This window comes from Helicoverpa zea, chromosome 28 (assembly GCF_022581195.2).
Source record: "Helicoverpa zea isolate HzStark_Cry1AcR chromosome 28, ilHelZeax1.1, whole genome shotgun sequence".
NCBI lineage: Eukaryota > Metazoa > Arthropoda > Insecta > Lepidoptera > Noctuidae > Helicoverpa > Helicoverpa zea.
Genome location: NC_061479.1, coordinates 5,845,824 through 5,948,106, shown reverse-complemented (window position 1 = coordinate 5,948,106; position 102,283 = coordinate 5,845,824). Strand labels below are relative to the sequence as shown.

The window sequence follows — 102,283 nt, the reverse complement described above, 5'->3', positions numbered from 1 at the left end:
GGTTTATTTTGATCCATTATGCTTGTAAAAAACTGGTTAGTTACCGAAATAACAACACACCACTGGTAACAAACAAAAAGACAACACACAAACACAAAACTAAGTCACAAAAGTTCACCAAAACACTTAAAACAGCTGAAAATTCTAGGCACACGTGCTAACCAAAGACACTCTGTGGCGAGAATCCGTTTATAAATTTTAATTGGCCATTGTTCTGTTTTATTTTTGTATGATGTTAAAATGCATTCGGCACATGTCGTTGTGACGTCGATTGTAATTTTAATGCAATGCTATTAGCATTAACATTCTTTTTTAAGATACATAATTACAGGTTTGAAACACATCCTTGAAATTGCAATCTTTGAATTGATTAAATTGGTAGATTAACCCATTATTTTCTGATTGCATTAATGAAATTGTATTGCAAATGATTAGGGAGTTAAGATATTGTAAAAGCAAAGATATAATCTAATCATGCCTTCGGTAATCACATTTTTGTGATAATAGTAGAATCCTATGTCAAATTCTGTCAAATTTCAATTTTGACATTGACAATCGGATCACTAAAGTGGTCAACCTTGAAACCGAATATCGATACTTTCAGAATAATGTATCGATTCATTTTTCTTTTCACTAATTTAAAAATACCAACATTACAAAAAGCAAAATATATTTTTATTTTCCTACTGTAAGTTGCCAGTATAAAAATATCATGAAAATGTTTTCGTTGTAAACTTTTATTAGTCCAGAATATAAAAGTAACAATATGTGATATTTCCGTTTTAAATTGCAGCTGTAAAAACAAATAAAAAATCTATGCAATTCGACATTGAAATAATAATTAAATCATACAAACAATTCCATTATCAATGTTGGCAACCCAGTCAATTTCAATGTCACATTCAAATTATTTCGTTTGATTTCCGTCCGTTTATCTTTTGAAATAAAAAGTTGGTCGTTTCTCACACGATTTGCTTTTGATTATAATTAATTCAATTTCTAATAATCATAATGTCTGAAAAAACTCATTCTTCACGTTTGTCGTCGTACAAAAGCGCAGGACATGGAACAACAGTAAGTAAATGCATCGATTTCAAAATTCTTTGTTCGAATATCGAACGATGTTCTTTTTTCGCAGAGCACATTTTACTTTTGAAATATCTTTTAAATATGAATCTTAGTTGCTAGTTATTCTTTTATTTAATCGTTTTACACAGGGTCTTGTTTTAATTAACGTTTGTACCACAGAATATTGAGTTGACAAAGAAAATATTTTAATTTCTTTATCATGCTTACCTACTCCTAACTTTATTTTTTTTTCTTGTAAATTTTATATCAATCATGTAAGTATACATATTCTAAGATTCGTTATTAACAATTTAGGAAATAATCTGTAACATTTTGTATCACATGAAGTCAAAAACAGGTGTTTCACAAAGTCATCAAACCATTTTGAAAATTAAATTGGCCAAGACTAAAATCAGCTGTTTTAAAGTACTACATTATTCATTCATTATTATATCAGAAGTAGGTAAGCTTAAATCTACCTACTATTTATGGTACAGCAACTTATTAAATAATTGGTATAGACAAACTGTTGTATCTTTAGATTTATTTGATATATTTTGATTTCTTTTCCACTTCTAACTACAGACAGACATGTGTTGCTGGGGAGTTTGTTGCCGCACTTCTTCTTCCCAGCAAAAACACATAGGAAGTGGTGAAGGGCGGGCGTTTTGGAGGCTATCTTTTGTAAATTACTGACGTTCAAAAAGTGCTGTCTTGCAGCCAAGTTTGAATAAATGATTTTTTATTTTGATTGATATAAATATATACCAGAAGTTTTAAAAACCCGTAAATTTTCTACAGGATCTCCGTCGCAAACGTGCAGAGCTCAGTGTGGCTCTCCGCAAGCAGGCTCGCGATGAACAGATCCTCAAGAGAAGGGCGATGTCCCCGGAGGCCGGGGAGGGCCAGGATAATGAGAAAGTCTTCACTCCTGCAGAGATTGTGCAAGGTGAGTTGTAGAGCTACTGAACATGTACTGAGGGACTACTTTGTAAGTACTACTTTGGGAAAAAGTTCCTAGTATTGATAAATTACCTCTATATTTATTTTGTAAATGTAAATAGCTTGAAATCAACTTATTTTTTACACATGAAATTGTCATTGCAAGTTAGATGAAGTCATTATTACCTATCACACTAAGTAGAGAAGAAACTGTTTCTTCGTCGTCCCTGGTTTTTTTTACATAGGACTTAAAAATACTTCCATTACTGCATTTCATACAGCAATTTGTATTAATCACATTTCAATCCATAATCCCTCTATCCTTAACTTTTATCTTTTATTCTGAATTTGTTTTTCTATTTAGAAGATATCTCATAAGTTCAGTGTGCCCTGGCAAGGGCCTCCTCATTGAGACAAACAATAATATATTATTCCCAATAATGTATAACATGACCATTATTTCAATTTTACTTTTGTTTTTTTATTGTACACTAGCGACCCGCTCCGGTTTCGCACAGGATAACAGTATTTCCCCACTTTTTAATGGATGTCATTATACATGTAAACGTTCCTCTTTAATCACTCTATCTATTGAAAAAAAACATCAAAATCCGTTGTGTAGTTTCGAAGATTTAAGAGTACAAAGGGATATAGGGACAGAAAAAGTGACTTTGTTTTATACTATGTAGTGATTTCTCTCCACCACTTCATTCCCACAGGTCTTCGTGCCCCAGACCTGCCAACGCTCACAGCATCAGCTCGGGCAGCTCGCCGCATGCTCTCCAAGGAGCAGAACCCTCCCATCACACCGATGGTCAGCGCTGGAGTCATCAAGCCTTTGGTGGATGCCTTGGATCGGGATGATTGGTAAGTGCCTACTTATTTAATGATTATGATGGTTAATTTACAGTCAATAATCAACAAAATGTAGGGTAGCTGTTTGTAACTAAAACATCAAGGGGGGGCGGTTGGTCTGCGGATGACGGTAAATGATAGATGGGGGGGGGGGTATTCTTATTCTTCCAGAACAACTAGTAACTCCGTGGGAGTTATCCAAAAAAAAGTAAAAATTAGGGAATAATAATATTAATTATATGAATAGGTATCATATTATATCAATGATTATTGCCAAAGTAAAAATAATAAAAGGTGATTCTATAGCCAAGTGTTTTAATCATATAATACCCTATTTTTCTCAAATCTGCATTGTTTTAATTTTGTCAAACTGGTCAATTTTGGGAGAAGGGGGGGTGTCATTAAGAAATGACGATAGGATGATTGTAGGGGGTGGTCCAAAATCTGAAAAATGTCGTGCCATAGGTAACTGGCATGAGGATGTCAGATAGGCAATCACTCCATGTGCCCCACTGGTACTCAGCTGCACCCTATTAGAATTAATTAATTTAAAGGGTAGTTTCACAGCATCATCACCTGGGCCTTTACCCGACTATGTTGGGGATGCAGCTGAGTACCAGTGTGCCACAAGGAGCGACTGTCTCTAAATAATATATAATTGTTTGCAGCCCTGATCTTCAGTTTGAAGCAGCCTGGGCGATCACCAACATTGCTTCCGGCACCCATGAACACACCATGGCTGTTGTTGATGTAAGTTTATATATTTTTTAATTATTAATGTGTTTTTTTAGTTGTTCCCTACAGATTCGGCCATTCCAAGGGGAAAATTCTTCACATATGCTGACAAAATCTTCACATATGCTGATAAAATCTAGCATATGTTACTATGAGATTATGTACTGGGTTCAATAGTTTCTGATAAAATTCCCCTTAAAAAAAATCTAAGATTTGTGTACTAAGTAAGTCTAATTCCAAAATAGTTGCAAACTTACTAATCTCGTGGTTGAACAGCAAAAAATAACAAGTTAGTTGCGTAGGGACGCTCAAGGCCTGGGTGCAGGGCCGTCTCAATTGCTACTCTTGGTTAATCGTGTACTTAATCTTACTTATTAACTTCGATAGGGCGGAGCCATACCCAAACTAGTCGCTCTCCTAGCCCAAGGCGGCATAGTAGGCGAACAATGTGCCTGGGCTCTCGGCAACATCGCTGGCGACGGACCACAAACCCGGGACGCCGTGCTGTCCCAAGGAGCCCTAGCTGTCTTACTGCCTCTGATGACCAGTACCACCACCTCCACCCAGCTGAGAACAGCCGTGTGGACTTACAGCAACTTTTGCAGGTGAGAGAGATGATATAGGGCTCCGGAGCTGTCTCAGAGAGCCTTAGCTGTCTTACTGCCTCTGATGACCAGTTCCACGACTTCCACCCAGCTGCGAACAGCCGTGTGGATTTACAGCAACTTCTGCAGGTGAGAGAGATGATATAGGGCTCTGGAGCTGTCTCAGGGAGCCCTAGCTGCCTCTGATGACCAGTTCCACCCAGCTGAGGGACTTACAGCAACTTCTGCAGGTGAGAGAGATGATATAGGGATCCAGACCTGTCTCTAGGAGCCCTAGCTGTGCTACTGCCTCTGATGACCAGCCTCCAGTCAGTGTGGACTCACAGCAACTTCTGCAGGTGAGAAACAACCACTGCCTCGGTGGTCTATTGGTTTCACAGTACACGATGTCTCGCCCAACCCCTGGGTCGGGCTGTCGCTATGTGGGTTATAGAAACTTTCACAAAGCAGCACAGGGTCTGGAAGTTAGTGATTGATGATGACTCTCTCCGGTGGTGTGTGTCGGGTTGTCGTCCCATCGCGCTATGAGAGTGAAGGAATAGTGAGTGCACCTGTGTCCAAGCAAATGTGCGTGCAATATAATATGTCCTGCGCAGTTGGCTGATCTTCCTACCTGACAATCAGCTAGGACGCCATTATTTAATAACATATACAACGTTATTTTTTGTTTGTGCGAAACCTGAATATAGTTTGTTCAGAATCAGTAACTGAATCGATTCCAATAGTTTTTACACCATGTTATATTTTTTCCCCAAATTATCTAAAAAACTTTGAATGTTGGACACCACAAATAGGTATTTATTCTCGCACAACGGCGGTCACGGCGAGTTCATAGCGGGCGCGAGCACACAGTGCTATCGCGTTGCGCGGCATGTGTGCGTTTTGTGGTGATTATGTATTTTTACGGACAGTCCCGTAACTTAGCAAGCTTATAACTTTGTGATTTTTCATGATACGGTTTTGAAATTTCGTACATAGATTCTTTACATAAAAATACTAGATAGGTGTATCAGGTTTCGCATAAACAAAAAATAACGTTGTATACTTACAATAAATAAATATTTCTTTCAGAAACAAGAACCCATTGGTGAAATTCGACTACGTGGCTCCCGCCTTGCCCTACATAGCCGAGCTTTTGGAGATCGCCGATCAAGATGTTTTGGGTAAGAAAGAATGAAGTTTTTTACTGGGTACTTGTATACACACACTAACAAAAAAACCCCATGTGTATGGAAAATTACTTTTATTAATGCAGTTTGTGAGTTTAGTGTGTTCAAATGAACAATCAAACATATGAACTCTTCCGGCTTTAAAAAAACTTAAACATGTGTTGAACACTTGTCTAAAAAAAGTGTAAATTTGTCTTTCAAATTTCACTAAAGTCGTTGATTACTAGCTTGTGTGCTATGTTTCCCATGGTTTTAACTACTTTCTTTAAAAAAATGATTCCTCTTTATTACATTATGACCTGAACTTAACACCTTTATTTCTCCCACAGCGGATGCATGCTGGGCCCTATCCTACCTAACAGACGGGCCAAACGAACGCATAGAAGCAGTCCAGCTGACTCCCAACCTACTCCCCAGAGTCATTGCATTGCTAGAGCACAAGTCCCCAGCAGTCCGCACCCCAGCACTGAGGTCTATCGGCAACATGCTCACTGGCTCTGATGAACAGGTAATCACCAACTGCCTAGCTATTTCCGAAGTATGTAGATGTCACCGGATGCAGCTGAGTGCATGATAAAGCGGTCTAACTGACCCCAAAACTGTCTTTTTCCAACTACCAGATGAACAGGTAATGAACTATGTAGTAGAAGTTACTAGATGTAGTTGAGTATGCTGTCCAAATGACTTGCCTAGCCTTTTCCCACTATGCTGGGATCAGACTACCAATGTTTCATTCTAAAATGGTAATGTAAGTAAATTATGCTTCGCTGACTTAGGCAAATGGTTAGCAAATTGAGAACCTCCTTCTTTTGGGTAAAAACACATATTTAAAAGTATATGGGCAATCTTCTAGCCAGCTAGAACATTGAAGTAAAATCATCATATTAGCCTATGTAGTCAAATAATAATATAATCGCAGATGAACATGTTAACAGTATTTAATAAAGCAGAATTTTCACAATATGTTAAACAGTACAGTTTATTCTTCACCACTGCTTCCCAGCCATAACACTAGGAAGTGGTGAAAGAGGGGCGTTTTGGGGGTGCTGTCCTTTTGTAAATTTGACGTGAAAAAGTGCTAAAAACTAGCCTAGTTTCAATAAACGTTTTTGACTTTGACTTTGAGTATCTTTCTTCCACAGACAGACCGATGCCTAGACGCCAGCTGCCTCCCCCCCATCATGTCTCTCCTCCGCTGCGGCAAGCCGTCGCTCATGAAGGAGGCCGCCTGGGCCGTCAGCAACATCCTCGCCGGCACCCAGCAGCAGATCCAGCGAGCCATACAGGGAGGAGTGCTGGGGCATTTGCTGCATGTGCTTGCCACTGAGGATATCAAGTGAGTGGACTAGCCGGTTCCCTAAACATATTACAGGTGCATAGAGTAGGAAGCTTAAGGTAGTACCACCAGTCCCACCTATTTTGGGGTCGGCTTCCAGTCGAATCCAAGTATGTAATATGTAATAGAGTACATAGGTAAGGAATACATAAAAGGAGTACAATCCTACTAATATTATAAATGTCAAAGTTTGTGAGAATGTACGGATGTACGTTTGTTATTCTATCACGCAAAAACGGCTGGACCGATTGGGTTGAAATTTGGTATGTAGATAGGTGATAGATACCCTGGATTAACACATTGGCTACTTTTTATCAACACACCACGCGGGAGAAGCCGTGAGCGGAAGCTACTATAAGATATTTTGTAAGCGGATTGCGTAGGTAGTACAAATAACTATGTATATAGGCGAAGTATGTAAGGGAGTACATAAATGGGAAGTATATAAGTGAATACACAAAACAAAAAACATACACAAAGCACATAGATGTAGTACATACCATCTGCACCTTTAATATGACGTTAACTACTCCTTCCACGAGTTTGATTTCAACCCTATTTTTGTTTGTTACTAAAACAATGCTTCAATTGATTAAATAGTTGCTATTATGACATTTACTTTGATTTTTACATGCATTTCTCAAGCCCATTCAAATCTCCACAGATGCCAAAAAGAAGCAGCCTGGGCGATCACCAACCTCTGCTTAGGCGGAACTCCTGAGCAGCTAGACGCCCTCATCACCGCTGGATTCTTGGAGCCCTACTGCTCTTTGTTACATGCTGCAGACCACAGAGCCATTTCTGTTGTGTTGGATGGACTTACTAACTTGTTGCAGGTAAATAACATATGTATATGTAAAATTAGAAATAATTTGTCTGTCACTGCGGCTGTTCTCTTATGAGGAGATCAGCTGCGCTGCGCAGGACATATTATAGTGCAGGCACATTTGCTTGGACACAGGTGCACTCACTATTCCTTCACTCTCATAGCGCGATGCGACGACAAGCCACCACCGGCCGAAAAGTTTACATCCGATGCATGGGTGCATCAATCACCAAATTTCAGGCTCCGGGCTGCTTTATGATATTTTCTAAACCTTCAAGGCGAATCGAACCCGAAACCTCGTGCACAGTAGTCGCGTTATACGACAACTAGACCAATGAAAGCAGTTTATATAATCATCATAATCTGCCTAGCCTTTTCCCAACTATGTTTGGGCTGGCTCCCAGTCTAACTGGATGTGAACAAGAAGCGACTGCCTGTCTGACCTCAACTCAGTTACCCAGGCTTGTTGTCAGACTTTTTGGCTTTTGCCCTTAATGACTACCAAATGACAGCCCTTACCTACAGTTTATCGTACCCTCCAAACACGATGTTTTTATAATCATTTCTTTAATTATTTATCTTTATTTTCTAGGCGGCTGTGAAATATGGTCAAGTAGACCCTCTGTGCATGAGACTTGAAGAGATTGGTGCTTTGGACCAAATCGAAAACTTACAACAGCATGAAAATGAACAGGTATGTTATTCCATTTAAATCTGTACTAATATAGAGGAATCATTTTTCTGTTTGTTTGTACCTTGAAGGCTGGAAAACTATTGAAGTAAATTAGAAAAAATCCTTTACTGTTGGGAAGCCATACTATTTTCGAGTAACTCTGTATTTTGTCTGGGTATGGGCAGAAGTTCCTATGGGGCGTTAAAACTTTATCGTTTCCGTCGTCCCTGGGAAATTATTTCCCGTACCGGGATAGAATATAGATGTTATGGGTATAGCAAAGCTTCTTGAATGTGAAAGAACTTTTCAAATTGGTGCTTTAGTTTTGGAGTCGAGTGGAGTCATTAGGGTGCGAAGAAACAACCAGAGAATGATTCCTCATTATTATATTAATATAGATGACTAGCCGTTTTCCCGCGGTTTCACCCGCGTCCCGTGGGAGCTACTGCCCGCACCGGGATAAAATATAGCCTATGTTACTCGCAGATAATATAGCTTTCTAATGGCGAAAGAGTATTTAAAATCGGTCCAGTAGTTTTTGAGTTTATCCATTACAACCCAACATATAAACAAAGTTTTCCTCTTTGTAATATTAGTATAGATATAGGCTATATTTTAGCCGAGCACGGGATGCTGATGAAACCGCAGGCAAGAACTAGTTAGTAATGATAAATAATACAAATGTTTTCTCTCCACAGATTTACAAGAAAGTCCTGCACATCTTAGACACATATTTCGGCGAGACTGACGACCCGATCGCTCAGCCCGAGCAGACGGAAGCAGAATATCAATTCGGAACCACTGGCAATCAGAATATTAACTTTTAGTTCATAAGCTTATAAATAACTGTAGTTTGTAAGAAAAAACTTTTGTTACTACTCTCTAAATCTATATACCTATATAAAAGAAAGTAGTGTTTTATAACTCAAGAATGGCTGAACGGCTTAAGCTGAAAATTAGAGGGGAGGTAGCCTAGACCCGGGAGGATATAGGATAATTTTTGTCACCATCCGGGACGCGGGCGAAACCGCGTGTAGAAGCTAGTATGATATAATATAAATATACGTGTAACTCCTTCCCGCTCCGATAACATTAACAGCCTTACTTATAAACGTTGCTTAAGCATGTCTTAACTAACATTTAATCACTACTTAAGGCTTTGAGTAGTAATTAGTTAAAATGATGCTTAGAAGATGATTAGAGATTTTTATAAGTAAGGCTGTTAGTCTATATGTTATTCTGAGTTAAAGCTGTATCAAAATCTGTTCAGCATTAGCATGATTAATAAAAAATATCCAAATACCAACTTCCACATATTATTTTATTAATCGCAGCAGTGTTTGTAACACGAAATTCCATTGGTTATTTAAAATGTTCTACGCTCTGCTTCTGTGGAGTCTTGGCCTATTGAGTGCAAATGTATTTAGAGAGTAGTTATCAAACCTTTAGTTATAATAAACTCTCGTTACAGTACAAAAAATAGAAAAAAAATATACAATAAGAAAATCATTTTGTTTTATCCATATTGACAACTTTTAAAAACATCTGTATTTCAGAAATTATTTTTAAGTTTTTCAATTTGTTAAGTTGTGGTAGGATAGAGGAATCCTGTATGTTTATTCCTAATTTAACCAAAATATCAAGCTGGTCTTGATTCTACCTTTAGTGAGATAATAATTTAAATATAAGTTCATGCATAATTTAGTGAAATTCATCATCTTCTTGCCAATATATTTCTGTTCATATCATGTCTTTTTTCCCATACATTGTCATAAATGTCTAGCTGTTTTACATGTTGGGATCAGCTTCCAGTCTAACCGGATGCAGCCGAGTACCAGTATTTTCTTCTCAATACAGTTATCATTCCATATTTTTATCAGTTTAACCAACTTCACGAATAGAAGGAGATTGTCATCCATTTGTCATTTTCTGTTTCATGTTATAAAAAGGCTGAAAAATCATTTAGGGACCAATTTTTAGCTTAACTTCATTATAAAACTGATTTTTGATAACTTTTTAGAAATAATTATTTTTGCTACCTTATATAATGTGGTCTTAAAAAAGTACTAGGTATTAATCACCGTCTAGAACAAAGTTGAAGTTCTAAACCCCGGTACTTTTTAAAACCACGTTCTATTATAAAGTAGAAAGTGCTTTTGATACAAAATAGTGCCTTTTTTTACTTATATTCGAAAATACTTATAAAACTCAATATATGTCAAAATTTTTGAAATGTGTTGATCAATTTTCGAGCTTATCAGAACTGAAATTCTTATAGTTATTGTTGTAAGTTTTTTTTTTTATATTAAACGTGTTATTTTTCGTAATTTTGTAGTTTTAATTCATCTCAAGTCACTAATTTGATATCTACAAGAGTAAACTGCAAACAGCTATAAATAAAATATGTTAACAATCTTTGAGAATGAAAATGGAATAATAAATCATCATCTGCCTAGGCTTTTCCCAACTATGTTGTGGTTGGCTTCCATTCTTACCGGATGCAGCTGAGTACCAGTGTGCCATAAGGAGCGACTGCCTACCACTGGGCCTTACCCGGGCAACACCCATTGCAAGACTGATTGCCAGACTTTCAGGGGCTCGATTCTGCTAAGTCATTAATGTCAAAATAGAATCGAAATAGCAGTTTTAACCTTAGCGGGCATTCTGCTACTAACATAATACCAATCGTATTCCAATGACATTTGATTGATTTGCGATTGGTCCTGCCATTTGGTCTATATGGTAATCTGCTCTACAAAAATATTGCAATTGTAAATAATTTGCAGACAGTATGACTCATTATTGAATCACAGAAATGGATAAAAACGTGGATAAAAACGAAAAAATAGTGGAATGCCACATGCGCTTCAATCGTAATTGAGTCGTGATTGGATCTGTCGCTTAAGTACAATTAGTAGAATCGTGCCCCAGATTTCTGACTACCCTTATTTTAGAACTGAATAAAAATACCATGTTGAGAGTTTCACCAGGAATTTATTACATATTAGTACTTTAACTTAAATCTAGACAAAGTTATGCTAAGTTAATCTAGGCTTTGTTGTGTTCCTTCAGTTTTTCTAGTTGTTGCCTGAAACAGAAAATATGAAACAATTATTACAAAAGAAAAATTGGTATTTAGTTGAAAATCGTTGATAAAAAATATTTTTTTCCCATGAGATTTGTATTAATCGATAATAATTCAATTACAGTAGTTTAATTTTTTCTAACTAACTACAGCCCATACTGGGAGAAAATATGCTCCACCAACATTGTGTTACTCATGAAGAGTGTAGCTTTCCAACAGTGAAATAATTGTTTCAAATTGGATTACTAGATTCAGAGCCACATAAAGTCAGAACACAGTAACACAGAAGGTATACATACCTTCTCAGGTTAAATAAATGTCAAATATATTAATGACTTTAAAGGACAATGGGCGATTCCGGTCCAAATGTCCACCACGAACGAGACCTATATGGCTAGATAGCCCGTTAAATATAGAACATTTTTTGTTATGAAAGTAAAAAAAATATAATGCCAAAAAAAAGTTATAGCAAAATTAAATAAAACATTTTATAGATTTTTTCAATTTCATGTTTTCAATTTCTTTTCGTGATGTTCGATTTTCATACTTTCTGTAACTTCTGACAAAATAGAATTGTTCATTATTAGAGAGAAGACACCACCAGTTACATCGAACTTTCTTAGATCCAGGCACCGCTGAGTATATCCAAGCACTTCTGGCGCCTCAATTGGATATGATTCGTACATCCATCGGGCAAAAAAATATGGGCTGTTTATATGCAAATGTGTCTTACTCATCTTAGTTTTAGATTAAGTGCAGAAATGGAAGTGGAATAAAAAAAAATAGTAATGATAACATACAAAAACTACCGAAAATTAAGAATACATTTTTGACTATGACTTTTTTTTGGCATTGTTTTTTTTTACTTTCTTAATAAAAGTTAGTCTAAATTAAGTGGACTATTTAATTATATAGGTCTCGTTCGTGGTGGACATTTGGACCAAACTTCATACATTCTTGCCCAATCTTCTTTAACTTGACTAAGAATTTAATCTAAAAATTTAATCACACTAAGAATAGATGCTTTTTTGTTAGAACGTGAAGGCTTATACATAAGTTCTCTGTTCAATTGTTTAATTTAATAAATCGAGGTACAAACAAAACTTTTGACGTCATAAAAAAATACTAACCTCAATTGCATATTAAAATCGTCTTGTACGATGTCATCCTCCCAGTTATCTTCCCAAACGGAGACGTCTTCATCGTCAGCGTCTTCCGTTCCCCAATCTTAAAACAAAACAATAGAAAGTTACACCAAAAACTCACGAAAATTACTCCCGAACTTTGTAGAAAAACAGTAACGTGAAATACTCACTTTCCGCGGGAAATTCTTCGAATTCATCATCTTCTTCAAGAAGGCCGAGGTCTACTTTCGGTTTGTCTGCCATTTTAGTATCGAATTGATTGTATTTTAAGCAAAATTGAGATTAAGTTATTTATTTGGTTTGTCTTCGAAGCAAAATTGCAAGCTGTAATTTGACAAGTCACTGTGGTGTTGTTGCCAACAACAGAAACTTATTTTCCTTTCCGAATGATAAATTTATTGTCATCTGGCAACTACTAGCAAAAATACGTCGATGGTGACTTGCTATGAGCGTCTTTTCTTTTATTCTTTTTGAGAAGAAAAACTAAACTATGAACGTTTCTAGCTATTTTCTTCTAAATCTTTGATCTACCTAAACATAAATAATGAAATTTTAAACTACTATATAATGTCACAAACTGTTGTATTTTATTTTACCTGTGTGCCTTTTGCTCAAACATTTGTAGCAGTGCAGAATGCTTTTGCACCACGTTTTATGAAAATCGATGGGTTCCATCCAACTAACATATAATTTTGATTCACTTTCAATTGCCATTTCCAAGGTTTCATGGTCTACTCACAGATTTTTTCTAATATTATTCTCCACCCATGATGAGACTTTTTAAGGGCTAGATTTATTTTAAATTAGAACAGTCGGGGGAAAAAACAACAAAGTTTATTTTACGTTTTTCCTTTTATTAAAAAAAAATATTCATTAGATAGATACAAGTTGAAACTCAGGTTTCAAGCTCAATAAGCCTTAATAATACAAATATATCACATACTTATTATCACATAGCATTGACAAATCAGACTACATAATATTAAATGATTTCATAGATGATATTTATGTCTTAATTCATTATTTATAATTTATAATAACAAAACATTTTCATATTACAATTGCTTTTACATTTTATTCTGCGAAATTGTATAAAAATAACTCAATTTTTTCTTTTCAATAATAAGACTTTCTTTATGAAACACATTTTTTTTGTAAAATTGTTTAAAAATAATCTCAAAACCATATTTTGAAATGATATGATAAATATATACTGATATTAAAAATACAGATAAGTACGTCGATACACTTCTTAAAGCTAAAATAAAAATAGTAAGACTTGGTAGATCCTTGTATTGACAAACAAAAATATAATTTCAATACAAAGTAGGACAAAAAATAGGATCAATCTTATACTTGATATTAAAATATAATAATACTAGTCATATAAGACGTAGTTACACATTAAAATACCAAAGAACTTTTATCTTTAACCCACTTGACTGGCCTCAACATTTTAAATCACCCCTTAACCTGGGAGACTAAATCAACTGGCAACACCAAAAGCACCTTTTAAAAAAAAGATGAGGCAAAAGAATTCCATCTTCAGCCTAAGTAAAACCTTACATTACCAAAATTGTCGCTTTAACGACAATTAAAAAGCAAATATTGGTGAAGAATCTTTGGTAATTCTATGTCCTGGACTACATCAACCAAAGTAGTTTTAAAATATCTCCTTAAAAATATCCTGGTTTGTGCCAGCAAGGAGATAGGGGTCTTAGCACGTTGGATTAGATTTTCTTTTTGTACCGCAGTAACGGAGTTGTTTCTCTTTATCATGCAAAGATCGAATGCTTCGGCTGCTTCTAGAAGAAGGTAGAAGATATGCTGGTACTCTTCCGAAGTCACGTTCTGGAGATGGTTTAAGATGCCGTCCGGGTCACGAAATTGAGTTTTCATGATGACCTGGAAAATTAAATAGTAAGTATTATTTAGATATAGGCACCTTAGTTTTTCTTGTTTTTTTTTACTCTGGATGCCACTATGTCTCTGTTTTCATTTCATTCATTAAGTTGTTTGTGAAAAGGCATTAGTGTGTGGTGTTAAAAGGTCAATGTGATTTTTCTTTTATTTTTAGTTTTAGAAGCCAACTTCTTGGTTATGTAAGATGTGAAGAGGTAGGCGTCCAGCTGTTTTGAATATTTCTGCAGCCGTAATAAGAGCCCGTAATAAGAACCTTATTATCGAGTGAGTTTCACCTAACAAGCCCTAGTGTCAAAGTTTTCTCAAGTCCGCCTCACAGCCTCTGACGTGGAATTGTAACAACGACTGCTACTGATTAACATTCGGGAACGCTGGCAACACGTCCACAAGATAAATATACAGGAATTAATTTTAAGCAGTGCAAAAAAAAACTGGTGTTCCAGAATCATTAACAGAACATATCTGCATCATCAGTATTTTTTTTTTTTTTCATTTTTTTATCCGCTCTAAAATCAGCAAAATATGGATACTAACTATTCTTACGCGCTTGGAACAGCGCTCGCGTCAGTAAACCGGTTTCGCGTTGCCGCCGTGCCTACTATGACGACTGTGACCGTACAATCGGTTACAAAATAAACATCTTTCGCTAAGCGAACCGCTATCAATTGTATTAAAACACAACAAAATAAAAATTTACGTACCTATAAAACTTATTTAACTATACATAAGTTGACAAAGTTTTCGCACTGAATAAAATTCATTCCTGTATATATATAACATTCACGTCCATAAGATATATTTGAAAGTACTAACCCTGGCGCCATATCTGAGCAGCAGAGCAACAATCTCAGCACTAGGCTCCGTGTTGCTGGCGAGGTACTCCGCCAGAGCTGGACGCAGCTGTGTAGCGTCTTCATCATTGTACACCTTCAGGTTTGGGTCCGCGCCACTTTCTAGAAGAATCTGTGGGGTACAGAAGTTTGAGAGTTAATTTACTGGGTTCCCAAAAAGGAGGAGGTTCTTGATTAATATGTCTATAATATGTTTGTGTGGGAGTTAAATACTTTTGGTCTATGTATGAAATATAGGCAAACTGCTTTAGCTAGATAGTTTTTACATCAAAAGTTTTCTTTATAACCAAATTGCAGGCTGAAAGTACCTAACTGTTCAATGGCTACAGCGGATAAATGAGGAAAACATCACAATAATCGTGATGACGTGGAAATAATGATAAATTCTAATTAGTCCGTCATTTAAATTAACAAAAAATATTGGACATGGAGACTTAAAGAGGAGAGCTATCTTGGTAAAAGTTTTAGCCGGTAAGAGTCCTATTCCAACTGCTTTACATAGTGGTGGATGAGATGTCCACAAGGAATACGGAGATTGCCATACTACTGCCAAAAAAGGGGTATTTTGAAGGGGAAAGTGAACAAAAGTGGAAGGAAGCTACTTACTTGAACAATTTCCTTCCTGTTAGTAATATTGTCTGAGCACGCGACGTGTAGCGGAGACCCGATCACTGAGCTTGACGCGTTCACTTGAGCTCCTGAAAAACAAATACATGTTTAAGTTTTTAGTGGACTAGTGAGGGGAATACAAGAAGTGGGAGAAACGGCCAAAATTGGAGTTTCATGGAACAGGGGCCCAATTCTGCTAAGTTAATAATGTCAAAATTGAATAGAAATTGAACCGCAATAGCAGTTTTAACCATATCGGGCATTCTGCTACTAATATAAGGCCAATCGTATTCTAATGACATTCGATTGGTTTGCGATTGGTCTGCCATATTTTGGTCTATACGGTAGTTTGCTCTACAATCATATTGCAATCGTAAATAAGTTGCAGACAATATGATTCATTTATTGAATCTCAGAAACGCATAAAAACGTTTATTTAAAAGAAAAAATAGCGGAATGCCACATACGCTTCAATCGTAATTGAGTCGTGATTGGATCTTATTCGGATGTGAATCGTATGTCGCTTAAGTAAAATTAGTAGAATCACGCCAGGGTTCTCGATATTTTTTCCCTTCTCTCCATGTAGATTTTTCTTTAGAGCATTTAATTAACTTCATAGCAAAAAAAACCTAAACATCATCTTACCAGCAGCCAACAGCATCTGCAGCATAGCGACATCTCCCTTCAATATAGCAAGGTCTAACGGACTAGGCTTGCTCAGCTCGGGACACTCGTAGTTTACTCTAGCGCCTTGCTTTATCATTAGGTTCACCACCTCTGGGTTACCTGAGGAGTTAGGGGGGAAAATGTAGTGGACACTCAACACAGGTGGAATTAAACGAAGCGGACATGGCTAAGTAGGTAATGTTTTTAAGGTATTTATTTATCTACTAGCTTCTGCCCGCGACTTCGTACGCGGATCCTATCCCTTATACCAGCGACTACGGGGTTAGCAAAATCAAAGATCTGAATCGTCTGATGTTGAATTTAAAGGGCCCGTTGACGGGAAAACAACGGAATACGCAAAATCATTCGAAACGTTCTATATATTTAACTTTTGTACGTCAACGGCAAAAGCACAGCAGACTAAACAAAACGCTAAGAACTAAAGCGCAATAGGCGTGACCATAGGGATAAAAGTAGTGATTCTGATTAGTCCGCATTTAAGTGGTTTTTCTGAACGGACCCTTAAATAACAAAGTAGTGGTGACCTAGTGTTTAGAGAACCAATCTCTCAAGTATGAGTGTGTGACTGCGATTACAGGTCTGGCAAGTACTTGCTAATGCAACTTTTCTTAGTTCGTATGTACTTTCTTAGAATATTTTGGACACCAATGACCGGTTTTTGGAGGAGCTGTCATTTCTAGTGTGTCCCGGCTGTCAATGAACATCCTTGGCAGTCGTTATGGGCAGTCAGAAGCCAGTAAGTGTGACCAGTTTTACCAAGAGGTATTGGGTTGAGCGGGTAACCGGGTTGTGGAGGTCCGATAGGCAGTCGTTTCTTGTCGTTTCTTGTTGTGTACTCAGTTGCATCGAAGCCGACCTTAACATAGTTGGGGAAAAGGCTCTTGAAGTAATAACAATAATAACAATGAGATTTAACGCAACAAAGTCGGAGAGCTCGTGATGTCACGTCTATGTAAAATTTGTGCTAAGAAGTGACTTAATACAAAATTCAAGCGTTTTGTATCTTCCTTGTTCTTTGTTTGTGAAAGAAAAAAAAACAATACTTGTCCATTATTTTAGGGTTATCTAAAAGACGGACTATTACTTTCTTTGATTCACCATGCTTATTTTGTATAATTTGTATCAGTAAACGTGTCCGACTCGCGAGACAATGAGTAGCATATTCTTTACTTGAGAAGTTCTCTAGACATATGGATGTAGATGCGTAAATATGCCAATGACGGAAGCGCGCTTCGCGATCCGATGAGATTTCCTCGGAGCAAGTAGCAGACTGATGTTCTCGAACAGCATCAAGTCCTTCCAAACGCTCTTCGGTATATCTTTGGGATCTTATGATTCTCTCCCTAAGAACATTGGAAAAGATTCGACCCATGGTAATAGTTTTATTGTGAAGAAGATACCTGATCAATTAAAATCTAGCTGACTGCCCCCTCGCCCCCCGCGGTACTGAGTAGGCTACCCTGTCACGAAGATAAATGAAAAAGAATACAACACTCAAATAGCATTAAAACTCGAACATTCATTCTATAAAGTTTTGTAGTAAAAGAGTAAAATTGACGATGATATACCATCACCATTGAAAGTCTGTCCTAAACTATTACCGCCTTCACTGCTTGGAGGTACTTCCAGCTTATTATATCACTATACAGTGAAATTAGAGATAGCTTTCATTTCCACATCAGTTGTTTCTGATCTTCGATTCTCATAAGTCAACAGAAAATATACATCAGATCGAACAACTTTTGCTAAAACGTCATTTCAAGTGTAGTAGGGCACTTGGAGTTCAACTTGAGATGTTTTAGATCTTCGATTTTTGTAAGTCAACAGAGAGTGCTCATCAGATTGAACAACTTTTGCTAAAACGGTATTCCTATGTATGCTATTGTGTAACTGGGCTCTTGAAGTTCCACATCAGGTGTTCCAGATCTTCAATTTTTATAAGTCAATAGAGAGTGCTTATCAGATAGAACAACTTTTGCTAAAACGTCATACCCGTATATGCTACAGAGTAGCTGGGCTCTTGGGGTTCCACACCAGGTGTTTTAGATCTTCATTTTTTATAAGTCAACAGAGAGTGCTTATCAGATAGAACAACTTTTGCTAAAACGTCATACCCGTATATGCTACAGTGTAGCTGGGCTCTTGGGGTTCCACATCAGGTGTTCCAGATCTTCAAATTTATTCTCTCAACCGAGAATGCTCATCACGTGGAACAATTTTTGCCATGGCACCATTTTTGTATCTCTTATAGTTTTGTTGATCTGTTGCAGTTCTGCACCAGGTCTTCAAGTTTTGAAGATAAATTATAGCCTATATGTTGCCCAGACATTATACCGATACAACAAAGAAAAAATCATTGAAATCCGTCCAGTAGTTCCGAAGATTAGCGTGTACAAACAAACAGACATACAGACATACAGACATACAGACAAACAGACAGATTTTTTTTTTTGGATTTGTGCTCGATTACTGTTTCTGAACTCCACTCAATTATAATTTTTTTATTATATTCAATGTACAGACAAAGTTTTTTTACAGATTTATTATATGTATAGATGGGCCATTGATGCCTGAGAAACACGTCCAGGCCAACCAATTCCAGTCTAACCAAGTGGTATTGGGTTGCCCGGGTAACTGGGTTGAGGGGTCAGATAGGGCAGTCGCTCCTCGTAAAGCACTGGTACTCAGCTACATCCGGTTACACTGGAAGCCGACCCCAACATTTTGGGAAAAAGGCTCGGAGGATGATGATGAAAACGATGATGATTCAGATAGAAAATCCTCTTACCACTTAAGACAGCATAATGCATGACAGTCCGGTAGTCGTTTCTGGCGTCCGCCATCGCGTTCACGTCGGCTCCGAAGCTGATCAGCAGCAGGACTGCATCCATGCCCTGGAAGTAAGGGTATCTTTAGAAGCATTCGAACTAACGTTGTAAACGCAAAAGTAATTTTTCGGTCATTTAATGTAATGCCGATAACACTGAAGAAACAGAACAGGATCTTTTTGAAAATTGACCTTGAGGCTATAAAATAATTATTAGATATCCTATAGCCATTGAACTGTTACAGTATTTTGACTCCGAATTGCCGCTAGATCATTCCATAGGTTTAGTAGACCTTAAGGTATGAGTTATGTAAAACTCAATATCTAATGGAACCTTTACAAATAAATTATCTTCTATAACTTAGCTTGATAAAATGAAGAATAAGAATTAATAAAAAACTAGCTAGATCAAAGAGTCACTACCTACGTCTGTTTCATTACCTAAGGCGAACCTTAGTACTCTTAACTTATTCACAAACCTAACCTAGTTTACTGTGTGCACTATTGTATATCTGCCATTCCATTCTCACCTTCCTCTGCCTCGCAGCCTTCATCAGCGGCGTCAACCCCGCCCGGTCCCTGGAGTCAGGGTTGGCTCCGAACGTGAGCAGCAGCTCCAAGTACTCAGGGTCTGACACCAGGTTGATCTCGGCGCCGAAGAAGTACCTCTTGTTAGGGTCTGCCCCGTGTTCTAGGAGAAGACGGGCTACCTCCTGGAAATTGGAAAGAGAATGTTAAAAGATGTGGGGGTAAGTTGGGCAAATTGTGGTTGAGAAAGATATGCTTGTCCAATGCCCATTTTCACCAACAAATACCTTAATTTAGGGATCCCCTAAGAGTATTTAAGGAACACTTTATACGAATTTAGTTTTCTCCAAAGTGTAAGTGTCCCTTATAAACTCCAATATTGGAGGAGCCCTTATAAATTCTAAGTGACACTTAGTTAAGGAAACGTTGAGAGATTGTTGGTGAAAACGGGCATAATAATGGTTTTTTAAATACAATTTTGTCCTAGCACCGAAACGAATAGCGATGTCGCTCAGTCATTTTTCCATTAAATACCAATTCTTCATCATCATCATCATCATCTTAGCCATCGGACGTCCACTCCACTGATGAACATCGGCCCATCCCTCTTAGTACCCCTTAGTAATACCAATTCTTACTTCTACCTAATACTATGATTGAGAAAGTAACTCTATTTGGCTGTCTGTTGCGAAAACTACAGATAGTCTCATCATCATCATCTCAGCCATAGGACGTCCACTGCTGAACATAGGCCTCCCCCTCAGATCTCCACAGATACCTGTTGGAGGCGACCTGCATCCAGCGTCTTCCGGCGACCTTTATAAGGTCGTCTGTCTAAAACCTGATAAAAAGGCTGTTTACCGTGTGCGGGAAGTAGTTCCCTAGGTATGTAGGCGACGGCTGGTACTCACATAATGTTTATTCCTGATGGCCAGCCGCAGAGGCTCGTCACAGAGCGTGGTGCGCGGGAACTCCTCGCCTGTGTCAGGCCTGTAGTCCACTGCTGCACCACTTTCTAGTAGCAGCTTTACTAGTTCCGTGTAGCTGTGAATGTGGAGGTGGTTTTATTACTTTCTTGTTTAATTTCTTTTTGTACCTACTTAGGTATTGAGAATTAATTTATAGGCCTGCATCCTAATTGGTCATAAAATCATACTTACGTATAAATGCGTATGTTTGTGAGTGTGTGTGTACGTTCGTTACGTCTTTAAGTGGAAACGGTAGGTCCAATTTTGCAAAATTTTGGTGTGCAAGAACTTGGCACTCTGGATCATATCACATAGGCCTTGTCAACGGGTATGAGAAATAGTTCCCCCAGGACGCGGGAGTAACCGCGAGTTTTCCATATTGCACGTACATTTTTGCGGGTTTACGTAGACGGAACCCGGATTAAATATTTAAGCATATTTTACATGGATTTTATACTGTAGCTTCCCAACAGTGAAATAATTTTTCAATTCAGTTCTATAGCTACAGAGCCCAAAAAGCCCTCTTCATAATCTTAGCTATAAAACATAGGAACTAACCCATGCTCAGCAGCCAGATGCAAAGCGCTGTATCCACAATCATCCCTGGCGTTCACATCGCACCCCCTCACGACGAGCAGTCGGGTCGCCTCCAGGTATCGCTGCCAGATCGCGTAGTGCAGCGGACGGAGACCTTGGGTTACTGGCTCGTTTACCTGGAACGAAAAAGGTATATTTGTTTAGGGATTGCTCGAAAGAGTTCGCAAAAGGGAGAGAAGAAACATAAGAGTCTGACACTCATTCACCCACAGCGGGATAATCATTTGATGATTGAACTATTTAAGAAAATGTTGTTGGTTTAAATTTCGTCATTTTCATATAAGTACATTATATTAACCCTGTATATAAAAGCGAAAGTTCGCAAGTGTTTGTCTCAACGGATTTTGATGAACTTGGAAGTATGTAGCTTATACATTATACATGTACCAGAATAACGTAGGTATGTATAGTTTACTTTTTATCCGGATGCGGGAAGTAGTTCCCTCAGTATGCGGGAAGTAAGTAAAACTGCTTGTGGAAGCTATTGTGCAATAATACAATTCAAAGAGACACTTAAAGTAATCCTCACCTTAGCACCACAAGCCAGTAATATCCGGATCTCATCGAGCGGCACCATCCTGATGATGGAGTCCGCCAGCTCGCGTTGCATCGACTTGCCCAGAGCTACCTCCGACGGCATGGTCACTGGAACAAGACATCATAGACGTTAGCGATGATATACTCCTTTCAAACAGTCGGTTATAGTCGGTCGCCTATTAGGCACGACATATAGACACTCGAATATATTGTTAAGATGAGTCTTACATCATCATCTGAACCCTTTTCCTACCCTGTTCCCAAGTCATTTGGGGTCAGATTTGTAACTTACATAATATGCCCACAATAAATATACTTTTCTTTGACTTTGGCTTATGTCATGGGTGTTAACATAATTGATAAACTTAATATAAAACAACTTTATCTATGTACCATACTGATTTAAAAAATCATATTTTAACACCCAGACCACAACCAAACATGCTCATCACAAAAATGTTGATCGTACCGGGAATCGAACCCTAGAGTCGGGACCATAAGTATGACAGTTCGGTTATGTTGACCATTGTACCAACGGGATCGCTTATTTATTAATGTGGTTTTGAAGAATTAGACTAACTTTACACGTGGTCTGCAAGTCCTATCGTCAATAGACTTTGATTGCACAACGTCATACGACGTTGGCCTGATGCAGTTGCATTGTCATTACGAAGAAAGCATGTATTGTGTACGATGTGCATACTACGTAGATAGTGGATACCATTTGATCTTTTTGAGGAGGTCAGATAAGCAGCTGTAGCCTATACGTAACTATGCCTATAAACAAACATAGCTGGGTAAAAGCCTAGACAGATGAATAGAGTTCATCATTCATCACCACGCTTGCTAAGGGTGGATAAACGACTTTAGATTAATTAAATCCCTATGTATTTGGAAAAACCACAATGACGATTGCTGCGAAATGAACGCAAAATGTGAAACGTAAGTTTGTCTTTAAAAAATAACGGACTCTCAACACCATAACGTTGTTTATTTTTAAATCACCTTTCACTTAAAGTATTAGCTCGAACTTCTAAGTTATCAATAGTAAATTGACGAATAATCCTCAAAATGAACGGACAATAAAAAGAACCCATCAAAAACTACAATGATCTTAATCTGGGCCACCCATAAAAATTAAGAATATTATCATACTACACGAAATTAATGAAGAATATACACCTGTATGAAGCAATCTTATTGAAATATAAATTAATGGCAATATGAAACCTGCGGATGCACTCCTTGAAGCCCTACGGGTCAGGAACCACATTGAACACAGCATACACATTTCACTTGATTAACAAACCACTGACTTAAAACAAAATCACTAAGATATCAATCTCACTAACTTATAAAAACTGGCATCACCAATCTTCAAAAGATTTTTTTGCAATAACACAACACGGCACTTTCTCTTCACAAAGTCCAAGAAAGAATAAGTCACAAAGCGTATTTATAAAAGAAATGAATTCCAAAACTTCAGTTCAAAAGCCAACACTTGGCAATGATCAATAAATAATTTCACTTTAAAAATCTGGAGCTAAGAAGATGCTCTCTCTTCAAATCACGGTACTCGACTGACTGAATAGTTTCCGCCAAATCGCATTGGACTTAAGAATCACATGTTCAACCAAAACAAGTCGTAGGTAGATACTATAATATAACGTAGAAATCAACCCGTGTGTATAAGCATTTAGAATCAGTCAACATGTTTGTAAGTATTTGTTATAAATGAGATATGGTTGCCAACTTCGTAAGTCGCGTATTTGGACGATATTATGTCGTCGCCATTCCGAGCGTTAGGTGTGAAAACTTTCGTTTGTAAACTAGCTTCCAACAACTTCCTGAGAAAACGACTTCCCTCACCATGATAAGAGAAGCCTATATATTATTCTGATTTATAAGCTATATTATTGCAAAGTTTCATCTAAATCCGCGGAGAATTAATAAAGATACACACTCACAAACTTTCAGCTTAAAAACATTAGTGTAATATTTTCTTTTGTCAGCGGTTTTTACTTCACGTTTGGAAGGAAATAAGCATTTTCCCGGCATGAAAAGTGGACAGTTTCCGAGTCATTAAGCCATCAGTTCATACATAAAAAAATATGTCATTTCATTGGTTTGTTGATGTCTGAAAAGAGGTTAAATCTGCCTACGCATTCTACATCGTGTTATTTTCGAGTTATTTTGGGATTTAATGTTTTGATACAATAACAAAAGCTTTTGCGTTACGTTGTGTTTAAGACTTACATTTGATATTCTTAATAACTATAGTTCGCCTATGTTGGCGCAATGGTTAGGAAGATTATCGAAAATTCAACAGAGTTTTTAATCAGTCTGATATAGGCTGGATACCTAATCGTTATAATGTGCTCACTACCATTCATCTACATACTGACTTATGAGCCCAATCTCACTATCTTTACCAGAAAAAAAATGTTTCGCCAATACCTACGCTAAACAAAAGGATAAATACTTTAAAGTATGTCCATTTCTTTTAATAGTCCTACCACATGTACTTCCCATATGTCATCGTGTCTGTCTGACTCTTTGTGTTCGACGTCATAAGGATACCCGTTGCGGGCAGGTTTCCAAATGAGAATGTGCGTGTGTTACACGTGGGACTTAGGTGAAGTGATAAAGAGGTGTATTAGGAGAATAGATTTCGTCAGAGGTTTTACCTGGTATACAGACTGTAGAGAAAATTTCAAAATTCCTAGTGTTTTAAGTTTTATTTCTTGGCAGTTTTTTGTCTTTCTCCTTCCTTAGTATTTGTTTTTCTTATTCTTCACATCTTAGTATTTTTTTTACTTAATTACCTAAATATCCTGTGTGCGCACTTGTGCAATAACAAATTGTTTTTGTGTAGGTATTTATTTGTATTCTTTCTTTATGGGAACAAGTTAAAGTTTTAAACGCACTAATCTTTAGTACCTTCTAGTGGATGGATTTGAAAAGTTCTTTAATGTTAAATAGCTCATTTATCGAAGAAAGTTATAGGCTACTTATCAGTGTGTTCTCTCGGGATGCGGGCAAAGATTTCAAAAGTCTGTTTGTTTAGATATCATTTAGATCTATCTGATGTTGGGAACCAAACAACCCAGTCTAATCTAATTCCTAACCCATTCTCTCAAACGTAAGACAAAAGAATTAGTTTAAAACCGTGACTATCCTACAGTTCAATGCCAATTTAGTTTTACAAATGATGTCAGACATAAGCGGAAATAAAGGAATTATACCTAGAGGTATAATCTTGAGACGTTTTGGCAACAAAATATATCTAAATGAGTTCATGGACACGAAAAGCTACTAAAATTTCATAATTATTGTCTACGTAATTTTAACTAGAAAAAAAAGTAGTAAGTAATTTGTCTGTGTGTTTAGCTTTTGGCAACATTTTTACTTTTTAATTAGTTACTTTTAATAAAAGAACTCACTTACTGATTTAACTTTTTGAGAGAGACGATTTTTAAAAGAGTTTTATTTATTTATTTGTAGAGAAAACATCGTCAACTCGGCCAAACCAAACCTTAATGTTATTCCTTCAATCAGGATTCCCTAAATAATTAAAAAAAGCTAAACAAATTAATTAACAAAACAAAAACATACCCCAAAATCCATTACACGATCCCAATTCCATTAACCCGTTTATTTGCGAAGATAACAAGTATCGTAATGCGTAAAACGAAACGCAATTTAGTCAAAACAAATACGAGGTGAAATGTAAATATTGATCAAATGTAGAAACTAGACCTATGGGCAGTATGCCAGGAGCTTAGGAAATACTAGCTTTTTCCCCGGGAATTCGCCTTCGTCCCGTGGGAACTACTGCCCGTACCGGGATAAAATGTAGCCTATGTTACTCGGGAAGAGTGTAGCTTTCCAACAGTGAAAGAATTTTTAAAATCGGTTCAGTAGTTTCGGAGCCTTTAGGGTACAAACCAAAAATGATTCCTCTTTATTTTATCAGTATAGATACAATAAATAGGATACGACACGTCATTGACGTGCCTACCTATCTGACAAAGACAAACATCATCTGCCTAGCCTTGTCCCAAGTCCCTGTCAAAAATGAAAACGAAGAAAGTTTGTGTAAGTTAATTGTGAAAAAACAGAAAAGTGAAAAATCTGTTTTCTAGAAAATCAAGGCTGTTTAGTATCTTATGTATTGCGCAGCAGTTTCGTTCTTTAAATTGATATAAACATCGTCTGGAGATAGATAGAATGAATTCTGACATTGCTACACAAGGTCAATAAAATCCGTCTGTCCAGTTTTACGCATAAAAAACAAAATTATTAATACCCGTTAGAATAAAATATGAATCTCCTAAAACCTCATTTCTCATTTTATTATTGCCAATATCTCACCAGGCTGTCTGGAGACATTACCATCGCTTATTTAAAAGGAAAATTCAAGATGGCCGCGTTCCAAAAACGCGGGAAAGGCACAATTTTCGCGCCAATTCCGTCAGGGAGTTTCCTCGAAGTCACAAGAGTTTGTAATGAATTATTTGTTACTCAAAGAATGAACGAGAATTAATACAATTTATGTTACGATTTAAATGAGATGACATTTATTTGGTTGTTTTTGTTTAAGTTCATTGAATCAACTGAAAACATCTTTGTAAGACTCTAGATTTGTCCTACGCAGATATTTAATACCTAGTTACTTCATAAGTACATATTTCGTATCATTTATTTCATTGGGAAATCATCAAATGGCCCCCACTGTGGGTGCAGCGTAAAGGAATGCCAGATGTTCCTTCTTAAGCCCTGTATTTATCAAAGCCACGGTTTCTTTCTTTCTCTTTCTTTGAAAAATCGATCCATTTCACACAATAACACAAACAAACTATGTAGAAGTCATTGAAACGTGCAAAAACAGTCGTAAAACCTGTACAATAAAATTCCCCGATCTGCCTGAATTTTATCGTGGGCGAAAATCAAAAATAACATCTCTGTAGTGCGCACAATGTTTGTAAACACAGACGCACGTGGCTCCATCTATCTTCAGTTTATTCTTTTTATTTGTACCCTAAAAGCTCCGAAACCACTGTACCGATTTGAACAATTTTTCACCGTTGGAAAGCTACACTCTTTCCGAGTAACATAGGCTATGTTTTATCCCGGTACGAGCGGTAGTTCTCAAGGCACGTGGGTGAGAACGGCTAGTTGTTCGATAAACACAAAACAGGGAAAAGTATCAATGACCTATATTATATACCAGACTTTCTAGACCCTTCTCTCTTTTGTATTTTGCAAATATCTCGCGTGATTTTAAGGTCAAAATACGCTGGTTTTTGTGTCAATTTTGGGATAGTTCCAACTGGGAAAATGCGTACTTTTTGGTGATAATCTAGATTCAAGGTAGAGCGTTTATTTAAAGAAACTTTTAGGATAATTTTCTTAGAAAAATTCGCGGTTGGTGCTAGTTTTTTCATGACTGAGTATTTCTGGGAAACGTCTGTGAACTTTCAAGGTTAGGGATGTCTAATATAGGCACCCGGTCTTGCACCCGGATAAAGAGTAGCCAATAGCCAGAGCATTAATCATTTCATACCGATCGACACCCGCAACTCCTCATAAAGTTAAAAACCAGCGTCAGACACTAGCTGTCTGGCATAATGCTGAATTGGACCTATTTGGCGCAACCTTTTGTTACTTTTATATTTTTTATTTCTATGCGCATGTGACTTGTTTCAATAAATAATTTTTCTTTCTTTCTTTCTTATTTCTAGCCTACCTCGTTAAATAGTCTATATCTACCACTGATATAACTTTTTCGATACACTATTTTTCGCACCCTTTTGTTAAGGACAATAGGCAAGTTGTATCTATGGGATTTGGTCCAACCAACAGTAACGTATGATATTTCATTAGAAAGGTATTTACGTGAAGAATAATAAAAACTATGGATGGGGCTTGCCTCAATTAGTTGTCCAATCCGAGTACCTAACGATAAAAATTTAATCGACGTATGTCATCCATATACGCAAATTCATTAAGAGGCGTATTGTGGCGGTGTAATAATTTTAAACTCAGTTAATAGACATCATACATTGTTTGAGATATATTCTATTATAATCTAAAGGTTGTAATAGTCTATGGAGTCATACTAAGGAAATACAATCGTCATCTGATTTGACAAAAGTTCGAAACATTTTATCATATCTCAGCATCTCTTGAGGAGCAAGATTGACTCGTAATACTTGTATGTTATACTTGTGTGCTATATATAACTTGAATGAATTGAAATCAAAATTAGTGAATGAAAAACAGTACACTACAGCTGCAGCTAACTATTATGCATAGCAACATTTTGGCAATTACCTTGCCATCCCAAAAATGATGTGGGCGTGTACCAACGGACTTGTTATCAAGAAAGTTACGAAATTGATTAATTTTTGTCAGTAATCCAATAGTCTATCGATATGATATGGATAGATTATAGATGGTACATTTATTGGACTGTATTATAGTTTGATCAGCCAAACGACTGTTGATCTCGGTAGATTCTTGCGAGTATTACGTTTGTATGCATGAGAAGCCGATGAAATTTTTTTTATGATTTGGTATTTCCTTTTCAGAAGTTAAGTATAATGTAATGAAGATTGAATGGGCATAGGTCTTGAGTTAGAATGTGAATGGATATAGAGAAAGAGGAGGACCGAAACCGAAGACACGATGAATGAATTGTGTCGAAGACGATATGGCTGGAAAGAGACTGGACTTGAAAAGATGTGAGATAGAGAAGCATGGAGAAGACACCATAAATGTAAAATGAAAATTGGGATAAGGGCAGAAGAGGATGCTAAATGGACATTATATCTGTGTTAAAGACCGTCAGATGGTTTCGAGATAATTCTGACACACACGATAAGCAGAAGATGACCAGTATTCAAAGGGGTCTTAGAGGTCCAATAAATCGTTAAGATGGCTTTAAAATTACATCAGCATAGTTGGGAAAACGCTAGGCAGATGAAGATGATTAATTTATACATACATGTCCATGCTAATTCCACGTGCGCCCAAGACATTTTACCACCGAAAAAAACACTTTTTAACCGATTTCCAAGAGGAGTTTTATTTTCTACTAGTCAAGTATGAAGAGATGCACTTTCTTGCAATCTCGATTAGATAATGGCTAGTCTGAAAGTGATGGATTTTGTACCTGTTGCCATGAGCGGGCAATGATCCAATTTCTGACGATAAAGGAATATTACTTAATGGTATATTGGGTTGCCCGGGTAACTGGGTTGAGGAGGTCAGATAGGCAGTCGCTCCTTGTGGCACACTAGTACTCAGCGGCATCCGGTTAGACTGAAAGCCGACCACAACATAGTTGGGAAAAAGATTGACAGGTGCTGATTTTGACTTTTTTTGTAAAATTCTTGTAAAACTAAATGACAATAATATTTCACTAATCATTTGTAGTAATATATCTACAGATTTGAACTTACACGTGCCAATTAGTCAAGGTAAACAGACAACTCAAACAAACAAACATGTAGTTTATATGTATTGGATATACATAATAAAATGTATTCACACTTATAAACAACACCTTAGCAATAAAACTATCGCTCTAATTTGACGTACGACAACAATTTCATATGACGACGCTACAAGGTTATAGCCAACGTCCACAACTCGATTTCTCTGCCAATCACGCGCATGTTGCCATAGCAACCGCTGGTTTGACAGTTGCCCTCATGGATCACTAAATGACTAGCGGAGGTGCCATAACGGAAAATCTCCTAAGAAAGTAGCGCGACAAAATGCGGGTGAGGGTGGGACGAGGAACGCTACTATCTCCGCCCTTTTACGCTTTCTTTGGTCCCATTTTTTTTTCTGTAGGTACCTAAAACCATTGACAAATTTCTCAAAGAACTAGAATTTTTAATAAATTCACTCGTAACTGATCGTCTCAGTCATGCCCATCGTACGTATTTGACCTAAAAGAAGGCGCCTGACCTACCTGCATTATGGCATCTCCGCTCATTTTTCTTTACTCCGTGTTTGCACTGCACGACGCGACCTTGTTACAGCGTCTACACGTCAATGAATTAATTGATTTATTTTCTTTGATTGATCTCGTTTCATTGAGACTGTCACACGTGATTTGTTGTTTCAATTCATTGTAATTTGGTTGTAGTAAGCAGAATTGAGCGATGAGTGATGGATTGAATTGAAATTCGTTTGATTAATCAGTCATTCATTGAAATGAAATTATCGGTGCAAGTGCAGTACATCTTCGGTGTACTTAGGAGAAAATAGTATACTCCATGCACTCGAAGAAAAAGTAGCCTACAACCTTCCTCTAAAGATGGGATATCTTACATTAAAAAAATAAATGTGCCTTCAAACAAGCAAAGGATCTCTTCCTTTGTATAATATTAGTACTTATGTACCTACATTTTACTTTTTCCTTTTCCAAATAAAATATAGCCTATGTTACTCGGGAAGAGTAGAGTACTTATCAACAGTAGAAGATTTTGTAAATCGGTGAATTCGTTTCGGAGCCTTTAGGGTACAAACAAATATACATAATGACATATGATGAAATAAGGCAAATATGATGAGATACAAACATGTACACCCTAAGCTGCCCGTTTTTCATTGTGTTCTACTGTAGAACACAATGAAAAACGTAGTAGAACTTCTACAGATAAACTCCAATTGATAACTTCAAGGCGTTCGTGGTGCGAGTACCGACGTGTTTCCTGTACCTCGTGTTGGACGAGAACTTCTGGCCACAGGGCGTGGTGTTCCGTCGCTTCCGCGGACAAGTGCCACAGAACCGCACAGAGTGACATAGTGCGTAGGGAAGTGTTACTAACATAGATTTAAGTTTTTTATGTACTAACAATGTTTGTATAATATATTATGTATGTTAGTCTTTAAGGTATATATCTATGGGCCTATGCAGCCTGAAAATAAAGAGATTTGATTTGATTTGATAAGATAAGACTGCCAATTGTACTGTTCTTTGCGTGTTGTGATGTCCTGTGTTGTAATTGTTAATTATCTTGGTGTACAATAAAGAATAATCTATCTATTTAAATTATAAAAAGATGTTTCCGCTTTACTGAATTAGTATAGATAGTACAATTAAAGAAATAAAGCAGTAATTTCAGTGTATTGAAGCCGACGCGTCATTAATAGCGGCTACAGAACAAGATGGCGTCTATATTTAGGCGGGAACCTCGACAATGACCTCTTTGCGCGCGCGCAGCATGAATATCTTCCAAATATGTCTGTGTAGTTTGTTTTTGTGAATTTATTGAGGTTTATAGAGGTTAATTTGGATGTTCTAGAAATTTTGAAGATGTAGGTAAAAGTTTTGAAAGGGTAAAGTGGGTATATACTTTTTGACCGACTTCAAAGTAGGGAGGAGGTTCTCAAGACATTGGAATCTTTTATTTTAGGTGTCCACAAATAATTTTAGGAAAACATAGAAATATAGTAATAAACATCAAAGTAGGTTGCCTACCTACACCTTTTTTTCAGAGATGGGTCATCATCAAATTACCCCTCCCGCTGTGGGTGCAGCATGAGGGAGTGTCAGACTCTTACTGACTAAATCCCACCACGTTCCTTCTTAAGCCCTTTATGTACCAGCGCCGCGGTAACTCGCGCGAACAATCCACACTTATTTCAGAAGACTTTGTAAACAAGAGTATAAGTGGTATAAGGTACGCATTTTGTTACATTTTAAGGACACACCGGAAAAACTAAGAAAAGCTATTGTTGTGAGCTAATTGAGTTGTTTCCGGTCTAGAAAACAATTCCAATATAAGTGAGTGGTAACCAAGATTTACAACTTCCTCTTTGTTTACAAAATATCTAAAAGCATGTATTGTTATGTAAAGATTTCACCGAAATATGTACGCTATGTCGCGAGTCCACAGCTAGCATGTGTTCGCGCACGGTGTAGGCGGTTGCAGTTTCGCGGACATTGTAGAAATCAATGTTCGCACGCAATGTTTGACTGTTTGCTAGAGCGAGTTCACCACGAGATACATGCGGTGTGCGTCACAGTGACAGACAACAAACAATCGAAAACTAGGGATAGGTAGATACAAACGATGACACCTGATATTCCTCTTCAAGTTTTTGCGCTGAATGTGTTAGGCAGTCAGGCGTAATAAAAAGCGTATACGCGCTTAAAATCCGCAAAAGCTTCGTTTAGAAAGCAGAAAATAACAAGACTAAGTGAATGATCAAAAGCATGAAAGTCTAAAATAGTTCTGACAACAGAAACTTGGCCGTGCAGTAAATATTTACAAACAAAACCCACGCATTTGTTTCCATTGAAGCCGCTCGTTTTAAATCAAAATAATTACTCTGATATTGCCAATTATTAATATACAGTAAGCTTTGACGTCGTTAAAAGCGTCACCGAGGTTAAAACCATGTATTTTCTAGATAAATATACACCCCAAGATACATTTTCCCTACAGTATAGCGCCCGTAATATCTGCCCATCCGACCTCCTCAACTCAATTACCTGCGCAACCCAGTACCCCTTTGTAAAGACTGGTTGTCGGACTGTCTGGCTTCTGACTACCCGTAACGACTGTCAAAGATGTTCAAATGACAGCCGGGACTCAGCAATTTAAAGTGCCTTCCGATACACGGAGGAACTCGACACGGAATAATGTAGCTTAACTTTATGACCGATCTATGCGGCTGTTACTTCGAACTACTTTTCCAATTATTAATTACCTTAATTAATTAAAATAATAGCTTCCCCTGATGGATTTATCGTTAACATTAATTGTTTATTGCCAAGCCGCCATTTTGGATCACATGTCATAACTATTTGAGACACTGACCTCTGTCAAAAACAAATCAATACGTGGTAGTTTTCCATTCATGAAAAATTACTCTTAATCAATTTGCCTTTATGTAAAAGATAAATAATTAATTACAGGTTAGGCAAAAACAATTAAAGCGCAAACAGGGATTGTAGGAACTAAAATATTTTCGAAATTATATATAGTACGCCGAATTAAAAAAATAAATCTGATACAATTATTTTCTAACTAAAAAGTAACAATATTAATTAATTGGACAACGCACGTATTTACGAACTCTCAGTCGCAGATTCAGTAAACAAAGGTAGGTACCGCCAAACAAAAGATAACAGTCGTACAACAAAAGAAAGTTGATCAAACACAAACAAAAACGTAAATTAAGAAATGTCTAATATTCTAAAATAGTCTATTACATAAATAGACAAAAAATTTCTTACCTTTCCACCACCTGACGGCCCAAAATAAAACAAATCCACAGATCACCTTTGTCTTTGTCTATCAAAAAAAGGCGCGAAAAGTGACACCTGTCAAACGTCAAACTACAAAATTATAACCTCAAAATCGATTAGAAACCAATAAATGATCGATTTAAGCTCTATTATTTGTTTGTTTTTGTTGTTTTTACTATGGAACAACGTCCGTGCGGGGAAATAGATGATTCTGAACTGTTTCAGACTTATAAATGTAATCTGGAGGGGTTCCAAATTGGCGTCTTGCCAAATACGAAGTGCGTTCGTTCAGTGGCTTGGGGTGCTTGTAGCAGTTATCGTCCGATAGTTTTTGAACTTTGAACTGCATTGACGTGTGTTATAGAAATGGGATGGGTCGACAGGATGTTTTGAGCTTTTCGTTTATTTTTATTGGCCACTTAGGATAAAAAAGTTCGATTAAGTAGCTTCCGCCAGTATTTTCACTCGCTTTCGAATCCGGATTAAAAGTGGGGTATATGTTATATTCTATTTATTTAAGTTTAAATATTGCTAATAAATAATGATACTTAACCAACAAATGGTTTTTTTTATTTTCTTATTTTTTCTTCTAGTAGTCTCATAGTCTCATCATACCCTCAACATCAAAATGAAAGAACCAAAGACAGCAAGACCTGTCCACGAGGACTCAAATTCTGAATTCCAACTGAAGACCTCTAGTTTAACACGGAATGCGGACGAAAACAAATTAATAAAAAATCTATCTCGTTCGTAATATCCCATCCCACATCGTGGTGGGACCAACTTTCCGGAATTTCTACTTCTCTCCGCTCTATTTTCAACGTTGCTGTCGGACACCTGGCACTCCTTCATATCATTTACGACTAAATCCATCTCTGTCTGCGCAAATACTCGTGCACTATAATATGCCCTGCATAGCTGGCTGATCTCATTACATGAGAACAGCCGCCGTGACCGACAATCGGCCGGGGGACACAAACAGTCTATCTCACCCTACTCTACAAACCACCTTACGTTTCTCTTTGTATATATCCATTTGAAAACAAAGATTTGCACAAGACAACGAACTGGTTGTTTATAACAATTGTTTTAACTACAATTAAAGTCAGATAACATTGGAGGTCTGAAGTTGGCTTCTATTAAGTGCTGAAATAATCAACATTTATGAATAAAAAAACATCTGAATTGAGAACATTTCTCCATTTGCTGACCTCGGCCTTTTGGGAAAGGGGTGAAAAACAGTTATTGCGCAGTCACGAGACATTCCAAATGGCACGAGTAATTAATGGAGTATTTGATGAAAACTTCAAATCCATTTATTTCGTACAAAAGATAATTCCAGAAATGCATAGATATTTTTTGTTAGGTATATCATCAACAGATATTATTGCATTTGGGAAAAACTCGACTGTCTTTCTAACTATCATGGTTCATGCATGAGACATTTTAGAGCCTGGTGACAGATTTTACGGGACGCGGGACGCAGGATATACAGATATTGTCCTTGTAATTGGGTCACCATTTTACCACAGATTACTATAATACATAGTTTAATTTTACTCTTAAGCTATGAAGGAAGCGAGGTGACAACAACAACCATCGCAGCTGCACTAACTGGCTTATATACCTACTGTATTTATATGAAATCACCTCCAGCTATCGACCGATTTCATAAAGTCACCGTACTTGCAGTCGGCAGCTTACTTCCAAAACCTTTAGGGTGCAGAATTTAGGAATAAGAAAAACATATCGTATCTTTTTCTAGGAACTGAACATAAACAATAAACTACTTCATTGATTAATATCAAGTACTAGAAGTCACGGGTTGATCCAATACGGAATATAAATGATGATGATAATGATAGTAATATATTCTCCTTTCAATCACCTCGTGGCGTTGAGTTCTGCCAACACGCAGCGAGGTAGAGTCATACGCAGTTGTAACTATTAAGGTAATCTGTGTTATATGCGTATTTAACTATTGGTCTAGTCTTATGATTTGTCTAAAAAAATATTTTATGTGCGTACCAACTTTCAACAGCGGTTTCACTCACCGCCGTCCCGTGGAAACTTCGGATAAAAAATAGCCAATAAGCGTTCCTCAATAAATGGGCTTTCCATCACTAAAAGAACTTTTAAAATCAATTTAGTAATTCCTGAACAAATTAACTCTTTGAGTTTCATACTATTATTTATTAGATAAGTACGTATAGTAATTATCTCCTGGACTATGTCCCGGTCGGTTTCTAGTCTAAATGAATGCAATAATACAACAGTTGTAATAATACAATAGTTACTATATAAGAATATTTTATATGGAGCCCACATTTACTTATGTAGGTCAATATCTGACCTCCGCAATTGTAAAATACTTTTACGCATAAAACATTTTTACAATGCAACACGTTGTGCTTTTATGCCAAAACTTCTTAACCGATTAAAATAGACTGGTAATTTTTTTTTGGTTGCGGGTAAACCCAGGGAAAGCAGTTAGTGTATACGAGTATTCTCACATTATAACGATTACTATAAGATTTGGGACATACAATATACAGGACTGCTAACGATTTAACTCAATGTCATGCAATATTCATAAACTGAGACGAATTTATGATATTTTTGAGTGACGATCACGACACGACTAACCTACGATAACTATTAATTGTACCTAGATATTAATTAATTGTTCAGGGACAGGTACCGTATTTCAGAAGGCACGTTAAATTCGTGGGTCCCGGCTGTAATTTGAACATCTTTGGCAGTCGTTACGGGTAGTCTGAAGCCAGAAGGTTTGACAACCAGTCTTGAAGGAGTAAGTATCGAGTTGTCCGGGTAACTCGGTTGAGGAGTTCAGATAGGCAGTCGCTCCTAGTGGCACACTAGTACTCAGCTGCATCTGGTTCGACTGGAAGCCGACCCCAACACAGTTGGGAGCCGCTAGGCAGATGCAATTCGTCCACAATTTGGGGAGTTCCTTTTCAATCGCATAAAACTGTGGAAACTTAACAAATCTGTTTTTAATTTCGGACTTAATAATAATCCAAAGAAGTCTTGATTCACTTTTATAATGGCGACGACACGACAACGACACGACATCACAAAATGTCGCTGGGTGTCAAATTAGATCACGTTTAGCAACCTCGGATTAGCGAGTGACGACATCGGTTAAGTTCCGGTCACACTGGGAGAGAAATAAGTATTTTGAAAGTAGCCTGCTACTGGGAATTACTCCGTGCACCCGGATAAAAAGCCTACGTAGCTTCCTAGATATATGGACATAACAACAGCAAATATTATGTAAATTCCTGCGTTCAAACCGTTACAACAAACAAACTGCAGCTTTATTTAGCTAGAAGAATCACCCGCATCCCGAGGGAACTACTTACGCGCATCCGGATATAAAATAGCCTATAGCCTTCGTTCTTTAGGAAATTAAGTACTATCAGTCTAATACTGAAAGGATTTTTCAAATCGGACCTGTAAATTATGGACCTTTCTGAGATCCACTTCAAACACCTAGATAAAAAGTAGCCTATACTTATGTAACTTTCCTAGAAAAATGGGCTATCTAACACTTCCTAATAATTCCTGAAATCGATACTAGGTAAGTACATATAATAGCGCTAAAATTGTCGTCTCCATATCGGTGAAAATCTAAGATTTTCCCTCTAATCAATAACAGGAAGAAAGTTTGAAACCTCCATTACCGGGAGTTAGCTTTCAGTTAATAAAACTGAAACAACTTTTGAACGTGGATATAAAGCTATGGGCACACAATGTAATGATTGAGATCAATACTAATCGAGATACTTATATAATAAAGAGGAAATATTCTTTGTTTGTTTTTACTAAACTTTTAGTCGGCCGACGATTTGTTTGGGCTCATATAGCAGCAGGCTACACCAATACTTTTCATCCAAAAATGATGTACCTATATTCCATTCATAAATTATCTTGCAAATACTTTTTCAATACCGAATACCTACCAAGACCTATTGATCAGAATTCCAACATTCACCGTAATAGGTATCCCGGCATTTATTCTCATACGAGAGAGGAAAATTAATAAAACGAATTCCTGCATTTTCCTCGATGTGTCTCCGCCCCTTTTCATCCCTTGAAACGGCACTCTCTCTCGGAGCTCAGTGGTGAGAGGACAAACAGACTGTAACGTTTTGTATATATATTTGTTGCTGGATAAACGGTGAGTGAGATTTTGTTTCGTAACTGAATTTCGGCTCTTTTAAATGTAGGGAATTAGGATCATATACCTTTTGAAAGTTAAGGCGCTAAAGTAAAGAAACAATCTTGATATGACTTTTTGTTTAAAAATTCCGTTCAAATATATAAGGGTGAATTTCAACAGGTCCAATAAAATCTTCATTTCCGTGGATTTTTTATACTTCAACTTTAGAACAAGAAAAAATAGTGTTTACTAAAGTTTTTGATAAGATATGTATTCTTACTTAATATCTAGTAGATAGCTTAAAAAACTAACGAGATATACAAGACTAAAATTTTCATGCCACGGCGGTGAAACTTGCATGCACGGCAATGAAACATACGTCCATGGCAATGAAAACTATTCCTGCAGCCATCGTTTTGACATATCTTTCTCTTTCTTTTCTTAAACACTCCTTTAGTAAAACAACCTAAGTGAACCTGAACCTGAAGTGGTGTGTGTGTAAGTTTATCATTTTGTGAGGTGAACGTGGAAATATCTTTTTGTAGTTGACTATATAGTACAAATTGTTTTTTTTCTTAATCATGCCGTGGCGATGAAAACATAAGTCACGGTAATGAAACATGCGGCCACGGCAATGGAACGAAATTGTTTCACAAGGCATGGCAATGAAAATTTTTTCATTGCTGTGTATTTTTTTTCATTTCCATAGCAAATTTTGACCACGGAAACCACGGCAATGAGAGCACGGCAATGAATATCAAGGCAAAAACATCAAAAAACTAAAAATCTGTTAATAATTCACAGTAATTAACATGTCACAAATAAACATAAGATAGATGGCATTGTACCGAATGATCAATTAAGAGGACAAACTTATTCAAACAGAAGTAAGACCTATCCACGGCGATGAAAGAAAAAATGTCCAGTGATAAAAAAATTGCATACTTGCATTTATGGCGCGAAAACGCAGGCACGTGCACACGAAATTCCACGTCGAACACTTGACGTCCACTAATATGCAACATTTAGCGCACAGCGGGAGGGACGCAAACCGTTAGAAAAAGCAATATTCTCAAATATGTTTAGGACATGGCGATGAATGGTAGTTCTGGGACAAACAGTTTTTTATTTACCATTCGTTGTATTGTTTAAACATTTGAACAAATGTATCCTGTAACAATACTTTAACTATTCAGGAATCAAATAAAAATAGGTTTTAATATAAATAACTAATACATTTTTATCAATAAGGTCTAGAACACATCAAGGTGACGTGTGGACAGACACGGCAATGAAAGATTTTGAGGTTTAAATTTTTTTTTTGGAGAACCTATTAATGCTATTAACAAAATATTTAGTGCTACACATAGATTACTATTTCACCTACTTAGAAAAAAATATAAGAATATTATAACAATGATTTTTAGTACCGATTTCATCGATGCCACGCAATTTTTGGTCCCGGGAAATTCACCCATAAGACTATAGTTTATTTAATGTTAATTAACAAAACTACTTAGTCTAGTATCTATCTATAATATAAAAATGAATCGCAAAATGTGTTGACGACCTCGATGGCGCAATGGTCATCATGCCGGACCGCCGAACCTGAGGTCCCGGGTTCGATTCCCGGTTCGGTCGACATTTGTGTGATGAGCATGCTTGTTGGCCGTGGTCTGGGTGTTATGATATGTATTTATAAATATGTATATATCTATCTATATGTAGTTTATCAGTTGTGTTAGCACCCATAACACAAGTTAATAAATAACTTACCATGGGGCTAACCGACCGTGTGTGAAAAAGGTGTCCCGACATTATTTATTTATTTATTTATTTATTTATTTATTTATTTATTGTTGGTAAGCGCATAACTCAACAACGCCTGGACCAATTTGGCTAATTCTTTTTTTGTTGTGTTTGTTATTGTCAAGAGAAGGTTCTTATGAAAAAAAAAATAGGGTAAAGTAGAGACGGGAGCGAAGCCGCGGGCAAAAGCTAGTTTACAATAAAAATTAGAACTACTATAAACTAAATACTATATTTACAAGCTTAAAATGATTACCTACAACTAATAAATTTACGAAATAGAATAGTGGACGATAGTTACTTGTTTCAAATTAAAACATTATTTTAAGCAGTAGTTTATTTGTTAAATATTTAATTTATGTATTGTGTAAAAAGTCCAGCCAATTCAACATTGTTTACCTTTAGCTAATGCTTAGGTACTCAGATGGATGGAAGCTAGATTAATTGAGTGATCTTCCAAGTGGTTAGACCGGTTAGAAGATTTCAGTTATCGTCTTAGTTAAATTGAAAACCTCGAAAGTGTAAAAAACTTAATTTCTCCGGAGAAAGGAATATTATATTGCATGCTTTTCTAAGATTATGTTATATAGCAATTGATTTCTTAAGCTTTTGTTTACATAGAGTGGATTAAAGGTATGTACGTTTTGGGGAAGAGGGATTGAGCATTCACTATAAACCTCCCTCTTTATCAAGAACTAGCCGTTTTCCCGCCGCATCACCCTCGTCCCGGGGGAACTACTGCCCGTACCGCGGGATCTAGACACACGGCAGTGTGTCCGCCAAGTTCGAGCAAAAAAAGCGACACACCGGCCGTGGGTTATATTACACGAACCATTTCGGGCCAAATTCGACCCCCCTATAACTCAAAATCTATTTTATTTACACATTTCAAATTTCTAGTATCTGTTGAGACCCCCTCACTTATCTAAAATACAAAATTTCATTAATATACCTATTGTAGGTCTCGAGATATTGACGTCAAAAAATCGATATTTTTACTATACACTCACTGACTGACTGACTGATTCACTGATTCACTGACTCACTCATCAAAAACCTAGACCACTTCCAATGGTCGTATTGACTTGAAATTTGGCATGGAGGTAGGTCTTTATGTCAAGGTAAAGGGAAAAATCTGAAAATGGCCAAGTGTGAGTCGGTTTCAGAATAATGAAGGTGTAAAATACCCAGTGTAAATTTATACCCCTAAGGAACTAAAACGAACTAAATTTATCTATATTTATATAATATATCTTCGAATGGTCGTACCGATCTGAAATTCGTTACAAAGGTTTGTATTTAGTCAAAGTAAAAATCTGAAAACGGCCAAGTGTGAGTCACTTTCAAAAATAACGAATGTGTAACTTTGATCCACGAACATAATATATGATAACATGTCATGTCAGTCAGTTGGTAAATCTAGTCCATTTAGTTAATCTAGTTCATTTCTTTGTAAGAAGCATAGTGCATATTCAAAAATCTGAAAGATAGTATAAATGAGACATTTCCTTAACTAACTTAATCATAAGAAAAAAATAAAATAAACAACCTTACAAAAATAAATGAAATCCCACCCAAAACAAAAATGTGAAAGGCTGCCAAGTTCGATAATATGGAAATCCTTCGCCTATAAAAGAAGTGAGATCTGAATAAGTACCAAGTTCCATACACATACCTCAGTTAAAAATAGTTACTTTTTAATAATGTTACTTGGCAAGTTTTAATAGAAAATTAAATACTTGATTCATTGCGTTTATTAGGTTTATAAGAAGGTGTGTGAAAACTTGCCAAGTAACATCATTAAAAAGTAACTATTTTTAACTGAGGTATGTCTAACTTGGTACTTATTCAGATCTCACTTCTGTTATAGGCGAAGGATTTCCATATTATCGAACTTGGCAGCCTTTCACATTTTTGTTTTGGGTGGGATACAATATAGCCGTTGTCATTCGCGAATTGTGAAAACCTTCCGTATTCTGAAATATTTTTTCTAATCGGGTCATTAATTTTTGAGTATATTCATTACTTTTAGCTGTTTTCATTACGTTTACACACACACACACACACACAGCCAAAAATACAAATCTGTCATCTAGCTAGATAATAGATAATATGTATTAGAGTAGATAAAAAATAGAGTTTCAACACAATTCTTTCTCACCTTCCCACTATTCACCAACTTTTTGCTCTCTAGATGGTGTTCACTCGCCCCTCAAGCATCCCATTTCCCACGACCTGGAGAAAGTTCTCCACATCCAAGGGTGCACTCCGCATCCAGGACTTGACGGAGGACTTGCATGAGGCAGCCATCGATCTCCTCACGAAGTACTTCATGAGGGATGAACCGCCTTGCAAGTATATTGGTGAGATAAGAAACTGTGAAAAGGAAGCTGACTTTTTCCTCAATTTCAGTTTTTTTGGGGTTCGGTACCCGAATGACTGAATGAAAGTAACTTTGATTTTGACTTTGACTTTGAATGGCAAATCGGAGTGTTATTACTAAGACTTCGCTGTCCGATTGTTACCAGGCTGTATCTCATGAACAGTGATAGTTAAACAGTTTAACTTTTACAGACGTTGTACTTATTTCAGTTGGCAAAAAAATCATTATTTTAGGAATCCCTTGGATCACACAGCAAAAGTAATATTTTTGTCCGTTTTATAGATAAAGGCTCAGAATTCATCCATGTGCAAATCTTAAATGGCCGGTTATTTCACGTTCTACGAACTTCTCAAAATTCTGGCATGCCTAAAATAATCTTTATCTCTTACTTCCACAGGAATTCAAAACTACCCATCAGCCGTGAAAGAACTGCAGAACCTCTGGCGTACTCCACTCAAAGAGAACCTGTCGCTGGTCTGCGTGGAGGACAATGATGACCAGCCTCCGAGGATCGTGGGGGTGAACGTGCTGACCGTCGTGTGTAAGGAGGATAAAGAGGAGCCTTTTCAGGTTGGAGTTGCTTATGAGATATATGTAGCTAGGTAAATTATGGCAGTGCTATGGCGAAAAAGTTAAACAGACAACAAACGCGTCATTGAAATAATACTTGGGATCATTTGTACCATAAGAAAACTATTGTAAAAACTTCTTTTGAAAAGAGTGTCCAGGTGAAGTTTCTTGCCGGTTCCTCTCCATGAGGGTCTCACTCCTTGGAACTGTGCAACTAGTAGATTCAGGTAGAACTTTCAAAAGAGCATTTTTAAATAGACCTAGTTGCTGGGGAGTTTGTTGCGCCACTTCTTCTTCCCAGCAAAACACATAGGAAGTGGTGAAGGGCGGGCGTTTTGGAGACTGTCCTTTGTTTTTGACGTTCGAAATATGTTGATGATGAGTTTGAGTTGGCCTACTAGATTCACATTTTGAAACTTTCATATTGATTACAAAAACTTAAACTTTCTTTTGTCAAACGTCTGTTAAACTTTTTTGCAATAACATTATATTCTTCTCTTGTAGACCGACGACAAGATCTGGGCGCAACTCTTCGGTGCGGTGGAGCTGGTCAGCAAGTCAGTGGACGTGTTCCAAAGATACCAGGTGGACAAGTACCTGACAGCATACGGGCTGGTGGTGGACCCGGCGTGGAGAGGCTGCGGCGTCGCCAAGGAACTGCTGGTAGCCAGGTAGGGGCTGTTCCAGATCTTTCTAACCGACTTCCCAAAAAAGAGGAGGTTCTCAATTCCGGTGTTAGTATGTTTTTTCCAGAGAAAGACTTTAGACTAGAGGCTCTATAGTGAGTGTGTTTGTGTACTCTGCCATGCTTACTGAAGTAACGTTTGAGTAGGTATTTCAGGCTTCTTTTTACAGTAAGGTCTAAAGAGAGAAGACCGATCCCAAATAAAATTGGGAACGGGAATAGGCAGGAAAAAGAAGCCCTAGAGAGAATTCGGAAGTAAGTGTGTTTGTTTGCCACTCTTTCTGAAACAAATCTAGACCAATTTTGATACAGTTGATTAGGTACATGTATACTTCTATCCTATAGTTTTTCTGATCGAGATTTAATTTAATAGGTGGTTACACATAGGAAGTGGTGAAGGGTGGGCGTTTTGGGGGCTGTCTTATGTAATTTTTTTTTTGACGTTCGAAAAGTGCTGTTTTGCAGCCAAGTTTGAATAAATGAGTTTTGCTTTTGATTTAGGTTAAGTTCTCGCCAAAAATAGGCCCCTAAATATCACCAAAAATAATCCTAAATCCAACGTTATTTATCTCTAAACGATTAATCCCGGTACACGAGCATCTCTATTGAAACCGCTATTCAATTACCGCAGTTATTGAAGATGCTGCGGATTCTTTAGTCCCGGGGTAATGGGGAATTTATCGGGAATCCATCCCGGAATGCGGGATGGGTTGCGCGTAGATAGGTTATAATATTGTTTATGTGGTTATAGGTGGTTTTTATGTGTTTGAAGTTGATTGATAAATTATGTTGTTGTAGGTTTTAGTCGCGTCTCATGAGAACTACCTAGTGCACCTAGATAAAAAGTGCCCTATAGCCTTGATAGTTAAGTGATATATCTAAGACTGAAAGGATTTTTCAAATCGGAGGATTTTTCCTACACTGATTTTGCTGAGACTTCATTCAAACAAGAAGTAAACTGACGCTTTTTTTTGGGACCTTTTTATTTATGTATATTTTTACATTTGTATATACTGTTAGTCTTACTAAAAAAGTCAAAATTTTATTTACAGAAAGCTAAAGTAAACATAAGCACTAGGGCGTATTTACAGAGTGTACATAGCCAAAACGCATCCATAGGAAACTGCTCGCTGATATTTTGTAATGCTGTTTTTTAATTTGTGATTTCAAAGTATACACGAATTTTGCGTACTGCTCGCGTATAATTCGTAGCTTAGACGTACACTTGCATCATTCCAATTTATACACGGTCAAATTTAACTATATAAAATTTATATTAGGTAAAGCATTAAATAAAAATGGCTTTGAATCCGAGTTTGTTTATTAAAAATGCTAATTAAACAAAAATGTATGTTGCCTTCTAAATTATTATGTCAGCCACAATTAACGAGCATCTAAATAATACTATCTTAGCCACTATAGTTATCTTCTAAGTAAAGCACTCTAAATACAACTCAGCATGATGGTTATTTTTTAGCATCTTTTGTAGCAGGCATTCTAACAGTAAACTTCTAAAATACTATTAAATGACATCATAAAATATATTTAATTAGCTTCTAATTTTTGAACTCAGTACGTTTAAAATGTAAGCAAGCAACATGCAGCAAGCATAGCTTCTGTCACGGCTCCGGTGCTGCGGGGCTCCGGCGGTCCCATGCGAGCTTATCGTCGCAGATGGTTTTCACGCTCACCACCGCAGCTTCGGCTTGCGGCTGAGGCTGGCCGGCAGAGCCGGCTAAAACTACCTGCGCTTCAGCTCGCAGGCCGCCTCGCCCCTCCGCGCCTACGCGGTTTTGAATTGCACTCTAGGGGTAGGGCAGACAAGACTACGTGGAGTCGGTTTTGCAACGATTCGTTTTCGTCACTAACTTCAATTTTTAATACAATGTTTTTTAATTAAACAAGCATTATTAATATTTAAATTAACATTAAATGCTAGGTCGTGTTTTAATCAAAATGGCGAGCATGCAACTGCTCGCGAATAGATTGGAATCGTAAAGTTTTTCGCGCCTATTCCAATGTATACACGATTAGTTTGCATGCGGACTAGCACTGTATATTATGGAACAAAGCAAGATACTTTGGCCACTACAAAATATATGCGAGTATTTGCGTACTGCTGCTGTATACATCGGAAGACTTTGTATAAAAAGTGAATTCCAATCTATTCGCGACTAGTTTCACACGCTTGCGTACTAGCCATGTATATACTGTAAATACGCAGCACTAGGGACTGGATTCATTAAAATATTTTGATCGAGTTGACGAACATGCTACGGCGTAGCGTAACTTGTGCTACGGTAACTTTCGTAGCCGATGTATAGGTAACCAAATGTGAATAATCTTTCATTGATTTATGTACAAAAAATGGCGCACTGGTGGCTAAATAAGTCCATGACATTCTCTACCTGTCCTCAGGTTAAAGGAAATATGCAAGTACAAAAATCATATCTAATTTTACTAATTTCTTTGGACTTGAAAACTTTTTGCTACCATATTTTTTTCTATTCTATTCTTATTCTTTATTGCGCACTAAACAGTAAATATATACGGGATACAGACAGTTATGTAGAACAGCGAGCTTAACCTTTAATTTTCCTTGTTTCCTCGAAATAATATTTTAACAAAGGGATCTTGTGGTTAATTAAATGAGACAAACTAAGCTGATTACGTTATTGTATACCTATCTTTATAAATAAAAAGACAGTACATGCTTTTAATATGTAGGTATGTATTTATTTATTTATGAAATAATACTGAAAATTACAAACATAAACCATTTATTAAATTAAGTTAAATAAACCATAATTAAACGAGAAACAATGACTTCAAATATTGCCAAACAGTAGAAACTTAAACCATACAAAATTAAATAAGTAAATACAAAATATATAAGTAAAGTAGGTTCGTTACCCCAACCTCACACTTTTGTAAGCAAAACTTGTAGTGTAAGGCCGACTTCAAGTACCTATTTCAAAAATTATATTTGTCGGTTTTATCCAATTTATGTCTCTGTTTGCAGTCAACCATAACTTTTTTCTTTTCTTCAATAACATTCCTAGTGATGTGGTAAATCGGCTGCGGTACACCGAAGTCTAGTTCATCGTAATACAAATGCTTGCTTCTATTCGCCGGGTTAGGGTAATAAGCAGCATACAAAACTTCATCTACTTCATAAAGTTTAACATCTATCGTATGTTGGAACAACGCACCACTTAGCAACATTCTTTCAATAATAACACAAGAACCGTGACCAATTTTATTCCCCCAAATATTCAAAAATCGTAAAAAGAACGGTTTTTTTATCGTATTCAATATGTCAGTCACGCCACTATCTGTCAAATTGTTACGGCCGATGTCAAGAGCGCGGATTTTTGAATATGGCAACCGGAAACTTAATGCCCTCGCTCCGGTATCATTAATGGCGTTCCCGGCGATATTTAAAAGGATTAATTGAGGTCCTTCGGCTAAATATTCAGCTAATAATTCAGCCCCATAATCTCCAATACTATTAAACGCTAAATCTAAGTATAATAACGTTTCATTCCTTCTCAAACCCCTTACGAAATATTCGATATCATGTGACATTAATTGGTTCTTTTGTAAATGTAACTCTATAATAGAGGAGTTCTTTTCAAGCAAATACTCGATGTGATACGAAAACCATTTTGATTCGTAAGGATATCGATTAAACAGCGGCATTATTCGACTCAAATCGAATACTCGTAACGTTGTGTTCGCTCCGTGATCGATTCTTAAAGCTGTGATTATTTGAGCGATACTCGTTATTGTCTGATTCGTTTCTCCAATATCCAAATACTCAACAGAAGTATTATTTTCCAAGAATTTAGCGAAGAATTCACCACCTTTAGTACCGAAACGGTTTCCATTCAATCTCAAGTATTTTAGCTTTAAAACTTTTGCGTACTTAGCAAGAGCTTCCATCGATATACGAGTTAGTCGATTATTCATTATATTTAAGTTTATAATACTCGAACGGCCTTTAACGAGTAGTTTTTTGAGTAATTTGAAGAATCCTTTATCTGTGATATAATTGTAGCTAAGATCCAGTCTAGTTATTCGTCTCGGTGAGTGTTTTATGTATCGACATATGGCTCGGATATCCGTATCCTGTATTCGTCGTTTATATCTTCCCTGGATATCTAAGCCTCTTAGCATGAGGTATCCAGTACCATCAGAATTCCTTTCAGTAAACAAATTCAGTCTAATTTCATTTATTTCGGGTTTCGGTAACTTTTTTCTTTCTTCTTGTATTTTCTCTAATACGCTGACGGTGTCACAAATGCATTTTGCTTTACCCATTTTTACAATGAATTCTGAATATACTTAGTTGTTATTTTTGTAAATCTATATCAAAATATTTGGTGTTTTGGCTGTCAGAACTAAAAATAAAATGACAGATTGGCTGTCATAGCCAAACAATTTTTTTTATGTGAAAAAAAAGAGCCTTGCTACTAAGAAGTTTCATATTCGTATCGCGACGAGGAGTGGAAAAAATCGAATATTCATCATCTGCCTAGCTTTTTCTGAACTATATTGGGGTCGGCTTCCGGTCTAACTGGATGCAGCTGAATACCAGTGTGCCACAAGAAGCGACTGCCTATCTGACCTCCTCAACCCAGTTACCCGGACAACCCAATACCCCTTGATAAGACTGGTTGTCAGACATACTGGCTTCTGACTACCCATAAGATGTTCAATGATAGACGGGACCTACAGTTTATCGTGCCCACCGAAAGCCCACCGCCCACCGCATCATTGGTGTCCAAGAAAGTACATACAAACTTAGAAAAATTGCATTGGTACTTGCCTGACCTCTAATCGAACCCACACTTGTACCTAAGAAGTTAGTTCTTTTCACACTAGGCCACCCCGAGTTTGTTCAATAGCCCTTTGCCCATCAAACTCATCTTATTTTCGTTCACAGAATGCCCCTCTGCAAAGCCCTAGGCATCAAGGTGACAGCAACAGTCTTCACTGCAGCGGCCTCTCAAGCAGTCGCCAAAAAAGCAGGCTTCATCGACCTTTACGAGATAACATACGAAGAACTAGCTAAAAAAGGTTTCGTCTTCCCCGGCGTTGAAAAAGATACGAAGTCTTCAAAGTTAATGGCGTTGGCCATAGAGTAATTTGAAAAAAAAATGTGTGTATTGCCATGTATGAAAATGTTACCCGTTGTATGGGATGTTGAATTTTTGTAAACCAGTTTTATGACTTCCAGTAGGGATTATTAACGGCAGTTCTCAATATTCTACCTATCTGTTGATTTGCTTTCTAAAGATAGAATTTTGACATTAGTCCCAAAGAAGGAATGTAAAATTTCTATCTCTGGTTAGCAAAACAAAAGATACATTAAATGTTGCAGATGGCCTTAGGTAAATCATTTATTGAAATTATATACCATCATCATCTTCCAGCGTAGTTCCCAGAAAAATGAAATTAAACACCAATTTCTTGATTATGTTAACCCTTTAATAATTTGGAGGTGGTGAAACTGGGTGCTTTAAAACCAAATATGAATAACCAAATGATCTCATTTTTTTAGTATGTAACGACGCTTTAACCAAAGAAAAATGTACCTGTTATATTATAAGCTGCTTTAACTTAAGTTATTATAAAAAAAAAAAAAAAAAAAAAAAATCATTCCACATCGCGTACCAAAAGGTAATAAATACCCTCCGTGGTTTAATAGCAGACTAATTAAAAAATTAAATGAAAAAAATAAGTTCAGAAAGCGTTTTAAAAAATATAATAACCCCTTAGACGCCATAGAATTAAAATATATAGGTAAAGATTGTGATCGTCTTGCCACTGAGTGTTACAATAGATATATTAACCTTCTGGAAGAGGAACTTGGCAAAAATCCTAAACTATTTTGGACGTATGTGAAAGCTAAAAGAGGAAGTTCAAGCACATACCCTAGGTCAATGACGAATGGGACAACTACTTCAACTGACGGTACAGAAATATGTGAGTTGTTCGCCAGTCAGTTTGTCTCCGCTTATAGCCTAAATCAAAATTTTGATAATAATTTTAACTCAGAATACTTACAATCTCTAGAAAGAAATAGCTTAAGCCTAAATAGTCCAATCATAGATCAAAATGTAGTATTAAAAAAATTAAAGAGTATAGACACCAGAAAGGGAGCCGGACCAGACGGAATACCACCCATCTTTATTTCGGCTTGTTCTTCTGGGTTGGCACGCCCTATTACGATCATTTACAATAAGTCTCTGTCTACTGGTGTATTTCCCACGCGATGGAAAGTGGCAAAAGTCGTTCCAATTCACAAATCAAATAACAACGAAAATGTTTCTAATTATAGGCCTATCTCGATATTGTCATCACTTGCCAAAATTTTCGAAGCAATAATCTGTCCTTACATTCAAAACCACCTGAGACTTTATTTAAGTGACCACCAGCATGGATTTGTTGGACTTACATCTACAAGTACAAATCTAGTTCCCTTTACTGAATTATTGATAAAAACAATAGACTCAGGTCATCAAGCTGACGTCATATACACGGACTTCAGTAAAGCCTTTGACAAAGTGCCCCACAACATCTTAATTGCCAAATTACGAGCTTATGGTATTACTGGTTCTTTCCTCAACTGGTTGTCGTCGTACTTAAAAGATAGAAACTTTTTTGTTGTCTTAAATGGGTATCAGTCGTCTTTGTTTCATATTTATTCCGGCGTACCGCAAGGCTCACATCTAGGCCCCATCTTATTCAATTTCTTTATAAATGACATCCAGGACTGTTTTCAGTTCTCGGAAGTCTTTATATATGCAGATGATTTAAAATTCGTAAGAAAAATAGAATCAAAAAGTGATGCTATACTTCTACAGGAAGATCTTAACAGGCTTATCCTTTGGTGCAAAAACAATAAAATGTGTCTAAACTGTAATAAATGTTATTATATAAAATTTACGCGCAAATTTAATTGTATTAACTCTAATTACTATATAGAGAAAAACAAAATTAATGAAGTTGATACTATTAGGGACCTAGGAGTCTTATTTGATAAAAAATTGACGTTTGAACCTCATTTGGACAGCATAAGTAAAAAAGCCTCTAAAATGTTAGGCTTTGTTTTAAGAAATTGTAAAACTTTTCGTCACACCAAAACCAAAATTTTACTTTTCAATAGTTTAATTCGCAGCATATTAGAATATTGTAGCGTGGTATGGCGGCCGCATTATGCAGTTCACTCACTGCGCCTTGAGCGAATACAAAAACGATTCCTGTGGCATCTCGCATTTTCTAAAGGAATATCACGCACTATTCGCTCCTACGAAGGTAGATTAAAACATTTTGGCATAAAATCACTGGCAAATCGTAGATGTTTGAATGATGCGATGTTTGCATATAAAATTCTAGAACATAAGATTGACTGTCCTCGGTTGCTCTCCCTTTTTAGGTTTCGCGTTCCTGCGAGACTTCCTCGTAGCTCAGTCACACCACTTTATCCACCTCTAAGAAGGACAGTACTGGGTGCCAATTCTCCCTATGCACGAATGAGTAAGGTAGTAAATAGCTTCAGTGATTTAATTGATTTACATGTTGATACAATCCCCAAAAAAAAGGCCCTATTAATCAGTTTACCGAATCTTGAGATGCACTGATAGGATAGTTGACTGATTTTCTATTTGTTTATTCAAAATTTTACAAAAAAATATAACCATCATTGAAAAATTTAAAAATATCAAGCAACCTTCAAGGTAATAATATTTACATATACATTTTTGATAGCAGTCAGCTACCCTATTCCATACGTAAATAGAACGTGTTTAATTTAATAAATAAAAGTGTTTAGTTAAGGTCGTAGTTAAACCCTGTTACTTAACATAAGCGGTGTTTACCTTTAAGTAATTGCTACATTGTTATTACTAATTATTTTCAGCATGTATTAATTATAAGTATTGATGTAAGCAATTGTAGGTGAACCTAAATATATAAAATAAAAAAAAAAAAAAAATTAAGTTATTTATATTAACCTATATCTGTATGATCTCATAATATTTAAGTATTTATACTATTTATTAAAAAGTCTGTTTGCTCAATTTGTGATCAAATGCTTTCCGGAAAAGTGTGATTCTTAGAATGTTAATGTTATGTTGTTGTTGTTAATGTTATTATTAAATCAATTTGCTTTTCTGAAGCCCAAAGAGCCTATCCATGGATGTCTCGTGTATTCCGACCAGCTTGTAGTTATTTGACCAGGGCCCCGATTCTCCTAATTTTACTTAAGCGTCATACGATTCACGTTCGACTCGATTCGACTGAGATCCGATCCCGACTCGATTGCGATTGAAGCGTATGTGGCATTCCGCTATTTTTTCTTTGAGATAAACATTTTAATCCTTTTCTGTCATTCAATAATGAATCATTTTGTCTGCAAATGATTTACGATTGCAAAATGATTGTACAGCAAACTACCGTATGGACCAAAATCACCAAAATAGCAGACCAATCGCACACCAATCAAATGTCAATCGAATACGATTGGTCTTTTATTAGTAGCAGAATGCCCGATATGGTTAAAACTGCTATTGCGATCATATTGCGATTCGATTTCTACTCGATTTTGACATTATTAACTTAGGAGAATCATCATCCTCCGAGCCTTTTTCCCAATCATGTTGGGGTCGGCTTCCAGTCTAATCGGATTCAGCTGGGCCCCGATTCTCCTAATTTTACTTAAGCGTCATACGATTCACGTTCGACTCGATTCGACTGAGGTCCAATCCCGACTCGATTACGATTGAAGCGTATGTGGCATTCCGCTATTTTTTCTTTGAAATAAACATTTTTATCCTTTTCTGTCATTCAATAATGAATCATTTTGTCTGCAAATGATTTACGATTGCAAAATGATTGTACAGCAAACTACCGTATAGACCAAAATCACCAAAATAGCAGACCAATCGCACACCAATCAAATGTCAATCGAATACGATTGGTCTTTTATTAGTAGCAGAATGCCCGATATGGTTAAAACTGCTATTGCGATCATATTCGATTCGATTTCCATTCGATTTTGACAATATTAACTTAGGAGAATCGGGCCCCTGAGTACCAGTGCTTTACAAGAAGCGACTGCCTATCTGACCTCCTCAACCCAGTTACCCGGGCAACCCGATACCCCTTGGTTAGACTGGTGTCAGACTTACTGGCTTCTGACTACCCGTAACGACTGCCAAGGATGTTCAATGCCAGCCGGGACCTACAGTTTAACGTGCCATCCGAAACACAGCCAATGGTGTCTAAGATATACTTAGAAAGTACATACAGACTTAGAAAAGTTGCATTGGTACTTGCCTGACCTGGGATCGAACCCGCGCCCTCATACTTGAGAGATTGGTCCTTTACCCACTAGGCCACCACGACTTAACTTAGTAGAATCGGGCCCCAGAAATGCATGACAAGAAAGTGAGAAACATTACTTTTTCCAATATTAATAGATGAGCCCATGAGTTTAGTTTCTATCACTTGACTTAATTTACCCAATACCTAATGATTTTCTTTCACACGAAATGAGCGGATGTACTACAAATTGTTTTAAAAATATTTATACGTAACCTACCTGTACCTATTTACATATCTAGTCAAATATATTATAATCTAGTGAAAGTGATTTGTAGTTTTACTTATCAAACCTATCCTAAGTTGTCATTTGCCTAGTGCCTAGCCTATTCCCAGCTATGGATGCCGACCGGAAGGTCTAAAATGAAGCGACTGCCTATCTGACCTCCTCAACCCAGTTAACTGGGCAACCCTTGGTAAGATAGACTGGTTTCTGAGTAGCCGTAATAACTGCCAAAGATGTACAAATGACACACGGGACTCACAAATGAAATAAGGCAACACTTTTGAAAAGACAAAATAAATTCCAAATTGTCTATACCTAAGTATTTCAATAAAATTCTCTTAATGATTTATGTGCGAGCGCGAAGATCATTAACCTGAATAAGCAAATTTAGCCAAACAAGCCCTTATTACGTATTTAAAAGGTATATTTATATGTATATTCCGCTGATGATGACAAAGCAAAAACTAATGACCCGTGAAAAGATGAAATCTCGACGGAAAACGAGTTTGCTTACAAGATGAAAATATGAAGGAACAAGCAACGCCATCTATTGGTATTTTCTTTCGTTAATTACTACAGCGCCATCTAATGTTGATAGATGGAAACTAGGTTTCGATTTACGAACGGTAGATGGCGCTAATAAAGAAGACTTTTTTAAATTTGTTGTTGAGGATTTTTTAAATATGTTTTAAGTTTTTCGCTTACTAACATAATTGGTAGTAATTAATTATTATATTTGATTTCAAATTTGAAGTATTTACATAATATATTACATAATATATTACATAATATATTATGTATTATATATATTAAAATATTAAATATATATATAATATATTTAATATATTAAAATTTTTAAATTAAAAGAGAATTATATAATTCAACTTACGTGACCGAAAAGTACATGAGTGGGGAGTTTTTTAGAAACTAAATGGCAAGCACAAAGAGTAATGGCGACGCTTCGAGGTGCCAATATCTGTCAAACGGTTGTTGACTTTTCTGGGTGTATCTCTTTCGTTCGCGCATCAATTTTATAAATAAAACCAATTACCTAAAATGTTTACAATCAAGGAAAAAAAACTATGATTAATTGTGAAGTGATTAAAACAGTTAATCCTAATCACGTCTATTGACGGATAAGGTAAACCCGTGAGCCTATTTTTAAGCGAAAATAATAATCGAATTGCGGAAAATTGTTTTCGTACACACATCCTGTTTTGAAAACCCAAAACGTGCATTTTCTATTTGTGTCGTTCTCGTTGGCTGTTTACCGTGATTACTGTGTGCGTGAGTGAAGTGTTTGAAAAAAAAAACTTTTTTTGTCAATTGTCTACTTTTTTTTCAAATTAATATTAATTGATAATTAATTATTCGGGTAATTAGTGTTAAATAGTGATAGTGTTATTTAAAATGTTAAACTGTGTTTAAAACTATGGATCACAGAGAAAGAGCTGACCCCCTGCAGTGAAGGTAAAAATATGGATTCTATTTTAAAATTTCAAAACTTTATATTGTTTACACACAAGCATACACTGTATTTCTACTACGCAATTTTTACATAATTAAATTAGGGCCTTTCCTACTTTTCACAACAAAAAGATACACATATCATATCAGTCAGGAGGTTTGCTAATCCTAATTATATGTCTAGGCCTTTTACCATACCATGTTGGGTTGACTTTCAATCTAAAATAGTGCAGTTGATTTCCAGTATGTGATATTGAGTACTATTGATCAGACATCCTCAACCCAGTTACCCGGACAACCCAAAAATGGTAAGATTGGTCAATAGGGTGTAACACTTATTGAAGTAATATCACTTGCTGGCTTCCACCATCGTTTTCGCCTGCATCCTGTGAAAAATACTTTATGCACCTGGATAAAATAACACAGCCTTTGTAATAAATGAGTTATCTAACACTGAAAGAATTATTGCTTAGTTCCCCAGAATAGCCATTTTAATTATTCAGTTATTAAAAGGGTTCTAAGCTACTTTTCACACATGTACAGGAAAGAACAATGTCAGGTTTCGGCCCACCCAATCAACTTTTAAAACTGAATTCTCACGGACACAAAGTTCTTTACTACAACAATTTACATATAAAATACTAACTTCTTATAAAATAGTTAATTGTTATCTAGAACTTTTCAAAAAAAAAATCATATTAATAAGTAATTATTTTGTTTATCGAGTTCAGGTTTTTCGTTTGAATAATTTGGTTTTGAGAAGTTCAATGCAAAAGTGGAAAACATAGAAAAGCTTCTGACATTAAACAACACAAAAAACTGTAAGAATTTTCACTGTACATGAAATATTTTTATTGAGCCTAAGTTACTATGGACGTCTGACATTGTTCTTTTGGGCAATTGCAAACACAAGCAAGTACCTACAGCCAAACTAAGGTTCTTTGTTTAACAAAATGGTGACAAAAATATGCTGCTTATGCTTAAAGTATTGCCTATAAAGAGTTGTACAACAATAATAGGTCATATACCTCAGCCATTAAATAACTTACAAACTATGTGTATGACATCATGCAGAACTTAACTCAATCAGCATTACACACAGTTATTAGTGTCATAGTAGTTATTTTTAAATGGTCTATTGTGTTACTGAATAGTTAGCTATGGCTTTGACTACTAACAGCCAGTTTCTTCATCAAAAGTTAAAGCCAAAGTAAAAGTCAAAGTTATGTCTAAAGTAAAAGTAACGGTCAAATTCAATTTTTCTATTAGTTTTGCTGTCACTTTAGCCTTGAAAAAACGAATTTGACCGTTACTTTTACTTTAGACATTACTTTAACTTTAACTTTTGATGAAGAAACTGACCGTTAGTCTATTGAAAAAATTGAGGAATCACTAGCCAGCTTCAGAGTGGCAAAGTTATTTGATGAAGTTTTTGAATTAAAGAATGAAAGAGCTTATTTAACTTCTTCGTAAGTCTAGAAGTCGCATAGCCGTACTGCTATGCACAAGGTCTCGGATTCGATTAGCAGGTCTGGCAGCCCAGTCTCTGGATGTTGGTGATTGATGGACCCAGTCATCGAAGAGCATGTTAATGTCGGCCCTGCTTGTGATCTCTCTCCGGTGGTGTCAGGTTGCTGTCCCATCTCACCATGAGAGTGAAGGAATAATGAGTGCACCTGTGTCCAAGCCAATGTGCGTGCACTATAATATGTCCTGTGCAGCTGACTGATCTTATATGAGAACAGCCGTCGTGGCCAATAATCTGTCTGGACCCAATTAATATTATCCCATCCCAGTCATGTGACGGAATTTGTTAACATCGTAATTAAGCCCACATGTTTATAAGCAATGGTAAATATGCCACTAGGAAACAGTAGGTACTAAAAAAAATGCAATACCCAAAAACTTTCGTTTTCTAACCATCTCTAATTTGCACTAATTGGGTTCAGTAGCACAGACGCGTAACTTACGATTTTTTGAAGGTGCCACCGAGTATGAAGTAAATGGAGAGAGATCTTCCATAATTTTCGTATTGTTTCAAAATACTAGTCTTAGGCCTCTGCCTCGAATTTTGCGGGCAGCGGGGCGGCGGCGGCGGCGGCGCGGGAGCGGCAGGATCTTACGCGTACAATCAAATGGACCGGCCCTCGAATACAGCGGCGCGGGAGCGGCGCGGCGGCGGGCAACGAGCGGTGCGCTCCAGTCAAGCGGTGACCGCCCGCGTTGGGCGTCTGCATTGTAGGCATAGTGTTATACATTTTTTTTGTGACGTATCAAAATGTCTTCGGACGTGCAAGAGCTAATTATTTCGGCCATCTTTGAGAGGACACCCATATGGAACAGCAAACACAACAGAACACAACACTACACTGCTATATTGCCGCGCGATCTGCCCGCTAGTTTCGAGAACAGGTATGCGTTGCCCGCCCCGCTCCCGCGCCGCCGCCGCTGCCGCCCCGCTGCCCGCAAAATTTGAGGCAGAGGCCTTATTGATTATGATATTTCGTTTTAGTTCATTGGTGGTTCTCAATTTATCTTATTTACGCAGAAGACGATTTTTTCTAAGAATCACAGCTGATTTATCGAGGAATACTATAGGCTAAGGCCCACAGCCCATGGGACACGGGTGAATTCGCTGGCGGCAGCTAGTCAGCAACATTTTTTTTTCATGGAATTCATCAAATGACCCCACAGCGGTGTCAGACTCTTACTGACCGAACCCCACCATGTTTCTTCTGAAGCCCTTTATGTACCAGCGCCGCGGTAACTCGCGCGAACAATCCCAAAGCCCAAGTATGGTTAAACCTTTTCGCAAACAATTTACAAATTTCCATCTCTGTTGCATTCATTACTCTATGTTCCATTGCGTTACATTTACCGTGGTAATTAATTAGATTTGTGAAACAACTGTTTTGGGTTGAAACGGTACAAATTAGCGACCGCGGCTGATTTTTGTTACTGTTTCTAATTCGTAAAAGGTTTTCGACAATGACCTACTTAGTTATTTTCGCGTTAGGCTGTAAGATTTTGGATATTAGAGTAATGATTTTTATTTTTTTTGATCTGATGTCCTCCCAGCCGATTATCGGCCACGGCGACTGATCTCATATAAGGAGATCAGCCAGCTGCACAGGACATATAATAGTGCTTGAGCATATGCTTGGACACAGGTGCACTCACTATTCCTTCACTCTCATAGCGCGATGGGACGACAATCAGACACCACCGGAGAGAGATCAGGCGCAGGACCGACAATTACGTGCTCTCCAATGCTTTTTTGATCTATTCTAATATTATAGAGCAAAGTCTGATGACCATATTGCCAAGGAGTAGCGGGCTGCCCACATAACTGGCTTGTGAAGGGCACATAGGCAGTCGCTCCATATGGCATACTGATACTCAGCTGCATCTAGTCATACTGGACAACTTCCAGACTTCAGTCTTTCAGTGCTTTGTGAAAGTTAATATATTTCTGCCCAACACAGGAATCGAACCCTTGCGTCTAACGGGACAGTTGTTATATTATTTATAAGCCTGTTAATATTAACAGCTATTGTGTAGCAATGTTTAGAATCGATCGTTCAACAATTAGCATGCGTTACTTTGTAGGTGTCTTAGTAAACAAAACTATGCATGTTTTATGTAATTAATATTCAACTTTGTACGTTGGGCGTTCATTAAATATCATTGAGGACTTCATCATCCTTTTGTTATTACTTAATACAAGGTAATATGATACCTTTCAACTCCTCAAAGATATGTACCTAAGTCACAGATTACCTAAGTACAGTTTTCAAATGGCAGCCGGATTGTTCGCGCGAGTTACCGCGGCGCTGGTACATAAAGAGGGCTTAAGAAGGAACATGGTGGGTTTTAGTCAGTAAGAGTCTGACACACCCACAGTGGGAGGGGTCATTTGATAATTTCCCATGAACAGAAAAGGGTCCGTGAATAACTTCCAAAACACAGAGGAATTCGTCATGATATGATGATCATTTATCCAAGGACTTCTTTCTTCTTCCTTACCTTATGGTCTATCGACCCGTGCGGCTGTTATTTAGCCACAATTCAATTCAATTCAATGTATTTACTATTTCTTTGATCTGAGATTGCCACGATCTCCTCCTTTAGTTAACTTCTAAACTGATCCAGTAAACATGTGTTTAGTCAGTGAGATTAGCAAAAAAATATACCTTGAGTCATACTTGGTACTCAGATGGTGATGTCATTTTGTTAAATTCGGGAAGATGGACATTAGTCAGGAATTTGAGATCGTAAACTCTAATCTACTTGAAGGTTTTTACACAATATGTATAATATTTTCTTCGTACTTTGCCCACCAACCAATTAACTTTGCCTCTATGAAGTTGGTTACCATTGACTGTAAAACGATTAAACTATGTAAAACAAAACACTGTTTGCAAGCGCGAGACATCAAATAGCTGACTTCCTATCGGCAAAGTTGATCGACGAGAACTGTAGTATTTTATAGCTTACGTCAGAGCTGTAAATGCGAAAGTAGCTATATGTCTCTGTCTGTATGTTCGGCTTTCACGCCAATCCTACTGAACCTATTTCAATGAAATTTGTAACACATCTAGCCTAGACCCTTAGAACATACATAGGCTACTTTTTATCCAAATGCGGAAAGTAGCTCCCTCAAGACACGCCTAGAACCGCGTGGACCAACTACGTAGTTGTAAAATATATAGTTCTCAGCTAGTACATTCTAACTAATTGAATCGTACCGAAGGGCCTGCGTGAGCTCAATCCTAATTACTAGCAACACACACACGTGATGATACCGTCGTGGAATGCTGCGTAATACAACAATAGATGCGCAAGAGTTTGCCTGCGAGATTTAGTACACAATTGTTTCATTTGAGATAAACGGCTGTCATTTGAACATCTTTGGCAGTCGTTACGGGCAGTCAAAAGCTTGTATGACAACCAGTCTTACTGGATATTGGGTTGCCCGGGTAACTGGGTTGAGGAGATCAGATAGGCAGTCGTTTCTTGCAAAACCCTGGTAACCCAATATAATTGGGAAAAGCCTAGGCAGACACCTTCATTTAGCATGCCTCTGTGGTTGTTTGTACATATTTTTGGATAGATTTCTGGATGATTTCCTCATAGTTTTCTATATCTGGATAAAATGTACCCTATATGACCTTTTTTTTTAACGACGTCAAATATCATCAAATGACCCCTCCCGCTGTGGGTTAGCAGCGGCGAGGGAGTGTCAGACTCTTACTGACTAAAAACCGTCGTGTTCTGTCGTAGGCCTTTCATGTGCCAGGGCCGCGGTATTTCTTTCGAACAACCCGCAGCCACCCTTTATCACCTGGAGATAGTGCAGATTCCCAATAGTGAAGTATTTTTTCAAATCGATGCAGTAGTTTATGAACCTTTATGGTATAAACAAACAAATAACATTTCTCTTAATTCCACAAAGGAAAGCACAAACGATAAACACGACTATGACCAGCCCACGCTAAATTTCTTTAATCTATCCGTTGTAACTGACTAATTGACCTCAATTGTGTACGAAGATAAGCCCTTTGTACTCCACAAAGAGACGGACAGTCGCTAACGTTAGTAGTTGAACCACTTTCCATCTAACGTACATAATATGAACCGAAACATGCTAATCCCAGAAACTAGTGGTCCGGTTTGAAAAACTTCTTGAATGTTAGATAGCCCATTTATAAGGTACTGGGTAGACCATTAGAATTTGTAGGGTACTGGGTGTTCTCCACGGTTTCAGCGAAGTCCAGGGTGAACTTGCCGGGTGAACCCGGACAAAATATACCTTATGTTACTCGGGGATAGTGTAACTTCTCAGCAGTGAAAGATTTTTTCAAATCGCTTCAGTAGTTTTGGACCCTTTGTGTACAAAAGGTTTCCTCTTTATTATCCTAGCGTAGATAAGCATGAATTTGACCAGTAACGAGCCATTGGCGTACTCCATTCTTATAATATTCTGTTAATGTTTTACTTACGTACGCGACTGTACATTTGTGAAGTTTGACTGGCGGTATTATTAGTTTGCTTACGTCACAGTAGACGATAGTTCAATGTATCGAATGATAGAGAGAAGGTTGATGAGATCAAATAGATTTTTTGTTAATTACTCATTATTAGGGTACTTTGTTCGAAGACCTATGGCTAAGTAGCAGCCGGAAAGGTAGTAGAAAGCCTTGGTGCGGTCAGCCCGTCGATGGGCGATCTTGTTATTGCGAGTTTCAGAAGGCACGTTACTTTCTTAAAGAAACAATATATGAGAAATAATATACGACACTTGAAGGCCATTTACAGGCTGCTTATTTAAAAATCCTACTGTGCCAAGGGGTTTCGGGTTGCCTGAATAGGTTGAGGTGATCAAATAGGCAGCCGCTCCATGTAAAACTGTGGTAGGTCGTTCGGAAGCTGAACCACATATACTTAGGAAATGGACAGGCAGATGCTTACCAGGGTTCTTTAGACTAAAGGAATAAAAAACTAGTTAGAATAGATAGCTAGAACAAGAGCATTCTTTCGCAGTAAGCATTGTTTCCCCATCAAATAGTGTTTATGTAAACAAACGTAGAGAATTCCTACATTCATCATCGTTAGTCTAGCCTTTTCTGAACTATGTTGGGGTCGGCTTCCAGTCTAATCGGATGGAACTGAGTACCAGTGTGCTACATGGAGCGACTGCCTATTTTACCTACTCAAACGCATTTACCTGGGCAACCTAATACCTTTTGGTAAAAGAGATTGTCAGATTTTCTGTCTCCTGACTACCCGTAACGACTGCCAAAGATGTTCAAATCACAGCCGGGACCCACCAATTTAACATGCCATCTGAAACACAGAGCAACTCGTCAAGACTTACAGTCTATTGTCTTACCAGTAAAAATATACCTAAGCATCCGATCGATGATCTCTTAAACATTCAATATAAAACTGCAGAAAACCGCATCAGTGTCAATTGTCTTCCATTCTTCAGAGACAATGGATTCAGGATGCAATTGACACTTCGAATAGTATTGCTAAGGGTGATTCTACACGATGCAAGTAGCTTGTGGGTTTTCTAAAATTTTCAGAAAGCAGCCCGTAGTCTGGAAGTTGGTGATTGATACACCCGTGCATCGGAGAGCACGTTAATGTTGGTCCTGCGCCTGATCTCTCTCCTCTCTCGGATTGCCGTCCCAGCGGGCTATGAGAGTGAAGGAATAGTGAGTGCACTTGTGTTTGCGCAAATGCTCGTGCACTATAATGTCATGCGCAGCTGGCTGATCTCCTTATATGAGAACAGCCGCTGAGCCGCCGTGGCTGAAATCGGCCGTGGACGCCATTATTATTCTACAAGGTGCAAGTAGGTTGTGCATGTTGAGGCATATGCGCAAGTTATATGTGTTAGATATTATTATTTACCTGTGGAATATAATTGTTAACTAATGTATGTTGTAGTCTATATTAGACGTGCACCGTGTAGAAGCACCCTAAGTGGCCACTGATTGGAAATGTAGCAGTGTCTGTATTGCATTCACGTAATGTCTGTTTGTTTGTTCGTGTGTCTTTGCGAGACGCGGATAAGTGAGTAAATGGAGTGTCCAAATTGTACCTATAGTAGAAACAGATTTTCAGGTTTGACTATTAGGGTAAGCGTCGCTTAGTTTCGATGTAGGTAGGCCAAATTACCTGGGCAACCCTTGGTTGTTAGATTTTCTGGCTTCTAACCACCCGTAACAACTGCCAAAGACATTCAAATAACAGCCGTGACTCGGTACCTACCAATTTAACGTGCCTTCCGAAATAAGTCATGAATTATAAAAAAATAAAGTGTAAGTAAACGCGATGGTCACCCATCCACAGACTGCGCCAAGCATTGCTTAACCTCATGATCAAACGACCCGAACAGCTGTTACTTAGGCCCGAGTCACACCGGAATGGCATTGGCCGGCAGCGAAGCGACGAGCACTTTCAGTGTGACACTCGGGCCTTAGCCACATTGATAGCATTTCGCTCTCCACTTCTTCAATACTCTACGTCCATCTCTATAGGGTGAGTGCTATTGTTAAACACTGAATATGTCATCCTATACGTCGTTAACGAATGCAATGCGGATGAACTATGAGATGGATATTAATTAAAACTTTACTGTCTCGTTAAATTGGACTGGGGTGATCTTGGATTCTTATGTTGGATAGTGTTTTAGGAACTGTTCGTTGTCAGTAGCTAGGTTTAAAATTACGTAGATTCAACGTGGTATTAGTGTAATGTCATCTACATACACTTCTAAACTGATATAATACAGAGGTAATATTGTTTTGTTTGTTTGCACCCTAAAGGCTCCAAAACTGCTGAAACGATTTGAGAATTGTATTCTACTGTTGATAAGCTACTCTTTCCCTGTGTAACATAGGCTATAAATATTTTTTCTGGGTACGGGCAGTAATTGTCACATTACAACCGCTTCCCTTGGGCACTACTGCGATGCCTTCTTGAATAATTGGGCTATCTATCTCTCTTATTGTTTTTTTTTTCTTTTGGGACAATCTCTTCAGCTTTACAACATTCTGTACTTTCGAAAGAAATACAAAGCAAGTAAGTAAAGCCTACAATATTACACGCATTTGATTGATCACAATTCTGTGCGCTTGCGTTTAAATAGGCCACGAAAGTGGAAAGTCTAAACGTGAGGCGAATGCTACAAACTAGTCTAGATAGGCTCAATGTATAGTAAGGCTGTTCTCCTTAGTATATCATATTTAAAGGTTTATTGGTTGAGTTCGAGCCAAAGTTTGTGACGGCTAGGATGAGTGTCGGTGCTCGGAAACTGTACTATGTATGTTTGAGTATGCGCTTAACTAAAGGCAAATAAATTATCTTGATATGTCTTTTTTTTATTTTAAAAGTTAACTAAAAATAAATTGCGTCTAAAATGCTATGTTATGTTATCGAAATATATAACAAGAACGAGCATTTACCCGCGGTTTCACCTACGTCCCGGGAGGCTTCCTACCGTATAAGGTAGGTATAACCCATATAACTCGGGGATAGTGTAGCTTCTCGACAGTGAATTTTCAAATCAGTACGGACCTTTTAGGGCACAAACAAACAATAAAAATACCTCTGTTCTCTTAAAATATATATACAAATCTGCAGAATATAAGTTCTCAACAAACTTTACAGAGCGGTTCAGAATTTCGCGCTGCAGTTTGACGAGGTTACTCGCGCATGCGTAGTAATGTTGTTACATTTGGTCTATCAGTCTCTAGAAATCAACTTCAGAACAGCACCATTATTTGACGTTCACTGTAAATAAGAAAATCAATTCCCCATCAGCAAAACAGCTGTTTCACGCACGCTTACACGCTAATTTCAGAACGAAAGCAAATCTGTCTGTCTGTTCATGATTACTGAGGTAATTTGTGTGGCAACATGGAGAAGAAAATGACTAGCGGAGGTACCATAACGGAAATCTCCTAAGAAAGTAGCGCGCCAACATGCGGGTGTGAGGGACGAGGAACGTTACTGTCTTCGCCCTTATACATACGTCTTCTTTGGACACGAGCATTTTTTGTAAGACCAAAAATCGTAGACAGATGTCTCGAAGAACAAGAACGCCTCGTTGGTTCACTCGTAACTGATCGTACCTGTACCTGTTTGACCAGGAAGGCTCCTATTTTCTTAAGTCACATATGATCCCTCCCGCTGTGGGTGCAGCGTGATTGAGTGTCAGACTCTTACTGACTAAAACCCATCATGTTCCTTCTTAAGCCTTTTATGTACCAGCGCCGCGGTAACTCGCGCGAACAATCCCGCAGCCCCTGCGCTTGACCTACCTGCATTATGGCATCTCCGCTCATATTTCCTTACTCCGTGTGTAGCACCGTGAGAATCTAGTTTATGGTAACATGGCTGCTTGAAGCTATGGGTTGGAACGTCGTTAGAGTAATGATTTACCATAATATGTATGTATTATACAGCGGAAGAGCTTGTTTGTGTGTTAATCTCGGGAACTTACTGGTCTGATTTGACTTTTAAACGCGAGTAAAACCACGAGAAACACCTAGCTGCACCCATTATTGGCAAACAACCCTTGCGTTAGGTCACAAGGGGTGTACCGAGGTCGCGGGGGCTCGGCTCTGAAGGTCACGTGACTCATGCTGATGTAACCCAGCTTTCACCGTGCCGGAATTAGTGTGTGCCATGAACCATAATACGGGCTGTGTTCTTATATGTTTAGAAAAAAATACGTTATAATTATAATAAAATGCAAAACAAATATATGGTTATCATAATAATTAAAACTTTTAGAAGTCTCTTGATTAATAAAATCTATTTTAAAAGAATTTACTGTTGTGACACGATTTCAATAGCAGACTAGTCCTGGTTAAAGATCTCTTCTCATACAGAGAAGGAATTACCATTGCTCACCACATCACGAGCGCTCAAGTCATAATATTAAGTACGAAAGAGTTACCGCTGCCCTGGTACTCAAAAGGTTCCAGAAGGTACATGGTGGGTTTAGTCTGACTCTTCGCTGCACCCACAGCGGCTGCTGCTCATCAGATGCTGTCCCATCTCAAAAAAAATCTTGCATCCATAGTCAGATGAAACTTCCAGACTCGTGCAATAGCAAATCAAAGTCTAGCCCATCACGCCACTACTAACCTTGACTGTAACCATAGCAGCTGAAGAAATCAAGTAATGCATAATATTTTCCCTTCTACAATAATAGATATACAGCCAAACGTTTGGCAGGCAGGCGATCCCCCGATAAACGTTATTGCACCAACCTTGACCTATTTGTGAGTGACGCAATGCGTACCCGGTGTTCTGATTTTCGGGATGTATGTACGAGAGAAGGGAATAAATCATTATGTGTGTAAAAGCAATGCAGGTATTAGAAGCTACTTTGAGGAAAACAGCCCGAGTATTTTTTAAACTAGATATAAAACTGAAGAGTTTCATTTGTTTAAAGCGCCTAATTTCAGGAATTATTGGTCTAAACGCGCATCTCGCAAGAGCCTGGTCCGATTTGAAAAAATCTTTCAGTGCTAGATAGTCCATGTATCAAGGAAGGCTTATAAACTTTTGTATCTTGGTTCTCAAAGTGGTTTCCAAAGGACGCGGTCGGAAGCTACTCTTATAAGCAAGTTTTCTTTCGGCGCTTTTGCTAATTCCAATAAAGAAAGACAAAGTGAAATATATTGTTGTCGGATGAAATGAACTATGTAGGTAGCTCTTGGCAGAGGCCCTAAGAAAATCTAGATGACTGTTACATGTTCTACGTATAGTTGTTACTGTAACCGCGTTTTAACCACAATCCCTGCGGTTAATAACTATATCATATAATTTGTAGGTTCAGCTTTACTATGTCTGAGTTATAAAATACCTTGTTATGTAATGTTTTCTGTTACATTTGCTTAAGGAACAATTTCATGTACCTGGATGATAACTGTGTATCTCCTCTCAATATTTATGCTTTATCATTAGCCTTTTTACTTTCCCATTGTTGAAGAAGTCAGATAGGCAGTCGCTCATTGTGGCACATTGGTACTCAGTTGCATCCGGTTAGACTGGAAGCCGACCCCAACATAATTAGGAAAAGGCTTGGGATGATGAATCAAGTAAGATCTGGCATCACTCCAAAAACACCACCCTCATTCCTAGAATCGCAAACCAATATTTATTATACTTTCGCTTTGTCATAGAGAACGGTGACGTCATTGTTTAGGGGTGTCTAGAAAAATAACAAGATTCCATGCCCGCAGTGACTCTTGAACAGTCTCAAAGCATCTCCTTTTTTTTGATCGAAAATCCTCAAATGACTCCTTCCGCTGTGGGTTAGCAGGAGTGAGGGAGTGTCAGACTCTTACTGACTAAAACCCTCGTAGGCCTTTTATATACCAGGGCCGCTGTAACTATTTCGAACAATCCTCTGCCTAAGTTTACGTAGGCTTGGCCGGCTCAGCTTTAGCAGACTTAATCAGGCTTAATTCCTAAGCCTTCAGAATCACAGGAATACAGTACTAACCAATTAAAATCTGGCAACACTCCAGATGAGACCCTCATTCCTAGAAAAATAAACCAATATATTTACAATACTTTTCGCATTGTCATAAGAGTATGGTGACGTCATTGTGTAGGGGTGACTAGGCGACTTCTAGGGGTGGCTAGGCGACGTCTAGGCGGGGTTGTAGTAGCGACGACAAAGATCGCGTGAACTAGTTCGTGAATGATAACGGTTATTGCTATTATATTCCGTGTCTTCATAACAAAGGAATTGTCAATTTACCTCGAGGGGTTGTTTTTCTAGTGACAACGATCGGGTTGCGGGATTTTGCTATGTTAGCTTACGGTTTTAGAATATCGGAATTATCTTTAGAAGCTTGAGTTTTTTTACCAGTTACAATATAAATATCCTCAAACCTGTCAGTTTCTATTTTTTTCCAGTGCATCAGTATTCCAATTAAGTTATCCATTACTAATATTATAAATTTTCTCTTGAACGCTAAAACAACTTCACCGCCAGGGGTGACAATCTTAATAGTGGCAAACGAGAAAACGTATCATTATAGGTCTGCAAAATGAAGTGAGACAGTAAATACATTGAGGTCCTTACATGGAAGTGTCATTTTAATTTGGTAGTATTATAATGTAAGATATTAAAGAAACTGAAATATAGATGGCGTTATTTGTAATGACGATGATGCGCGATTGCGTAGTAGTTATGCTTAGGTGTGTAAGAGGGCGCTATCACATCTTTTATTGGTTCTACTCTTACCCTATCTTTTTTTTCAGCTAAAATAAAAAAATAAATAATAAAAATTTTGAGTTGCATATTGAAGCAATTACTAAAATTTAATGTTTATTATCAATTAGCCAGAAATAAAATAAAATTCAAGAATTTATTTTCTACTGGCAACATTAAATCCATTTTCTACATGCAACATTATGCAAAAATTGTCAATCAAACAAATTTGGCTGCCGGTTTGCGCTGAAGTGCTTTTCGGTGTCTTGTTTGTTTTTCCAGATTTTTATCCCTATTAGTGCTTTATCCACCTAAGTCCGTTAAGTTGAGCCTCTGCTCCTTCGGCCGTGTCGATTTTGTGCTTGAGGTGATCGAAATCTTGTGAATTTTGTGCTTGAGATAGGACTCGTTGACCCGTTTTGTGATAATTAATATTTATCATGTCTAATAGAAAGTGTTGTGTTCCCGGATGTACAAATGGCTTAGGTAAGCATTTATCAACATCCTTAAAACAAATAGTCGTCATTTTGTCACGACTCCACTGAATTCTAACTTGTTACCCTTTTTTTCAGACACTACGGGGTATTTACATAAATTCCCTAATCCAGATAAGGATAGGCAGCTATTTAATACATGGGTCTTTCATATTGGTGGTGACATTTTGCAACTTGAAAATAACCATATTTTCAAATACCGCCGCGTCTGTAATGATCATTTCGAACCAAAATATTGGTGCCGGAATAACCGACTTGCCAAAGGAGCTGTACCTACAAAAAACATGCCAGGTTAGTTTTAGTAAAATACCCAAATTAAGGTACCTGTTTACCTTAAAGAGTACCTAAGTCTCAAATTTCTAGAGTTGATGTTAGAAAGAAATAAACAGTCATGTTATTTGAGTTTAAAGTAAACTTTCCAAATCACAAAATGAAAAGCTGCAGTAAGTCTAAAACATCTGAATAGAGATTTCTTTGGAGCCACAATTTCTGTATGTACGCAGTATGTCATACAAGAGTTTCTATATTACATTTCAAAATTTACTATATTTATAATTCATATTATTTTATCGTTGTTTACAGGATTATCTTGCTCGAAATTCAGCATTGAAAAAAGAGCACTAAGACCTCTTCAGATTTCAGGACCGTCTACATCAAAAGGTATATTTTATCATATACATATAAACAAGCAATTCATTTTTATACATACATACATACATTTACATTACGTATGTACTAGCTTCCACTTGCGGCTTCGTCCGCATGGTGTATTGATAAAAAGTGGCCTATGTCTTAATCCAGGGTATCACCTATCTACATACCAAATTTCAACCAAATCGGTCCAGCCATTTTTGAGTGAAGTTATTTCAAAGATCATTTATTCCTACAAATTAGGCTGAAATTGAGTAACTTGAATGTCACATTTACCAAAAATCCTTTGCTATTTTTAATTTGTTGTAATACTTAAATAGCACTGCATTACACAATTTTGGTACCCTCTTGACTGAATGAATAGGTAATGAATCATAGATCAAATGTTCCAAACATAATATGTGGTATCCATAACGTCTAGTTTTCAAGGTACATGTCAATTATGATTTCTACTACTCTCACTTAGGCATACAAAAAACCATTACCATGTCTGAAATAATTTACTTTTGTATTACTTTGTTTTGTTTAATACTTGTTTCTTTTCAATAATGTCAACATATTTGTGCATAATATGCGGCACCCATGCGGACAGCATATAGTGTAATTGATAGATAGACACTAGCAATAAATGATGTAATAATAACATATACTAATCACTGAATATTATTATTTACAGAACCTGCGCATCTACATATACACTCACAAGGTTCAATTGAAGATGTACAAATGAAAGAGAATCTTGGTGAGTGATCCTACATACAAGCATTTAATCAGCAATTATTTTACACATATTCTGTCCTGGAACTCCTTCATGCGCCCGGATAAAATGTAGCCTCTCTCGATAAATGTGCTAATTTACCTTAAAATCATCTTAAATTGAATTATTTTTGTTGTTCCTGAGTTATAATTTTGCAAACAATTAAAGTAAACTAGCCTCTCTATAAACCTATCCCTTAAGACAAGAGTGATTGATGAAATACAGTTTGTTAAATTACATTTATATGTCATATGCATAAGTCCTAAAATGTTAACATCCTTATCACTACATAGTATAAAACAAAGTCGCTTTTTCTGTCATGTGTCATGTTGTATGTCCCTATGAACGCTCAAATCTTTAAAACTACGCAACGGATTTTGATGCGGTTTTTTGTAATAGGTAGAGTGATTCAAGAGGAAGGTTTTTATGTATAATAACATACATTAAATACTGGGGAAATACTGTTATCCCGTGCGAAGCCGGGGCGGGTCGCTAGTTGATATTATAAACTATATAAAAGAAAAAGTAACTTTGTCTAGTAGTGGGCTGGCTTTAATTAATTCAATATGATTCAAATAATGGTTACTCAATATGAACTGCTACATTCATGATGATGGTAATGATCATCAGCTTAATTGGTTTGTATATAATAGGCACACATTTCTTACCAAATATGTTAATGACCTTTCAGATCCTGTCACTTCAGAATCTCAGTCTGTACACAGTGATAGACAGCCTCATAGTGAAGAAGAAAATGTTGAGGTGGTGAAAGATCTTGGTAAGCAACACAATTGTAATCAAACTTAATAACTTCAAAGCTGAGTTTGCTTGTTACACTCACTATCATGGTTTATTAACTAGGTACTGATTTATAGATTTAATACATATTTCAATCATGGGATACTTTCACACACAACTAGCTTTGATGCTATCTCACTCATATGTACTCTTAAATTCTGCAATTTTTATTCATATGATTCTTATTATTTTTTCAGTGCATCGCAAAGTTAAATGTGTTAGTAAGAAGGCGGTAAAACAGGTTGCTGTTACGAAAACTGAGCGTGCTCTGTATCAGAAAATGCTGCAAGTTGGTGTGAAACTCAGCAAATGCCGTAGCAAGGTTAAAAAGCAGGCAATCAAGATCAAGGCCCTGCAAAATATTACTACAAACCCTCAATTTTTAGAAACTCTAGACAAAATGTCTAGCACATCAAAAATTTTAACTTTGCTGCAGTTCAGGGAGCACAAAAAGGAAAAAAAAGGCCGGCGTTTCACATTAGAGGAAAAAATTGTAGCTTTGACTATCCTCAAGCAAAGCCCAAAAGGATACAGATTCCTGAGGAAAATCTTTATCCTGCCATCACGCCAAATTTTAATAAAATTAATTAATATGGCAGATATAAATGCTGGTATCAATAAAAATTTGATGGCACAAATAAAAAAAGCCACACTTAAAATGAAACCAGAGCACAAATTATGTGTGGTTCTTTTTGACGAAATGTCACTAAAACCGAATGTGGCATACAATGAAAGGAAGGACAGAGTGAGTGGGTTTGTAACCAATGGGCAAGAGACACTGCCTGAGTATGCAGATCATGCGCAGGTATTTATGATAAGAGGACTTATAAAAAATTATAAGCAACCCGTTGCATACACATTTTCTCAGTCTGCCACAAAGGGACCAGAACTGGCAAAACAATTAAAGGCTGTCATCACAGAACTACAAAATGCTGGTCTTAATGTGGTAGCAACAGTGTGCGACCAAGGAACAAATAATGTTAACTGCATTAAATTCTTGTTACAAGAAACAAGAGGTATTCTGTTAAGAAAATCAGAAGAACCTGAGGGAAATATTATTTTAATAAATAAACAGGAAATCATTCCCTTGTATGACCCACCTCACTTAATGAAATGTATAAGAAATAATTTAATAACGAAAAATCTACTATATAAAAAAGACAACAAAATGCTAATGGCAAAGTGGGAACACATAACTGCACTGCACCAAGAAAACCCAGGCTACAAAGGCATAAGACTGGTGCCAAAATTAACAGACTCCCACTGCATTCCCAGTAAAATTCCACGGATGAAAGTTAAATTTGCTACGCAACTATTCAGCCAAACTGTAGCATCAAATATGGGCTACCTAGCAGGTAAATAAACTTTATTACATAATGTTTTCACATTGCATTATTTTATCGATACTTATATATTATAAAGCTGAAGATTTTTTTGTTTGTATGTTTTCTTAACCATGCTAATCTGAAGAACCAATCCAATCACCAAGGTCGATCAGGTCTAATTTGAAATAATCTTTCACCGTTAGATAGCTCATTTATTGAGGAAGACTAAAAGTGACTTTTAATCTGGGTGCGCGAAGTAGCTTTCACGGGATGCGGTAGAACCGCGGGCGGAAGATTGTATAGTAAAAGTTTTCACAAATTAAAAACTGCTCCCAGTTCAGATTTAATAATAACAAGTTTCTTATTGATGACTAGATGCCATAGTAGCCAGTGTATCTGCCTGCCACAGGAGGTCGCGGGTTCGATTCCCGCATAAGTCAAACATTTATGTGTGTGGGTGTTTCTACATATGTACACTATGTTATGTTATTTATAAAATATTTATATTTATATAAGTTCATTTATTGGTTGTCTGCTGTACCCAAATTACAAGCAAGCAATGCTTTGTTTGGGACTAGATTGCGTTGTAAGAACGTGTGAGGAATATTTATTAATATTTTTTTTCTTATTTTTTTGCAGAAAAAGGAATAATCTCTCAAGATGCGCAAAATACAGCGGACGTCATCTTGTTTTTTGACAAACTTTTTGACTCCATTAACGGAAGCTTCGGGAAAAGGAAGCACAGTAAACCACTGCTGGGACCTGCGACGCCGAACTCAATACATCACAAAACATGGATGGAGGCAAAAATATTTTTAAAAAATATGAAATTTGTGAATGTAAAAACCTCGAATGTGGAGTATGTTCCCACCTTAAGTAACTGGGTATGGACACTAGAAGGAATAGAACTGCTTTTAAAAAAAATTGCTGCGAAGTACGGAGTGACATCGGTTTGGTTGCGGCATCTGAATCAGGATCCAATAGAAAATTTTTTTGGATCGATAAGGAGTCAAGGATGCCGCAACGTAAACCCTACTCCAGATGGATTTGAAGCAGCATTTAGCAGCCTTTTAATAAACAGCCTATCTAGTGTCCATGCCCCAGGGACAAATTGTGAGGCAGATAATTGCCACGCTTTGCATGAAGTTCTCATCACAAGCGGGGCCTGCAAAGAACAAATAAATTGTGAGCTCTCTGAGATTCCGGACATTGAATTTACAGCCCTTGAAGACAAAAGCGACCCCCGTATAATTGGGGGGCTACAATATGTTAGCGGTTATTTTATTAAAACCGCTAAGAAGAAAGTCTTCAAGGGTTGTAGTGAATGTAAAAAAAATTTAATGTCCGATCAGGAACACGATTATTTAAAATATAGAGAGTATGCTAATAAAAAATGGCTTTGCAGTCCCAGCGACTCTCTCTTAAATTGTGTTTCGAATCTGCAGGATATAAATTACACAATAATTAAAAAATGTTTGGAAAAAAAATATTTAAAAGATTTCATCAAAACATTAATATTTATACATTTGAAATTCGATTTCATAAAATGTGAAATTCATAAAGAAAAATTAATAGACTTTTTAATCAATATATCCTGCAGATTCTTTATTTACAATTACTGTAAAGATATTAATAAAATATTAATAAATAGGAGAGAGTGTGATGATGATACGGATTCCTATAAGCTAAAAGCGAAAAAATTATACATGAAATGTTTTAAAAGAAAAAAATAAATTATATTAAAGGTTATCAGTGTTTTATTTATTGAAAAACATCTTATAAATATTAAACAAAAAGAAACAAAAATCTACCTAGACCCAGTAACCACTGCTTTATGTAGCTATATGTATATATATTGACAAATAGTTTCTTAAACCTGCGTTCAGAAGGCGCCACTTGTCTTACTTAGTTTGGTAGTCGAGTTGGACCTCTATTTCATAATATAAAAAGTACTCTGTGTTCACCGCTGAAAGGATATAAAGTTTTGGCACATTTATTCAAGAATGCGCTATTTTTTGTCCGGGTGCAGGAAGTCGAAAACTGCTAATGACTAATAACTCCGTTAATTCTATAAAAGTCCATACTCAAATAAGTAAAAACGAACAGACAAGGACTGACCTACTTCGTATTCATGAGAATTTCATCCTGTCGGTTCTAAAATATAAAGTTGTCTCATATAAAGGAGGGGAGGCGCCATGCTTTTATGGCGTTTCTGAGAAAACTGACGCACCATATCTACTTGAAAACACAATTAATGGGACAAAAAGAAGGGTAGATCACGCTATTCTATTTTATTCTGAGAATTTTCCTCTGAACGATACCAAAGTAGGTACTTGCTATGTTCTTAGTTTTCTTGGTCAAAAATATTTGACTTTGATTCTATGTAGAGTGGTGGAGACAAATCAGTTATTATAGTATGTTTTTTTTTTTAAATCATCAAATGACCCCGCTGTGGGTGCAGCGTGAGGAAGTATCAAACTCTTACTAAAACCCACCATGTTCCTTCTCAAGCCTTTTATGTACCAGGGCCGCGGTAACTCGTGCGAACAATCCCGTATCCCCGCCAGATATATGTAGTATATTGTCTGGTGGTTAAAACACCAGCCTAGTAATAATGTGAAGGTTCGATTCAAGGTCAGGCAAGGTGAGGAAGCCCCGAGGACACGGTGGACCACACAGTCCAGGTGTGCCCCGCATGGGAAGGGCACCGCCGGGTCCTCGTCGAGGCTTTGGGCGGCGGCGACCTCTCGCGTCCGGCCCTGGTTCAGGCCATGGTCCGGGGCGAGAGGGAATGGGATGCCGTCGCCTCTTTCTGCGAAGCGGTCATGCTCGAGAAGGAGGAGGCGGAACGCCAGAGAGTACGCACCTCTCATCCCGGCCGCCGCGCTGGACCAAGTAGACCATGGCATGGCACCATGGGCGCCGGGTGTCGCGTGATGACTCCCGGCCACCGTAGGCGTGGGTCTGTGGGCGGTGAGTTCGGGTGGCTCATCGTCCCTCTGTCTGCTTAGACGACAGACCCGTGTCGACGGCGCGCGTTGACTAAAACCCTCGTAGGCCTTTTATATATACTCCCTCACTGCTGCTAACCCACAGCGGGAGGGGTCATTTGATGATTTTTGACGTCGGAAAAAAAAGGCAAGGTGAGGAAACCTGGACCTCAAAGTCTATATTCACAAACTGCGCCTTGCGTGATAAATGCTCAATCCTTCTCTGTATGAGAAGACTTTCGAACATGACAGTTCATTTTCAGAGGTCCTTAACCTTCTTGCAAATCATAAACATCAGTGAGTCAAGCAAAACAAACGTCTACCTACACATTAAGAAATCTTTACATCCTTATTTCTTACCTTCCATATTATTCGGACAAAGATATCAACATTGTGAATCGTTTTTGACCCGAAGACAAAAGCTTTGAGGAAATGCTTGGTTGAGTAAGTTGAAGTATGATGTCAGTTGAGACTAATCTAGCTACGAATAGAATGAAGCTGAAGAGTTTGTTTGCTTGAACGTCCTTATCTTACAAACTAGGTATAGCACACATTACTAAATGGTTACTACGTAAACTGGACGTAGTTATGCAGAAACGTTCCAACCCACTGTACGCGTAAATGCTTATATCTCAAATTAAACTTGAATTTGAGATATAAGCATTTACGCGTTTCAGTTGTATTCTTTTTTATTCTAACTAGTAAAGGTACTAGAGGTTTTATTGTTGAATTATAATGAGTTTAGATAACCATATGCTAAATTTTAGGCTGTTCAATCACAATAACTCGATTTCGGGTGACTTGTGGGTTGGAACGTTTCTGCATAACTACGTCCAACTATAGGACCGATTTGCAAAATCTTTCAGTGTTAGACTGCACCCTCATCGAGGTAGGCTAGTGGGTACATTTTATCCTGGTGGGTGAAGTAGATACCTCTGGACGCAGGCCACACTGCGAGGGACAGCTATTAAAGTAGGCAAATAACGCTAAAATATAAAGACGGGATGTTACTTGTGAGATGACGGCAGATAGAAGAGTATGGAAGAAGAAAACATGCTGCGTCAACCAAATAAAATTGTGATGAGGGCAGGAGGGTGATGATAATAGTTTTATTCTATCACTAATTATTTATTCATTTGGTCAAAAATCCCTTAGGATAAAGTCAATACCTTAGTTTTTTATCTCAAGCATGTCATTTCACGGTGGCCATTGACCATCTGTCATATCATATGGCGGTCCATTCAGTGTGCAGTAACGGCCGGTTCACACATGTCTCCGTTTTACTGTCCCGTTTTATCGTGTACGTTTTTTTTTCGTCGATGGCGTATGTAGTTGTATACAGAATACTGTGCCATGTGTGAAGTCACTCATACAACTAAATACGCCATCGACGAAAAAAAAACGTACACGATAAAACGGAACAGTAAAACGGAGACATGTGTGAACCGGCCGTAAGGTAATATGCGTTCGGCGGTCCATTCAGTGTGCAGTAACGGCCGGTTCACACATGTCTCCGTTTTACTGTCCCGTTTTATCGTGTACGTTTTTTTTCGTCGATGGCGTATGTAGTTGTATACAGAATACTGTGCCATGTGTGAAGTCACTCATACAACTAAATACGCCATCGACGAAAAAAAAACGTACACGATAAAACGGAACAGTAAAACGGAGACATGTGTGAACCGGCCGTAAGGTAATATGCGTTCACGACATACGATGTATGAAGTCCAGTAATTGAACTTTAACTAGAGTAGGGCTTGGTTGTGTTTGGCAGCGTCTCGCGGTTTCACCTGCGTCCCGGGGGAACTTCTTATCGAGGATGGATAAAATATAGCTTAGGTATATCACTCGGGGATAATGTAGCCTCCTTACAGAAGAATTTTTCAGATTGCCTTTAGGCGCATATAAAAAAACCTTTTCATAGTTAAGCTGTGTTTACTCCGTCAGTTTCTGTCTCTTTTTCTCCTACGACTACTAACTACTGAAAAAGCTTATAACTGTTGGGTGTTAACTGGCAGATTTTTTTTGATCGGACCCAGACGCTATTATTCCTGAGATTATCGCGTTTATCCAAAAAAATCTATATTAACTATAAAACCTAATTATGTAGTAGTGTTAAAGTATTAATAAGTCCGAGGCAGGCATATCGGTGGTTTGAGTTAATGTTTTCTTGTGACAAAGTTATACCAAAATACAATTTTTTGGATCACATCATGTCGCAGTTTTTGTGCACTTTATATTTTAAAAGCTTTTTATTTTTATCCGCCACTCGCTTAAGCTTTGGTTTCCTAGGAAAGCGGTGCCGTCATATAGCGGCCGTAATACAGCGGTGAATGACGTCACTAGAACGTTGTCTATGTAAAGGGCTTATTACACTTGACTAAATTCAGTCGTCTAAATGATTCAGTCACTAAATTCAGTCAAATGTAATCGCATTTAGGAAGGTAGTTTTCATTAAATCATTTAGAAACCTAATTAGACAAACCTATTTAGACGACTGAATTTAGTCAAATGTAATAAGCCCTAAATGGGGCGGTTTCCTAGAGAGCGGTAACTGACACCTTAACTTCAAAAAGCGGTGCCGCCATTTGCATGACGGTCGTCTTGTCGGTGTCAGATGGTTTGGTGAACGTTTTTTTGAAAGCGGTGAAGCTTTTTTAATACGTATTTGTGTTGTTCTTTTCGAAACAACGTAAAAAAACTAGTTCCAACTCTTGGAGCAGCGAGGACGACGAAATTTTAATAGATTTCGTTCGTAACCACGTAGCAATATACAATATAAAAAGTAAAGATTATAGAAAAAGTTAACTAAAACAGAAATTGGTGTCGTGAAATTTGAGAAATATTAAATAAAACAGGTTAGTAAGTATATACAACTAACAAAAAGTTTATGACGGTGTGTTGAAACGGCCGTGGAACTTTCCATATGTCATCACCGTAAAGACGACCGTCTATTTGCGTCCGTAATATTACGGCCGCTATATGACGGCACCGCTTTCCTAGGAAACCCAAGCTTTACAATACAATTATTGTCTGACTACAATAAATTAACTTTTCTGTGTTAACATGATCTAATAGTAATAAGTGTCAATTTTGCTTGTCTTTTATTTCCCTTTGCGAACTGCACAAACAAATAACAACTTTATTACTGTAACATAAGTAACATTATTACTATAACAGGCAAAGATTCAATTGAATTATTATAATTTTCTCGATTTTTCATTGAAAATCAACTGTAATTGCATATGAATTGGATTGATTTTCGCTCGTAATATATTTTTTTTTGCTATAAAAATAATCCAGTTCACTCAACCATAGAAATCTTCACACTGTTATTCAGTCAAGTATTAAGTAGTTGTATCTTATTACTTACTTGACCCTAAATAACATGGGACAGTGAGCATCAGTTATTTTCATTCAATAGATTTACTGGGATCAGCATGGCTATCCAACGAGGTAATGCTGTCAGCCTCTTGGGCACGCTCCCAGTCGACAGCGATGGGGACGAATTTTTTTGATGACTTTAGTTGTTTTTTACTAGAATAACCCAAAATTTTAATATTTTTGACTTTATAAAAATTGTAAGGAGATGAAAATGTTTTTTACCAAATAAAAATGACAAAAAGTGATTTCGCCCAACGTGGGGCTCGAACCCACGACCCTGAGATTAAGAGTCTCATGCTCTACCGACTGAGCTAGCCGGGCAGTGAGAGCCGATGCGAAATTGTGGATTGGTATCTACACCGTGGTTACAATTTATTTTTAAACAATTTTTTAATGTTGTGGCTAGGTTTACCCGTTACTGATAGTCTCTGATAGTCTATCAGTAACTTATCTGACAGATGAAGTATAACTTTTGGTTTCACAGGTCTAAGATAGCAATATCTGGCAGGAATTATAAGCAGCATTTATCTGACAGATAGCATTAACTATCAGGGAACTAACTGACACCTTATCGGTAACCAGTAAACCGGGCCTTGATGTTAAGAAAACAGTAACTTATCATCATTATTTAATATGGGAAGCATTTCGACTTTTCAAGGGCTTACTCATTTTTAATTATTTAACAAGGTTGCCATCAGAAAATAATCGTGTAAAAGTAGGCAGTTATGTTAATTTTAATATTTACATATTTACTATGGTTACATGAATGAAAGGTGAAATTAACTTAGATTAAATTTTTACTTAACATATTCGAAATACTATTTTTGATACAATTTGTGTATTTTCCCTTCGATACAAATAATGCTGGGACCAGAAAAAAATAAGATTTTTGGCTAGAGACCCATTTAAAATGTATATCAAACAAGTTTGTTTATTTATGCAAGATTTTCGAAGGGTTATTGAAAATAGTATGTATTTTTCTCATTATTTGTATGGTGTTTGTATTAATAATGTTATTTATTTTCAGGTACTGACCGGAATTCAAAGCTGTAAAGCTGTTATATATTATTCGTAAGTAAATAGAATAGTCCCGTCTTAGTGTAAGCTGAATAAATACTATAATGTTTATACTTAAAAAAAATGCTCTCAGTTTGACCTGTGTGTGTATGTATGTTTATGCGCGAATTATCATGCGTTTGGCTTAACCAATTTTGATCTGGTGAATATTTTTTATATACTTTAACATCTGTTTACAAAACAATCAGAAATGAAAAATCCATAATTATTACACCTTTTCTATTTTATTCAGTCGATTAAATTGGTATTTAAATTAATTGAAAAACACATCCACAAAACCTTCCTTTCTTATCATTCACTTACCCTTGTCCTTGCCAGCCCAAATAAATAATTTCCCCCGAAATAATGTCAAGGAGGTTTGACCTCGGCATTAAGAGTTCTCTTTTTAGGGTTCCGTACCCAAAGGGTAAAACGGGACCCTATTGTTTTCGCTCCTCTGTCCGTCCGTCCGTCCGTCCGTCCGTCTGTCACCAGGCTGTATCTCATGAATCGTGAATCACGATTTCAACTCGAATCGCAATTTCGACTTCAGCTAGAGAGTTGAAATTTTCACAGATGATGTATTTCTGTTGCCGCTATAACAACAAATACTGAAAACTAGAAAAAAATAAATAGTTGGGGGCTCCCATACAACAAACGTGATTTTTTGCTCATTTTTGCTCGATATCCATAAATATATATAGAATATTACTTTGGATGGTACGGAACCCTTCGTGCGCGAGTCCGACTCGCACTTGGCCGGTTTTTTTTTTAATTTAAATTGCCCACGATCGCTTCCCGCCAAGTTCATTGGCGTTTCCGTTCGTGTCGGTTTTACCGTAGGGACGTGCTCGTATCGATTTTTATTAATCGATTATTTCCTATTCGGTGTTTTTTACGGTTAATTTATAGTAGCGGCATTGCTTTCGTGAGTTATTTCTAAAAGTAGGGAATTAATTTATGCCGTTAATAATTATAATCATAGATAAATCAAAATAAAGAAACGCTCTTCGCTGTGTACTTTAATATGACAGGTTCAAAAAATATTTAGCTGTGGTCAAATAACTAAATATACAGTTGTGGCCATCTAACTGCTTGATTTCAAAGGGGCGAAGTTATTAGTCAAAGTAAATTCACAAGACAAATAAAATGGATAAAGAGTGTTAGAAATACTACAAAACGAGACTTTTTTTATTTCATTAAGCTATTTTCTAACCATTGCATTTTTCCTACAATCGACTCAACCTTTTTTATATCCAAGCGTTAATTTTGAACGTCGATAGCAACTCTACAACTGACGTTATACTAAAGACTACACAAGTAGGTATTAGACGTTTGTCGTGCGCAGGCGTCGTATTACTTTGACCTTATTGTCATTATCTTCATGATTTGAACAAATAACTTTGAATGTCACTGGCATGAGTGCTTTTATGACTTGTAAGATATTTAGATTAATATGTTCACACCCACGTTTTGATACACACTTCATATCACTGTTGTTTTTCTTAAAAAGATAAAGCAGAAGTATATCTATGAGTATTTCTCTCTTTTGAGCTGGGCTGTCATCGGACGGTTCCTCCCGCTGTGGGTGCAGCGTGAGGGAGTGTCAGACTCTTACTGACTAAAGCCCACCACGTTCCTTCTGAAGCCCACAGTGTACCAGGGCCTCGGTAACTCACGCGAACAATTCCGCAGCCCCGACGAAATCTCTCTATGTATGAGTCCCTTGCTAACCAAAATCCCAGGTTCCATTCCCGGTACAATCAACATTTTTGTGATGAGCATGCTTGTTTGCTTTGGTCTGATATAATATTATATTGTATGTAGATTATCAGTTGTGTTAGCTCCCATGACACAAGCTAATGAGAGCTAGTAGTTGTTATTGTGGGCTTGTAAAGATAGATACCAACCCATTTTACGTTTCAAGTTCCGTTTTCATAACCAGTATAATCATCTACATAATACAAGTGTACATTCGTCAATGACGCTGTACTTTTGACCATTTCAAAAGAGTGTCTATGAAGTATCATTTACACCGCATAATAGTACAGCCTTTTTGGCACTATTGTCTGTGTGTCAAAAACGCCGAATAACTGACGCTAGTTTTACTGTTAACTGTCAATGATGGCTTAACTGCAATTCTTGTCAGGCTGGTGGTTCTGTATTCAAAATTTGAGCGTTTTATTGGTCTCTTACTCTACCCTAGAGTCCAAAAGGCCATTGTCCAGTATACATGTAGATTGCACGATCTATTTGCAATTGTCGATTTGATGCATCTATCTTGCTCTAATTGTGGTAGAAAAGAAAAGAAGACAGTAGGCCAAGTTATTCCGCCCTTTTTGGTCCCTATCACAACTTTATATTGAGAAGAGAAATCAGGCTTGTTTCAAACTAGATAAGTGCTAAAATACTTCGTTAATATAAACAATATTTTAGCTTTCTTTGAAACTCCCATATTAATTAGACATGTCGGGTTTTCTTATTGACTTCCTTGAGAAGAAGGACCATAGAAACAAACTCAAGAGTCATAATCTCTTTGAAAGCCCAAATACAATTATCAACTAAGTACACCTGTTTCTAACATTATTTATTAGCATAGCAGGTAACCAATTACCATGGTAGGCTGAAAGCCAATTCTAATTCAACCAAATCATTATGTGGTTCCTTAATAGAGGTCTTAAAAAACGGGATATTCTCACAACTGGCTATCATACTGTTAACTGCCACAAGTACATATACAATTCTAACAAAAAAACTATGAGTCATGAAGTTAAATAGCCGGTCATTGTCAAGGTCAAGAAACCGGCCTATAGCGGTATTGAAAACTGTGTTTATATTAGAGGTTTTTTTATCAAAGTTCTTAGTGTCAGTGGTGATATCCTCTTTAGGATCTTAGGTGATGATTGCTTGGTTGTTATTTGTATGGTTAATTTTTTCTTTGGCCTTAGTTGATCGTTTTTTTGGCTGGGTAGGATATGTTATTACCTGTCATCCTTACGAAAATTCCTCCTGATTCTGACGCCTCTAGAATAAGCTAGAATCTGAGGAAGGACATAGGCACTTTTATCTTGATGCAGGAAGCAGTTCAGAGATGCGAGTGGAATTTGAATATTATTCCACGACGCAGATACGTTTTTGTAAGTTTTAAGGAGTTATTCCCAATTTGTCATTATTGCGATTGAGACATATTTATTTAGCATTTGTGACTTATACATGAATATATGAATATATCGATATTTTCGGACCAAGCTAAAAGCTATATTTGTTTAAAAATTATTTACGTAAAAATAGCAAAAAGTATTTACTTCTCGTGCCTTTGAGAATTAGCAAAAACACTCGCCCGTATTTGATAACGTTAATTGATATAAAATGGAGTGAAAGCATAAAAGGGTCTATACTAAAGGGAATCAGTAATTACAGCGTATGGGAGGGGGAAATGGGTTTTCCTACCTACCTATATCCGCTAAAATTGTTTTTGGTATACATAGTAATTTTTGCTGCTAGCAACGACCACTTATTTTTTGATTAAACATAACAGCACTTAGCGATTATGTAGGTTTGGCAAAGTTATATTTTTTAATGGAATTCCATCAATGGGTGGACACGTAGGGAGTGCCAGGCTTTCCTTCACTTTAAGAGGACGAATTGGAATTTTTGGCGCCAAGGATTTCAATTTTTCTCAGTATATACAAAACGGATCAAAATACAACTTGGTTACCTGAAAGTTCATGATATAAACCTTATTTTGTTAGACGTAGAAACATGATTAGGTAACTTTCATAACAGAGAAAAATATATCAAACATACCTCTTTTTAAAAAGAGATTCACATATTATGGGCATACGGGACCGATTTAAGCCTCTTAACTTTTTTAGTAGTTGAGTATGTACATACTCTTTAAAATTGTAGAAGGAATTTTTATCAAATTATCATTTCTAAATAATAAAATTACAAAACCATTTTGTCGTTTACGACTTTTAGTTATAAGCTAGCGCGCGTATTGTTATCCTCGCCCCGCTCAGACGCTCCGACCCCTTTTTTCGCCTTAGATGCGCGTGCCGGTTAAAGAATTATTGTTGACCAATTCCTCGCCTTAACCAATGATTCTTATGTTGCTCTTTGTTCTCTTGCCGAGGTAAGGAACGATCCCACGGCCAAATAATAAGGATCCTGAAATTCCTGATTGTCATTCCATCTTGTCCAAAATATGAGTCAAGCTGAGGCCCGGCCGTTTTGACACATGTCAGTAAAGATACATTTAAAATAGGGTGATGGTGCAGTAAAATGCGGTATGCGTCAACCCGAAATGACACACTAGGCAAAGCCTGTCTCTAACAATAGACTTATGTTAAAATTCAATCTCTAATCGCAGAACACTGGATCGATATGTTATAGAAATCCAACGTAAAAGTTGTGATGATGATGATGATGATAGAGACATTTTACTCGACCAAAAACCGCGAACAATACTTCCATACATTATGTAGGTAAGTGTACGGTAAATGAAACATTTTCAACCAACTAACAATACCGTCTTAGGTCGGAAGGTCGAGGTGAATGAATATAATGGCGGTAACTGCCTTTTGCACTTGAGCGAGTGGTGTATGATGCGGTGAAATTTTTATGTGTACAATAGATTTTTTAATGCAAGTCATTATGTAGCTATGCAAGCTAGGTGAATTCTCGAAGTTATTCTCTTGAATAAAAAAAATGACTCCTTTGGTAAATTGTTGTATGGTTCATATGTATTCCTACGTACATTAATGTGAGTAAAACTGGTTTTAAAAATGTCTAGATTTTATAGGTTGGTCTATTTTCTCAGATACTATTGGCCCATCCATAAAACACAGCTATATCCTTTCTGGACCCCTCTGTGTTCAGGCCCTTTCAAACGTTTCCGCAGCCCCGAAACGACTTCCCTTTAACACAATAAAATTTTTGGTGTAATTAATATAGGTAATAATTTACTCAATATGTTTTCCGCTTTCCTCATTATTATTTACTTACAATGACATGAACCAATTCGGCGTACGTGATCGCCTCGACCCGAGCAAGTGACAATTTTTCATCGGATTACTCATCCGAAATAATGAATTTGTAATCGATATTTTTGTGGCAGTTATTACAACACTATTGTAGGTTTGTGTTGCCGTGTTTTGCAAAGCTGTTTTTCCCCTATATGGGGTAAATTAATGACCCTTTTAAGAACAAGTTTTAAACTTTAATGATAGATCTATACTCGTACATTAGTGCTTCCCAAACCAAGCAACGTGACGCGGATGCAGCTTAAATCATCTTTTAAAGATGTAAAATGTCATTGATGATAATACTAATTTAAAAAAGGATTTTTTTTTTGTTTTGTTTGTACCCTGAAGGCTCCGATACCTCTGAACCGATTTGAAAAATTCTTTCACTGTTGGCAATATTCCCGAGTAACAGGCTATATTTCATCCCGGCATGGGAAGTATTTCCCACAGGACGTGGGTGGAACCGCGGGAAAACGGCAAGTTCCCTATATGGGGTAAATTAATGTCGCTTTTAAATACAATGTTGTGTAAACTAAAAACCTATAATGTAAGTATTCCCAATGATGATGATGCTTTAAAATTATCCCGAATTCGATCCCCAGTGACTTCCAAAAATAGATTATTGACAAACACAAGGTATTCTCGTATGTTGTGACTTTCTGAGTCACGTGCGAGAAAAAAATATCATTTATTTGTATTCCCAAGCGATTGTTAAGTTTTAGTCATTGAGGTTAATCGCCGATGACTGGTTTAAGTGGATGTTCTGTTGGTTTTATGTTTTTTTAATGCTGTAATGAATGACAGGATATTTATATTTGATCTCTGAAGGATTTGTTTTAAGAAAATCTGATGTGATAAGCATTGGTCATGAAATGGAAAATTTGAATGATAGGAAGATTGATCTCCCCGATAACTGGGGGATTCCAGCCATAACATTTATCTGTAAATAGTTGTTTCTATCCTAGATTGTGTACTTCGCCTATCATAAGTGTTTTAAGAGATTTTATCTCACTTTAATTTAACTCGACCCGTACGGTATTTATTTTTTTCTATGGATTTGGCAACATTGTAAACATTGAGCTCCCATCTGAAATTATACGTACTGTTGCATTTGATATTCCAATTTCAGATTCTCCAACTTGTTATTTCAAAAAATATACCATACATCTATTGGTACTGAAAGAATTGGTATTGAACGTGATATTATGTAATTTCTATATGGCTATCTACTTATATTGCATAGAATATACACACATTTCCTCTTCCTTTTAACTTACCACGAACCAAACCAAGCGTGTTTATTTACGGAACCTTAAAATCCCTTGGTCTTAGCAATGACACAGTCAACCTTTAAGCTTCACGCCCCATGGCTTCGTGATAGGTCATTCATGGTGTCCCTTGACATTTTCAGTTAGTATTTTATGGCAACTTTACTTGGTGACGTTCTTTTGCTGTTTATTTGTCGATACTTTGGGTAAATCATTAAAGGTTCTACCAAGAGGTGGCGTCAAGAGTGATTTCGGCCTCGGCGGCTATTCTCATATAAGGAGAGGAGAGATAAGAGCCAGCTGTGTAGGACATATGATAGTGCACAAGCATTTGAGCAGACAAAAGTGCACTCTCTATTCCTTTACTCTCATAGCGCGATGGGACGACAATCTTACACCACCGGAGAGAGATCAGAAACAGGACGTACTATCCTGTGAAAGGGTTTTAAATGATTTCGGCTCGACTCAAACCCGAGATCCTTTGCATAGTAGTCGAGCTATGTGATTACCCGACCAACGAGGTATCTATGCGAGGTATATAATATCGTAAAGTGGAAACATTTCTTTGTTTGCCTGTAAAAAAAGGCCCCGAAACTACGAACCGATTTGAAAAAATATTTCACTGTCAGAAAGCTACACTCTTCCCGAGTAACAGAGGCTATATTTTACCCATGTACGAGCAGAAGTTCCCTTGTGACGCGGGTGAAACCGCAAGAAAACACCTTACAGTGAAAACCGACATTGTCAGCCAGAACAGTTTTAGAAATGTACCAAGTTCCAAGTGCAAGCTATTGGCACATATATCCGATGTTACACTGAATATTAAGCGGCCGAGAGAAATCTAACATTTATATACCGGTTTATAAAAATACCGGTTTTGCTATGCGTAGCTAGCGCAGCACTATTGTCGTCCAGGGTTGCCTGTGCCGGGAGCTTATTTTGGACCCTGCTTTTTGCTTTTATGTATATTTTTTTTATGGACTTTTCTTTAGTTACTTTTGTATATTAAATATATTTTACTTTATTTATCACATTGAATGAACTGTTGTAAGATTGGAAGCCGACCCCAACGGAGTTGGGAAAAGGCCAGGCAGATGATGAATGAAGAGTCGTTCCAACTAAAATATATTCGGAAAAAATATGTTTTACACGTTTTGATGATTTATCTACACTAATATTATAAAGCTGAAAGATTCTGAATGTATTATGTTTGTTACTTGCTGAACAGATGTTAGTGAAACTTGGATTATATATCAAAATAACATATGTATAGGCTAATTTTAATCCCGGTGGTAGTAGTTCCCTTGAGAAAGCGGGTGAAACCGGCAGACGGAAGATAGTTTTAAATATAAAACGACATGACATTGAAATATCCCGCGATACAATTTTATTCCACAGTTATTGAGAGCTAAATATATTTTTGCGTGAATAACGAAAATAGACTGTTCGGTAGATTTACTGCAGACTACCAGATATTATAATCTGGCCCTGAGTTTATTTGCAAGGTAACTGTTATAATTTATAAGTAGCTTCTAATTTACTATAGCGAATTTCTGAAGTTTTCTCTCCTCAAGTAACTGCAACATACTTACACTCAGAAAAACTGTGCTTTAAATCAAAATGGATTTTGTAATAGATGACATGAATATGAAAGGAGTGGATGTTAGTATGATGGCTCACAGAGAAAAATGGAAGTGGAAAATTGTGAACAGGTTCGATCAATTGACCATCTTATCTTATTAATCTTCTCATATAGAGAAGGAATCGGATGATCTAGACAGACGCGGATGTAGTGTAAGTCAAATATTGTTAAAAACTTCTGTTTCGGCAATAATAGAGTCTATGGAGTTTCTTACCCGTTCTTTTCCCAAAAGACCCACTCCTTGTAACCGTGCACCTATCTCTGTTTTGTAAGAGCCTGTAATATGTCTGCATGAGATAAAAACCTTTGACTTTGGAGTGGCGATTTCAGACAAAAAATTGGTTATGGAATTTCTAGTCGGTTCTTCTCTATGAGACCATCTCTTTCTAACCGTGCAATTAGTTTGACGTTTCGAAAGAGCTTTCACAGGCCTATTTGAAATAAAAAAAAATACTTTGACAGGTTTTTGAAGTCCAGGTTTTCTCAAAAGAAACAAGACCACAAGCAAACGATTGGAATTACGGAATAATGTTTGTATAGTCAGTCATACATTAAAACAATGGCTTTCGAGCTATTTGTTGACGTTTCTATCTTTCATTCATTTTTACTAGACTTGTGTTTGTAAACATATGGAAATATCTAACCGGTTTAGCGGAGATGTGTTCGTTTTAACATCAGTTTTCATTTTTGTGATAACTAACTGGTTTTTTCTCCTAGTTTCGCTAACATATTTAAAACTACTAGAAAATTACACGTTTCTCTATGTCTGTATCAGATAGTTGTTTGTTATTGTTTCAGCCACAATACTATGGAAATACTTCCTTTATATAGATAAAAATATAGCCTATGTTACTCCAGGATGATAGAAGAGTACAATAAGTTGGCTCTATTTCTTTGATCTGAGTGTTGGCTTATATTTTTGGTGTGATAAGGCCAGGAGGATGATGATGTTGATGTCTCTCCGGTCTTCAGACATCAGGAATAGTACTTCTGTGGGTGCGTGTGTTCGTGCACTATAATGTGTCCTGTGCAGCTGGCTGGTCTCTCTCAAAAACAGCCTTCGTGGTATGGAAGACATTTTAACTTATTTCATAGCTATGTTACATGTATCTAGTTCAACCGATATTGAAAGAAGAACTATAAAAAACTAAGTTTCCTCAAGTTGAGCAATATTACGTGCTTTATAAATGTTAACAATCTTGAATTAATTAATGCATTTATAACTTGGTGAAGCAATATTACTTTTCTATTATAAAATCCTAGTTGCATTAAATGACTAATCTTTTGACCCAAATGCCAAGAAGTTAATCTTGAATGTCAAGCGTTGACACTACATATACAAATTTTTGGATTATGTGTTGATGTTGCGGTCGGCTTTCAGTCTAACCGGATGCAGATGCAGCTGAATACCAATATTTTACAAGCAGCGATTGCCTATCTGACCTCCTCAACCTAGTTACCTCTTAAGAGTACACCTAAGCCAAATCATAATTTTAAAAAGTCCCATTAAAAAATTTACCCCACAATTACTTTAATTTTTTTAACCTGGCAACTCTAAACGATTACTGTCAAAACTGGTAGTTGATATGACAAGTATAGTTCACTGTTCACAGCTGTTACGTAGATAAGAATTATGCAAAGAGAAAACAGTAAGTTGCTGTGTAAATAACTGTTGCACAATGACGGGTAGAATACTGCTTTTTTGCATCTGGTTCGATTGAGAAGCTAGAATTACATTTGCACTTCTCTGTTTAATTTATTTCTTTGGTTATCTTGATGGTTCAACTTTTAATCGTGCTCCTTCCTAAGGACAATGTAGATTACATATGGATTCCTAGCTCTTGCCCGTGATTACACACTCGTACCGAGGGAACTACTTTCATCATCAGCCTATCGCAGTCCACTGCTGGATATAGGCCTCTGCAAGTGCATGCCACTGAGATCGATTTTCGGCTTCTCGCATCCAGCTCCTGCCAGCCGTCTTGCGCGAGTCATCACTCCACCGTGCCTGAGGTCGTCCTACACTACGTTTGCCGAGGCGTGGTCTCCACTCTGGAACTCGTTTACCCCAACGGTTATCGGTTCTTCGGCTAATATGGCCAGCCCTCTGCCACTTCAGCTTGCTGATTAATTACTTTCTGCAGATGGATAAAAAGTAGCCTAAATGTTAAAGTTATACCTATGTCCAGCAAAAGGTAATTGGGATTCCTGTATTGTTATATTTTGTAACTATGTCTGTCTCTTTATTATACTCTACTACTGTATGGCAGATTGAAATTATATAATACGTTATCCTACTCAATCATAGATTTACCTATTGGTTGGACCCGTGAGTCTCACTCCACTCCTTTGGGACCCATAGTAAAGTCTTCACACACTTCGTACATTTACTTATGTAAACAAAACTGATTCAGTTTCAGTGTATATAACGTTTACACAATCATGATGTAAGTTACTGTTTTTTTTGTGCTTCGTATTATCAAGTTAATCTACTCAGTAATCCAGTTTAGAACGTCTGTTAAGTAATAGTAAACTATTGTTATGTTAAGGCCAACTTTAATTTGTAACGCGATCAGTATCTTTTTAGATTTAGGCTGATTATTACGATGATACTGGTTATAATAATTTTATATATACTGTATTGCGTTGGTGTTATATTATGTGGCATAAGCAGCCCAGAGTCTGAAAGTTGGTGTATCGGAGAACACGTTAATGTCGGTCCTGAGTCTAATCTCTCCGGTGGTGTCGGATTGTCGTCCGATCGCGCTATGAGAGTGAAGGAATAGTGAGTGCACCTGTGTCCAAGCAAATGCGCCTGCACTATAATATGTCCTGCGCAGTTGACTGATCTACTTAGAAAAGACAATGCGTTTGGACGCTATTATTGTTTGTCATTGGTCAGGAAGCTATGACGTCAGACAGTGAAGTATTGAAGAAGACATACTGCGCCGACCACAAAGCACGAGGAATCTTATTATAAAACCAAAAATAACCTTATATCATAGCCCCTCATATAAATAATATAATAAGCCATCAAATGACACGAACGCGATCAATTACTTTAATTTATTCCGAACGCATCCTTAGGGCGGCGGTGTTGCCAGATATAGAAGCTAAATTACCCCACGTGGGCTATAAAAACGTGTTATCTTATCCTCCGTATCTTTGGGCGGATATAAGGAATTTTAACGAATATTTAAATTAAGTTTATTTGTCATTTGAACGTCTTTAACGACGTAATGACTTACGGGTAGTCAGCAGAAGCCATTAAGTCTGACAACCAGTCTTACCTAAGAATATTGGGTTGCCCGGTTAACTGAGTTCAGGAGCTCAGGCAGGCAGTCGATCCTTGTGGCACACTGGTACTCAGCTGCATCCAGTTAGACTGGAAGCCGACCCCAATACAGTTGGGAAGAGACTAGGCAGATGATGATTTGAATGAAGTTTATTTTATAGTCAAAAGGTATTATTAATCGTTTAGCGGTTTTCGGCCATCTTTGAAGAGTACTTAAGTCATTGACCTTTTGACATCGTTATGAGTTTTTGCAAACTTCGGTATTTCGAAGGCTAGGCGAAAGTTTAACCGGTTCCATCATCAAATCATAGTAGTCAATATTGATTTATTAATTGACTTTACGAAACTATCTAGCTTGTTTACGGTATTTTTCAATGGAAGTGTAGTTTTTATTATAACGTTAGTTACTTTATAAAGACAATATTTATCCAAGTAAAATAAAATAACTGTACGTTATGTTTTCACATCAAACTAGGGAGACTAATTAGTATTCTTGTCTGTATAACTATTATGATAAATTATGGAATCATTTTGCGGAAATCCGTGACATTATTAGCGTTTTTAACGCTACATATTTTGCTTAATATTTTCCTATCCCTAATTGAAATAGGCTATAACATTAATATTATATTCCGTAGTACGAACTTATTGTTGACGACAACGAAATCATTTCTCCAAGAAGCGGATAAAACCGCGAGAAACGGTTTGTGTAATTTTTTTTTATCAGCGGTCGTTGGGTGGACCTTGGGTGCGGGTGCGGGGCTGCTATGCAGACTATGTCCCATCTCATCACATGTGCACTGGGCCCTGAAACTAGCTCACGGGAGGACCTAGTGAGCGAGTCCGACCGTGCTCTCGCTGTGGCGGCATATTGGGCTGACAAACTGTAGTCTCACTGTAAGACATGTCATCGACACGAAGGAAGAAGAAGAGGTCGTTAGATTTTTACCAGCCTTCCAACACCAGGGTTTGTTTGTTGGTCTAAAGTACTCAGGAACAGCTACTAGCTATAGTCCACAATTATCAAACTATATTCCTGCGTCCAATCGTGACAGGTATCATCAACACGCATGCGCAGCACCGTGACGTGTATAAACTTCCGTGTATTATAGCGTGTGGTGCATACGAAGTGGATTCTCATGGTGTTGGATGGTGAAGTGGTGTATGTTACTTGTGTTGGTTTGAGTTCTGTAGGGTATATGATGGTTTTCAAAGTCAATGTAAAGTTTTTTATTTCAATTAGGCCTATAATAGCTCTTTCGAAATATCAAACTAGTTGCACTGTTCCGAAGAGTGGGTTTCATGGAGAACCGGAAAGAAACTCCATAGACACTCCTTTAATTAAAAAAAAAAGTGAGTGTTACAATGTGCTAGGTTTCGCTAGCCACAAAAAATGTACGATAAAGATAGATGGAAGACTATGGGGGAGGCCTTTGCCCAGCGGTGGGACAGTATAGGCTGGATAAAATAAAGGTTTTGTCTAGATTATACTGGTTTTATTAAATATGTCTTGGAGAATAGGTATTGTTAACTGAATTGTTGGAAGTACACCATTGATATATCGCTTTAAAACAAAACCGTTGGTCATTATGGAAGGGAAGGAATTCCTCATATTTCTTCCGTGGTTGCTATGTTATATTTAGCTTAATTTTATTGTAGTCTACTATTATGTCTCTCTATCTACATTACATAAAAGTCTAGAAAACTCTAAGCTATCATAAACACTGTCCAAATGTAAGCCAAGCCCTTGGTCTTTTGTGTCTGTCTTAATTTGCCCGTCTGGTATTCAAATCTAATTTAGAGGTCAGTCGGATTTAGGTCAGACTGCTGTCAATCTAGGTCTCTGTTAGTTTTGGTCTAGATTTAGATTTCTAGTGCCAATTAAAATGAAAGACACTGTATGTAAGTAAGAACCAACTATTTTCAAGGTAAATCGTCTACTACGTTGGGGTCGGCTTCCAGTTTAACTGGATGCAGCTGAGTACCAGTGTGCCACAAGGTGCGACGGCCTATCTGACCTCTGGGTCAGACTGGGTTGAGCCCAGTTACCCGGGCAACCCAATACCCCTTGGTAAGACTGGTGTCAGACTTACTGGATTCTGCCTACCCGTAACGTCTGCCAAGGATGTTAAATATAATTCTGACATTTGTGGTGTAAGCAGTATCATACTTTAAAAAAAAATTGAAAACTTTTGATATGGGTTATGGACCTGAATTAAATCATTTTTTTACTGACCTACAGATGGTACGTTACCATCCAAAACTGACCCTATCTGACCTCCTCCCTCTATCCAGTAATTTTCAAGATGCGCTAATGTAAATAAGTAGTTTTTAACAAATGTGGTATTGATTGCAAAAAGATAATGAATACAATCGCTTATGAACACATGCACTTGATACTTCCAATTCTGCTTAGCCTAATAAAAACACAAAACATACCACGACGCACGCCGCGAGTCAACTTCCGCGCATTGTCGTAATAATGCATGGGAAACGCATTTTTCTCATATAGCAACACCGACTATTACGTCATAGGGTACCGATCTTATGTCAAGGCTGTAAGGTACATATTTGAAGTGAACTGTTGACTTTTATTGTTGGGGACAGTAAAGTTGAATTTGGAATGAATACAACGAACCAATTTGATCGGTTTTTAAACATTTGTGGTATTTTAACTCTTATGTGATTCAAATTAAGGTTTATATTTTAGTAGTAAAGTTCTATAAAAGTGTTTTTGATATGACAGCTCGTATTATATTTTTTGTTAATACCTAGGCCAGTACATACACGTTGGTACCAATATTTGTGATAGCGTGTAGTGAGGACTGGACACGAATTCGTCGATGTCGACCATTTTTTTGTGTGCTTGTTTGTATCCCAAAGGGTTCGAAACTACAGAACCGATTTGAAAAATTCTATCACTGTTGGAATACTACACTCTGGTCATTTACAATAGAGTTATTTAAAACTTGCAGATTTTTTTGAAATATAAGTAAAATATTTTCTTAAATGCTTGCTTAATGTAATAGATTACAACGAAATTGTCATTTAGTATAAAAAAACGCATAAAACTATGCATAGGGGTCGCCTTATTACCACCCATTTTGGGGAGAATTCTCATAAGTGGCAACTTTTACAAGAAATTAAATAACCGTGAAACTGATAATCAACCTTTTTGCATTAAAATAATATATGGCTTTTAACTTTTTCTATTAAACAATAATAATAGTTAATAATCTGCACACTACGGTTATTGTTTTTGTTATAATTTGTTATGCTCTGATGGTTTAATGTTGGCCAGTCTTTATTACTGTATAAGCAGTACACTTACAGTGGTTTGCATGCATCATCATCCTCCGAGCCTTTTCCCAACTATGTTGGGGTCGGCTTCCAGTCTAACCGGATTCAGCGGAGTACCAGTGCTTTACAAGAAGCGACTGCCTATCTTAACTATAACGATAACCGAACCATTTTGAGGAGGTCAGATAGGCAGGCGCTCCTTGTAAAGCACTGGTACTCAGCTGCATACGGTTAGACTGGAAGCCGACCCCAACATAGTTGGGAAAAGGCTCGGGAGATGATGATGATAACTGAAACAATTTCCAGTTGTCAAATCGCTGAATTGACCAGGAATTGTGATCCGCGCCGAATAGGGTTGTTTCCAATTTTCGGAAATCTATTTAGATAGCTTCTAAATAATTTTAAGATCACCCTCTCTTTCATTTTTCGTCTCAAATCTTTTTATTTTTTATGTATTACATGTTTTTCTATTTGTCTTAAAATATTGCTCAGAAAACGCTAGATCACGTGACTGTGACGTCAACGTTCTCTGTTCATTCCTTTACATTTTAAAGCACATCTAACGAGAAAAAACTAACATACCTAATGGATTTCTCAATTTTAATAATGTATTTTTATAAAATAGCCACAAAAACTATAATATTTTATACATATAGATTTTTTTATACATTTGCACTAAAATAAAATACCTCAAATGTTTTGAGTTGTGTACGCGGACAAATGAAACGGTGCAAAGAAACGTAAAGTTTGTGTTTATTTATATTGAGGTTATGTTTGTGTCCGCGTTCGAAAAGATTTGATGCTTTTTCAAAAAACTTAAATTAAATGAATGTCTACAAGGTTTGTGTTGTGCGAGACTGTGGAAATACGACCATTAGTGCTCTAAATAAACTGTTCATCCACGTACCGCTGAATAAAAATCTTGGTTATTGGCAAAGAATTGAGCGACCATAAAAGAGTGTACTCTTGGCAGATTGGAACTATCAGCTTTCATAAATCCTTTCTCCATAATTCTTTAGCAGTTGTATCACTTAAATGCAATTATAGTTCGGCCATTCAGAGAATGCGTTCCTGACACGTCGCGATTGAACTGACGACGTAACTACATTCATTGATTATTGATATAATAATGTTGTTTTAATGCTCCTCAATTGTTAAAACGGTAAACAACCAGCAAAAATATTTTTATCGTAACTGCAACGCCATTGCAAAGTTACGTCGTCAGTTCAATCGCGACGTGTCAGGAACGCATTCTCTGAATGGCCGAACTATAACACACAGAACTTCACAGAAGCAAATAAACAAAACATTAATTCTGAGGTTATTTCGATATATCTCACTGTCAAATACTTGTCATTGTCAAATATAGAAAGGATGACGTCATCGGTCTCTTCTCGTCGTTTTTAATGGCGTGACGTCACAGGCTCAAAATTAAAATTTCATAAATTAATTAAAAATATATGGTCAGTTATAAATAATATAATATAGCTTATCGTGTTTCTAGTTTTGTGAACTTTCGTTGCATTTATTTAATTTTAACTAAATGAATACTAGGAAACAACCCTATTGACCAGGAATAATGTTTCTTTATAGTGTTACCTCTTTATCTCTCGAATTTATTTTCACTTTGGTAGGTTTGGTACTATAAAAAAACGATTAATTTTGCCGAAGCTTTCAAAGTTAAAAGTGATTTGAGTCTCTCAACTAGGCAAGCGATTTCACCCGTCCCGTGGTACTCCGCGCATCAGGATTAAAAGTAGCTTTCGATAAATGGGCTTATCTAACACGGAAAGAACTTTTTCAGTTTGGCAAGTTAGGTGGTCCTGTTTTACATCATCTGGACAATTTAAGCGATACACATTTAAAATTTATGTTTCCGAAAGCACTTCATCTAAATAAAATCCTACCAATGCCTTTTATTTACATACTTAAAATTTATGCGAACTGTCAGTGTCAATACTGTAATCTTTGCATCTGGTTGGTTAATAAACCTTTTTTTTTTGCTATAAAAGGAAGTCCCTAGTCTCTTAAAAGGAACAACTAACTAAACGTCTTTTGACAAAAGTCCGCCATATTTTTTCTAACGTCAAACAAGACAATGTGTTTCCCGCCTAACAATAGACTAAACAGTTAACTTTTTTACGCGCCATGCAATGATATGTATCCGTCACGCAGCCACTGGTTAATTGAGAAGGTTTTTATGCGCTTTAATTGTCTATGCTCATTGATTTGTTTGGTAATTAGTCTTTGTTTGAACTTAATTGGTTAGTGGTGTAAATGGTTTTTTTGTTTAGTAAATTGTAGCTGGATAATTTATTAAGGTAAGCTTTGTAGCTAAATAGTTATCGTACTTTACAATTGGCGAATTTCCTAAGTTCTTTTAGTACATTTACTTAACTTTCACCTCCCGTATTGGTGGTGTTACACTTCATGTTTCGGAAGGCACATTAAATTGGCCCTGGCTGTCATTTGAACATCTTTGGCAGTCGTTACGGGTTGTCAATAGACAGAAAGTCTGACAACCAGTCTTACCAAGGGGTACTGGGTTGCTTAGGTAACTGGATTGAGGAGCTCAGATAGGCAGTCGCTTCATGTGGCGCACTGGTACTCAGCTGCATCCAGTTAGACTGGAAGCCAACCATATGTAGTTGGGAATATTTTATATAGATGATGATCATGATTAACTTTTAGATATTTTTTTCTATTTTTTTTTCTATCATCTTCAACCACAAAAAAAAACATAAATATGCAATTATTTTGATACTTGAAACACTTCAGTTTTATAGCATGTAGCATATAATTAAAGGTTAAAGTGTCAGGCTTGGTAAGCAGCGATGGGTGTGCAGTCTGACTTCATTACATAACATAATAAGAAAGTGTCCGTCCGTCTGTCTAACATGTAGAGATGTTGAATAATGATCTCGTATTGTTGAAATTTGTTGTGTGACGTCATTTGTGAAGGTCGTTGACCCCGTTCTTTTGAGTTGACCATAGATCTGCGGTTGAGTGTTTGTAAGTATAATTCTGTTGGGTCTTTGGTATCCAGCTTACTGTTACACCCTTTTTATCGTCCCACTGCTGGGCTGCGGCCTCCTCTCACACCGAGAAGGATTGAGCATTGATCATCACGCTTGCTCAATGCGGGTTGCTGATTTCAGACCTTACAGTCCAGGTTTTCTCAAGATATTTTCCTTCACCTTTTTATCAGCCATTGGTGTCTAAGATATACTTAGAAATATCCAGAATATATGGTATCCAGCTTATATCTATTATACAATTTTGTTTGTTTGTTGTAACGCGATAATGTCAAGAGCTACTAAATCTAAGGTTATAGGCTACTTTCTCAAGTTATCAATCCACGGGACATAAGTTATTAACCAGCATCATGTCGTGTTTCGGTCTCATAGATTCTACTACGATTACGCATTTCATGCAAAAAGTGGTTCAATCTTTAATTCTATATGTCAGTGCGAAGGGAATGAACTACGTTAACAATTACGTAATGAATGAATTAAATAACCAAAAACTATAAACTATGTGTAAATTGCAGGTGATGACGCAGTCACAAGTTATAGAAACTAATCGCTTTATAAACACAACATCATAATTATGTTTCTCCGTCGTTAAAATATGTAAGTATTCAATATGCAATTCACGCGCCCTATTAACTGTTAATAGTCTAGTCGTCATTTAGAACCTGCATACACTAGGTTACTCTAGTCTTCGATATTCCATTATTTACGGGACTATCACATTCAACATTTCCTGAGCCATTTCCCAACTATGTTTTAGTCGGCTTCCAGTCTATCCGGATACAGCTGAGTACCAGTGTTTTACAAGGAGCGGCTGCCTATCTGACCTCCTCAATCCGGGCAACGCAGCTATCACAATACAAATTTATATTTCTCTTCTATACTACGGAGTTCTTCGATGAAGTACATGAGGAACTGGTACGAAGTGAAACGAAGTTTGATACTACGTGGGTATAATTAATAATGACTTCCAAGCCCAGTGGTTCCCAAACTTATTTTGTCTACTGCCCACTTTGAGAATAAATATTTTTTTAGCGCCCCCCATTTTTTCACCTATTTAAAAACCACTATAACTTCAAATTAAATTAATTAATTATTGTGACCTATATATGTTTATTAACGGAGAGTTCTAAACGAAACTTTTACTATAACCCGCAACTTGAAACCTGAGCGCAGGTAGGTAACATACCGCGGCGCTTAGGTCTCAAGTTGACTCTTACAGTGGCGGCGTAGCATCGGGTGGCACCCGGGGCGGACTACCTATTGAGCACCCCCCAAAAAAACGACAAAATATGGTGCAATATGGTCATTCATGGTGCTTTTTGCCTGGTTTAACATAAAGAAACCGGAGACAGATCACTGCAAACCTTTGAAGCGCTAGCGAAGCGAGCCGATAATTTTTGAGTTTTGGGACATAATAGAACCCAAACATGTTTTATAAAAACCAGTCACAAGTGAAAAAGCCGCGAGCGCAGCGAGCGCGAAATTTTTGAGTTTTGGAAGAGTAAAGTACCAAAACAAGTTAAAAAAAACCGCGCAAATTGTTTAGTTTTGGGGCACAAAAGTACCTCAACAAGTGTGGAAAAAAAACACTGCAAAGAGAAGAAGCCGCGAGCGCAATTTTTTTGATTTTTGGGACGCAATGATACCTAAAGAAATTAGAAAATAGTCACTGTTAAGTGAAAGGCGCGAGTGCAGCGAGCGCAAAATTTTTTGACTGACTCAAAGGGCGCAGAATAAACCAGAAATGTTGAAAAAACTGTTTTTTTTTTTTTATAACTTTGAGGAATTAATTTAAGTAAACCGGGAAAAAACATAAATAAACGACAAAGAGAGGGGTGACAGCCGGACTGGCACCCCTCCAGTGCTGCCTCGACGTCATGCCTTGTTTGCGCATGCAACTACTGTTTCATCCCCCAGGCCTCTACACAACGCCCCTATTTTCTTTCTGGGTCTCTTAACGCCCCCCTTGAGACCTGCAGCGCCCACAAGGGGGCGTTATCGCCCACTTTGGGAAACACTGTCCAAGCCGATTGTCGGCCATGGCGCGAGGCGGTGGCTGTTCTCATACAAGGAGATCAGCCAGCTGCGCAGGACATATTATAGTGCACAAGCATTTGCTTGGTGCACTCGCTAGTCCCTCCTTCTCATATCCCGATGGGAACGCCCAGTTTGAACTTTGCTTTAAGACTTCGTAGCCTAGTGTATCAAGGGCCTTATTTGTGTTAGTCGTTCAGAGATGATCTAGGTACAAACTTGTGCTTGTTATACAAATTGCTTAGATCTAAGTAGTTGACATTGAAATGCCACGTGGTTTGTGGTTTTATGCGTATTAACGATCTACTATGTAATAAATGGGACAATTTGTTTGTATGTATGCTAGTAATACGATGGGAAATCATCAAATGACCCGCTGTGGTTGCAGCGTGAGGGAGTGTCAGACTTACTGACTAAATCCCACTATGTTCCTTCTTAAGCCCTTTATGTACCAGCGCCGCGGTAACTCGCGCGAACAATCCTGCAGCACCGTCAGGCTTATAGGAATATAACTTGTATGGAGCCGCGGCCCGAGAGAAATATATAATTCCCGCACATATGTTATTCAGATACAAAATCTATACTACCTACTGCCAAGTTTCAAACACTATTCATTATTTTTTGAGTGAAAGTGAAGATATAAAACAAACATATATCAAAACAAACTTTCGCATTTTATAATATTACTAGGATAATATCCCCATTTGTTACCTCAAACGACAGTTAACTCTAAAAAAACGCTGAAAGTTACCAACTACCAGTTAACGTAAGTTTTAACAAGTCATTGCGGAGAAACTTAACTGTTTACCGACCAGTTAAACTTAACTAACATTGTTTGAACTCTCGCTTGGTATTGTAAAATCATTTTCATGTAATACTTGTGGTTTTTGCAGTTTCTCTGCTGCATTTATAACCTTACTATTTATTTATTGCAAAATGTATACTGTTACGGATATGCATCCTTATCTTAGTTATTAGGGCAGCAATTTAACTTAAAACTAGATAATTGACTATATGTATAACTATATATACACATCGCATTTTATCACATTACTTACCACTTACCTTTAAAAATGTTAGCCGTTTTCCTGCCAGTTCCACCCGTGTCCTGTGGGAACTACCGTACCGGGGTAAAATGTTACTCGGGAAGAGTGTAGCTTTTCAACAGTGGAAGAATTTTTCAAATCGGTTCAGTAGTTTCGGAGCCTTCAGGTCGAAACAAACGATCAAAAAAATATTTCTTCTGTATTGAAATTCCTCTTTATCGTCGTAAAAGTCGTGGTGACCTAGTGGGTAAAGGACCAACCTCAAGTATGAGGGCGCGGGTTCGATCCCAGGTCAGGCAAGTACCGATGCAACTTTTCTAAGTTTGTATGTACTTTCTAAGTATTTCTTAGACACCAATGACTGTGTTTCGGATGGCACGTTAAACTGTAGGTCCCGGCTGTCATTGAACATCCTTGGCAGTCGTTACGGGTAGTCAGAAGCCAGTAAGTCTGACACCAGTCTAACCAAGGGGTATCGGGTGGCCTGGGGAACTGGGTTGAGGAGGTCAGATAGGCAGTCGCTTCTTGTAAAGCACTGGTACTCAGCTGAATCCGGTTAGACTGGAAGCCGACCCCAACATGATTGGGAAAAAGGCTCGGAGGATGATTGAAATCCCTCTTTATAAAATGCAATCTAATACCAAATCAGCGGATAGTTTGCTTATAGAAATCCATAACTACAGACATCTTGAAATGATGATATAACAAAATGCAGTTTTGTAATGTTTAAATGCTAATGTAGTCTGGTTTTGATATCATCATGTATTGACACACAAATTATATTTTTTCCTAGATTTAGTGTTGTGAAATTATTCAATAAGTTAGCTGTTGCGCGAAAGGCAGTCGCTTCTTGTCAATTACTTTATGCTTCTTGTAAAGCAGTGGTATAGTTATCGGCACGAATCTTGAGCTCTGACCTTCGCCTGAATAAAGTGAGGCGCGGGGGCGGGCTAAAGCGGTGATTGGCCCGCAGTGCATCGCGTCATAGCCGGCACTCGGGATTGGTTCTTTGCTAATAAATCACTTTTGCGCAGTTGTAGGTCAGAGCTCAAGATTCGTGCCGATAACTTTACTCAGCTGAATCCGGTTAGACTGGAAGCCGACCCCAACATTGTTGGGAAAAGGCTCGGAGGATGATTATGATGAGCTGTTGCGCGAAATTTCAGTACCCGGATAAAATATACTTATTTATATTATTTATTTAAACATTTATTTCGAGCAACAGGACCTATATAACAGGATATAGCTTGTGTAACTCGGGGATAATGTAACTTCATCATCTAACCTATTTCCAACAACGTGCGGAGGGCACGATAAACAGTAGGTCCCGGCTGTCATTGAACATCCTTGGCAGTCGTTACGGGTAGTCAGAAGCCAGTAAGTCTGACAACCAGTCTTACCTGGGGGTATTGGGTTACCTTACCGGGTAACTGGGTTGAGGAGGTCAGACCGGAGGTCTCTGGTACTTGGGAAAAGGCTAAGCAGATGTATATTAGTATACATAGATTGACATAGAAATTATACGCTTTTTCCTAGATCTAGTATTACGAAATTATACACTAACACATGTGAGAATTGACCCGTAAAGCTCGTTTGGTTTTTATTCAATAAAATATTATCTAACATTAAAATTGAAATTGCTAATAGTGATTTTTTTTTCGTATATTTTATGCAAGAATTTTAATTTATGTCCAAATAGTTGTAGTTTTCGTAAGTAACGGATATTTTTTGTGTTTGATTATACGATGTATATGGGTGTTGCAAGGTTAGGCATAATTTTTACCCCAGTTTTATTTCCTTGTTATTTCTTCATTGATTTTGGTGTGTAATTTTTTGTTGATAATTATTTAAAAAGTGGTTTTAATGAGATGCTCATGTATGAGCGTGTAAAGCGAAGGAATGAGAATCATGTTTTGAAGAAGGTTATGAGCATGAACGTGGTTGGATAATAGTAGAAGAGGACGACCAAAGAAACGATGGATGGATTGTGTAAAAGTAGATATGGCTGGAAAGAATGATGCTGGGAATGTACAGACTTTGCTGTAGTCATCATCCTCGACTTACCTCAATCTGTCAATAGCTTTTCAAGCTTATCACAACAGTGGAAGGATAATGTTCGATTGGTAAAATTTTACAGATTTGAGTAGGTTGACCTGTTGGCGTTTGTACATCGGAGAATTCGGTAAATAACTGTTCAATTTACTATTGTGTGACACATAGGAGCACATAGGATATTATTTTATCATTATCAAAAACGTTGTTTTTTCTTTGATTCATGCTTCGTTCTATTATAAAATAAATCTACCGTCTACAACGGATATAACAACTAACTACAAGCTTAATCGTATCAATAAACATATTGTGGACGGCCGCCATTGCTGTGCTGTGACGTCACCATCCGTAGACAATATGTACAACACATGGAACTGTTTGCTGCAGTTGACATTGTCGACTTTTTTTGTTAGGAACTTTATGGTTTTAAGTTTGTTTTGTTGTTGTTATAAGACTTCCTTAGGTAAATCATCATCGTCTTCCGAGCCTTTTTCCCAACTATGTTGGGGTCAGCTTCCAGTCTAAACGGATGTAGCTGAGTACCAGTGCTTTAAAAGGAGCGATTGCCCTGTCTGACCTCCTCAACCCAGATACCCGGGCAACCCAATACCCTTTGGCTAGACTGGTGTCAGACTTATTGGCCAATGATGTTCGATGACAGATTTCCTTAGGTAAATAGGAGGTCCTTATTATGCTATTTAATGTAATCACCCACTTCTCAAAGATCTACTTTCCACTAAAAAAAAAACCCCAAACTAGGTATCCGGGCTGACACCAAAGAAGTTGGTAATATATTAATTGTATGCAAGTGTAACAGAATATTTATAGCAATTTGTAATTTATAGAAAATTATAATATTTACGTCATTTATTGCAAATACCAATTTGGTATGATAATTTTGATCTGAATTACTTACTAACATTTCTTTTCCTCATTTAGTTTGGGGTATAGCTATTGGAACTACTACCAATCTGATCTCCTTGACCCAGTTACCCGGGCTACTCCTCTGGGTTACTCCTGGGTAAGACTGGTTGTCACACTTACCTACTGGCTTCTGACTACCCGTAACGACTGCCAAAGATGAAGAATGACAACAGGGACCTACAGTTTATCGTAGCTTCAAAATATTATCTACTACTTGTATGTACTTATATGGCAATCTCTGACTGAATAGATGCCAAAACCAAAATTGTTAACCTCAACCACAAATTATTCTGGCAAGGACTACAAAGCAGCAATTTCAATAAACATATCTACATATTATTATATGTGTACTACTACCGAAACCTGTAAGCCTGGTTTTAATCTTCATACCTTCACGTAGCTCAGTGAATATCTGAGACGGCAAGGCATTCCGAAAATTCGCGCCGCTAGGCGTCGCCCAATGATCTTGAACTTAGAATTCTGTCGGTCTAGTACTTGCT

At 37.2% G+C, this 102,283-nt stretch overlaps 3 protein-coding genes and 1 non-coding gene across 5 annotated transcripts; 2 read left to right on the top strand and 2 right to left on the bottom strand.

Moving 5' to 3' along the window:
- Positions 1-917: 917 nt before the first annotated feature.
- Positions 918-10,536, top strand: LOC124643808 (importin subunit alpha-1-like). The gene is made up of 11 exons (XM_047182908.1): positions 918-1,074; positions 1,870-2,017; positions 2,730-2,877; positions 3,534-3,615; positions 3,988-4,205; positions 5,277-5,368; positions 5,704-5,882; positions 6,517-6,710; positions 7,375-7,546; positions 8,129-8,230; positions 8,908-10,536. The coding sequence occupies exons 1-11, from the start codon at positions 1,012-1,014 to the stop codon at positions 9,034-9,036; spliced, it is 1,527 nt and encodes a 508-aa protein (XP_047038864.1). The 5' UTR covers positions 918-1,011; the 3' UTR covers positions 9,037-10,536.
- Positions 10,537-13,272: 2,736 nt separating this feature from the next.
- LOC124643830 (ankyrin-3-like) lies at positions 13,273-33,476 on the bottom strand. 2 transcript variants are annotated; one of them, XM_047182935.1, is made up of 10 exons: positions 33,230-33,476; positions 21,959-22,074; positions 21,391-21,545; positions 20,776-20,908; positions 19,867-20,049; positions 19,298-19,403; positions 16,468-16,608; positions 15,820-15,911; positions 15,176-15,325; positions 13,273-14,344 (listed from the first exon to the last, which is right to left on the bottom strand). In XM_047182935.1, exons 2-10 carry the CDS (start codon positions 22,067-22,069, stop codon positions 14,024-14,026), a joined length of 1,392 nt encoding a protein of 463 aa, XP_047038891.1. In that variant the 5' UTR covers positions 22,070-22,074; positions 33,230-33,476; the 3' UTR covers positions 13,273-14,023. The 2 variants fall into 2 exon arrangements, with proteins under 2 accessions (XP_047038891.1, XP_047038890.1); XM_047182934.1 differs by lacking the exon at positions 33,230-33,476 and adding an exon at positions 23,197-23,539.
- Positions 33,477-41,096: 7,620 nt separating this feature from the next.
- Positions 41,097-48,503, top strand: LOC124643837. The gene is made up of 4 exons (XM_047182944.1): positions 41,097-41,599; positions 42,017-42,189; positions 42,694-42,860; positions 47,823-48,503. The coding sequence occupies exons 1-4, from the start codon at positions 41,431-41,433 to the stop codon at positions 48,022-48,024; spliced, it is 711 nt and encodes a 236-aa protein (XP_047038900.1). The 5' UTR covers positions 41,097-41,430; the 3' UTR covers positions 48,025-48,503.
- A 28,849-nt stretch (positions 48,504-77,352) lies between these two features.
- Trnak-cuu lies at positions 77,353-77,425 on the bottom strand. Its single transcript has one exon. It is a non-coding gene; the product is annotated as a tRNA-Lys (tRNA).
- Positions 77,426-102,283: the final 24,858 nt, after the last annotated feature.

Coding starts and splice junctions, on each gene's coding strand:
- LOC124643808 (XM_047182908.1), top strand. CDS start 1,012: ATGTCTGAAAAAACTCATTCTTCACGTTTGTCGTCGTACAAAAGCGCA. Junction 2,878..3,533: donor GCCTTGGATCGGGATGATTG/GTAAGTGCCTAC, acceptor AATTGTTTGCAG/CCCTGATCTTCAGTTTGAAG. Junction 4,206..5,276: donor ACTTACAGCAACTTTTGCAG/GTGAGAGAGATG, acceptor TATTTCTTTCAG/AAACAAGAACCCATTGGTGA.
- LOC124643830 (XM_047182934.1), bottom strand. CDS start 23,257: ATGTGTATGCTGTGTTCAATGTGGTTCCTGACCCGTAGGGCTTCAAGG. Junction 21,546..21,958: donor TACTGGCTTGTGGTGCTAAG/GTGAGGATTACT, acceptor TTTTCGTTCCAG/GTAAACGAGCCAGTAACCCA. Junction 20,050..20,775: donor CCATCAGGAATAAACATTAT/GTGAGTACCAGC, acceptor TCCAATTTCCAG/GAGGTAGCCCGTCTTCTCCT.
- LOC124643837 (XM_047182944.1), top strand. CDS start 41,431: ATGGTGTTCACTCGCCCCTCAAGCATCCCATTTCCCACGACCTGGAGA. Junction 41,600..42,016: donor ACCGCCTTGCAAGTATATTG/GTGAGATAAGAA, acceptor TTACTTCCACAG/GAATTCAAAACTACCCATCA. Junction 42,190..42,693: donor ATAAAGAGGAGCCTTTTCAG/GTTGGAGTTGCT, acceptor CTTCTCTTGTAG/ACCGACGACAAGATCTGGGC.